The 144,179-nt window shown below is 41.4% G+C and overlaps 2 protein-coding genes across 2 annotated transcripts in view; one reads left to right on the forward strand and one right to left on the reverse strand.

Moving 5' to 3' along the window:
* The window catches only part of GSDME (gasdermin E), a 24,134-nt gene extending 20,652 nt beyond the window's left edge, over nt 1-3,482 (forward strand). Inside the window, exons 7-10 of the mRNA XM_068405435.1 lie at nt 269-396; nt 512-698; nt 2,234-2,307; nt 3,110-3,482. Coding sequence (XP_068261536.1) covers nt 269-396; nt 512-698; nt 2,234-2,307; nt 3,110-3,340 — 620 coding nt within the window. The 3' untranslated portion in view covers nt 3,341-3,482. The remainder of the gene's footprint in view (nt 1-268; nt 397-511; nt 699-2,233; nt 2,308-3,109) is intronic.
* A 10,195-nt stretch (nt 3,483-13,677) lies between these two features.
* PALS2 (protein associated with LIN7 2, MAGUK p55 family member) lies at nt 13,678-70,884 on the reverse strand. Its single transcript, XM_068404948.1, has 12 exons — nt 70,769-70,884; nt 40,545-40,663; nt 35,965-36,117; nt 27,482-27,634; nt 26,764-26,991; nt 25,430-25,561; nt 23,323-23,422; nt 22,703-22,771; nt 21,515-21,676; nt 18,671-18,873; nt 17,092-17,220; nt 13,678-13,936 (listed from the first exon to the last, which is right to left on the reverse strand). The coding sequence occupies exons 2-12, from the start codon at nt 40,659-40,661 to the stop codon at nt 13,760-13,762; spliced, it is 1,623 nt and encodes a 540-aa protein (XP_068261049.1). The 5' UTR covers nt 40,662-40,663; nt 70,769-70,884; the 3' UTR covers nt 13,678-13,759.
* Nucleotides 70,885-144,179: the final 73,295 nt, after the last annotated feature.

A 144,179-nucleotide genomic window follows, 5' to 3' on the forward strand; every position in this document is an offset into this window, starting at 1 on the left:
CTTGTAAAATATTAAAAATATTGAACACCGAATGTCGATCCTTGGTAGCTGTTCTTTCTTAGAATTTTCATCGATGCTTCATCGGCTCATTAGGGAAATATAATCAGATGTGTTCCAGCCTTGCATTGTAACTTGTGCTGATGGAAATCAGTACGTCAAGATGTGATCATAAATGAACTTATGAAACACATAGCAAAAATGTTAACTGTTTTTACTGGTGTTTGTGTAGAAATACTTAGTTTTACTTTTTACTGCTTTCTTGGGAAAGATCTGTCACGGTTGAAGACTCAGTTCCAGCCCTTTGTGAAGCTGCCAGAAGACAAGCAAAGAGCTTTATATAAAACCCTTTGTGAACTCTTGCTCCATGAAGAAATGGTAGCTGCCCTAGAGGACGTGGTAAGATGAAGAAACTTTTGCTTGCTTCCTAAAAGTTATTTCAGGATAGAGCTAGCATTTTCTTTTGCTTGAACTTTTATCTTTTCAAGAAGTTTACTTACTCTTTTGCTGCCAGTTAGATGATATCTGCACAGGAGACCAGCCAGATCTGAACGAGTTAAAACCTGCACAACAAGGAGACCTCGTTGACTTGTTGCAGCTTTTAGGGTGCAGTTTACAGAGTGAGCTGTGGGTGCAGAAATATCAGCCTCAGGATGAAGAACTCTTCTCAGCTGCTCACCTCCTCATCAGTGCTCTCTCTGGTATGTTGTGAATGAAGAGAAGAGTTCTTATTTTAATTTTCCTTTTAGAAGCTCCCTCTGTGTTAAAGTGTTTATGGCTCTTTTTGAACAGTTGGTGATCTGAGCGAACATGATTTGTGCTGTTCCTTTTTGTGGTTTTGTATACCACGCTTAGCATTCCTGGCTGTGAATTAAATTCAGCCCTCAATCACTGACAGATTTTTGGTTGCAAAATACACACTTGCCCAAGATTGGTCAGCTCTACTTTCTGCTCAGTGTGGACATTTCCAGTTTGGCAAGCTAAGTTCTGTTCTTACTGCATACCAGAGTTGTTCCTGCCTAAATGCTGAGAATTACAAATTAGGTGTTGTCTTCAGTGTAACAGCATTCATTGTTGAGGTGCAAACTATATTTAGCAAAAAATGAATTTAACATAGAGACACTGCAATTAGAGGATTGTTTTGCAGCTGCTGAAAAAGGAGATTAAACATAAATGTCAAACAAATGCCATGCTCACAATCTAGTTGGCAGCACAGTGTTAATTAAAAGCTACCTGCGAAGTCCAAGACAGACTCCTTCCTGTCTTTTTCTCCTTTCTCTTGTATATGAAGAATTTCCTGACATTAAGATAACGAAGGGGAGTACAGTGTGGTGTTAGTTAGATGCGGTGCTGTGCAGGAAAATGTCAGTGTGCATCCATATATGCACAGTACCCAGGTAGGAAAGCTTAATTCATTTGCAGAGACAAAAAAGAACTAGAAAACAGAAACCTGCTGATGTGGTAACACTTGTCAGATGCTATTAACAGCAGGGTGCCGTTAACTGACTGTGTTGCATTATCACCTGGCTTTGGACATAATGTCTACTGCCAATGTCCAGGCGTAAATGCAGCTGGATCAAGAATCAAAAGCTGGCTTGTGCCCGTTGCTTCTATTAGGAATTACAGCCTGGAATTACAGAGTTGAAGGGCACCACAGGGATAATTTAGTCCATCTCCCAGCCCCAAGGCAGTCTCAGCGGTGTCATTCCTCTCAAATTATGTTTTTGCTGAAGTCAGCATCTCATACAGATTTTGAGAGCAGAGGTTCTTGTTCTATTCAAGGCCTAAATCATTCATCCAGCCTGCAGACTCAGAGTGAAACACTGGGGGAGATACCTGGGGAGGAGATGAGAATGATGGGAAGGAAATTCCCTTTCCTACGAGCTGCCTTTTTTTCAAGGGCAGGTATAGTCAGTGTGGGGCTTGTACCCATTGCCTCTCCCATTTTATTCTGCACTCTGGGAAGCAGGCAGGAAAGGGCTGGATCAGCCTCTTCCAAACATCCAGCAGAGCACTTGCAAAAACTGTCCTCAGCATTGAATCACTTTGGTCTCCAGTGTCCATTTCATGAGGTGCTGTACCCGCAGACGGGCCTCAAAAATGCAGGTCTTCCATCTTTGCTCAGCAGGAGAACCCCATAACAGAGCTCAGTGTTAAGATAAGTCCCCTTTCCAGCAGCCAGCCTCATGCAGTGTTCACTGGAAACGATCTTTGCCTCTTAATGTTTCCTTCACAGAGCTGTCTGATTACACTCTTGTCCTGCTGCGCGCCTGCTGTGATCTTCAGGTTGTTCCGGCATTGTGTTGTTTGGTGAGTAATCAAAAAGTGACTGTGTAGCGTGTGGGCCCCCGCAGCAGTAATGACTGTGCTCTGCCTTATTGTGTTTCTCACCCAATAAAGATGATGTCAAGCTCCGGTGCGCATTTCTGCTGTAGGCATTGCTTAGGCAAGGTCAGAGTCTGACAGTAACAAACGATGCAGGCAATTTGCTGCTGGCAGGTACCTAACTTCTAAAGCATGGCTGTATTTGGGAGTTCTCATGGGCTGTGAGCAAAAGAAAACTGTAGCTTAAGCTCAAATTTTAATTTACTAATCCACAAGCCCATTTTAGAGTCTCAGTAACAGCAGTCACTTGCCCTTGGGAAACAGAAATTTCATTTTGATAGCAGCAGTGCTTGGGCCTTGGCAAACTCTGAAGTTTCAAAACTCTGAGGGCATTCATTGCAACTGCTGAAGGAATGGGGCAGGGCTTTTTTTTAAGCTTTTTAAGCTCACTAACAAAAATAATAGTAAAAACCTTTAAATACAGTGCTACTGTTCTCTCAGAGTAAGAGTGAGAGTTAAGTGTGATGTGCAGTGAGAGGAGTTGGAGTGGGGGAAAGGACGCAGTAGGAGAGATGTTTCTCCTTAAAGGGTGCATAGAGCTTTGGTTCTGGATGAGTCCGTCGTTCCTTGTCAAGGCACGTAGTAAAGGGAATCTTGCCCTTTTGCCGCCGCCTTGTAAGCGCCGGTGGTTTTGTAAGAAAGAACTGAATTATGCTCTGGCAGGAAGAGCACAGCTTGGAAAACCTTTTGAATGTCTCCTGTCTTTTGCTCTCTCTCATAAATACAGCCTAACATTGCTTCAACCGATGGCACTGTGGTGCTGAGCAGTCCTTCGGTGGCTCCTCTCGCTGACAGAGCAAGATTCGACATCGTGCAAAGGCTGTTTGCTTCATCAAACATTAATTTGGAAATGACAGAGTCTTCTGTAAAAGCCGTAACTATGAAGGAACCTAGATTCTTCCCACTTGTTCTTTATGTTGCATTGTATGGATTGTATGCTTTAGGTGGGAATGTATAGGAGCTTTGTTGAGTATCCAGTTACTGTTCTCACCTCTTATTTCTTCTGTAGCTCTGCAGCGTAGTGTTGGTGTGCTTGAGCTTGCAGTAGAGCGGCTCAGCTGAGTACTTACCACAGCCCAGCCGGGGGTTATGGAGGTCAGGGTGGACTCGGCATGCCTGGGGTGAGCACTCTGCACGGCCATCAGGCGTGCTGCCGCTCTGCAGCTTCACCGAGGTCTGTCTGCAGTGGAAAATGCATAAATAAGGGATGAGGGGAGGAAGAAAAAAAGGCGAGCCTGGAACAGAAATGGAACGTAGCAGTAGAAGCCTGATGCTTGCATTAATATGCGTGGGAGAAAACCGCAAAGTACAAACTGCTTTTTCTAAGCAAGCAAACAAGCGGGCTGTGGGAAGCCAGGGTTCTGCAATGCTGGAAATGTTTTGCTCGTTTAAGACGATGTGCAGAATGCCTTCACTCCGGAGCAAGTGGAATGGAGGGCTCTCAAAGAGGTGCTTGATTAGGTTTGCATTTATTATTAAGTGTAGTTTGGCGTTACGGATGTGAACTGCACACTGCAGGAAATAACTCTTTTTCAAAACCCACCTTAGGGATTTATGCCTCTGTACAGCATTTCTCTGTTTTCTAGTTAAGTTTTACTCACTTTAGCAAGTTCCAGCTGTTTAAATTGCATTCTGAACTTTCTCTTTGAGAGATGATATGGTGATGCCTTATGATGTGTGCCCATGAAATGTCTCTGCTGCACTCCACAAAAATGATCATTTTACCCAGATGACATTTCAAGTGCAGATGTTTTGCTTGTTTCTTTGACTGACAGCAAAGTGTTAGTAAAGCACTTCGTGCTTTGAACTGCTTTGCCTTTTTTTTAATTGTAATTTTTTGTAATCCTGTTAATGGGACAGAAATGCAGCAGAGATCACTGTAAATAGGGGCTTGGGTAGATGATGTTCCAGGTAAGTGGAATGTCAGTGCTTTCAGGTAAGACTCTGAGATGGCTGACAGGCAAACAAGCAGTGACCTCTGTGTGTGGCGGGGGGTGGTCAGTAACCCAGCCCTGCAGCTTGGCTGGTGGGTAGGAATCCTGGGTTCAGTTTTCTGCTCTGTTCCCACATGGTCTTGAGCAGATTGTCTTAAGTGGTCTTTAAAAACCCATGTCAGTTAGGCTTTCCCTGAGGTAGTGGAGTTTGCAGAAAAGCACCGTGGTGCCTTTCCGTACACTGAGAGTGCAGGGTAGCCTTGCACACCGAGCTGTTGGTGTGTCTGTGTCTCGTGTTAAATGAAGCTGATGGCATTGCATGAACCTTGCACTGGTGTATCTGGAAATGTCCTTCAGGAGGATGGAAGCATGTTACTCTGCTGCTGGGAGTGATGTGTGTTTGTAAATGGGAAAGTCGTCTTTTGCCAATCACCACTCAAAAGTTGCCTCTGTAACTAACTAATTTATCAAAACTTTCTATTAAATGTTGTGTCGAAACAATAGAATAACTTATGCACATTGTTCTTTTACATTGTTCTTTTTTTTGGGATTCCAGTCATTCTCTTGGCCTTGAAAGATGGTGCACACAGATGGCAAGTGCATTGTGGGCATCTACGCAGTGCTGCTGTCCATGTGCTCTGATCTTCCTTACAGAGTGTTGGTGTAAGCCTCATGTGCATTATATTGTGTAAGTGCTTTCAGGGTGTGCATGCTGTGTCATAGATGTAGGAGAGGGGGAAAAGAGGGGAAAAGACCCAACAAACCCTAGGTGTTCTATAGAAACATCATTAAAAAAAGAAAAGGTTTTGTTTGTTTCCTGCTATTTTGCTTTCAGATGTAGATCAATCTTTTGCTTCAGCTAAGTCCACTGAACAGGTTCAGGCTGAGGAGTACAAAGGTTGCAGACAAAGCCAAGGTGAGGGCACCGGAGGGGCTGGCGGTACTGATGGTACCGGGGAGCCTGAGCAACGTCACAACGTGACTGCCGGTAACTTCAGCCCAGCAGGAGGAAGGCTCTGGACTCAGCTGCTGGTAACCCTTAGGCAGATGGGAACTCAGGGAGACATTGCATGAGGCACCAGTGCTGCGGGCTGCGTTTGTGTGTGATACCCCCACGCCCTGTGCAGGCCTAGCACCCCTGCCCTGCGCCTGAGGGGGGAGCAGGGGAGGGGACAGACACCCAGAAAGGAGGGGACGCGGGGGCAGCACTACTAGGGCCTTGACTCAGGGGGACAGAGGCAGGAGTCAGGGCAGCCTCGGACTCACACAACATGAGAGATGCTTGGGCAAGGGCAAACTGTGGTGTGCCCCAGGGACCACAGGCTTCCAGCCGCTTCTGCTAGTCCTGCAGGTTGCTTGGGTCTCTTGGCTCCTCGCCTCATCTGCTGCCTTACTTCTAGGCTTGATCAGTGTGTCTGCAGCAGCCATTGGCTGCACGTCAGTCTTGGCTTTGTCCTTTTATGTGCTCTTTGTGGAGGGGTTTCCCAGCTTTCCTCCATTTGGCAGCACTTCTGTGACCACAGAAGCACCTCTAGACCAGGTAGCCCAGGATGGACATTTTAGAACTGAGTGAGCAGCACAACTGGGGAAAAACAGAAACACTGAGGCAGTTTATATGTTCATCATTTTTCCTCCAGTTCCTTATGCACACTAATATGAAAAATAGTTCAGGCTGGGGATATGAAGGGATATCCAAGGGAACAGCAGCAGCAGTATGTCTCTCTCCAAGTAACTTGTGTCCTGCCCTTCCCTAAGCTAAATGAGGATCGCCTCTTCTGGGAGGTAGCCTAAGCTGCGCTGAGCCAAATTAATTCAGAATCGCTTTAGAAGAGCTGGATGTGCATCCACTACCTCTTAGATAAAACAGCAATTTTCTGTGACAGGCTGGCCTCGTACAGAAAATGCTTTTTCAAGGTTAGATGGGGTCTTCCCTAGAAAGTGGAGGTGGTAAAAGGGCTGTAGGGTCCTTCAGAGAGGGCTGGAGCTTGTCTTGTAAAAGGTTTGATTTTGCACCCTGACTTCCCTCCCCAAAATGTTGTTTCCCTTTGCTATAGTTCTGCATTCCCCAGGAGGAAGGGGGAAGAAACCACCCCTTAGCAATTCAGAATCAGATCAGGACCAGGGAAGATGAGGTCAGCAGCCGCTTCTCAAAGAGCCCGTGCTCTCTCCAGAGGCCAGCAGGCTGAGCCTGGCTCTTGGGAACCAGCACTCGCCTCGGACAAGCTGCAGTCCTGAGTCCCTTGGGCTTTTGTACATTGGCTACCGGGAGAGTGACTCCCTTAAGTGCTGCGCTGCTCAGAGAAGGAGGAGCCCAAATTCAGCAAGGACATTTCCAGGATGGTTGAAGAGGCCCCAAGAGCTCTACACATTGAATGGGAATTTGGTGCATTCGAGAACATCAAGCTAAACCAGCCAGACTGAAAGGTGGCTTTTCTGGACTCTTGAGCACTAAGGAGGCCCAAACAGGCCATGCCCGGGGCACACCGAACAAACCAAAGCAGCACAGAGCGCAAAGCCCCATCTGTGCAGACGCGTTGGTCAGTGTACTGTGTGGTACTGGCACACTGACACACGGGCGTACGAGCAGGAAATACTTGGTGTGTTAGTGTGGAGCCGGTTCTCAGCAGTAAAGGATTGGGTAAAGATAAACGGCAGACGTGTGCAGATTGCTGCTTCATAGCTTCCTTATTTGGCAAAAATTAAGAGTATGACCAAAAAATCAGAAAAAAAGCTGATCACATTTTTTCAATATTAAATCTTTATTATATACAAAAATATTTTGTTGGGAATTAATAGAATTTCACGATTTGTACATTAACATTTTTATGTTTGGCTGAGTTTATTGTGAAAATATTAGCTGTGAAAAAGACAATGGGGGTTTTAGAAAACAAGTCTCAATTTAAAAATGTCCCATGCACTAGGCTGACCTTATCACTATGAAGTCGGAACGCTGACAAGTCCCAGCTCCTAGGCCTGCTCTACGGTATTGTATTCAAACAACAATTAGGTACTAAACCATCTTCAGGTTTACATTAGAAAGTTTAGCTAATAGTTAAGGGCTTTTTGTAGGATGTTTTCAGCTAAAGAGAGAGTGTTTTTTTACAGGAGAGCAGTTTTTAAAGTTTTACAAATATCAAATCCAGTTGAATATGCTGTAGAAGAAAAAAACCCATGAGAGCTTCCAAGAGGCAAAACCAGTTGTGAGAACAAACGAGGTAAGGAAATGCACGGTGACAGACTTCAAATACACCTGAACTCCAAAAACTTCACCAAGATTTTACAGTTCTTAGCCCAGTTTGGGGTGGGAGAGCAGCAAAGTGGCTTGTATTTTAAAACCTAGGTGTCCCCCTTCTTTCACCACAGTACACAAATGTTACACACAGGCACTATAAGATGAGGGAAGGGCAGAGGGGAGGAATGTTCAACATGCATTTTTAAAGGGGGAAAAACACATTTCAATGGTTATCTTCATATATAATTGTGTACAAGACCTAAACCAACAAAAATCAGTCGAAAAACTTTTTTTTCAGCCAACCATTTTGCTGCTGCCCCCAGAGCTGTACAAAGCAGTGCCACTCCCTCCACTCTGCACTGCGTATCACGGAAGAGGTCAATAACGGAGAAGTTACTTGGGTTTCTGGAAGAAGTTTTATTGTATTCTCGGTAAACATTGGCTCCTTACGGAGCAATACTGGGATGAGCCATGAGGACAGCCAGACTTGCATGGCCAAGCAGTAGCATAGAGCTAGTGACATTAAAAGGAAAAGGATGAATGGGAGAAAGTGTTCCCAGGACCACGTTAACCATGTTAGCCTGGCAGGTTGGTCAGTAAGTATTCTGCATCCAACCACTGCCGTGGCAGCAAAGGGAACCCCATACCCAACTAGCCTGAGAAAGGGTTCAAAATATTGAGAACAAAATTTACATTAAGTATAATTTATTCTATAAAATACAAATATTGCTGACACCCAGCTTAAAAAAAAAATGCTATTTGGAGGTGAAAGTGCTGAACAACCTTCACCACGCTGGAGTTTGTTTCTAAGCCTGTACAGGTGAATTCCAGCTTCAGGTAAATTAGCAGATACTGTCTGAATTACTTGCAGTACTTAGAAGTAAGTTTGATTTATATATTTATATGTGTGTGTGCACATGAGCACTTTTAACATGTTTGGAAGCCAAAGCTGCCTCTGAAAACTGCTTATTTTACATGTGTTTTCACTCTTTTTTTTTTTTGTAGGGTTTGTTGTTTTTTTTTTTAAGGAAGTTATACCAGTTCTAAATACCAATGCTTGTATTGACTAGTTCCTCTACAAGACACAAGTTGAAAATCTCGGACAATTACCATCAATAAACTTGCTAAAAATACCTGGAAACCAAGCAGGGTAGGCCAAAAAAAACCCAGCAAAAAAAATAATTTGGGCCATGACTTCACCACCTTCAGGAGTGCCAGTCCCTCAGAGAAAGCAAATTAAATTACTGGTAACTACAGCAATCCTTTTAATGGCCCAGGAGTGGTTTTGGGAGGGACTGCCAGCTGGAGGGTGTGTAAGGCAAGAGGCCTAGCAGCCTACAAGTCTTTGTATCCAATAACCACTACCCAACATCAATACTACACTGATGTCTCACTGCTTTTGCAAAAGAAGTTTGGCAATAACAATGCAGTACTTTAACTAACTCTTCAGGATTTAGGTGAGGCAGGAAACCTTCCATGAAGCAAAGGGTCCATAGACGTTTGCATGATCGATGCAACAGCTCTCCACCTGCAGTTTGGCTTAAAGCCGTACCAACAGGCACTACCTCAAAGTTCAGTCTGAATGAAGAAGCCAGAGCGATGAAGACTGGATGGGAAACCAAGGAATAGGTAAAGCAAGTTTGAATTTGTCTGTGGTCACAATAATAGCTCATGTGTAAAGGCAGTCAATAGCCCCCATGTCCTGCCATCTGGAGTGGTGCTCTACCTGGGCATTCTCCACTGGTCCTTAAGCACAGCAGAGAGGCAAGCGTAGCTCCAAAGGGCACCTGGCCAGGAATTCTCTGTGTTTAAAAGCAAAAAAAGTTTCCTCCTACTTATCTAAATTACCCTCTTCAAAACCAACAAAAAAAAAACCCAAAAAACCAAACACACAGCTGATGATTGCCTAAACACTGAGCTGCTGGCACTTTGTACTGCAAGTCATTTAGGTATGATTTTTAGAAGATGCAATGGGTTAGAATTGTACAGAGGACTGGGAAAAAAAGTGTCACAGTTCGAGCCTATCCAAGATGTGACAGTTTATACAAACAAACACAACTTCAAAAGCAATGAGCTGATCTGCCATCCTGCTGCACAAAGCTTTGTACAGCTGAGTACCCAGAGCCACGCTCATCTGAGAACACGGCACAAGTCAAGGACACTGTGCTGGTTATAAATGCGATTTCCCTTGCCTGTGCTGGTCTGTGATTCTGCTGCCATTTTACCTTTGTTTTATATTTGCAGAACAGTTTGAAAGACCTTTATAAATCTATGCAAGATGACATATGCCATTATAATTACCCCACTAAACTTTAATTGACTGCATCTCATCACAGGATGTAGAACCTAAAGCAGACCTGCTAGTGTAACATTGAGAGACAGCAAGGTAATCACTTGCAGCAAGGTAATCACACACGTACCAAAGTATTTACATTAAAATTGAGATTGGTGCACACTTAGGGGAATTTTTGGTGCATTTGAGGAAATAACTGATGGGTCTGGGCATATGGACTGTACTTTTATGTATAACTTCTCATTCACAGGGCAACTACAGTGTTTCTTCTATAAGTCTCTATATGTACAGAATTTTACAGCACCTCATGCAGTGTCCAAAACAGATAGAAATTACAGATAAATATAGAATTTTTAGATTGAAATATCTGTATACTTAGAAAAATATACATTAGTAAACACAATAAACCAGGTAGAGAAGTGTACCAGTTCTAAAGCCTCACATGCAGGTACAGTTCTGGATTAAGTCATGGTAGCTTAGTAATGTGATAGCAGACATGAGCATTTTTTGTTTTACCATCCACATACATACATATACACAGACAACTATTTGATAATTTACTTTTCTAAACTACTTAAATATTTATCTTGTGATACATACCACATATCGTAAACATTTAGCAGCATCTTCACCTGCTCAGACACACCTATTATTATCATCAACAGTCAATGTAAAAAGTTCTCCTGTTGGTATCTGGAAAATGAACATTTAGTATAGAATGAGATACATGAAATCCTGGTTATTCTAAACACCCCAGAATACTTCAAACAGCTGTTACATGAGATATTTTCACTTGCTCAGCTTTTGAGAGTGTCTTTCTCCCCTAACTGCACAACGTACAGGTCTGTATGCAACAGCTGATCCAGCATGCCCCAGCAGGCAGAGGCTATCGCTACCATGGTATGTCACTGGAATGGCACCGCCATCCTGAGAACCTCCAAGAACGTTCTTTTTTTGAAAAAAGAAACTGTCATTCTCATTCTAGTCATCCTACCAGGTAGTGAGAAACTAAGCAGAATAGCTGATGAAAATCAGATTTTGCTAAAAAAACAAAACAAAACAAACCCACCACCACAAAAACAAAACAACCCCTCTCCCTGCCCCCCAACATTATATACCTGCCAATCTGAACTCTCAATTTTCAAGATTTAATTAATAGATGCAAGGAGTGTGGTGTTTGGGTTTGTTTTGTTTTGTGTTTTTTTTTCCTTACGACCTGCATGTGGACATCCAATTAAAACCCACAGATACTTTGATATGACCTTTGCATGCAACCTAAGCAAGCCATCTGCTCGTATTGCTTCAGAATTGTACTTCTCACTAGCATCTGCACTAACACCACCAACTGGTGCCACTGTACTAACTGCCTGATTTAAAAACACTACGTGAACCTGTAGCGAAAGCTAAAGCCTAAAGCTTTAGCAAATACGTGGCTAGTTGGAGATTTGCTAACCAGGGAGGCTCTTTGGACAGTATTCTCTCCGAGGTGGAAATAGAAGGAGCAGAGAGGTTTTCCTGACTAAACCGTGGTGCCCATGTTTCATGTGTTTCATTTGGTTAAGTAAATTTACAGGAGAAAAAAAAAAGATGAAAATGAGTGATATTTGCAAAATAAAGTACCATGGTGTGGAAACTGAAGAATCTTCTCATTCCATTCGTTAGGGAAGAGTGAGCTCAACCCACTTTTGGCATCACAAATAGAGTATTTTCTAACTCAGAATGAAAAGGCATCATATCTGGCCAGATAGCACATCTTATTTATAGCACATGTAGGTCTCCTATTACACAACACAGTTTAGTCACTTTCAGCATATAGTGCCAATAGCAAATCATTAAAATCGTCAAGCAATGGCTCTGCTATCGTTGCTGCTATATACAACACTCGATCCATTTCTCAAAGCAGCCTCTGAGCAATAGGATCACAGAACATGGCTCCTGGGAAAGGAAAAGAAGAGTCTCATGCTGGTGCCACATTAAAAAGCTCTGCCAAACTCAAAACCAGAGAAAACACATCCTGAAAAGCGTGAACACTGAAACAAAGTAGTGGTACAAATTTTCCTTAGAGAATTTCAGATTCCCTCTAAAAGACTGAAATCTCAGTATTGAGTCACAAAGATTACCTGTGCTATACACAGTTTCAACTGATGTTTTCCACATACACTGCGATCTCAAGCCGCCCCCCTGCCCTTTTCACCTCACAACAACCAACTTCATAGGCTTTTAAAAATCATCTGTAGCATACTGGTGTTTTGAGCTTTTTTTGATCCTATACTGCATCAACTCCATTTTTCTTTTCCTCATGTACATAAAAGTCTTTAGGAGCCCCAGGAGGCAATAGTGTTTTACAGTGTCTAAGCCTCTTTTCCTTCAAAAATCATTCTGAGGAAGCTGCCTTTTGATAGCATTCCCTGTCACACTTTGGGGTTGAAAAAGAATTGAGAAGCCAGGTGCCTGTCACCAGGTGGAAGAGAAATTAAACAGATGACTTCAGTTTAGAGACATAGCCTGGCAAGTGACGGTGAATGTTACCATATACAACAGCTAACACTGTAATATAAAATACGGTCACAAAAAGAGCTAGTCTTAGCGACAAACTATATCTTCATTTTGTTCTTGTTAAGCAGAAATTTACATCAGCATAAGTTCTGACTGATGAACTTGAACCTAATACGAATTGTATCAATGAGCGTACTAAAGGGAGAACTGTCACTAAACAAAAGGAAATACGTTGTGAAACAAAAAGGTATAAACATCATTGCTTTTTAGCAGTAAGCTTCCCATTCACAAGCTATCATCTAATGAAAAACGCAATTAAAAACAATGTAACAAAACGCACAGAAATTCCATTACATCACACTCGAAAATACAGCAGTTGATCACACATAAATATTCAAAAAGATAATATAGAACCCAGCTAGATCTCACAGGAAATTAAGCCACAGATCACTACACAAATATTGAACAATGTCCTAAGAAAGAAAAACGCGCTTTTTTTTTTTTTTTTTTTTTTTTTTTTTTTTTTTTTGGTAAAAGCAATGTGTTTTCACAAGTGTGACTAAATAACCCCGAACATTAAGCGTCGCTCTACAAGGCTCCGTGTTATCAGGTTCTCTCTCAGGCTACTTCACCATTATTCAAATTGCACTGAACTACCTTGCGTACAAGCTTTCTAACGTCAGTACTTCAACCATAATGGGGTAAGGGGTTGGCTCCCAAGAACAGCCTGATCAGCAGCTTGCAAGGTATTGCTTTATGTTATTTCAAGAGACATGTGTAAGGGAACCTATACAACAGTTGTCTAAATCAAGAGACATCAAGAATTAGTGAAACATCAAGAATGCACCAACATTAAGACAAAAGAAGCTGGAACAATGGAGCTGTGTGTTGGTTGCTGCTTCTAATACTTAAAATTCTGCTCCCATGAAATTATTATTTTTTTAAGGAAGGAAAAAAAAACCCAAAGAAATTAGTGTTCTTTCCTAATAAGAGCTATAGACTTTTGACCAGTTAAACACTGACGTTAACAAGTTTTACAAAAATTGTTTCAAGTATCCTTTTTTTAATCACAGTGAAAATGTAAGACCAAGATGTAAATGTTGAAGTGAATGACTGAAGTTTCTTAGATGAAAAAGGCAAAGGTACTAAATCAAAACATATAAAAATGCTTAAACGCATTTCCTTCATGTGATATGAATAGAAAGGTTATCTGTAAAAAGTTAGAAAAATTAAAATAAATTACATATTTAAGTACACTTTCCCTTCAACATTTTTATAAAAATTCAGAATAGTGTACTTTTGAATATACACAGAGTAAAAATGCACAGGTGCCGCAGGTTATCGTCGGTATCTACACAACGTCACATTAGCACATTGGCTGCAGTTGATTTTATTTGTTACTTAAGCTCCGCTGGAGAAATCTCAATATACCCAGCTGATCGGGACCCACTGTGGTTCCAGCCTCAGCCTCTCGATAGCAGTCTGTAGCTTCTCGAAGGCTTTGTCTAGGTTGTCATTTACAATGGTCAGGTCAAAATAGTGGTTGTACGCTCTCTGGATCCGTGCGCTTTCATCCACTGTCTTTTTTAAATCGCTGTCCTGTGGAAGAGATTTGAAAGATTACTAAGGACATAAGACCTGGTGAATCCTTATAAATACAGAAGAAATATCCCTTCATTACATTATTGCAACTGACTACTTAAAGCTATATACTGAATAGATTTAAAAAATAAAAAAGTTTTCATTAGCTTCCATCTAGTAAATCTACACAGAACTTAAGCTAAAATGCATTGAACGGGCTGAAAATGTGAGCTGTGCCAATAATGTTAAATACGGCAACCAAATGTTTGTAAATCTTGCAATTTTTAAGAAAGTCAATAGAAGCACATGAACATGGGCTGGTACACACAATGGGCAGTTAATCATTTTGTACGTGCAACTGACAATCCCATCAGAATAAAATTAATGCTTTAGGAATGACTGAGTCAATCCCAAGTTATGGAAATATATTTGTGCCCTTTCTTATTTCCACAGAAAGCACCAAAAAATCCAAGAATTTTAATTAGTATGAAATGAAAGACACTGGAAGATACACTTTAGTAGAATAAAGCTCTAGAATACCTTATTGCTTTTAGAGGCTGCAATTCAGCCTTGCTCACCTGACATCAGTTCCTCCTTTGTAAACTACTGCTGCATTATTTTAATTCTGACATGATCTGCAAAATATGCAGGAAATTTATATTCCTGCACTATGAAGCCTTCATGAAGTGCTGCCACTGAGCATTTTTTAATGTTTCATTAGTCCTATGTTCTTAGAGAATTCCTCTCCACTTTTGCACAAAAGCAATTTTTTGTAAGCCGTTATGAGATTTGTCCCCTTGACAATATTTATTTTAATATTTTCAAGTCCTGATACCGTTGTAAATACAAATGCCAAAATAAAACAGTAAGTTTGTGAAGAGTAAATTCACAGTAAATGAAGGAGACAAGCAAATGTAGCACCACAAGAGCCAGGATTTTTGCAATGCCTTAGGATGCTAGAAATAATGTAGACAGGGCCACTAGCAAGCAGAACATAATACTTCAAATGACATTTGTTTCTCATCTGTTCAGGAAGTACAAGAATATGAAATGGGAAATCATACTCTCTGTATACACGTACACAGACATGATTTAGAATCCATGAAGATATATAAATGTATATTTAAAATGTAACTATCCTATTTATTATTCATAAGGACAAGTAAAACAAAGGCAAGGATGTCCCTTAGGGAATAAAAATTAGGAAGTGCAGGAAATTATTTTTATACTTGTCTGGACAGTTTTAACCTTGCCTTCTTGTACATGCATCACAAAATTCAGGGTTCATTTGGGGCAGGGAGGAGGAAAGGCAGAGCACCCACAGAAATACTAGAATCTATAATAACCAGAATCCATGACTAAGACTGGACAGTCTCTCATGTGGTTAAGAGAACAGGGTCTCAGGTTTGAAAAGAAAGACTAAAAATCCCATATTAATTTGGTGGAAATTAACCCATCTCCAACTTGATGGCTTTGAACGCCCCGTCAGCATTATACAAGGTATTGCTACTATCTCAGCTGCAGCACTGTCATTGTGAGTTGTCAGCAACCCATGGCTTTTCTCCGATGGGGAAGCTGTACTATGGAACGCAGAGGATGGACAGTTTTCTTAACTGCTCAGTCTGGCTTTTTTTGCTTTGGTCCTGCAGCTGGGGAAGTTCATGCCCATACAGAATACTGATAATTTGCTGCGCTGGAGGAAGCATGTCTCACTTCCCTCTGCTACACACTGTGTCTCAGAAAAGGAGAGAAGATCTAATGACTAAAATGCGCCACTTCGCCACTTCGCTTTACATGACAAATCCAAGGAACTTAAGGGGAAGAGAAGCTATTCAACACTTCTTACTCTGGCAGCTCCCAGCCATTCTCAGTGCAGCATGTGCTGCTGCAGCAGTGGAAACAAGGCCTAGCTGCATTCTGTTGTTGGGTTTTTTTGTTTTGTTTTGTTTTACACAGCCTGCAATAACTTTCATAAGGATTACAGACTCCATCTTTAAAGCACACCTATATTGTAAGACAAACCTGAACAAAACTTTTCGGGAGGAGAGATGGGGAAAGTGAAGGAAAGACATTTACATAAAAGAACAATTCCCACCCTCAGATATCTACCATTTGCTGCAAATAATCAAAGGTGACACTTCCCAAAGAACACATTACAAGTAATTTTTGTAATCAACACTTCTCTATAAGAGGTCTATTTTTAAGAAAGAAGCCATCTGCCTTATATATAGTATTTGATTAACTTCTACTAAGTAATCAGCAAAAGTCTTGCGTAACTTTTCTTAGACACATTAATTTCAGAACAAATTCCATCTAAAATGAAAGGTAAAAAAAAAAATCTAAGAGCATCCTGTTCAAAGCAAACTGTTATAGAAATTTTCACATAATTAATGTAAAAGTTCTTATGAGTTAGGCAGACAAGGATCAATAAGGGTGAAATAGAATGAAGAATAGAATAATTAAAATAAGTCTATCTGAATAAACACAGGTGGGCTTTCACAATCCATGAATATTGTTCTCAAAGCTCCTTGTGTAATCCTGACCTAGGACTGAACAAATCATCAATCAAAGCTTAATGAGTAGCTAAGCAGGAGTAGGCCTAGAAGTATTACCTTCTGATGATTTTAGTAAAGGGGATGTATGGTTAACCTTTTCTTTACCTTAAAAGAAATATAGGACACTTAGAAATAAAAATTAGTATAGATAAGGTTTTAAACATAACTTCAGTTGTTTTTAAGGTTGAATGTTTAGGAGACACTGGCGGTGGGAACTGGACTCTGATCAACCTGGATCAGGACGGGACGCTGATCACGGCAAGAACATTAAGGACGCCGATCACAGCAAGAACATCGAGGACGGGGTGTCAACCGGAGTCGGAGCGGAACCAGAACATAAAGATCAGCTAAACAATGGAAAAGAATGGACTTTTGTGGACTCTTGATGAAGGAAGAAAGACGAATTGAAATAGTTAGTGGATTATTAACAGAAGCTTATGAAATGTTTATGATGCAATTGATTATTAGTTTCTATATAAACCGATAGTGAATTTGAGTCAGGTACCATTCACTGCGGTGGTGGTCCAACTCTGAGTTGTTAATAAAACCAGCAAACCTAGAGACCTGGACTCTGCCAATTTTCTTTAACACAAACTAAATATGAAATAATCTGCTTACAGTGAGAAGTTTGGTTGTAATTCCAGCATCTACCACAGCCTTGTGCATAGCACGCAAAGTTTCCAACTCTGGAGCAGCAATAAACACTACATAGGGCATGAATTCTGAAGTCCTCAATATTTTCAGAGCCTAGAAGCAAAGAAAAAAAAACCAACTAAGTTTGAGAATGACTCACCATATGTCCCCATTACTTAAAGGGCACTGCAAAACTAGTCTGTTACAATGGGCAGGAACACATAAGCAAAGATTCTTATTTCTATTTTAGAAACTCCTACACTGCCTTTTGAAATGCTCAACATCATTCTTTCCTTGGCTAAAAAGACTTACCACTCTGCAAGACTCCTCTTCAGTGCAGAATCTAGGTTGGTTTTTTTCCATCTTTCTAACTCATTCCAAGTGAGTGCCACAAATGCAAGAACCCAGTTGATATGGTAATCTTTAAACCAGATAAGAAGCCTTCAAATTTAAAGGCATACTTCTTCAATGTTACACTTGTATTGGGTCTGCATGGCAAGGTTTTGGTACCAGGGGGGCTACAGGGGTGGCTTCTGTGAAAAACTGCTAGAAGCTTCCCCCATGTCCGACAGAGCCAATGTCACCTGGCTCCAAGATGGACCTGCTGCTGGCCAAGGCCAAGTGCATCAGCAATGGTGGTAGTGCCTCTGGGATAACGTATTTAAGAACAGGGATAAAACCTGCACAACTGCAGCCAGAATAGAGGCATGAGAATACGTGACAGAAACAACTCTGCAGACCCCAAGGTCAGTGAAGAAGGAGGGGGAGGAGGTGCTCCAGGCACCAGAGCAGAGATTCCCCTGCAGCCTGTGGTGAAGACCATGGTGAGGCAGGCTGTCCCCCTGCAGCCCATGGATGTTCACAGTGGAGCAGATATCCACCTGCAGCCCATGGAGGACCCCACGCCAGAGCAGGTGGATGCCCAAAGGAGGCTGTGACCCTGTGTGAAGCCCACACTGGAACAGGCTGCTGGCAGGACCTGTGGACCCGTGGAGAGAGAAGCCCACACTGGAGCAGGTTTGCTGGCAGGACTCGTGACCCCGTGGGGGACCCATGCTGGAGCCGTCTGTTCCTGAAGGACTGCACCCCACAGAAGGGACCCACGCTGGAACAGGGAAAGAGTGTGAGGAGCCCTCCCCCTGAGGGGGAAGAAGCGGCAGAGACAACGTGTGATGAACTGACCGCAACCCCCATTCCCCGTCCCCCTGTGCTGCTGGGGGTAGGAGGTAGAGAATTCAGGAGTAAAGTTGAGCCTGGGAAGAAGGGAGGGGTGGGGGAAGGTGTTTTTAAGATTTGGTTTTATTCCTCATTATCCTACTCTGATTTGATTTGTAATAAATTAAACTAATTTCCCCAAGCCAAGTCTGTTTTGCCCGTGACAGTAACTGGTGAGTGATTTCTCCCTGTCCTTATCTCGACCTACGAGCCTTTCATTACGTTTTCTCTCCCCTGCCCAGTTAAGGAGGGGAGTGATAGAGCGGCTTTGGTGGGCACCTGGCGTCCAGACAGGGTCAACCCACTACAACACTCCTACACTTGTAGTGTAACATTATAAATTACATACCTGTGGATTCACGTCCAAGATGCAGGTCCTTCCTGTCTGAACAACTTCAAGGATGGAATCAATTTTGGTGCCATAAAGATTTCCTTCATATTCTCCATGCTCTAAATATCTGCCAGCTTTAATATCCACCTCCATTTCAGCTCGTGACACAAATCTGTATGCTTGCCCATCCTTTTCATCATCCCTCGGCTTTCGTGAAGTAACTAAACAAAAAATTTAAAATATGAATTGAATGTTTTATATTTGAAATACAAATATGAAAATAGACTGCCTGTTAAGTTAGAGAGAGTATAATACACATTAATACACAATTATAATTGTTCCATATACAGACTAATTATTCTAGTGTAAGTTTCAAAACTAGAAACTAGAGCACAGCCCCTCCTGTTCCCTTTATTTCTATTCTTTCCTATATTTTGCTTACCCACCCATTTGCTCATTTCCTTTGTATTACTCCTTCATACCATATACAATAGTCAGTCATATCATCTTTTTAATTATTCACTTAATGAAATAATTATTTAAGTGACTTGGAAATCAAATGGAAATTTAACTCTCAAATGTCAGATGTACTTCTGGAAATAACTGAGCACACATCAAAATCTGCCCCACCCCACCTCCCAAACCTTAGCATAGACTTTGCTCACTGTATTTGTCCTGTTATTCAGGGCAGAATTACCTGAGCTAGCTATAAAGAAAGTTAGCTTAAATATCAGAAGAAGCCCTGTCACCATAGCAGAATTTTAGCGGAGGCCAGCTAATGCTGCTTTCCAGGACAACTTACCCTTTAAAGCAAGGTAAATTCACTGCAGAGAAATTAAAGCCAATATTTAACTAAAACATTAGCAGCCATCTTGGGTATTGGCTACACTGTGCAGCACAAACATTATTTAAGCAAGAAAGTGAAAATAACGTAATGTAACGTAAAATAAAATCAGATTATTACTGACTTTGCTGTCCTATCACCATATTATCTGCCCACTACTTGCATTTAATTAGATTTGAACTCTAGAATATATTAAACATAACAGTAAATGGATCCCTTTGGTAATACTTGTATCACCACTCGGTACCATATCACCTCTTGGTTCAACTTGCTGATAGAAGTGGAAAGTATTCTCCTCCTTCCAGTAATTCCTATCAATCAACTTCATTATTATAGAAAACTCAAGTCCAAGGAGAAATGATCTTCTGAAGCTGTTAGCAATAAACATATTACTAGAACATCTAGTTTTAGCCAAGATTCTATAGAAAGTTTAAAGCTGTAATTGTTAAGACAATACCAAAAAAAAAAAATCGTATCAGTTTGAAATAAATTTTGGAGAATAAGCTTTAACAGTTTACAGCCAGAAGATGCCTTAACAGTTCAGATATCCACACTGAAGAAAAAACACAGCACCATTTGCTGCATTAGAACTCAACACCAAGGACATGCTTTTCCCCATAGCAAAATGGATCTGTTTCAGCCATTTCCAAAAAAAAACCCAAAAAACCCTACACATATAAGTTTGTCAATAACCAGGAGAATTTTCTTCTAATCAAAGAAACTGAGGCCAACTAAGATTACTGATTATCCTACTTAAAATCTAAATATAAAGTAGAGAGGAGATTCTATAGGTAATAAAGTCTGTACTGCATGTGCATGATTAGATTGCCAGATTGTTAGGTTGGAAATGTTAATTTTTATGCCTTTGAAGGGCGTTCAAGAGCTTCAAGTAAAAGCATTTTAAACACTGTGTTGCATTACTTATGTATATTTAACCCTCTATATAGCATTTTAGAGAAACCAGTAATTTTGAGGGCTTTTTAAAAAGGAATAAAGAATTTCAGAAGTAATAAAAAGTTTCTTACTATTTTGCCAACATAAAATAATGAGATTCCCAGGGGAAGATTTCTTTAAAAAAGTAACACTGAGAAGTCAACCTTGTTATCAGTCACACATACCAATTCTTAGCGCCCTGGCCAGTTTTGGTGTTAGAGATTCAGCAAATGAGACACACTGGTTCTCTTATGTTGCATAATTTATCTTTCAGACCTGTGTCCTGTCATCCCCCCCAGCCCCATTATCAGATCTACTCCTTGCCTGCTGAAAACAGAAGGGAACTGACTGGTTTTGAAATTCTGAAAAGCAGGTGGCAGAAGGAGAATAATAATGTAGCTAGGGTGGACTGCTCTGGTCAGCAAACAGGAGGGGGCATTAAAAATATAAAGATCTTGTGAATGAGCAAAGTAACTATCTGGAAGGAAGGCAAGAAAACAATACTTCAGTAAGGGAGGACGGTTTTTCCTCAAGTTGATAGGGAGAAAAAAAAAAAAAGAAAAATCATGGGCTCGAGGCTAAAAACATCAGATTATCATACAAATTTTGGAGATGACACACACTTCAGTTTCATTGGAAGTTTGTTGCTTTTCCCTACATTTCTAATACTAAAGTAACAATTTATAATGCCTAGGGTGCTTCTACAGATGGAAAACTAAACAGCAGACCCAAGAAACTCCACTGGCTGTTCGTTACAGAAGACTACTTGGAACTTCCAGAATCCCCTCAGTAACTGATGGTGACTGACACTGAAGAAACCTAACAGATTGAAATACTGTACATACAAAAATTGTTTTTCTCCAGCAGCAGCAACATTTAACTGCTAGTTACAGATATTTTCACTGTCATCCTATGTTAGTGTAGTTGTCTGAGAAGATGAAGAACCTTTTGTCTTCCCATTCTATACAATTTTTATACTCTGACAAAATTACTCCTACCCTGAATCATTGTGATAAACATCAGGTATTTTCCAGATAATCAGAGACTCAAAGTATGATATTACAGTAGGAATGCTGACAACTTACATGGCACTGTAGTTCCAAACCTAGTAGGATTCAGTACTATAAACCTGTTCTTCAAACTTCTTCGCCCCACTCCTTGGGCCCCAATTAAGACCAGCGTTTTCCTCTGAAAAGGAGGCATTTTGGCTACTTCCTCATAGATCTGGATTTCATGACGATCAAATTCTACATTGAGAAGTGTACAAAAAACAGTTAATACACAGTCAGTACTGTAAGAAAAAAAATATTAAGCAGTCCTGCTATATACCAACAGACCACATGTTAATATAAATAGTACTCAAAGGGCGTTAAGTCTGATACAAGCTTTCTTGATTTAAATTGGTATGGGAATAAAATAGTTATCCCTGCATGGACAGCGTAAGGTCAGGTTATTACCTTTACTTTCAAGGAGAAAATCTGAGATTGATCAGAATCGGAAAACTGTGATTAACAATTAGTGAGTTTTCACAGAATCACAGAATGGTTGAGGTTGGAAGGTACCTCTGGAGGTCACCTGGTCCAACCCCCCTGCTCAGCCAGGGCCATCTGGAGATGGTTGCTCAGATGGCTGTTGAGTATCTTCAAGGAGGCAGACTCCACAACCTCTCTGGGCAAACTGTGCCAGTGCTCGGTCACCCTCACAGTGGAAAAAGTGTTTCCTGATGTTCAGAGGGAACCTCCTGCTCTGGTCCTGTCACTGGGCTCTTCGGAAAAGAGCCTGACTCCATCCTCGTTGCATCCTCCCTTCAGGTATTTATACAGATTGATGAGATCCCCCCCTGAGCCTTCTCTTCTCCAGGCTGAACAGTCCCAGCTGTCTCAGCCTTTCCTCATAGGAGAGATGCTCCAGTCCTTTCATTGTCTTTGTATGTCCATGTCTCTCTTGCACTGGGGAGGAGCCCAGTACACTTCAGGTGTGGCCTCACCAGTGCTGAGTAGAGAAGGATCACATCCCTCAACCCACTGGTAACAAAGCTTTCACTTTTTTTTCTCTTTTAACACAAAGTTCTTCTCTGATTTCCACCTACCAAAATATGTACTCAGCACCACCGTATCTTCACTGGTTACTATTGCTTTTAAACCACAAAAACGATCTGATCCATCAAATTTATAATCAAATATTTTACTGCAAATCTTTCAGCTTTGGATACCCTAGACTCTGCAAGTTTAGAAGCCTAGAACTTTTGATTCATATGTAATATTAAGAGATACCTGCATTTCTTGTAGTGAGATACATCATCTTTTTCTTTTTTTTGCTGCTTATTGTTCCGCAGAAAGGTCCTAGAAATGAAAATTGAGATAAACTCATCGTTTTTGTTAAATGTGGTTTTCCGAAGCTTATTTACATGAACATATGCAAGTTTAGATTAATTAAATTTACAAGGACTATTTTAGAATTTTATATATTCTAGGACAGGAGATCACATCTATTTTCATACACATCAAATGGCACAGTAAGAACCAAACACAGAGAAAGAATTAATTTTCCTAGAAAGTTTGTAAAAAACAGCAGAAAAATCCATCAAACATGTTTATTAACTTCCAGTGCATACTATAAAAACATAATTAAAAAAAAAAAAAAGAGCTAATTCTTATGCCTTTCCCACCTCATTTAGCTTTTCCTCAGCAAGTGGCAAAACTAGTCATGTATCTATGAAGACTAAAGATAGACTTCAGCCTTTGTCCTTCAGTCAAAGCCAAAATATAATAATTAGCATTTCACAGTATTCTGTGTATTCTCATACAGAAGTTTTCTAGTATCTATGAAGGCAGGAAAAGCAAAACAAATGGAGTCAGAGCAAAATCTATTCCTGAAATTCATTAAATCTCACCTGAGTTGTCCCAGTCCCTCCGAACAAAGGCCTTTCTCTTCTCTTCCAGGAACTGGCTAGGAATAAGTCCTGCACTTCCTCCTTCTTTGACATGACTAGCCTGGGAAAAAAAAAAAAATCATAGGTAACCTGTGAGAAGCATTTTTCTCATCAACATGGTCTTGACTGACTTTCACAGTGCCAGAGTTTCTCAATGGTAAGTACTGATACATTTACTACTGAGACTTGGAAATTCAAACTCAGATGTGGATATTAAAATTCTCTCTTACAGTAAGTGTCTTGCCATTGAGTATTAAAATTCAGGAAACTTACATAAAACAGATATGTTTCATTACTGCTTCCCATTAAGTTAGTAAGCTCCTATAGCCATAAACTTGGCACCAAAATCCTAAATGGAGTTCTATGGCTCCAGAGATTGAACTCTCAAGTGACAAAACTCAAGACTTTGTAGTACCCAGTACACTTATTTTGTATTCTTGAGCTGCTCCAAACAAGTTCCAGTGCAGCTTATTAACTCCCATTTCACAAACAGTGAATGCCATTAACACATGCCTAATCATGCCTTCAAGCTTGTTGCACTAAGTAACTACAGATCTAAAATCCTAGTAACCTAAGTATTCTCGGTAATGAAAGTTTGGCTAAGAATCTCTATAAAATAATTTCATGGCAAGCTCAATTCCCAGCAAGCTTAACACATATAAACACACAGTTACAAAATGTTAGACTTCTCATCTCCATAACTGGTTGGCCTGTCTCCTGCTAACAGGAACTGTTTGCTTTTCAGCTTGTATGCTTTTACCTATGACTAACTGATTTTTTTACAGTTAGCAAGTTTTCAGTAACAGTCTAGCATTTCCAGAAAGCACAAGGAAAAACTAACTTTTTTCCCCAGTGGCATGGTCTGCATAGCAATACTTGCAACACACTATGCTGGTTTAATGCATTTCATTTTTGCCACTGATCGAGAGTTTAAGAATTCTTTCTCCTGGACTCAACAAGTTACAAGCTGGAGAATTTGAAAAGCAATACAGAAGACAGCATGTAAGCTAAATGTCAAACTACTCCAGAGTTTCAGAGTGTCTAACTTCTGAAACTAATTAACTTGGCAGTAATAAATTTTCCGCCTTCCCTCACACTTTTTATTCTCTTTCTTTTTGTTACTACTGTCACTGACAAGCAACAGAATTCAGCAACAGTTGTTGATGTATATTCAAATATTTTTGTTGCTTTTAAATAAGTCATAGATATATATATATACTGCTCTCAAGTAACATTTGGCTCACTGTTGCTTCTTGTCTAGCGAAGGGTGAGCAATTTCTGGGTGGAAAGGGAAATCAATAATGCTGAAGTCTTTGCCTAGATTGCCACTGCCACTTGCAATTTTGAGTACTTCAGTTGAGAAAAGTGTCTTAAAGGTTCACTCATCCCACTTTCAAAGGCACTGATGATGTTTAATTGTGTGTATAGTGTCTTGAAAAAATAAAAACAGCATAAGCACTGGATTACATTTCTACTGAAGGACTGAATGTAGAAAAACAACCTTAAAGCAGGATGAACTGTTAATATTTGAAATAGTGCCAAACATTTTGATTACGAACATGCACGTTACAGCTCACAGACACTGACCACCACTGTGGAAATAAAAGATACAGCTTCTCCAAATAGCTGTTCTCACCCCTCTTCAAATCCACAGGGTTCATTTCCCTCTCTCTCTCCTTAACTCCGAGCACTCAGGAAGGGGTCCACTTCTTTCACAGTCGCTATCAGGGAACGCTAACCACAGCTAACATAGTCAGCCTAAGACTTTCTGCTAGAAATTGTCCACTTAAACTGATTTTGGAATGTCTAGGCTTACGATACAAGAATAAAGACAAATAAAAAGTAGTGATAGCAAAAAATGTTACATATACAATTTACACCATTCCATTTTCTCTAGTATTTCAATTGTTAATATCTTGATATTAGCTTGAAATTGGATTGCAGTGTAAGTATTTTTTCTTATATCTACTGTTAAATGGAAGTAAATAATAATTTAAAGAGTTTATTATTAAGGCAACTAGTGAAGCTTTTCGGGTTTTTATTTTATTTTTTTAATCTTTTTACCAACCTGCCACCAATTTGGATCTTCACGGTTTACAATCTGAAGAATTTCTCCTTTAGAAAATTTCAAACCTGCTTCTTTGCATGGGATGAGGTTGTCATTATATGGATTATAATCAAAATGACACTTCACAAAAACCTGAAATGTGTAAAAATTTACAAAGCTTAAACATTATAAAATAGATTCTTACTAATTTATCTGTCAAACTGAAGTAATGTCTTTACCTATAGCACAAAAAGTTTGACATGAGAAGTTTGACAAGTTGCATTTGGCAAGTAAAATACAAGCTATAGAAAAAACTGACATATACTAGCTGAGAGAGTAGAAATAATCAGCAGTGCAAACCTTGGCTGAAGGAGTTTCATGATAAAAATAAAAGGCCAACTGTTCTATTTGGACAACGTATTACAAAACACTCATTTTTGCATTTCAGTACTTACCACTCAATTAGTATTCTGACTTTAAATTACTTAAAAATACAAAAAATTCTCAGAATGTGAGCACTGTATTCAAGGCTTGTGGAACCTTAAGAATTAATTTTGCCATGAACTCAATGTTTTAAAGCAAACAAGATATGCGGCTGCTTAAGACTCAAATCTGATGCAGGGGAAGAAACAATAAATTGCATCAGTAGACTGGAAACATCTTTGACTTTTTTTCTACCAGGTTGGGGAGCAAAGGAAGCAATGCACCTGCCTCAAATACAGCACATTCCCTCAGCATCTACTCAATGTAAGCATAGTCTATTATAGTGACAGGCATTAAGACCAGCTACCTGAAGGAGTGTCTTACAAGATGTTTCAAGTGTACTGATTTAAAGCAACAAGTTACTTCTGCGGTGGAGAAATCAACAGCCTACAGCAACAACAAAAGGATAAGGAATAGCCACCATCCAAGTTCCTACTTAAGTCAGCGAGTTTAAGCTCGTCTGTTGAATTCAGTATGTTTCTGAATCCTATGAAACAGATTACTTGGACACTGATCATGTTATAAACACATGCAGTTCACTGCAGTTTAGTGTGATTGTGGCTAGGTCACCAGAGGTCACTGGTTGTCAAAGAAACATGCTTTATATGTAGTATACAAATGCTTATCAATCTTACATGCTAATTAGAATTTTTTAGGCAGGCATATTAGGCGTGGTATTAATCTACTGAATAAACCCATTTGCAAAATGTACTTAAAGGTGAATACAGGTATCTACATTTTAGCCTTCCTGCTAGCATTAAATACACAAAATAATCAAAATAAGTCTAATCCAAAAATCTTAAAATAATCTTATGCAATAAAGTACCAAGCAGAAGTTCTTTTGACAGAATTGTTAGAAATGCGCTACTGACCTGTTGAGGAATAACAGTGTCTCTGTAGCTGGGGAGAATCTTCAGAGTGACACTGCCACTAATATTTTTCAGCAGTTCCTGCAATTCTTTTGGATTGTTTCCAACCTCATGGCCATTCACCTCTTTAATAATGTCACCTACATGCAGAAGACCTTGTCGATCTATCATTCCACCATGAAGAATTCGTGCTATTACCAGATCATTGTTCTCAACTCTAAACGTAACACCCTGAAAGAGGTATGCGACACCTAGTTTACCATTGTTAGAATTTCAATTTCATTTTACCATTATCTCAAGCAAAAATGTACAGATATTCTATCTACCCCAATGAAAACAGACAGTAATAGTTACTACAGTGTAAGAGTTCCTAATGCACAGATAAGCGTCAGGTGACACAAAAGTGCTTTCAGACAAGGTTTTCATACGACTGAACAATGGCTATATTGTTCTTGACTGCTTTTTGTACCAGGACCAAACAGATGTTGTGTTAGTCAGTTACGCTAGCAAGGCATTCAGCCTAGTGACTGTCTATTCACTACCCCATAATTTCTTAAAGAGAACAGGATGAACAACACAGGAATATATTCTTATTCCAACCTCTTGATACTGATCCTATCACCCATTAAATTACACAACATAATAATGGAAAAAATTAAAATGTACTGCAAGAAATTAGGCACATGCAAATGCTTTCACTCGCACTTCTTCAGTTACTTACCAGTGGTTCTCCTGCTCTTTTGTGAATTCCAAGAATACGAATAGCATCTACTGGAACAATTTGGTTGTTCACTGAAGAATTATTGACTTCTGGGCTAGAAGGAGGGGAATCGTAGCATTTTGAGGCCACAATATCATGTGCTTCCAAGAGTGACTGCAAAGAAACAGAAAAAGCCTTTTTTAAATCATGAAATAACCATTTGCAAAAGGATTTAGTGCTGAATAACCACCGAATCTGCCCTTTTGGGACCAGGTCTTAAAACTCTTACTTCACATGGAATGCAGCAAAAATTCACTTTCATGTTTGTACAAAATACAAGTACTCACATGGCCTGATAAGCCTACTGTCTTGGCAAATATTCTCTCTTTCGTAAATACAAATGCTTCTTCTTAAAGAAGTACAGGAGAAATGCAATGAATTTGGGAGGAATATGTGAACTTGCAGGGAAGAAGATGGAAAAAGGGGTACCTAAAATAGGCTTTCACCTAATGAGACAGTATCTGAGCAAATGTTTAAAGTAAATGAACAACGCACTGCAAAAAAATGAAGATAACTCACCATTAGATACTTGTGTCTAATGTAATAAAATTTTCCTCTACCGTAAATTGGAAGTAGCTGTAAATTAAAGATAATTACAGGTATGCAAGAATTTCTAGCGATCTGCAGAATGAGTGCTTTCTGCTTGCATAAAGCCAAGGCAGAATTCTAGCACCAAATGAATCCAAGTTGACAGAATTCACTTTTTGGAAGACAAGAGCTCAGACCTTACAGTTAATGGTGTTTTCACCAGTCCACATAGGTAACTACAAACCAAAAGGAAGAGATCCAAATAAATACAATCATCTTTGGAAGACAATGCAATTTAGAGTTGATCTGCTTGTAAAAAGGTACTTCAAGATTTAAAGAAAAGATTTATAAGACAATACATACAGGTAAAACAAGATGAAACTTGTGAAATTAGCCAATGCCTATTTTCTCTCCTAAAGAGTAAAAGGGACACCCTATAACCATCATATATGGTAGTTCAAGATAAAGCACCTGTAGTGCAGAGAGTCTCACTGACAGGTACAGGAAGAGGAGAAGCAGCATGTAGAGGAGATGACTAGTAGGCCTCAAACAACACAGCTTTGCTTCAAACAGTGACCTGATGAGATACAGTCTTAAGTTAGATCACTGACTGGTGTCAAATAAGTAGCTAAAGAGAAGACACCAAGGACAGGACATCATAGGGACTATCACTGATAGTGACATGCACATGCCAGAGGAAGACACCAAACTACTAGAAGCAGAGCAGGTGAGCAGGCAACACTTCAGCAAATTTAACAATTTTGTTATGCAGTCTGCTCCATCCTTCTGTAAGTCACCTCTAACCTAAAAGTTGCACAGCCATATTAGTTTAGTGCTAAACTCAACATGCAAGCCCTCAAAGCGTCACAAACCTGAACAGTCATTTTAATCTGCCCACTACACGATGACCCTGCTGACATTTCAACTTGATATTAGGAGGTACTAATTCACCAATTCTGCCCCTACCATTAAGACTGTAAAGACAGCTGTTTATTGTGGCTGCTCCGATACTGTGGACAGAAACCAAATCAAATTAAACAGGAAAAACAATCATTTATTTAAATCAGGCAGCTATCAGACAACAGCAATTTCTAATTCTTCCTTATCCAAGACACATCCAATCCAGAAACCAGGAGAACAGATCTCCGTTTGCCAATGTTTGCAAGCAACATTTTTGGATCTTTCTACATTTCCAAAATGAAACCAACTAGCATCAACTACACGTTTTAACACATTACCATTGACAAAACCAGGCAGATACACCAGTATGACACTGACAGTTTTCTCTTTTGTTCACATGCTAGAACAAATTGTTCTCAAACCTTCTGGCCACAAACCACTAGATTTCTGTGGATCCTTATGCATAACCATGCTCATACAGCTCCCTACCCTTAATGGTCATATAGTTTATGGATTATAATCTGATCTACAGTCAAGAAAGACTACTAAACTAACAGTCTGGGTCATCCTTTTCAAATTAACATGCTCTGTAAGATCCTTCAGTTCTTAAATCTGATCCCATTCCACATTCTGATCCTATTTATTCACTCAGTTTTATGGATAAGCATTAATTCCTTCAACTACTACTTAACCATCTCTCTATCACAAAATCTTTTTTCCTGCTATTTACATGATGGCTGAGTCACAGAAGGGCTATCAGGGACTGTACATCGCTGCTCACAATTATAAAATGGTCTCTTTAAGAAAAGTACTTTATTGGCTTCCTTAAAACAAGCCATAGTTAACTTATTACCTTCCCATAGCTAACTCTCAGTTCTGAAACTCAAGAATCTATACCAATTTTAGGAGACTGTTTCCAGCCAGCTGGGTGACGGCATACAGTCCTGAAGAACACTTAAACAAAGCCACCTGGCAACAGGGGCCATGGGTCTATATCCACTGCCGGACTACTCTCCAACATTTTACGTTGCTCACAGTTACTTTCTTATTTCAGTAATACGGTTGAGTAATCCAAGAAATACAGCTGCATGAACTCCACTTGTTTCTTTCTTACAGTATCAGAAAAAGTGATATCCTGTGCTCCTGCAACTCCAGAGCTCCCCTGGCATCGGACCTTTCCCATACTGGTGCTAGAACATTTATAAAACCACTGCCAAAGTCTGCAAAACATCACGGACTGAATAATCAACAACCATAAAACAGTTCACAGCTTCCTCCATACAGCATATGTAAACAGGATCAGCTGACTATCCAAGACTGGGTAACTGTAGAAAGGTTCTCATAGAAAAAAATAGCAATGTTGCTGGAATAAGGCCTTTAGAAGAACTCTCTACATATCACAAGAGATATTGCACAATGGACATACAGTCCTGTGGCAGACAGTATGGCCTCTTTGTGCAAGGTCCTGTCATAATGTAATCCATAAACTTAGAACATACTGACTTCTTTACAGTAGGTTTCTGTGGCTGTACTTACATTACAGGTTAAAAAAAAATTTAAAAAGTAATTCAAAATTCAGTAAACACAGAAACATTAAACATCCAAGGCTCTCTACAGTGCTGAAGCCAAGTTCAAATTCAAAATTTGTTTTTCCTAAAAAAATTCTCAGCACAATCTAGAAAAGTTATGAAGCATTGCCTGCCCAATATGATAACTATTTCCCCAACTGTGATCCAATAGAACAACTAAATTACCAATTGGGGGCTGGGGGGTATACACAAAAGCAGAACAACTCTATGGTCTTGAATTCAGGACTTCTTTCCTAACACTTCAGCCCTCAGAAGTACTAAAAATATTTCTGTTCCTCTTTTATGCACTAAATACGTGTTTTTTTCTCTGATAACACTGTTTTAAAAATAGAACTTAACAAATGGACTACAGGCCCCTAACCTACATGTGAAAAGAAGAGATTTTTAAAGGCTGTTCTGGAAAAGTACGGAAATCATTTAAGATCTTAGAGAAATCAGTGGGGCAGGTAAGGAGGCATGAATATGTGGGAAAAATAACCTTATAAATTAGATCTGTCTAGGAGGCAACTTAAGATCACTTTTTTAAATGAAACATTTTAAAGGTATCATTAGCCATTATAAAGCTAACTATTTGAAGAAAACATTGGCTGCTTTTCAGATTAAGCATTTCATTGCCAGCAGAATGTACTATTTAGGATGAATGGCTTGCATAATCTTGGAAAGGTGAAAATAACTGAACAAGTACTTCCATAAGCAGCAGAAGTGATTCTTCTGCATGTTTAACCACTCCAACAGTGCGACACTTTCAACTTCTCCCTCTTCCCTCAAGGCAACCTCTCTTACCACTCTTCTCTTTGCTCTCCAGCTACTGTCTGGCAAGACTTGCTATAGCCTTTTCTATTGCACTACATGTGCCAGCTGGCTCTTCAAAACATACTGGCCTGATGGCCAGCCATCAATACCATGAAACTCATAAGAACTTAATATCTTCCACACTTTGAACCCTGAAAAGTTTAGTTAAAACTAAAGGGGGTAAAAAGTGGAAGGGAAGAAAAAGAAAGGAATGAAAGAAGAAGAGAAAAGGGAGGGAACAGACAGTCAAACATACTAGTATAACCATACATGCACCTGTACTCCATAAGACAGTCCCTCCCTAATGTATCTTCTGTAAAAATGTGTAAAAGAAATGAAGTTCTGTGATTCAGTACTTTCAGCACTAAATGATACACTTCAATAAGCTATTGCACTGATGACTTGTATACCACATTTGATACTTGTATGTCAAGGCGGGTTACAACTGTAAGATGATGCTGTGATGAAGTGGCACCATTCATTTGTAAAATACAGAATCAGCCTCTAAAACAGTTACACAATAGTGTCCACAAAACTTTAAAAGAGTCAAGTCAAGGTGGCTTGTTTACACATTTGCAGAACTGGAGAAAGGATGCAAATTACATTTTCTATAATTACAAATGACATTGTATTTTTCCTTTTTTCCTTACAGGTCCCTTCTTGCAGAATTTGGAATATGCCTCCTTGCACCAAATGAGGCAGAAAGGATAGCTCTTATTTCCTGAGTATTTAGTTAACTTTCTGTTTCCTTTTCAGAGAGAGAGAAAGAGAGGAAGACAGCCTCCCCAAGCCCTAGAAAGAATACTGCATCCACATTTTGGTCTGCAAATTTTCCTAGAAGCTCTTCTAGAGTGGTCGTAAGTACAATATCAGTGTTAAATAAAATCACTTAATCAAAATAATACTACTTTGGCCCCAGTTGTCTTTGTTGCTGCCTCCAGACGGGGAACGTAAGCACAAAATTAAGGCCGGAAAAGTACACCCTAATTTTAGGCTTCCAAACTGAATCACATCAGGTCTACTTTTAAAAAGTAAGTAGCTAGCTGGTTTTTGCCTGTATGCAACAGCCAAAACTGTTCATTGTTTCTACAAACAAGACTGAAGGCCTTACAACAGGCACTTAGTAAATAAAAAAACCCTACAACTTAAAACTGCTTCAGACCTTTTTTTTTTTTTAAAAATGAACTCTAATTCTAACAGAGTGAAGGATAGGTTAGCTCTCCAGGGCAGCATTTAATTATCTTAACCATTAAATAGTCTTTTTCCTTCCTTTTGTACCTAATTCTTTCTGTACCATCCAGGTTTTGCAGCAAATGAAGTAGGGAGCTCTAGAAATAGCTTATTTCTCTTACACACCCGTGATTCACTCAACAGTATAATGAAAAAAGCAGCATGCAATCTTGTTCATAGCATGCAATAATCATGATACGAATTTTTAAACTGGGTTCCAAGGAAGAATCAATAAACTGTGAATCAGTAAGTCTGATGTTGATACTAAACAAATTAGAAGAAGTTTCCATAAAAAAAAATCAAACGATTGGACAAAATAGATCATGGGAAAGCATCAACATGCTTTAATAAAGGGAGGTCATGCTTCTCAAATCTAGTTAAGTTCCTTGAAAGAGTCACCGAGTATGGCAGTGAGGCAGTTACAGCTGATAATACAGCTCAATTTCCAGAAGGCCTTCAATAGACTCCTTTATCAAAGTCTTTTAAAGAAACAAAGCTACTATATAGAATAAGCTGTAAGGCTCCCAAGTGGATGAAAATATCAGTTAAAAGACAGAAAAATTGGAGTCAGGAATACAGTCTTAGTTTTCACAATTCATGTCACCAGGGGATCTCCCACGGACGTATCCACTCAGTTCTACACCTGCCAATACGCTGACATGTCAGATAGGTGAGCTAGGAAATGGGGGTGAGAAGTGAAATGACAGGGTTTGCTGATGCTGCTAAACTATTCAAGGAGTAAAACAACTGATTGTAACCTGCAGGAGCACCTCTTGAGCAACAAGGCAAATGAAATTCAACACAGACTGCAAGGGAAAATACAATCATCATTTAACATATTAACTGACAGACTCAGAAGTGGTATCTCAGAGGTGTAAACAGTACAAAATCAAAACAAACGAAAAAAACAACCCCCTTCTACATTTACAGAGCCTAGAGGTACCTCTTCTTTACTGAGAGGGTGGTCAAACACTGGAACAGGCCTCCTGGAGAGGTGGTCGATGCCCCAAGCCTGTCAGTGTTTAACAGGCATTTGGACAATACCCTTAATAACATGCTTTAACTTTTGGTCAGCCCTGAAGTAGTCAGGCAGTTGGACCAGATGATCATTTTAGGTACCTTCCAACTGAACTATTCTATTCTATTCCATTCACCAGCTGTTAAAAAGGCAAGCCAAATACTAGGAATTTTTAAGCGATGAGTAGGAGGTGCAATGGAAATTATTACACCACTTCATAAATCCATGAATGACTCTGGGAAGCTGTATACAGCTTTGCTTCCCTTCTTTTTATTTATTTGAGACAGACAGACAGGCATATACAATGAGGTCTCTCAAATCATGACTAACATGGAAAAGCTGATTAAGAAAAACTGTTCACACTCTTTCTACACAAGAGCAAGGGGATATTAAGTGAGATTGACAGGAGACAGTCTCAAAAACAAAACAGCACACAGTCTCCACTCTGCTGGGGGATGTTGTGAATGCCAGATTTTTACATGAATTCAAAAAACCAACTGAACAAGCTGATGGAAGAGAACACCACCACAGATGGATGATACTACTTCTCACTCAGAAGTCTGAGCAACAAATCACTAGATCCTCACAGAACATTTTGGAAGCTATCACTGTTGGCTTGCCCTAGCTTTACAGTCTTTGTGAGAGGCCTACTGCTGGGGACAGGGAAGGAAACCAAAAGAGATATTTGTTATGTGGACCTTTAACGTACAATTAGGAAGCACTAACAGAAGATCAGAGCAAAACTGTAAAGTTAACATAGCATATATGCAATTTCAAGTGTGGTCTTTATAAATCAAACAACAAAAAATGTACAAGAAATAGCATAAATATTGGCATTTTTGTTCACCAGCTACTTTGGAACTTTCAAATTAAATGTGTAAGTTGTTTAAGCCTGAACTAATGGAGTTACTGACAGCAGCATCATGTTGTCCCTCTCTGTATCTATGACCACTGAACAGGAATGACTGCTGGGTTTGCCTTAGTATGGGCTATTCACCCCAATTAAAATTTATTTGATCTCAGTCTCCTACAGGCCATTTCCAGTCTCCATCACAAAGATTCTTTGCCCAGTTGGTCTCTGGTCTTTCCCATCTCTCTTCTGAGAACATCATTACAGGGCCCTTCAGAGTCAGTCTACTCCAGCAAGTCCTTTTCATCTTTTGATTTATCCTCTTTGACTTGTCAGCTTTAGTTTCTCTATCTAACACAACAGATCTTTGTCAGGTCTGTCACTGCACCAGTTGGCCCCCAATTCCGATCTTTTTGCATTATAACTACGAATTCCTCCAAACTCATCCTCTCTTTTTCCAGTACCAATTTTGGCTAAGGGATCAATGACTGATTTAAAGGTTTATTCACAAGTCTCCAAATGATAAGTCTTTGATCCCTTAGTTATGATGCCCTTCCAGAAAAATAAGAGCACAGGGGAGGCCAACATACTGCTCTTCAGAGGAGGCAGAGGAGCTATCAGCACTCGAGAGTAGCTACTACCTCAAAAGCTGAGGTCTTAAAAGTGTTCCTTCTTCCAACAGGCCACAGCTTGACAGCATTTCCAGTGTTTATCTATGTTAAACAGTAATGCACTTCACTGCTATGTTTGTATAATGTATAACTGAAAATTTAGGGAAAAAAATGTGTGTCGAAACTCATATACCCAAAAAATGTCTATGACTCTATACCTGTTTGCCAAAAGAAGCACATTTGTACTGTGGCAAAAGGTTTGCGTATGTTATTCTACAGGATACCTATAGCTAAGTACTAAAGTCAGCTGAAGCCTGCCTAGAAAGTCCAGAATCTACCAAAACCTGATCTTGAAGGGCCAGTATGGAAGCTGGTAATAGAATGGCAGCTATGGAAAAGCACCTGCTTTTGACAAGCGTATGTCAAAACTTCATTTATGTTAAGTAGAGCAACAGTGAGAGGGATGCGGAGTCTCAAGCTGCAGTGCAGATCACATCACAGAAGAATCATATTCCTTCACTCTGCAAACTGTACATCTTACACGAGTATGACTGCCAAGAGCTGAACTGAAGTGCAGAATGATCAGTATCAGGAACTGAGACCACCTAGCAATGCCAAGGATGAAGCCTTCGGGGAATTCTTATGGAAACTCGAGTCATATAGGAAGTAAATGTTTGTCCAAGATTTATAACAGAAACTCAAGTGGATTTTAATACAATGAGTAAATATATTCTTGAGATGATGCCAAAGAATAAAATCATGTTCACTCTTAACACCCCCCCATGGCTTCTGCTTTACCTTTCATTCAGAGTAAAATCCTACGCATTAAAGTTTGCTACAGTTCAGGTTTTGTTTCATTATTATTCCTAGATCCATATGTGGACAGTGATACAGTAAGTTGGTAACATACAGTAAAAAGGTGGCACCTGAAAATGAGGCTCCTTGAGTATTCCAACCAATTCTGCAATATTTTCATCTTTATTTATTAAGGGACTGATGTCTTCAAGAATTTCATTCACCAGCTCCAGGTTGTTGTCACTGACAGCCTCAAGTTTAGAATCTTCTAGTCGCTCATGAGCCTGTAAGATTAAATATATGAGACTACACTGTAAATAAGTTTCAAGTAGTTTCAATTTATAAACCTTTTAATTCATTTCTTGGTGCAACCTTTAGCAGAAAAGTCAGAAAAATTACATATAGTATAATCTGTATATGTTATCTTTATAACTGCTGAAGGATTCTGCATGATTAACTACATGACCCAACAAACTTTATAAGCAGCACCTGTCAGAGATGCTCGTATGTCCTTATTTCCTATAACCTCTATGCTATATAAACCAAACAGTCCTCTCTGAACAGTATAGTGCCTTACATCTTTTCTGCTTCAGAACCCAGTAAAAGTACACCTTCTAGGAGGACAAAAAAAAGGAACTATGGGATCTGCTCAGAAAAAAATAAAGTCTGAAAGAGAAGCATCTACCTCGGGCTCCTCTCATTCAAACACCTTCAAAATAGCAAATTCTAAAGGAAAGTCTGCATAACTAAAGGAAATTCTAAAGAAAAGTCTGCGGCAAAGGCAGCTAACAGTATCCTGGGCTGCATTAAGAGTAGTGTTGCCAGAAGCTCTATTCAGCACTAGTGAAGCCACACCTGGAGTACTGTATCCAGTTCTGGACATACTGGAGAGAGTCCAGCGAAGGGCCACTAAGATGATGAAGGGACTGGAGCACCTCACATTTGAGGAAAGGCTGAGAGAGCTGGGACTGTTCAGCCTGGAGAATTGAAGGCTCAGGGGGGATCCCATCAATGTGTATAAATACCTGAAGGGAGGGTGAAAAGAGCATGGAGCCAGGCTTTTCAGTGGTGCCCAGTGACAGGATCAGAGGCAATGGACACCAACTGAAGCACAGGAGGCTCTGTCTGAACATCAGGAAACACTTTTTTATTGTAAGGCTGACTGAGCACTGGCGCAGTTTGTCCAAAGAGGTTGGAGTCTGCCTCCTTGGAGATATTCAAAAGCCATCTGGACATGGTCCTGGACAACCATCTCCAGGTGACCCTGCTTGAGCAGAGGGCTGGAGCGGGTGCCCTCCAGAGGTACCTTCCAACTTCAACCATTCTGTGATTCTGTGACAACTTTTCATCTCTTTCTAGAGCTATTGCTGCAGACATAACCCTTTCCTAAACACTGCAGATACTTAAATTCATTGAAAGGTAGGAGCTTTGAGCTGCATAAATCCGAATGCTTCACTTATTTATTACAGACAGTGCTGTATCATTAAATTAGGGAATAAGAGGAGGCCAAAAATAAGTAAGATTCTCAACGCACTCAAGAGTTATTTACAACACCGTAGCAACAAGAAGTTCAAAAAAGAACAATCGCTTTGGCATGTAAAAACACAACCAATAACAGATATATTTGGGAGTCATCTATATATACTTCCCATATATATAATTTGAAGGTATGCACAACACATCTACTTATTAGTGCTTTAAAACAGATGTTAAAAAAAATTTGCTAAAACCAGAAAACTTTGTTTCCTGAAATCATCTGAGTATTAAATTCTACTCCGTATCTATAAAATGGTATTTCTGTGGGACTGATGATCAAACACTGGAAAGGCTAACTTAACAGAGAAAAAGATTTCAAACATTCCCCAACACCAACACGCACAAGCCAAATGACCATGATTACAAAGTCACAGGAGGCCTGGCACCTACACACATTCTCCTTAATAAAGGAATGCTATTTTGTACATAATGCATACAGTAAATAGTCTTCTTTTAAAGTTTACTTCTTTTACAGCAAGTAAAAACACAAATCTATTGACTTTTAAACATACTCCAATTGCAAAACCTTTGTCAGATTAGAGAATATGGGTCACCTTCTTTCTCACTCATTTTCTTTAAAATGCTACCACTAACACAGAGTATAATCTAAATACAAATATCCACACCCTTCACTCCAAAATCAAGCCCATGTATATTCCAGGAAACAGAAAGGTTATCAGTCAACAACCTCTGACGCTGTAATATGTTGGAGAGTAGCAGCATACGGAGTGGTATCAATAAAAAAAAGAAAAACAAAAGAAAAAAAGGGATAGCTAACTTAGATATTGCAATTACTTTTTTGCTGTTCAGTTCATCTAAACTATTCAGTTTCTGTTCAGAAATAGTGCTACTGAATTGAGTCTTTTGATTCATTCTATATTTATTATACTTGCCAAATGTTGAAACAGTACGGCTTTTGCCTCCAACAATCTGACATCCTAAACACTGGACTCCATGTTTATAGATTACTCCTAAGATGTTTCCTTGGTCTGTGTTAGGTATGCTGTAGGCTATGCTACAATACTAACAGCAATAGTGTGACTGCAGAAAGGAAGATAAAGTTTTGAGGTTCACAAGAATAGTTAACAATCCAGGAGAAGAGAATTTTGATAAGACAGTTCAGTAGCAAAACTGACTAAAATTCATGCGTGTTCCAAATCCAACAACTGTTTTCAAAAAAGCACAACAATTCTAAAGGCTAGCTAGGATTAAGCATAAACATCACTAAATGACAGCAAAATGCATTTTACAGTGATTACAGTTACTTCCCCATTCCTCTACTACCCACTGAAGAGCGGAAAGGTACAGCAAAAGAACCCTATCTGAAAAAAGATCTGGAATTTCTACCTTGATGCCTTTATTCTAGACAGAAAATGTGTGAAATGAACTCAACGCAATTTTAAAAGATTAGCCAAATTTTGCATTGCAAAATACTGTAAACGAGCTACTATGCTTATTGCTTGCCTTCATTTTTTTAAGGACTGTAAAGAAAAAATAAGCTTGTATGGCTCACGGTACATTTCCCTAAGTTTCTTTTTGTCCTTTTGGGGACCGTTGACATAATGATTAATCTTAAATAAAGGAAAATGAAAAAGCTTTTATGTATCTGGCTTGCTCTGAAATGAATCTTCTTAAATAATCTGACTATCTCAGGGTCCTGAGAATTGCCTATTCTGTTAAAACTAGCTTTTCTAATAGAAAAACAAGTTTCATACATTTTTAGAGACAAATTGATATATATGAGCTACACATACGTCATGAAATGTGTTGTCGTTTCGATCTTGTCCTGATTTAGCTTTGCTGGTTAGGGCCGAGTTTTTGGGTTTAATTCCGAAATACTTACAAAAGAAAATATGAGTGAGGTCATGCCATATGAACACAATTAAAACTTTTCAGCATTCTAGATAAAGAAAGTTTGTAGTTAAGAGTCCGTTTCCATTACAAGCACTTTTTTACATCTGCTAGTCATTAAATTCCACATAATTGTAATCAGCCATTAAAGCACAAATTCTCGATAAGAAAAAAAAGCTTTGCAATGAACATTTTCTTCATGATAAATATTAAATTAAAGATGACATATGCAGCAGGTACTGAAGTTGGAAACAACTCTAAGTAAGAAAATGCTTTTACTTACTCTAGTAAATTTAGTACACAAATCTTTCCCTCTGCAGTCATGTCACTAGCAGATGAGACACATCCATGGTTTCTAAGTTTATTACTATGCAATGTCTTCCACTTGCAACCAATTTTTTTGAACAGCTAAACAGAAGTAAATTCTTATATGAATTCTTATGAGAAGTTTTCCAGACTTTTACACTGAGCAAAATCCCTGCATAACGATCCTTTAGCTTTACAGAGTATTTCATGTCTGCCCAGAGGGCATTGCTTTCAGATGTCTATTCATATTAAAGAGACAGCTACATTTAAATTAACTGGTTTTCCTCATGAAAGGAGCTTATTTTTATGAAGTAAGATTAAAAAAAGAATATAAGCGCTGTGCAATATTGATTGCATCTCCCACTACATTTTAATTACAGAGTCCAAAGATTTTTTGTAAATATCACCTTACATATTTATAAATATGTACTATCTACAAATAAAAGATTTTCATAATGCAAGACCAAAACTAAGGATAGCCCATGTCTCAGAGAGCTGACAATCAAAGGTCCCAGTATTACCCTGAGATCCAGGAAAGGGCATGGAGAGAATATTTCACTGGGCTGATCAGAAAGTCGTTTTGAGCCAAAGACAAAAAGAAAATTTGTTTACACCATGGGAGAAAGAAGGTTATTGCTCTCACTTTTCATCTTTGGCAAAAATGCTAGAAGTCAGAAGGCATATGGGTTTTGCACACAACAGTGGTCACGAGACTATATTAAAACCAACTGCTTCTAATTTCAAGTATTTTGACATTTTCTTCATAAATAATTTTACCACATAAATTCTGGAGTCTCTGAATTTTTCTTCTTCCTCTAGATTCTTCCATATAACAATAAATCAGCGTGCACAGAAATTACATTATACCACATCTTCACCTTCAAGAACTCAAGTCTTTTAATAAGACATACCGTACATAAAAGTCATTGTTAATACCTCAATCCATACTCAATGTTCACACAATAATTTAAGAGTTAAAATATTCCCAGATTCTATTCAAAGCAGCAAGTTTAAATACCTTAGCAAGTGATCTTACAATAGGGTTTTCCATAATTCCTTTAAGAAAAATCAGGTCTATTTCTTCAGCGCCTGTTGATGTCGGCAGATCAGTAAGGTTATCCAGGACCTGCTGCATGGCTGCTGACAAAACAAAAACAAGAAGTAAGTACTGACCAAAATAGGCTTGCATAAATAGCAAAAGCTCTGGGAAACACCACAATGTTAACTTTAGATATGTTAAATAGCCAACCACATCTACTGAGAGCAAGCGGACAGAACAGAACAAGAACATTTTTTTTTGTTGTTTGAAAAGGTGGAAATAAAGGATCTATCCAAATTTTTATCATCACAATCAACTTAAATCCACGGCCAGCACATTCCTTTCAAGATTGACTGCTTAAAGACTAAAAAACCCAAACAAGTATAAACTATGTATAAGGTATGCATAATCTTCCAAATACAATAAAAGCAACTCATTCATGACTCTTTTCATTTAATCTCTCTTTCAGAGGAAGTTTTCAGCCCTCATACATACACCAATGAACCACAAGTTTTACAATGCTTGCCTAGGCAGATGTCACTGTTTTTAAAATGAACACATAGCTTCAAACCAATGGTTTTTTAACCAAAAATTTGCTTCCAAGGTACCTCTTACCTTGGGGACACTCGTGTCTGTCCCCAGCAGTCCTTTGCAACCAGTTCCAACTGACTGCACTCCAGCACTAAGTGTAGATGGTGCAGATGCTAACACCAACCTGGCACCAAAACACACTGCAGTGTGAAGTATATCCTACAATGCGAAACGTATCGTGCCTGCCCAGGACCCTCAGTGGAGATCCTCCTGGCTATCTACAAACTCAGAGAGAACTGCAGCAACCCGGGTGAGAATGAACAACGGTGCCCAAGAAAAAGTCATAAAATGACATCATCCCAGCTGTCCTGTCCTGTGAAGTCACTGAGGTGAGTGATGAGAATTTACTTTCTAACTGTGTGCAGGAGCCCTCAGCAGGGATCAGCATGTCCAACTGTTGACCTAGCACTGCCAGGTCCACCACTAAACCATGTCCCTAAGCACCACATCTACAGGTCTTTTAAATACCTCCAGGGATGGTGACTCCACCACTTCCCTGGGCAGCCTGTTCCAATGCTTGACAACCCTTTTGGTGAAGGAATTTTTCCTGATATCCAATCTAAACCTCCCCTGGTGCAACTTGAGGCCGTTTCCTCTTGTCCTATCGCTTGTTACTTGGGAGAAGAGACACCTAAAAATGTTGAAAAAATTCACAAAGAACAACCACTGTGTACTGCAATGCCCCACATGTTGCACAGCAGCATATATCAAGAGAATCAAAAAGCCTATATGCCCCTTCTCCCACACAGGAATTTACCCTTAACTCTCCTCATTGCTTTATAATGAAAGCTATTATGAAACACTGCACAGTAAAAGAGCAAACAGCATTTCTCAACACCTACCTTCTCATTTCAATTCTTCCTAGAAAATTCCATCCCAAGAAAAAAATTTCTGGCCATTCTTTCTGTCAAGTGGAACTGACTTTTCAACAACCAAATCATCTTGTGTGCTACATTTTAACCACAGCAGTGTATGTCAAAAAACTGCATTTCTTAAAAATATGTTTTCACCATACTTCTCGCTTTCAAAAAGTCAATCTTCTGTAAAACCGTGAGTAGGAGGGAAAATGACACTTTATGCTTTCAGATTTTGAAGTGATTACTATTTCTGCTTTTTTAATAGACAAAGTGCTGTTAGCAATCACACATTACGTAAAGTCACCAAATCAACCTGTAAATAGTCCACATCTTCCTCAGACTAGGTATGTCCTATATCTTCACTAGTTCAGCTGCAGATGCAACTGCCTTGTTTCACATTTTCTCAATTCCCAGTTATAGATTCATAACTCTTAACGCAGTCATGCAAGCTACATTATTTGCAGAAGCAGACAGATGTTTCTAGCCAATTTATGTAGTGTACTAGGTGCTGCATAAATATTGCAAGCGTTATAATAATAAGCTTTCTTTACATTTCAACATTTTTAACAGTTATGTAAATTGTTTTTAAGGGACTTCAGATTAGTGCTTTTGTTCTTATAAATATTCTGGGTAGAAATATAAAGCTTCCTTCAGGCCAAAGAATGCATCTCATCTACCAGTTGCAATCCCAGTACTCAATGCTGACAGAGACGTGCATAATAAAGACACTGCTTGTACATCTCCATGTTAATAGGCTGTTTCTTATGCAACCGTGTCAGAATTCTGCCTATCTTAGAATGATCAAATTAAAAAATAAAATCCCTACATAAAAACTTTATCACGGAGAAACTGTTAAGAGCAACATTAAGCTTCACAAGAATGACTTTCAAGCTTTGTGCAGCTAGACAAGGTATTTTCAAATTAATATTTTTTTTAATAAAGGTTTCACAAATTCTAGCATCAAAACTGCTTAAGTATACTTTAGCATTCTTGGAAAGCAGCAAATACCTTTATCAACATAAAGAGTTCAAAAAAATTCACAAAGGCAGACTTGAATCCCAGGTGATCAAAACCAAACCCAGCTGTTTTCAGAAATAGCTTCCCATTGCTGTGATGGTTGCCTTCTCTCATGGCCCAGCCATCACGGCAAGAGTCTTCTTAGCTATAAAGAGTGTTGCCTCATTATTAGAAAGAAAAACAAAAAGGCAGGCATATGTAAGTTGGGATACAATATCTTTACTCACCCTGGATTGTTTATGTTTGAACACAATGTAGGTCTCTATATTGCCTCTGTGTAGCTAGTTCCCCATCTTAAAGGGAAGATCTTTCTAAGTAGTTGAATAAAAAAAATAATACTGGTTAAGTATTCCTTTATTTCAATCAGCTACAAGGTTAAGTAGAAAATTTTTAGCCCGACAGAAAGCTTTACGAAGCTTCAAAGTCTTTGCACCTGTTAGCTAGTACACGGTAACTAGAAACTAGAGCAACCTTTATATGCTTTATATGCTCATTAATGTTTATAAATATGCAAAGGGCAAGTGTCATGAGGATGGAGCCAGGCTCTTCTCAGTGACATCCCTTGACAGGACAAGGGGCAATGGGTGCAAGCTGGAACACAGGAGGTTCCACACAAATACGAGGAAAAACTTCTTTACGGTGAGGGTGACCGAACACTGGAACAGGCTGCCCAGAGAGGTTGTGGAGTCTCCTTCTCTGGAGACATTCAAAACCCGCCTGGACGCGTTCCTGTGTGATATGGTCTAGGTAATCCTGCTCCGGCAGGGGGATTGGACTAGATGATCTTTCGAGGTCCCTTCCAGTCCCTAACATTCTGTGATTCTGTGCTTCACTGTGTTTATATGCTTCACAATGTTGCACTGCTTTACATACACCTGGCAAAAAAATTCAGAACATGACCGAATGTTATTTTTCAAAAAATCAGGAGCACCTTCCAACAGAAATTATGTCAGCTGGTTTATTTAAAAAGAACAGACAACAAATACATGGGTACTTTTTGTGACAGACTAGACTAAGCACTTTAATTTCAGTGGTTTACATTCATTATGCAAGTCATTGGCCAGCTTCAAATGTAGTTCCCGATTAATGTGGAATGCTAATATTTTCTCATATGTAAAAATAGCTTTGAAAGTCTAAGCAACGTATTGACCTACATACACCTTAGATATCCATATGTGTAGTTTCAAGCAAGTTGATCTAACCAAAGACAATTTAAGCGGGGCAAGACACTTTGGTAAAGGTATTGTAGACCCTCTTTTTATCTATCTATTCAACAGGCTTTTGTTTATTCATTTCTAGGGAAAATCTTATTAAAATACAAACAGCAGGAGATACATTGTTTCCAGGCTTAATTATAATGATCTTTCAGAATCATGTTGATACACATAGAATTTCAAGTAGCAGTTTTTAAAACAACTTTACTTTTTCCTTCCTGAGGCAAAGACACCTTAGCTCTTTTAGAAAAATATCTTATCTTTGAGCAGCAGGAATGAAAGCTGAAGATGTAAGTACTCATGTAGGAAAGTTTTACTTAAAAGATCAGGTCCTATCAAGCAAGCAACAGATGGAACTAAGGAGTTTAGAGACTGCCAAATCTAAATACCCTACCAAAAATTGCCTTTTGAGCCTCCCATCTCTTCTCTAGCAAATCTGCCCTTGAAACGTTGATATAGGTTACTTGTTGGAGGTGGGGGGAAAACCAACCTGTAGAACTACATTTAAGTCAGGCATACAACTAAGGACTACAGTGAACAAACACACAGGTAAGCAATCAAACTGTATAAACCAGGTTGTCAGGGGTGCTCCTTATTGTTGAATACTTCGTTGTCCAATAAAAAACAAATATGTGCTTTTCTTCAGTGGAAAATTAATTGGGTCTCTCTTGCTTCTCTCCTGCCATCTTTTACAGGAAACTGGTAATAACATACTAACTTTGAGAGCTCTGCCACGTACCTTTCCTCTCTCTGAAGACAAGCCTTTTCCCATATTCAAAGACCCATCTGGGTAAAATTTTAAATTCTCATCATGACACAACAGGATTTGCTTTTGTGAGGACAGCATGAGACAGGCATAGTTGACTACAATGTTTAACAAAACCATCCAGGAACACACGTTACCAGAAACACGCATTGACAACAGCCTCCAGACTGAACAGGAAGAACTGAGCAGCAGAAACAGGCTCTCAGTTGGGGCAAAGTGCTGAAATAAAAGGATTCTTAGGAAAAAGTGACAACAAAACTGAGCTGGAGCTGGGACTCCTAAGAGAAAATGAAATTACAATGGGGTACCCTCCACTCCAGACCCTGGCTTTGCTGACAGGGAACACACACACACGTAGAATTAATTTCCACAGTCAATTTTTAACTAACATCTTCATAACCATAGAAAGTTTAAAGCCTCAAGTAAGACACAGCAGTAGCATACCGGTCTGCTGTGTACATGCACAGAACAATTTAATCCTACTATGCATAAGACCCCATACTCAGAGAAACTAGTTTGTCACGTGAACCCCGTATCAAAAAGGGGGGTGGGAGGGAAGACATGTTAATTGATCTCTGTGGCAAACACCATGCATCCTGAGGCATAAGAATACAGAAAGCCTACTTATGGATGCAAAATTTACTAACCAGAACTCCTCCTAATTCACATACAGCTCTTCAGACAACCAAAGGATGCTTCAAAGGTTTAATCTACATACTGTACCTTACAATAGCAAATTCTGAACAAATAAAAGGAAAAGATACTATGGTAACTCTTCTCTTCTTGTATTTGTAAGAAAAAGACAGGTTTTCACCAAGCTCTCAACTGTGACTCTTCTATCAAATTTGATTTTACTCTTTCTTTCAGTGCCTAATTCTTGTCTACATTATTTCTATGTAAAGGAAAGAGGAAGCATATATTTAAATAAATTTTCCAGATTTGCAGACAGAAGACAAATGTGTCACTGGGGAAAATTAAAGCTTTCCAGAGTTAATACCTTGCACAGGTTTTTTTAGCTCATTTTCATTTTATTAGTCTCCATGTTTACAAACTAACAGGAATTAAAAGAAAATTATGTATAATATATTTAAATAAATGTATGCATATTTATTTCCACATGACCTACTCATCTGGATAGGAAGGTATAATAAATACCACAAGAACTACTGGTGAGGCTGGCGCTTCACATGAAGTCTAGAAAGTTAGATTAAAATCTTGTCACATACTTAAACTTTGGAAACAATTTCTTGTGATTTAAAACCTTTTCAAGAGGGATATATCCAAAAGAAAAGTTTCACAAGACACCCAATATGCATAGACAAAAGAAGATTAATCTGTAATTCATACAGCCCTTAACCAATGACAGCTATTTAAATTTTATCCATTTGTATTCATGTTTTTTAAAAAATGGGTTTATGCTTTAACATACTGCAGGCAAAAAAAAAAAAGTTATTTTGCATTGGTCACTTCTCTCCCCAGTTACAAATTATAACATTTTTGGCAGCCTAGGTCTAAGAAAAGCAGTACCTATGAACAAGTTAACATTTTGAGCTAGTACAAACAAGTTAATTCACTGACTGACTCTTGATCAAGAATATATGAAACACTGACAAAGCCCTCTGTTACTGCTGTTAGAGTAAGTTTCAGAAACCAGGTTTTAAGATAAAAGTCTCTGGGAAAGCATTACGCAGTGAGCACACAGAACATTATGTTTGCGTTGCCACAGCCAGTAACTGTATTCACTGAGCAGAGATCACATTTAGAAATACCTCCGGAGAAACGCTATAAAAGTGATGTACAATTGCAGTTTAGCCCCTCTGCTCCCCTATACTAGGCTACAAATCAGTTACACAATCTCATACAAGGTATGCCTACATTGCTTATTGTAGTAGGGTACAATGTTACTTGGGCTCGCAAGCATCCACAGACTTTGTATCTGTGGTAAAACCTCATCTGTGAGGTTTTATCCAGGCTATCTATCTGACAAATAATTGCCAAGCAGGGAGTGCTGGGCCAATGCAGCTATAGCCCTATTGATAGCCACCTTAACTCCAGTATTTCTGGGCAGCAGGCCACTGTAACATCATGTAGGCACATTTCCTAAACAGGACCCCTTCCTCATTCAGTAAATACAGTGGACCTCCTCTAGAAAGCCAGTAAGACTGTTTAGTGAAGGAAGCTGTTGTCTGCAGCATGCATACCTCACTGACTGCAGAAATGAATAGCATATATGGCAGTGAATTGGTAAAGGAAGGAGGAAAAGTCTAATTGATATGAATGAATGCTCCCCTCGATATTCAAATTCTACCCACTGCATTTTTGCATGTTGAAAAGAAATAACATAAATGCTTAGAAATGTCTACTAATTTTTTTAATTCATTTTCTCCAAGTCTCCTGGCAAGCCAAGATTGAGCTATTTTAGCATAACTATAAATAGAAGCTTGAGCAGTCCCTACCCTTACCAAACCCAGCTCAACTACATCTTACTTGCCCATTTTTCTTCATGACACATAAGGTCACAAAAGCTATGGGGAAGAGCAAACAACCCTTCCCCATCCCAAGCCTGTAGCCACACTTCCTTCAGGCTGTGAAGTTTGTCTAAAAAAAGATGAAGCACAAATTTTCTGATGAACAGATGGACCTCACAGCTGCATCTTTTGGAAAGCTCTATTTAAAATTATTTCAGTAAAGATAAAAAGGGAACAAAGCATCACATCTCCAAAAGCAGTTGAATTAAAACGTTAGGTCTTATTTGAAGATATATATCACGACCAACAATAAGATATTGATCAGAGCTACACTAAAATCCAGTACTGAGGAAATTGTGTTAAGACTTCTCTTCCTTAAAGGATTGTAAAGAAAAAGATCTTAATTGTAAAGTACAAAGGCAATTAACTTAACTTGATGCTCACTAAGTTTGATGCTTTGAAGATAATCCTATATGGGTGTTTAAAAAGAAAGTCAGAAAACTTGGTAATAATTATTGGAGAAAGGCTGATGCACACTTCAGGCACAGACGATGATTAACTGAGGAGGCACACACATGCACATGCACAAATATGCTGAATATGTCTTTTCTGACAGAGAGAAGCTTCACATATAATGTTTTAAATTGTACAGGTCTAACCCCACAGCTGAAAGCTCTCTGAAGCAAATAGGACAGTAGAAACCTGCATGATGATTCCTCTACTGTAGTCTAAGTCACCTAATGAATTTGCTTCTTCATTATGGTATTTGTGCCACACTGGAAGAAGCAGGAGGGCTTAAGATGCCTTCTGAAAGGTTCACGAGATGCAATTATTTAAAAAGAGAATTCACTTTCCCATTTTTCTGCTTAAATAGTTTTCATGCTCCACTAAAAAAGTAGCATTTCTTTCTGAATTACAGCATATACAAGTGTTTGAAGTAATCAGTTAAAACAAATGATTACTAAAAAGTAAACGTTTTCCTCCCAGGGGTACATTCAGGAAAATAATTGATCGAACTATGACAGCTTAACTTAAGTGGGAAGGGTCCCCAGAAGATCTCTAATCCAACCTCATGCTCTAAGAAGCGACAGCTATGAGAGCACATCACGTTGCTCAGGGCTTTACCCAGCAAACCCTTGAAAACCTCCCAGGATAGACACTACATAACTTCTCCTGGCAACCGCTTCCAGTATTTCCTAATGATGAAAAAGGTTTCCTCACCTGCAGCCTGAATGTCTCTTGCTTCCGTTGATGTCATTTGTCTCTCATCCTCACTAGAACAGGTTGCCCACAGAAGTTGTGGAGTTGTGGAATATCCCTGGAGATATTCAAAACCCAACTACCACAGTCCTGGACAACCTGCTCCAGCTGCTCCTGTTTGAGCAGGGGGGACTGGCCCAGATGATCTGAAGAAGCCCCTTCCAACCTCAATGATGCTGTGATTCTGTAATTACTTCCGGGCATCCTTCATTCAGATGGAAAGCTTTGCTTACTACTATTACTCTTCTTGAACTTTGCTATATACTCTTACATGGCATGTAAATACTACCTTTAAATAAGTACTGGAAACTCATATTGATACTATACTGAAAGACAGAAATCTCCACTCTTTCTGTAATATAAAAGGCCTTAGTTTAAACACACAAACACCATCAGCTCAGTTATGGAGGCCTGCACTTCTCCAGTGCAACTCAGGCAACACTGAAAAAGCTATGCTGTCAGTGGTCTTTCTGAGCTAAACATAAGAATTTTCAGACTATTAAAAAAAAGGAAAAAAAAAAGCAAACATGCCTCCAAATAATGACTTTATGAATTGATACTAAACTGCTAATATGCTGTTTTATAGCTTCTAAATACTGTTCATCAGAAACTAACTACAGTAAATCTTTGCTGAACACCTGAACATCACCACTGCCAGCTGCCAACAAATAAATTTACTTCCACAGTTTCTGAAAACTTTACACATTGCCCTAAATGTATGAAGCTTTTGCTCTCGCTAACTATTTGCTTTAATCTTCCTAAAAGGTAGTGCTAAGGAGACAAATTTTGAAACCACTTCCATTTCCCCTCTAAATTGTATATTATACAGTTATGACAAGGCACAGCTTAAAGGGAACCACTACTTGCTATTACAAATGTTCACATGTTGCCATTGGGAAGAAATAACCTTTGAGGAGATCTTTGAAAAAACTTCAGAACACAAGCATTTCTATGCACCTGCCAAGCTGCACAAATATGAAGACCAAATACTCCAGACATTGAAGAAATTATTAAAAAGTGTTTAAGTAATCCAGAAATCTAAATCATTTGGAGGCAGTGGAGGTCAGTGGAAAGAAAAGGAGATATGCTATACTTTTGAAAGCCTCTACCTATAGCTGAGACAAGAAGGGCTATACATGTAAAAGCTTCCATTGTAGGAAAAAAATTAAATGTTCCAAGAGGAAACAAATTAAAAACAGTATTGTGCCTCAAATTACAAGCAGCAGTTGCATTTGAAATAAAATAGGGAAAGAATTTAATGCAAAAACTTCAACCACCATACAGCACAAACTGGAGTGTGTAAAAGCAAGTCAACTAAAAGCTTTTTTAAAGGGCCAAATCAAATTATTTCTTTTTTTTTTTTTTTTTTTTTTTTTTTTTTGGTAGTGTTGTTACTTTTCAGCTACAGATGTGAGGAAAGTATGTATTTATGTCACACAAAGACTACTGTACTTTAAATGAATACTAGCATATGCCCCCAGAGAAATTTCAATTTCGGTGAAAAAAGGCTGTACTCCCTTAGTTCTTCAACTGCTTTACTATTTCAGGTACTAGAGGATATTTTAAAACTGACTTAAATGAAGGCAAAACACAGCCAGTGGCTATGCAGTCTAAGACACTACTTTGCACGAAAAGTTTCAGTACAAATTTGACAAGTTTCAGGACGTATCTTGCACTCCACTCGACTTACACAACAGGTTGAACTTATTGGATCACATCAATCATCTTCCCTGGTATTTTGCAAGAAACAGCTGGATGAAGAAACTTGTATTCTCAGCAGTCACACAGGCAATTTAATGCCAGTATTTATGAAGTCCAAAATGCCAGCATTAACAGATGCAACAAAGCAAGTACAGCTTTTGAAGTATGCCTTTCTTTGTATCTTATTTTTTTCAGCTCTAATGTGCACCCTTAAAATGAATCAAAGTTTTGTATCTCTGTATTTCTGTCACAGGACTCAAAATTATTTCTCTCTTGCAGGGTGACAGAGCCTGAAGACAGCATAACTGACTGACAAAATACTAACAACGTAAGTAAAGACCACAGTTATACACCCAGGAGCAAGTTATGTGTAACAAAAGGCGAAGTCATGCAGAACCATCTATACAATTTTATCCCATTGATAACTTTATCCTAAGGCCAATTGGAAATCAATGAAGAGATCTTCCTAAATCAGATCCCTTCTTCACATAAATACTAAATTTAGACCTGAAGAAAAAATAGTCAATATCCTTCCAAAGGGAAAGAATTCCACTTTAAGTGTTATGTGCTTTCATCTTGTTACTGGTCTCCAGTGAATATTGTCATAGTGGAAAAAGGCGAGCTCTGTGAAACTTCCGAGTTGTATGTTCTGCCCTACTTCTAAGAACAGGCACCCCAGCAGCAACAAAATGGGACGTTCAAATTCTGTTAACATGTTTCTTCAATGATTCACACTTTCATCTAGGCACACTATGCAGGCATATTTTCAAAGAAGAAAGCCAAAATTCACAAGGATATAAAGTACTGTCAGTGTCAACGTCATGCCTCAGAACAATACTTGGAGAGCTATTTTGTAATGTGGTTTGGGTATGTCTGCTACAAGACAAGGTACTTTTAATACACAAATCTGGATGCTCTACTGCATAGCAAAGTAACAACACCATGCACTTCCAGAGACCCATGACGAATCCGACCACCAGAGAGCTTGTTGGTTCCACTGGAGTTTGTATCTCAGGGGTGCTTGCATCCTTCCATCTGAAAGCACCTGATCACTCAACAGAATACCAGTAGGAAATAATCCAAAAAATGCACACTTCAGGTATCTGAGCATTTCCTTAGTGTTGGTTAATATGAAATTTACCTTAAACAACTCCTTCTGTTCCCTGTTCTTAACAGCTAGTTATTTACAGCTAGCAAACAATGCCTCAGTTTCTGCTCTTCTGACCTAAAGAAGGCAATTTCTCCTCTCTTATACAGTAAGGTGACTGGCAAAGAAGCAAGCTTGGCATAATTCCTGTGTACCTCTTTCAGTCTGTACCTTTTTTTTGATATGGACAGTCAGAATTGTGCAAAGTATATCAGACAAGTCTCATGAGTGCCTTGCAAAACACCATTAATGCTTCCCTCTCTGCTGATATAGATAGATCATGAGATCTATTTTGACTTTCTCACAGTTACATCATACAGTCAGCAAAATCTACTGGTCTGTCACAAAAGAATATAAAAGATCACTCTGAACCTCTGTCTCCTCCAAACCTTAAATTTGTAGCTGAACAAAGTGTTTTCTTCCTTAAGTGCGAAACATGACATGTATATTTTGTCCCATTGCTATTACTCTAGGCCTCAAATCAGTTTTTGGCACTTTGATTTTGATCCTCCTCTGCTTCAGTGAAAATGCTTAGACAATGAATTTCACCAGAAACCACCTTTCATCCAGATACTAATGTTGCTTTTTACACTACCTCCTTCTACAGCTTTAAGTGTAGGAGACACTGAGGAATTCTAACAATTAAGAATTTTATGATGAAGGGTGGTGTTATCGAGTGAAGTAAAGCTGTATTAACACATTCTCAGATTTATTCATAACAACAGCAGAATACTTTTTTAAATGAAAACATCCAAACACACTTTCAAATTCTGATTGCCCCATTATGATGTAGCCAGTCCAAAACCTGCACCTATGCCCTTTTAATACATCACATCCATATATTAATATTTCATGCATGTCCTGTTTCAGATTTCTATTATTGTGAAGTATTTGTTTAATTATCACTTCCACCCTAAAACACTGGAGTATTTAAATTAGATCTGCATCAATGCAGACATAAAAATATTTCTGTTTGAGGTTCTATTACAGACGCTGCACAGGTGTTTGAAAATTGCTCAATTCATATGCAGAAAACAAATGCAAGACAGCTTTTTAGAGCGCAAAATAAAGCACTTTAGAAAATACTATCTCAATACATTATTTAATCAAAAAATGAAAGTTATTCTAATTTAAAATTTTAAAAAATTGACTATTATATCTACTCCATTTTTCTACAAGTAAAAAGGCCCACCATGCAAAACTTCCATAGGGAAGTTTTCAGTTAATTCAGAGTCTGCTTAATTTCACTGAAAGACTTCCTCTGCATCGCAACTTGCAAGTGAAAATGTTAAGACAGGAGTGAGACTGCAAAAATTACAAAATTTAAATGAAATTATCTCTGGCCCAGGATCTCAGTTTTCAATTTTACGTGATCACCTAGTACATTTTCCAGAAGTTTCATTTGAAGTTCATTCCTAAACTCTAACGCTCCCACTTCCACTAAACTAATCCCTCTTACGCAAGCACTCCCCATCTCTGCCCAAGCAAACTTATTAGGAAGCTGTAAAAGCAAGTTGCTAAATTAACAATGTTATAGTTCAGGGTGACTCACAACAGAAAAAAAAAAAAAAAAGTTTTGTTTACTACCCTTGTCATATGACACAGTTCTTGTTTACTCTAAGGACACAGGGTAAAGCCTTACCTACAAAGAAAATTTACCAAAACACACTTGGAATGTTAGTAGTGATGTAGTGGATAGAAAATGGCTTTTCCAAATTTGTTTGCAGAACAACATTGCTGATGTTTTTAAATGGTGAAAAATACCACATAAAACCTTTGTACTTTAATACAGAGATGGCAAAACATGATGGCATGTTAAATGCCTATTTGACCTCTATGAATGCCCAAAATGCATCTCAGTCACTTCCCTAGTCAGAGACTCTATTCTAAATTTTTCTTTTAATTTAACTCAGTCAAGATTTATACAATTACCTATTCATTATCCTCAACAGTTACCTTCCTTTAGTCCTTTGAAAGGTATGTTCAAGAACCCTGGAAAAGGAATAAAAGGATCACCTTGACACTCAGATTTTGAAGGGAACTGAAAAACTCCATGAAGTAAGTCACACTGCACTTAGTTATGTGTTTCACCTCCCAGACTACTTCCCCACAATATGCTGCCAGATTTATTTAGGATCACAAACGCTTAATTAAAAGTAGGAAATTTAATTTCAATTTAAGAATATCTGGGCTCAATAACAGGGGAAAAAGTTATTTCTAGTGGTCTTAGGACAGCTTGCATCAAGAACTACACGTTTTAAAGAAAATTACCACTTCAAATGTTCATTTTGAACGTTCACCACCTTCACTGTCAAGTCAGTTTCCAACTTACTGCTGTGAACACTGAATGACAATGTTCTGTGTTTTATACGGTAGACACAGACACAGAAACTGCAAAGGGTATCTTCAAAATGGTATTTTGCACTCGTACCTGTGATGCACACTTACAAGTCAGAAATTTTCTACTCTGTTTCCTTAGAATATTAAGTTTGGTTTCATTCAGTTTTGCCTAAGAACTTCTGAATTTTCAAGCAAAACCAGAGAACTTTTAAGCAAAAGCTTACAGTGAATAACTTGTGACCAAACAGCTACAAGTTTTCTAATTACACAATGAGTTTTAAACATCTTTCCATTCAACTCTTCCTTTGGGAAGTAGGATACTAGACAACAGAAGGTCAAGGACATAACAAACTTAAGAGTAGTGGAGGGGCTGCAGTAAAAGACAGGGGAATATTGTTTATGCTCAGAATTATAATGATCAACTTCACCTATAAACAAAGATCTTGCTTCCATTGATGGCTTCATTCCCAATGTCCAAAGAATGTGCCTAAATGAAGTACAGCCTACTACCAGACCTAAAGATTAAGTGGTAAATTAGAAACATGTTATATGCTCAGATATAATCTGCTGCTATTGTCCCAAGCCCGTACCAGGTGACATGAAAGCGTGCAGAGCCTAATAACTGCTGTAGTGGAACGCAGTAATCACACTTCAGTTTATTTCTCTTCTTTGATAGCAGTAACTATTCAAGTACATACTTCCAGCCACTCACATTCCACAAATCACTCCCTCCGTTATTGTCGCACAAGCCAAGTTCTGCACATCTTCAGTTCAATTATTTTATTTTTTTCAAAAGAAATTCTGGCAAATGCAAAGGCAGCTGAACTTTTCTTCTTGGGGAGTTCACACCACTGCAAAACTTAATCAAAGAACACAGTCTATCAAGGCTTTTTATCATTTTCTGAGACAGGTAAACTGCTGTAGTATCTGAAAGTAGAAATGTTTAAAACTACAACTTTTACTTATATTTCCTGATCTCTTTTATAACATATTTTCTTGTAAAAACGAGGCCATGATGGAACTTGGCTTTTTGAGTGCATCTGAAACATGAGAAAGTCTACAGAAGGGAAAAAATTAAAGACATTTCAAGATAATTTCTAGACTTCAAACTGCAATTGGTGTTTCTTAAAGGAGTTCATAGATATCCTCATATGCTAACTCTCTTCAATCTCATTTATAGTGAAACAATAAAAGCCACAGACTCTCTTGGTTTTGACTCAAGTCCTTTGTTCTGTTCTTTCCCCCACTGCTCAGGGGTCTCAGAGAAAGGGGTGGGAGGAAAGAAGAGAGGAAGATGTTAGTACAAGTAGTACCTGACTGAGCCAAGAACCTCATAGGTTTTTGACAATGGAACCTCTTGATTCGCACATGTTTCTAGGCCCAGTCACTTGGGTATCAGTAGTTAGAATTACTTAAAATATAATGCCATCAACAGAAAAGAAGTGGAGAGGACTCTCAAAATAGCCTATTAAAGTCCTCCCATGTGTAATCAGAAATGGCAGGTTAGGGACCATGATTCTTATCCATTCCCCAGCCTTGGAATTCCACTGCAATAGATAAATAATTCCATGTTTCAGCTTTTCCACGAGAAGGTTTTATGAAGTCTGGGTCCTGACCTGGAAAAGGGTAATTGCTTTGCCAACCATCTTCAGCATGGCAGTTAAGAGGACTGTCTCATCACACTAAACGCGTTCTCAAAGCAGTCACTCCCATCCACAGTAGTTTCTGCTTGTTATACTTCCCATTAAATTCCTCTTTACTAGAAGAGTATTGGGCCTGAGAGATATATTAAAAGGGAGCAATGTTCCCTCCTATGGATAAATTGATTCTTTGGACACAACTAGCTTTACAATTGAGGAATAATTTAACATGAAGCTACCCTCAAGTTCCCAAGTGAACTTAAAAGGGTGACAACATAGTTTTCTGTAATGCTAAGATACCCAAGATTTTCTGGGTGTTACAAGGCCAAAAAAAACATTCATGACATTCGTGACTACTGGCAACAGAGAAAACAAGTACTATCTCAGCAGACAGGTCATACAAGGTAGTTAGACTCAAACAGATGGAACAGTCATTGGCTCAGGCAAACTCAGTACTGAAGTTAAATGGCCACATTCTTCCTCATAATTTTGAAAGGTCTGAAACAAAATGTAGTCTAAGAATGCATTTTCAGAAAATGTGAGTTCCTCTTGATAAAAAGGAAATCAACCTGTTTCGTTGTTTTTTTTCAAATAATCAGCTATATTTATTTCATTTCCCACTACAGTGTTCCTGGAGACATGCCCAAAACCCAAGTGAAATCTTGATTCTGCTTCGACTTTTCACATACCCTGTCTGTTAACATGGCCCCCAGCATACCTGCACACATTCCACTTGTCATGTGGTACAAGAACAAGTGTTACACTCAGGATGGAATCTGGTTGGCTGTCTCTCCTCAAAGAACTGCCGAGATTTTTAAGCAGCACAAGCTTTCACTTCCCTAACCTGATAGCTCAGCTACAAGCATCCTACATGTCAGCTACATGCATGCGCAAAGCTGCAAAGTAGGACGCTGGACTTCAGCTTGCTTTTTGGTCCAGTTGGAAGGGGAAAATAGCTTGAGGAAACAGATACAAAGTAAACCACAAGCAGGTAGACTGCCAGAAGACCTGTCCCTGGACAGATCCAATTGCACGCTAACAAAGGCCCAGCAGCCTGTTCATAGCCAGGCAAGCACTCACGGGACGGCTGGTCCACTTGCTAGCATTAGTCTGCACACAGAGACCCATTAGAACCATCAGATCTTCACGCTGAAACTTCTTTTGGAATACACAGTTTGGAAGAGACCTTAGCAATAATAGCACACTGCTGGGAAAGGTATCTTTATTTTCATTAATATAATATGCCTTCCATAAAACAAGCTTACTGATGGCACCGAGTATTTCTCTACAGAAACTTGTCATGGTAGCAAACAGCAATGACACTTGATCCTGTAAGAAGGAATCTGTGTTTAATGATTGAAGCAGTTGAAACATGAAAGAAGCTTTCTCAATTGCAGAAACTCTGGCAGAGTTTCTGTTTTTCTAAACACAGTGTCAGGATTTAAATACCGCATCACTTCTCAGCATAAGTTTTCAGACCCAGACAAGCCAACTTTCACACAGAAGGAATCAACACTTGCTTTTTAATACCAGAGAGACCAGTTTGAATGAGCTCCTGCCAGTAGTTCAAAAAAGAAGCCAAGTCTCTGTGTTTAAAAATTCTTTTCTCAAATTATCATCCCCCTGTCCAGAACAATGGACATCAAGGGCTATGAAGGAAAAAGACGCAATCGTCAAGCATGCATCACATTGGCTCAACATTGGATTAAATTATGGCTGAAAGAGTAGAGAATTAAATAGTCTAATGATAATCTTTTTATATAGATTCTAAGTACTTGAAATTCACAATACAATTACGTAAATTTCACACGTGCTCAAAACTGTGATTTTCCTGTGCTTAATAAATGAATTGTTAGCATATTGAACAAGCTTAAGCAGAGTACACCAAGGGGCGTTGTAATTTCCTGGTCTCGTGTGTCTGTTATACTTTTCTTGCTCTGACAATACCTGTAAACCCATACTCTGGCTCCATACAACTCCTCTTGACCTATATTATACATACATACTTGACTACAAGAAGGGAAAGAAGTGTAGGAAGAAGTGGATATGTAGATACCCATGGAATGTAGAAATGTATTGAATAAAAGGCAAAAAATGGCTAGAAAGTATGCAATACATTATGAAGTTAGAAAAACTAGACACAGCAAAAGGAGTGGCTCAGAAGGAAAATGAAAAAACGTAAGATGGTTTACAGTATGTTCCAGCCGATGGCCCAGGAACCACACCTGGCCTATCATTTTTGCGCACAGTCTAGCACTAAAAGATAGTGCCTTCACCATGCTGGAAGAGGTAGTGTTTAAACGGGACTGCCACCTGCTTCACCTGTCTTCATGTATACAGCCTGGCACTTCTACCTGGAAGGTGACATTATGCTTACTACTCCTTCTTTGATAGGAAAGAGAGGGAGGTTCCCAAAGCTCAGCAGGTTCAACTTGCCACTCACTATGCTCCTTTTTCAGCCTACTGCCTCAAAAAAAGTTCGTTAGACAATACTACAGAGAAGTGGGATTCACTAAAATATTACTGAAATGATTTAAGTGTAAGTTCAGCTGTAAGCAGGTAAGTAGTCCCAGTGACTTCAAAGTTAAGGCATCTGTTGAAGCTGGTTTTGAGAATTAGGCCAGAGAAAAAGAGCAAAAAGGAAGGAAGTGACCTACTTGAATGGAAGACTCATTCTGAGGTTTAAATGTTCAAATTCCCTCAAAAGAGGCTGACAAGAGGTATTTGCATATATTTCCTTAAGTACAAACTGTGAAATGTCACACCGTATAACTCTTGATTAACCCATTTGGTTCACAAAGGTTATTCATACTGATATATACTCAAGATTTTTTCCACTATCCTTCCATTCACTGCCTATTTCTGTTCACCCAAGAAAGCACTCCTCCTTTTTCCTAAGTATATCCAAATGCTTAAAAAACAGAGCAGAGACTAAAACCAAAATGGCAGCTTAGCTGCATTAAAAGGATTAGTAGTTTGATTTAGAACAATCTGTGCTACAGACATTTAGAGATCTTTCTAACATGTTTAAATTCTATTTTAAAAGATGGCCAGGATCTAGAGTCCTGATGACTCTTCTTTTTCCTTTCTTCATCTTGTTAACTCAGTCAGAAGCTGTCAATAAACTCTAAAAACTATGTAATAAAAGCTTTAGCAAGGTTCTAATTTTGGTCACAGATGACCAAGCATAGTAATTCTAGATAATATTAGTTGAGATTTATGATTCATTCAACATCTTCAGATGTACAAGAGTATTTTTGGGCACCACTTGAACAGACAATATTCAATGTACAGTTGGTAAATTTTACTCCTCTTTTTTCTCCTATTTCAATACAAGAAGTATATGCATGCTGCACTTTATCTCACTTTTTTTTTCCAAAGGATCTATTTCTTCAGCAAGAGAAAGACAAGTCAAGTCTCACTTTCAAGAAATCACAAGATCAAACTATAGCTATTTTTGAGAATGGAAGTTAGATATACCATTGCCACTTCTCTGAGCAAGACATACCAATAGTTAGAGGAATACCTGCCCTCCTGGTGCAACTTGGGATAAGAAAAGTTGGTCAGTTTTTTCTGAACTCCGCTGTTGCATTATTTCTGAACTACGCCAATTATTTGTTTTACTTAGCACTATCAAAATCTCTTATCCCAAGAAGAAAGAGCACCAGCAGCAGTCAGATTTCTGGAGAGCAGGTAAATATGTAAATAGGCACACAGGCTCCAGGGCTTGGAGGCTAAACATCTACTTCTGCTGTTCCATCTAGACATATCATTAGGCACAATGAAGCAATGGCCAAAGACCAATCTATGGGTATCCTGGTCAGTCTGACATGCTTCCTAAACTACATGTATGGGTAATCATTAATCTGCTGCAAATTTAGCACCAGCTCTATTACCAAAACAAGAACTAGTACTGGCTCAATCTTCACAGTAGGCTACAATGATACACATATCACATCTCAGTTATCAAGCACTCCAGAGAAAATCCATGTCAATTATTTAAAGAAACTAAAGAGTAGTCCAGTCCAAGGATAAGAGTTTCTCATGTTTAATCAAACAGCTCTCCAGTGCACAGTAATAATTTATATATGAATAATAGTCCATGAAGACGTTGAGACTAGTTTTGAAATGGAAGCATCTTGAATAGTAAAAGCACACAATATAAGTTACATAACCCACAAACCTCATTTGGTTCAAAAAGTCTTCAGGTTAAACACTACTTGGATTCTGGGAGATTACCTGGGGAAAATATCAGGTATGCTTACTTTGGTTTTACACTTTCCTAGACATCTTATGGATGCCGGGCTTTTTGTTAACAGACAAGTGTTCCGTTTTTTAATATATATATATATATATATGTACATATATATATATACGTATGTATATGCACACATAACACTCAACACGTATATAAAATACTATACTTTATAAAAAATGTCCTCTTTTCATGTATGTATACATACATGTATGCATGTATAGTCACACACACACATACAAACAAAAATAACACTTATTCTTTTAAAGAGCATTTAATGGATTGACTGCCAGCTCCAACCCATTACTGATAACAACCCTGTTCAGTTCAAATGGGTAGTATCTCAACACAGAGCAACATCCCATCAAACAGGAGAAAGGTCCTGATGCAGGGTCTTTCTTCAATGCAATATTAGGGAATAGGAATCTTTTTCTTACAGGTAGCCATACTCACAGCTGCTTACCTGTGCCCAGTATTTTAGATCATCCTCTTGCATTTATACTGGCTCCCTAATGACTTGTAGAAAAGCAGAGAAAGATAAAGGGTGGCAAAGGTGCTATCTTTGTTGTCTACAAGGGGACGGACTTTCTGGAGACCTTCAGTCTTATGCCTTTAGCATTATCAGTCATTCTGCTGTCTTAAGTTTTCAATCCCCTCTGCAAAGCAAATAGATCTTTTTGGAAGCTGTTAATGTGCAGGCCCAGGACAATTACACAAGATGTTATTTTAGTCGTGAACAACGCATTAAATTTTGGATTCTGCCACTGCTGCAGATTAGCACAATGAAATTCTTCACCAGTTTTTGGCTAATAACGTCTAGGCGCTTGGGGACCATGATATGCTTCTTTATACCTTTCTGGAAGCCGAATTTAAGGCTATCTAGACACTAAATTTTCTGGTCCCAGCTCCTTCTCATCAAGAGACATTCATGTCCTCTGTCTTCCTGAAAATCTGCTCAGAAATAATGTTAATAGGAGCTCCTAATAGATTCTGAATGGTTTCAAAAGTTGCATCGCATGTTGGAAAAAGGATATGGAGTTAGATGGACCTTCAGTCTGATACAATGACAGTTCGTATTATTTGAAAACTTACCGTATTAAAGAGTACCCAAATACTTTCAGGTTGGCAATGGACTCAAGAGTTATGAGCTAGGCTGTAGGACTTCACTGACAATGCAAGTAACAAGTTCTACCCATTAACATTGCATTTAACAAACAAATCTTGCATTAGTATATAACGCTCCTGCACTGTGACACCCGATGCCACCTACAGAATAAAATGAACTGCCACTACAGATATCCTGGCTAGTCTTGTATTCAACACAAACAGGAAGTCATGTCCTGAGACCCCAAAACACCAAAGATTTCCTTCTGCCTATGTCAAAACAGCACTATATTCTCAAACAATGAAGCTCACTCACAAATTCATCTTTGTAGATTTCTCTGATCTAATGCTTAAGTGCATAGCTACTTCTTAAAGTAAGTAAAATCCAAATAGAAACAGGCCATTTATATAAAAGCATTCACATTTTGGAATTAGCGTCCCACTGTGGTTCACAATCATCTACCCAGAGAATTAATTGCCCTTCCTGCTGAAGTTCATGAAGAAAAATGGGAAAAACATTTTCTTGACTGTAGTAGCTCCCAAGACTAACGCTGCTCCTCCGTTTATTTCATACTGACTGGCTCTCCGTCCCAAGATTTTGTAATAGAGGTAAAATGTAGTAACTTGTTTTATTCATGCAGCTTACTGCCAAACTACTTGAAAGGTTTGCAAACCCAGAACTCCGGAAATACAGATTTAACAAAAACATTGCTCTAGCTAGACTTACTTAAAACGTCACAACTGAAAGATTTAGTGTGCTTACTCTCTGCTTATTAAGTAAATATTTCCAGTATTTCCAAATTAAGAAACTCTACAACTGAGACTAAGTGAATACCACGTAAGTTCTAGGAGTAGAGCAGATATCTACCTGGAGAAAATAAAAGTTATGGGTTAAAAAAAGTTAATGTTAACCTTTAAAATGCAAGTATTCTTAGTTATCCCAGTCTAGTAATAAGGAAGAATAGTAAGCATTAGAAGTGATCTGAATTTTGAAGTAATTACAGCAAAATAAAACTCAACGTATTAACTCACCCTGGAGAAAAGGAGTAATCTAATTCGAACTAGTCTATGGCTGTCCAGAGAGATTACCTTCTGGAAGTACAGTAATTATATTTGCAAAGTAAAATTACTTATGCCTGGGGTGGGGAGGCCCAAGGGATTTTTTTTTTTTTAATCTGAAATGTGTAAAAGCTTCATAATGGCCTGAATACTGAGAAAATAATTTTGTGCACAAAAGCACACATTCTGTGTAATGGTCTTTTTTGGTGGTGCTAAACAGATATGTGTAACCGGTAAGACTGTAGAACACCAGATGGCAAGCATGAACGGACGTATAGTTCCACTTTTCCTTATAGGGCCCATACATTCTAAGCTAAGTAGCAGAGTGTTTTGGAACTTCTTCCAAAACCACTTCTTGCCAAATTTGTAATTAGACTAATCCTTATAACTCTAAAGAAAAAAATTCCTACTGGTTTCACTGGAAGTTTCACTATATAGGTTTTTGCCAGTACCTTACAAATGAGATTAGTTTAAAAAAATAAAACACTATATTCTTATGAGCTCTAAGTTACTTAATAGTCCACATAAAGTGTTTTAATTCAACATCTCCAGTTAATAGCAAGACCTAACAGCACCATTCTGACAGTGTCACTGGGATAAAAAAACTCTGTCTCAAAATAGTTTTCGTGACTTTATGGAGAAATAAGATGTGTGGTCAAACCAGGCCTAACCTTATGTCTTGTTTACAAAAAAGAACTTTACAAGGAGCCAGAAGGTCAAGTTTCAAACGGTTAAAAAGAAACAAAGTGAAACAATACCAGAAGTTTGGAATTAGGTATGAAGCATTCACTTCTCTTGGAAATTTCAAATGACTCATGACAATCCATCTTGAGACCTTCCACTTTATTAGGACTCCAGCTGCTGAACAGTCTTCCCTTCTCTTTTCCATTTCCTATTCATTAGTAACAATGAAGTACTTCCTTCTGAAGACACCTGTTCAACAGTTTTACTGTTGCTGCTTAGAGCTTTCCTGAACTGTAATAGCATGGAATCTGACCTAAGATGAAGAACTGTATGGTAAACTTGGTAAGGCCTACGCGTTTCATTCTGCTGTTTAGTTAGCCTGTGCTGTTTGCAGAGCTATCTGCCAAGATTTGGCAGTTAAATGTGTACGCTGCAATTCATAGCTAATAAATTCCGTTCAGCAGTAAACTTGCATGCTTCCAGGCAACAGCACAAGAAGTCCCAGGAAACGGACTGCAGCAGCTTCCGCAAGCAACAGACTACTGGGTGGGAGATTCACTTTTTTGATCCAATTACTAGACCAGGATTTCTAAATGTATCAAGTTTTGGCTACAGTGGATTTTTTTTTATGTATTTAGCTACTTACTTGTCAAGCATCACCGGCTTATTTACCACCACACCCCGCACAGAGCCCGCCGGCCCCAGTCCCCCGCCCAGCGCAGTGACCCGGCTTTCCCGCGCCCTTCCCCAGCCGCCATGTCGCCGCGTGACCACCAGGGGGCGCGCCCGAGCCACGTTTCCCGCAGCACCCGGCGGGGCCGCGCCGCTGCCCGCTCCCGCACCTCCCGCTCGGAACTCAATAAGATAGAAAACATCTTTCTGCGCCTTTTACCAACACCCACAGCCTCTCAGCCTTCTCACCAGGGTACACATCCAGTTACTCTCCCATCCCAACAGTAAGATTTCTAACATTGTCTTGATCCCTCAGACCTACATCTCGGAGCCGGGAGGGGGCAGGTGGGACACGGACAGACAGACGGATTTTTTCCTACATAACTACGTATCAAACTTAAGAAATTCAACTGCCAACCCTTCGGTGCTCTCCTACCGCTTTCCTAACGTTCTTTTAGTGCATTTATTGCCTGTCCTCAAAACTGCCCAAGCATTTCTCCCTTCTAGCAAGGGGAACACGAAACAGACATGTTCCCTGCAGGCAGCAGCAGGATGAGGGTTCTCAACCATCAGCCAGAGCAACCCAAGCACAGTCACTACCTCTCTGTGACCAGCTAATGTTACAGAAATGCTGTTTAAAACCCACTAACACCGGTTACCAGTTTATCTCACTTCCCAAAGAACAGTGACTCAAATGTAGTGTGTCCATTTTATCACTCTTGAGCCAAGACACCTATGAGATTATCACAGAGCTAATGATGGACGACAACTCTCTCACAACAGGTTCATACCAAGGTTAAATTTTATCTATACAGCAAGTGGGCCGCCCCCCAGAAAGCCATGAAATAATGAACAAAAATCACAGAGCCAGCCCAAACATCACTGGTGTTTCACTTCATAAATAAGCTTCACTTGAACATTGCTTTAAATATCACACATAGCAATGTACACAGAGTTTGTCCTCACAGGGAAGATCATATATGACAAATGCCAATTACATTGAGCAACGTGCTTCTGGAAGTCACTCAAATACTACACAGATTAAATCTATATAAAAGAGCTTCACTGATCAGAACTGACCAAATCAAGCACTGCTCATCCCATTTTGCTCTTGCTTACCAAGCCTAGTGTAAGCAGCAAAACTGTACCAGCAGATCTGGGAAGAGCGACTGAGTATCTGCACGATTTGCATTCAGATGACTGCCTTACAGTCATACATTCTATAAACATTAAGTTTCACTTAACAATTTCTCCCTGCCCGCATGCTCTTTACCACTGAATGCATAAACTGAACTTTCAATTGTTAATTACACCTCCTCCTCCTGCACTTCTAGTGACCCGAAAAATGCAAGTGAAGCTGTAATAAGCAGCATGACTATGGTAAACTTAATAGCATTGAAGCAATTTCTGTCCAGCGACACTGTGCTTTGCTACAGCACAATAGTTCACAATACAGTAAGCCAAAATTGCTTGGAAAGGCAAAATAAACTTTTTGCTCATTTCATTCACTAGACTGCAGTTTGCCTTCCTAGTTTCAGAACTTCTGCTGTACAAGCAGTTTCATCTTGCCAAAAAGACTTCCATAAACTTCAACAGTGGATCAGAAAAGGCATGGGGTGGAATTTTAATAAGAAGATATGTAAAGGTTGACTTACCAATTTGCCCACTGACTTGTTCAAAAAATAAATCAATGTCATATAAAAAGTTGTTGAGATGTTTTACATACAAAACCTCTCACATGATGGCTGCATGCATATCTCCAAACATAGCATTAGTAACTAATGAATGAACATGGAATCAAATATTTTTTGATGTATCGAGGAATGTAATAACACAGTCAGAATGGCTGATATATTTTTCTTCCATTCCCCTGCAGATCTACTTGAATGATCCCCTACATTGTGTTATTAGTCTTAAGAAAAAGCTTTACCCTATCTTTTTTACCCTCAGCCTATTTACCCCGTCTATTTACCCTCAATCTACTTTCCTCCATGCTGTGTTTAGATATTTAAAATGGTATCACTTTAACTTTTCATTAATGCACATTTGACCAGTGGGTGGAGATAAGGCTTTAATCAAAAAACTAAGACCAAACTATTTGAGTAGCCACTCTTACTACAGAAGTAATATTTGAATGTCAACACTACCTCAGCAAAAGAGCCTTAAATGAACTATCTTAAAATAAAAATTTAAACTATTTTTCTTACATCCTAATTTTCATTATTTCAACAGTGTCTTGACAAAATGTTTGCAATCAAAAAGTAAAGGCTTAAGCTTATTTGAAATCAACAGTTGTGTCTCCACCTACTGGAAAAGTGAATTTAACTGAAACAGTAATTTGATGCTTTGAGATCTGGGTAAGCAAAAGCTGTAAGAGCAATGTTTTTGTGTAAGATGCAAAGAATTGGTTTCCTCCCCCCCCACACCAAAAAAAAAAAAGTTTGCAGAAACCACTGACATTCCCTGTAGTCAGCATGGATTGCACAAGGTACTACTCTCAAACCGTTGCTTGTCAGAATGCAAAACTAGTTAATACTCTTAAAACAACATAACCAAGTAATTTCTTAAATAACACTTGTTGCCAGTAAATCTGAAATGCCATCTAATTTAAATATCTTGCTAATTTGCACCATGTTTTCATGAGACCTGGACACTAACATCAGAAAAAGTTCTTTAAATAACTGATGTGTAAAACCCACAGAATGGTTGCTAATATGAAGCATTCTCATTATGTAACACCTTTTTTTTAAGCCAAAGAGATCTTGAAAATAATTAAACATGAGGTAAAAGTAGAGAACGTCCCATTTTCAAATTTTTATTTTTATTCTTTAATACAGGTTGTGAAATTACTTACCATCATTTTAAAGACTAATTAACCCAAAACAGGAATGTAAACGTTTTGATAACAGAAAAACTCCTCTCCTAACCTCTCTTTTTCGTCTCCATTATTCTTGTAAGAATGACAGCTGTAACTAAATAATTCAGGCTTGCTTTATTCTGAAAAAATAAAGCCACAGGATAGACATTAACATCATGATGCTTTGTTTATCCCACTGGAAAAGACAACAGTTTTTCTGTAGTATAACCTGAGATCCAACTGCAGATGGTTATGATGACCATGGAATCAGACAATATCTTCCTTTAAAAATGATCTTAACTCCTCCCCCCAAAACCTGAACCATTATTCTGACATTTTGTTGAACTCAGGTTATAAAGACTTTAGTTACAACCATACTAAGCCAGCCAGTAACACCTACCGGTCCAGCTATTTGGCACTGCCTTCTAGCTAGCACACATTTAATGAAATCTTAGATCAGTTTTAAGCTCTGAAACAATCATCATCTACTATTTATCCTGTAATTAAAAAAGTCACATTGACACCTTCCCGTCAATGAAAACAAACCGTTACATTTCTCTAATAGTATTTGTGACCGACACATCTGTATTTCAGTCTGCCTCTCACATGTCAGCCTGAACTAAACTCACTTTTACCCAGGACCGTTTATGAGCGGCTCCTGTTGTGGCAGACAGTAAAACCTCTTTCCCTCTCGCAGACCCGCTCTTAACCCTGCCATCATAATCTACTTCACATTCTACACAAATAACTCCAATAGTGTCTGTGACACTCCAGTTCCAGGATGTTTCTAAAGAGTCAGGTTTTTACTACATGTGCAAGGCCAAACCCACTCCCGTTTGCCTCAGCACTGAATTTACAGAACATATACTGTGCACTTGGCTTGTTAAGAAGAGTTTCTCCCTACACCTCAACTCCTCTGTTGGCTCTCTTTTCCTCAAAAGAACATACATGAACATCTCACTCAAGATCAGCTCAAAAAAAAAAAAAAAAGAAAGAAAAAAAGAAAGAATAAGCGTCAAAAAGCAAGTTCAGGTGTATGTAATGTTGAGAACCCATCTGTCCATCCTGTCGTACTCTTTCTGCAGCAAATAATCTTTCCTCATCTAGCAGTGTGATCACTACCTCAGTCAATTCCCTCAAACCAGGATGAGTTCATTTTTATCAATTTTTGCCTTAAACACAGACCACAACTTTATTTGTATAGGTAAATAAAAGGGCATTTTCTTTAAACCTGTGTGAGTTTTTTTATTCTTTCAAAACTTAGGACAGTATAATTCATTCCACATCTGGATGGAGACTGCAACACCTAAGTACTACCACGAACATTACCACAATCCCAAGTGCATATCTGTCTCTTAAGTAAAAAGAAATTCCTCCCCCTTTTCTACAGCATAAGAAAAGATTCACTGATCTACAGATCAGTGTCCTGCACAGAGTATCAAAGGGCACTCACAAGAGCCTGGGACAGTCACATCAAGTCAGGACTTTAAATCACTTATAACTACAGCAGAAAGCATGGTTTTAAAGTAGGACACTAAACTTTGATAAAACCACATTCAAACTGTAAGTAATTTCTACAAATACATACATTTAGAAAAACGGAATGATTTAGGTACTGAGTCACTGTATGAAGAGACTCACGCTAAAGACTCTTTTGCCTGTCATTATGGTACTATAAAGTTTTCCCCGGATCACTGACCTTTGTTTCTGCACGTAGAAATACCCAACACAAGGACCTAATACCAAGCTGGAGCTTGATTCTGACTAAAGAAGCCGAGTGCTTGAGGACAATGCGCAAATCACATCCTTAACAGCTCAAAATAAAGCCTGCCAAATTATTTGGCAGATTATTTGGTTTTCCTGCTTTTACTGTGGTTAAACATCAACTAAAAATGCCAAAAGTAGTAAGTTATATTGCCTAGATTTCTATTCCTTTCTACATCCCTGAAGTTTGCACACACACTAATTCAGAAAAAAAATCAGATTAAAATTTTATGCTTTAAATAAGAAACATCCTAAAAGTCAGTGTTCTTGCAGACATTCATCCTTTAAATTAGCATTCCTTAAGACTCCTTCATATTAGCTAGGCATGTTTTCACTACTTCCTTTCTTATTTTTATTTTAAAAAAACCCAAAAGATATGTGATTAAGCCATGATTTAAGTTAATAGGTTCCATTATTGGTTTAAAGAAGAAAAAAAAGCAAGAAGAGGTAGTTCAAGAAAGGTCCAATTGCACATACATTGCAACAGCTTTTCAATCATTTTAGAGACTTCTAGTATGCACCGTTAGCCCACTAATACAGCAGCAGAACAGACACCATGCCACAGAGCTGGTACAGTACATTTGTCAATAATTTCCATATTAAGTAGTTCTTGACAAGACAGGCTGAAAGAGCAGTGATTCGTAGGATCTGAAACAAATGCAAGCACCCAGAATCCAAGGCAGCTGAATATACTTTTGCTTAGATGCTGAAGATTCCATAAAAAAAACCCACAAAAAAACAACAACAACAAAAAAAACACAAAACCACAACGAGGAGAGTAATAAAGTGTCTCACCTAGAAAAGACAAGGAAATAAAAAAACTAACAATGGTTGCCAGCATTATGACACCATGCCTCAGTACTGCAGATTTTTCACAGCAATATGGATTTCAGGTAATCTATATAGTGCAATACTTCAATAACAAAATAAAGAGAGTAAGATCATCAATTACAAGCATTTCAAAGGAGGAAAGAGGAAATTAAAGATTTCTCTGAAGGGTCCTTTAAAAATCACATTAAAATGAGCTCAAACTAGACTCCAATTATCAGCACTTTATTTAAATGAGAATTTTCTCTATGGCATTTTCAAGAAGAATTTTGTGACAGATGTTGCATGGTCCAGTCACATGTCGAAGTGTTAAGGGCCAACCACCTCTGCAGAAATAAAAGGAAACATTATGACACTAGTGTCAACTCAGCCAGTTTAACAGACACTATCTGTTCAGAAGCAGCATGCTAAGATTTGTTCAAAGCCTCCTCAAGTCCGACATCTATTTATAGCTGCCCAGCCTCTCTACAATTTCTCACAGCCGCCCCTCCTCCTCTCAAAACCAAGTCGGGGAAGTTTAATGGATATAATCCTGGGCCTTGTGCTGCAAGATGGTCAGAAGATCTGCAACTCTCCTCCACCAACCCCATGTGCAGTGAGACCAGGAGTAACAAGAATGGTCTAACCTACACAGGAGCCAAATACATGGGATAAACCTTATCTCTTCTCTTTAGGAACAAACTCATTTTTCCTCTGCCAGATGGTAATGAACCACATAAGCATCAGAGCCCAAGCAAAAGATACCTGCCTCCTGCCTCCTCACCACAGAGCAACAGCCTAAACTCACTACCTCAAAAGCCAAGACAGAAGCTATCCAAGTCAGCTTTGACCCCTGGACAGCACCAATGTCATCCATGCACCTTCCCACTTATATTATAATGCTGCTACTGTATGTTGTACCTTCCTCAAAGAAACTAGGAGGCTGTTGGCTTTTTTTAGGTGCAGTTTCTGGTTAACATGCGATATCCACCATTCAGCCATGCATGTGCACGTCTTTATAAAGCCTTGATCCAGATAGGCTCTCTTTCACCAGCATCTCCACCAACAGCTGTAACATCGCAGAAAGGGTGCAGGTATTTTCCTGCATACGGAGCACAACGCCACAGGCTGAACTCTGCCACAAGCTCTGTACATCCTTGGTGCCTCTCCCACCACCTACATCCACTTGCCTGTAGTACTAGCACAGAGACCGAGGAGGTTACAGCACTACTGGAAACTCCTGCCCACCCGATTACAACCACATTTTCTCCCCTTTCCCCAGTCAGGGGCAGACGGAAAGGGAGGGATGACTTCCTCAGGAGGAAAATAAGCAGGGAAAGGCCGGGGCAGAGATCAAGAGAGGAGGAATCACCCCAAAGGGAGAGCAGATAATCCCTGAGATGTGAGGCTGCAGAGGGGCATAACCGAGGAGAGAGGGACAGGGACAGCGAACCGGGGGGATAATCCAGCAGAGAAGGGGAGAGATAATCCCCTCGGAGCAGGGGGGAGGCGGAGGATCCCGGAGAGGGAGGGGCGGGAAATCTGATAATCTCCAGGAGGAGAGAAAATACCGGGAAGGAGGTGGGGGAAGGAGGGTGGGCGGGTAGATAATCCGAAGCGGCAGATGAAGAGCGAGTCTCCCGGGGACACATCTGGAGGCGGGAGGAGGAGAGGGTTAATCCTCGCTCTGGGGGCAAAAATCCCCTTTCCCCGACTCCGGCGCTGCCATGTTCGCTCCCCTGCAGGCCCGCGCGGCACCGGTACCTGCGGGCGGGCGGGCGGCTCGTCCCTCCTCACGCCTCACGCACACGGGGCGCCTCAGCTCCAACTGCGGGGGCAGCGCGCCCCACTCCGGCCGCCCGGCCCCGGGGCAAGGGGCTCGGCCGGGATGGCTGCAGGACCCCGCCTCCCACCACCATTTCCCCGCCGGCTCGAAAGGAGGGAGAAGCGGGCGGACGAACCCTCCTCCCCGCACACGCGACCGGCTGTCCGCAACTCACCGGCTGGCAGCGGCTCCCGCTCCCCGTCCCCTCTCCTCAGCGGGCGCCGCTCAGCCCCATCTACGAACTCGGGCGCGCGAGCTGCCGGTTGGCGGAGAGAGAGCGAGCCAGAGGTGCCGCCGCTGCCCCCGCCGGTTCCGCCGCTCTGCGCCCGCCTCGCCGCGCGCCGCCGGCGTGGCTATAGCACACGCGCTCGCGCTCCTCCCTCCCCCCCCCGCCCCCTGCCTCCCCAGCGCGCGCGCGCGCGGCCTCCGCGGCGGTGGCGCGCGAGCACCTCCCCCGCCTGCCGTAGCAAACGGCCGGGCGCCTGAGGCGGCGCGCGCACGCCTCTATCGCCTCGGCCTCCGCCCCCCCCCCACTCCGCGCCTGCTGCCTGCCCGGTGGCGGGCCCCGCCCCCGGTAGTGTGTGCGTGTGTGAGGGAGCGGAGGGAGAGGGGGAGAAGGGCGTATGCGTGGGGGGGATGTGTGTGAGAGAGCACCCATGTGTGTGGCTGCGTGTGTCAAGAGTATATGTGAGAGAGAGCACCCATGTGCGTGGCTGCGTGTGTGAAGGAGAGCGTGTATGGGTGTGTCAGAGAGGGAGTCGGGGTGAGAGGGTGAGAGTGCGACGGAGAGCGCTGGTATGAGGGAGCGTGTGCGAGTGTGTCCCCGTGTCCCCGTGCTGTGGCGCACGGAGCACACGCGCTCCCCGGCTGGGTTTGGTGTCGGTGTTTGCCAGGGCAGGTTTGGACTCTTCCCCGCTCCGAGTCGGGAGGGCACACGCCAGCGTTTCACTTGGCGCTGCCTGTTCAGTCACCAAGTGCAACAAACACTGGCAAAGGGTAAGTCAAGTATTTCCAAGGGGAGGGGGGAAATTTCCCCTGATTCTAATGACATCCAAGACCACTGAGATGGAAACAACAGTGAAAAACTGATTTTCCTGCTCTTCTGATCGCTGTTAACTTTAAACATTTCATTTGTTTTAAACAGTGATAATAGACTGGCTTTCGCTTTTTGCTTCTGGTTGATTTTGTGGGGACTCTCACCTTTGGATACACTTGGACTTACTGAAATTTGAGTTGCAAACATTAAGTGAGTCTTGCATGCATAACGCTCACTAAAGCTGGAGTACATATCTCAGGGTAAAACTTGCCCCAGAAAATAAAAACGTTCATATCCAAAGCAACACTTTATTCCTCAGCTTGTTTTCTTTCACTTTTTCCTTCTCTTTCCAACTTTCCAAAAATTTTTAAATCTAAGTCTACACTTCAACCGTAATTACTTAACTATGCTGTTTCAAGAATACATGGTAGCCTGGGGTAACCTATGGTAACCCTTTATAATAAACTATCTGCAATTCGCACTGGCTTTAGCTTTGGGAGCCGTTAGGGAAAGGGAAAGCCAGATCTATGTGGGGGTAGAGTTTGAACAGAAAACCCACTAGGTATCGATTTTCATTTTAACAGGTTCAGATTGTGCTTCCCTACCAGATAACAAATAAACTGATTTTTATGCAACCAAAGATATCAAAAGAAGCAGCATATCTATGATGGGCATAATTAAATTGTGGAACAGCAGCCAGCAGGTGAAACACCTTTCTCAGATTGACCAATAAAGATGCATCAAGTAAATAAGGTCTTGCTGTCCTCATCTTCGGAAACCAGCATGTAAAATTCCTTTAGGAATTATTTTTACTTACTCTTCAAATTACAGTAGCTACGAAAGGCTCTGCTCAGAGAGGAGTCACTGTGCCGAGAGCTTCACAAGCACATGGAATTATGCATCCCTGGGTCCAAAGAGCTTACAGCCCTCCTGCGATTTCTCTGTAAAAAAGCCCAAACTGAAGGTATTTTTGCTAATTTGCTTCACAAGTAGCTATCTTTTCCTTATTAAACCGAAAGGAAACTTAACACATCGTTGAGGGATTCTAAGCGAAGTAATGACCTACCACCCTTCTGGTGTTCGAACCCCTGCAGCTACAATGGAAAAACTGACAGGCGTAGAAAATCCTCATGCCCCGAAAAATAGCTCCAGGTCTTTCTTTCTCCTTTGCCCCTTGTTTATTTTTTTGTGGTGTTCTAATGGAAAATCTTTTGAACCAAAGCCACAAAACATGTAACTGTCATCTCATCCTGTATTTCACAGCTTAACATCTTGTTGACTTCTTCTCTTACAGTCCCTCTGTTTGAGGAGGCTGAACATTATTCTATAAAGGAGAAAGGGTTGTAGCAATTTATGCTGGCATCTTTCATGATATCCTGACTTTACCTTCGTGGCCAATGAAAGAAAATCACTTCACTGCGAAACTTAGAGATTCCTTATTACGGTTCAACTCAAAGATTGGATACAAACCTGTGAAACATGAGAGCCCGTTTTTGGCTGTAACTGAAATACCTAAACACAAAGTACTTTAACTGCTCCACAGCCTTTTGAATGTCTTCCATGCTGGCTTCTGCAGCTGCTATTTGGCTATTAAAGCCCTTTAGGGAATATGTCCCAAATGCTCACACACCATTTCTTGCCCACTACTTAATCCATTTGACCCATTAGGGTCAAGGAAGAAACAGAGATGTATTGTTTCAGAGAGTAATTTAGAAATCGATGTTTACCCTCAGGCAAGAATTATCATATCCTTTTGGCTTTTTATTACTTACATCACATGCCGCTCAAAACAGAAATCCCCAGGCCAAGGATGGTCATTAGGACCCTGATGGTGCAGTTCAATCTGATAGCTTTGCATCATTCCTGCAGTGCAAAACGACTGTAAATCTCTCTTATCCATTTAATGGGCAATTATTTCACTTCAGCCAAGCCTCACCCTGTTCCCAGTTTAGGGCAGAGGAGACAGGGACCTGGCCAGGGCTGACTTATGTCCCAACAATTTCTGGCTAGTGATCGCGGTCAGACAGGCATAAATTAGAATAGTGCCAAAGCTGAGGTGCTTTGTGCCAGGGATTATCTCAGTCTCTGTCTAGCCACAGGATTCAGTGAGCATAAAGACTGTATGGTAGGTCAGCCCCAGCCCTCATACTTTTGGGCTGATTGATTAGTATTCACTTGAACTGGAGTTGATGACTACCGAGCTTTGAACTCTGCCTTTGATGGTACAGATCTCGCTCAATCAAAAGGCTTCTTTTACTATGAAGTCTGGTGCTCCTCTCTGTAAAACAGCAGAGACTAGGATTGCTGATGTTGTGATAGTTCCCTGCTGGTGCTACAAGTTGCATGGTAGAGGTCTTTCTTCAGGGTCTTTTGGTTTTGCTAGGGCTCCTACTCTGATGTAGAGGGGTTAGAGGAGCAGACACTCCAGTGTACAAAATGTGGGAAGGAGAATGATGTGGTTTTCAGTCCCCTTGCAGTTCTGGGTGTACAAATGGAAAACAAAACCTGTAATCACCACCAGCACCACCACATTTGCTTCTTACTGGAGGAATGATCTACTGGCTGATGTCAACTGTGCCAAATTTTTCTCTGTCTTATGCTCTGCAGAATTCTGGGCCTGAATTCTCTGTCACTGTTCTGATGACTATTTTAATGACCAAATGAACAGATGTACCCACAGAAGAGCTGCTTCTTTGAGTTAGTTCCCCTTTTTATATTTAATTGTTATGGGGAACCGATGTTGCGCACTTACAATAAAGGACTTCGAGACAGTACATTTTTTTAAATGATGTTTTAAACCGATTGCTGGCATACTACACAAGTCCAGTGTTCTGTGTACTTTAGTTTACCAATGTCTAACTTGGATAATCCATTGCTATGATCAGTCTTTAGACAACTGGAACTATAGACTACTACTTTATTTGATAACCCCTAAAATATGCTGTCTTCATCACCTGATAAATTACAGACAACGAAGTGTCAGATTCTTTGCTGTGTTTATCACCATTTGGGAATCTTACGATGGTAACTTGTTTATGTTTCCACTGGCATACCACCCAAGATCATCATCATCAAAACACTGAGATTTTTTTTAAGGTCTTTGTGCCAAAGAAATGAACTAGGGGTTTTTTTTGGTATACAGTATGATTTCATGTCTGTACACAAAGCATCATTCAAGATTTTCAAAAAGATCCAGCAAAGACAGCAAAATCCATAAGAATTTACATGATTTTCCAAACTGTCCCAGAGGAACTCATTAAAAGATCACATGGATGATTGCAAATATTGAAGGTAAAATAAAAACAGTTTTCTTTTGGGGGAGTCGTTATCAAAACCCCAATAATCAGGAGAATGTTGATTTACATGGAAAGGCAATATGAAAGGATAAAAGGAGACAGTATCTACAGAGTTAAAAGGCTATACGTCTAAACGTGTAAACTCCTAACATGCGGTCTGTTTACATGTGAAATTCAGCTCCACAGGAGGAGATAATCAAGACAAATAGCATGGCTTTATTTTTAAAAGGGGTGGATAATTTCATGGCAGCTTACAACACTGGTAACTGGGCAAGCTAAGATAATAAGGCTAATCAAATCTCATGCTTCACAGCACTAGTTCCCTGCGGGGTCCGGAAAAATCTTTCCACTATATACAACACTATACGATTAGCAAGGTTATTATTGGGGAGCAGAGGTACAGCCTTCTAAAGCAACAAGGTTTTACTGTTATCAGAGAACAGAGGCTGTACTTAGCCAGGTAGCGAAAAGAGCATTATTTTCTTATGCCACTTCTGCTCCTCTTCCCTGTCAGACATTTAGAATTACAATATTTGGGTTTGTTAAAAAAAAAAATATTTCCCCTGAACATGATTACCTAGGTGCATTACTGTCTGAAATCCACCAAAAACTCTTACACCTGTGACTGGTAGCCCAGTTCAAAAATAGCTGTCACTGACTGGACACGGGAATGGTATTTATTAAGCTGTTGCAGGTTGCAAATGCACATAGCCCTCTGGTTATGTCAGTAATGTTACAGAATTTGCTTCTCAGTGGTGGTTTGGGCGGAAAGACATAGTCCCAAATGATGATCAGCTCTTAGGTAGGAGCTGAAAGGACATATGTTTGGAATATTTAGTTTTGGAAGTACTGTTCATTTTCTTTAATTGTCTGAACATATTGTTGTAGGTGTTCTGTGTGTATACTTGAATTTTATTTTCCATCAGTGTGTGCATAAAAGAAATTATATTAGCTGCAATTGAAAATATTTAGCTATTTTTTCTGCAAAATTTATGTTCTGTATGTGAATGTGATACTCTTTACAAGTTTGTTTTCTTTTTTTCTGATGAGGTGGAGGAAGCACAATAGCAGAACATCCTTTGAAAACCTATATTAGGAAAAGAACTCTCTTTCTATGAGCTATACCTCAAACACAAAGAGTAGGCATTTCCTTGACCCCTATCTCAAAGATATTTATTTTAAATGTACTAATTATTTTCAGGTGACCTAATCTTTTTCCCTGTGCACAACCTATGTGCATTCTCAACTCTCAGCCCACATACTGCTCAGAGCAGGAAAAAAACAAAAACACAATCTCACCTCCATCTTCAAATTTGGGTTAAATGACAAGAAAATCTAAAAACATGAGAGGGGGTTATATAAAGGTAATTTCAAGATTTCTTCACAGGTGCAAATGTGCAAATCTTTCTTATATAAAGAATGTTAAACCCCTTTCTTTCACTAGACTGCATGGCCACGAGCTGTAGAAGGTTCAGCTAAATGAAGTTGAATTAAAAATAAATTTTTTTGTTTGCTCCTTGGGTCTCAGTAACAAGTTCAGTAAAGGATCTACTGTCTATAGTATCCTCCTGAATACAGAATTAGGCACAAAAGATCCATAAAGTTGAACAATGAAAATGTGGGTCTGTTGCTGAATAGGGTAGGTGGTTTAGTGACAACAGACACAGCTATGTTTTAGGTGCTCAATGCCTTCTTTCCCTTATTCTTCACCAACAACATCTCCCAGGCCTCTGTGCAAGGAGGGGGAGAAATACCAGCAGTGGATGAAAATCAGGACAGGGATTACTTGCGAGAACTCAGCTCATAGAAGTCCATGGGACCAGATGGTCTGTATCTGAGAGAGCTGAGAAGGCTGGCTGATGTCCTTACAAGGCTGCTCTCTACCAGCTTTGAAAAGTCATAGAGATCAAAGGAGGTCCCTGACAACTAAGCCTCACTTAAGTTCCTGGGAAAATCCTGGAGCAAGTCCTCTTGGAACACATTTCTAGCTGTTTGAAGAAGGTGACTGGAAAAAGTCAGTATAGATTTACAAAGAGTAAATCATGCCTTCCCAACCTGAATGCCTTTCTCTGGTAAAATGACTGGATTTGTGGATGAGGGGAGAGCCATGGATATCAAGACTTTAGCAAGGCTTAAAAAGCTTAATGGACTACAGCAAGGTTTTTGACACCAAGTCTCACAATGTCCTTTTACCCAGGCTTACATGTTTCAGTCCAGGTGAGCGGACGACTGGTTGGATTGGATGGTCAGGCCTAGAGGGCAGTGGTTAATGGACCATACTTTACCCAGAGGCCAGTAACAAGTGGAGTACCACAGGAGTCTGTCCTGGAACCTGTCTTGTTTAACATCCTTAACAATGACCTGGAAGAGGTGACAGAGTAATGGTTGCTCAACAGATTTGCAGATGAGACCAGGTTGGGGGTACAGTTAACAAACATGCTGGTGGGGAGGGATGCCATCCAGAAAGACCTTGACATGCTGGAGGAATAGGCTGGCAGATACCTCATGAAATTCAGCAAGGAGAAATGCCGAGTCCTGCACCAGAATTGGACTAACCCCTTGCACTGATCCAGGCTGGGGGGAAATGTGTCTGCCTGGTTGAGCAGCAGCTGTTCTGAAAAGGCCCAGGAGGTACTGGTAGACAGTGAGCTGAACGTGAGCCGAACGTGAGCCAGGGGTGTCCTCTGGCAGCAAAGAAGATCAGCAGCAACCCGGACTCTATTAATATAGGAGGAAAGTCAGTACATTGTTGCTCCCCATTACTTGGCACTTGTTAGACCACATTGAAATACTGCCTCCAGTTTTGGGAGCCCCAGTACAAGAAAGGCATTGAATAAACTGAAGCAAGTTCAGGAGAGGGCCACCAAGATGCTTGAGGGCTAGGGTACTTGGCCAGTGCAGAGAGGCTGAGAGAACTGGGCTTGTTTTAGCCTGGAGCAGAGGTGGCTTTGAGGGAGACGTAACAGCAGCCTGGCAGTGCCTAGGAGGAGGCTATTGGGAAGATGGAGCCAGGCTCCTCAGTGGCACATGACTGAAGGTTGAGAAACAAAAGACATAGATGGAATCAAGAGAAATTCAGGCTGTAGATAAAACCTTTTTCATCATTAGGAAACAGGGGAAGTGTTTGCCTAGAGAAGTTGTACAGTCTCCATCCTTGGAGGTTTTCAAGACTCAGCTGGGTAAAACCCTGAGCAACGTGGTGTGCTCTCATAACTGTCCTTTCTTGGACCATGAGTTTGGACTAGAGACCTCCTGGGGTCCCTTCCTATCTGAATTACTCAATGATTCAATGACTCAATGAGTTCACAATTTGTATACAAAACATGGGGAAAAGGAACTGTATCTACAGGGAGAGAAGATAGTTCTGCATATATGGTTTATCCAATGAAATGATAAATCTTCAATTATACTGGGAGCATGGAACAGAATCCAGGCTACAACTGCCCAGCTGTGCTGTAATAAGTTGGCTGTAGTTTCATACTCCCCCTTGTTTGCTTTCCTTTTGGCCTCAGCAACCTTGCACTCTTGGCTGCACAGCTTTAGGAGGAAGGCTTGTATGTTTTGAAGTCTTTTTTGGCCACCAGAAAATTTCTTCATTTTTTCTCTTTCCACAGTGTCCTTCCCAGAGAAGGAGGTCCCCAGAGTGAAAGAGAAGCCATGGCAAAATTCTGAAAATAATCCTTGCCAGATCTCTTGACAAGGTACTCATATCTGAAAATAATTTCTTGAAAGAAAATGTAGGAATTCCCCTATTTCACCATCTTGTCCTCAGTACAGACACACAAAGATGAAATTTCCAGAAAAACAGAATACAGACATTCTCATTTTCCCTAAGGTTTCCTTTACATTGTTAAAACGTTGTCATTTACGCCCACTTCAAAATTCTTTTACATTACATGATGGCTGTAAAGGGACCCTAGTTTAAACAAAAATCAAGTCCCAAGGAATCTTTGTCACATTCAATAAAATCAGAGTACCAATGCAGAGAATTTTAATTAAAAACGTCAAATAAACTCAAGGGAATCAAATCATTTGTGAACCTAAGTGTATCAGAAAAGCCATGGCTCAGCAGCCTACATGAGTAGGCTCAGCTCATTGCCTAACAGTGTTCTCCACCTTACAAAAAGTGTTGCCAGAAAGACTGAGTATCCTCATGCTTCAAGGCAAAATTAATAGTTAGCTAAGGTCAGGAAGAACCACCCCTTACAACAGAGAAATGAGCAGTATTAGCAGCTTCAGACTGCAAGGCCCTCTTCCCTAAGCTACTGTTGTAGCTCTGGCTACAAAAGGCAGCTCCTTTCCCAAACTCTTTGGCTGCAAATCTTTTCAGGACAAAATACATTGCTGTTCATGTCTCCAGCTCAATGGGATGCCAGAAAAAAATTGTGTCTCCAGTGAAAATATAGTAGAAGATAATCATTCTCAGTAGCAAGCATTGCTGCCTGTTCCCTGCTATTTGCCATGGCAAATTAATTTAAAGAAACCCACAAGTCAGTCTGGCAAAGATGACAGCAGCATCAGAGGACACTTTTCTGCCTGAATGAGGAAAAAAAGGAGAAACAAGACAAAATATGAGTTGACTTTAAAAGGTACATGGATTGGAAAGGGGAACAAAGGGAAAAATAAATGCTGATTAGGTATTTTACTTTTTAGAAAGGACTTATTTTACTTACAACCACATTTAGGGATCAAATTCCTATTTAAGACAAATATAATATCATGGGAGGACTAGTTAAGGAATTATTCCACCAATATTGATCTTACGTAATTTCTGGTTCCTTTTGCTCTTTAATTTTCAAATGCTTTTGAGACTATAATATGTAATCTTAAGATTTGAGCCCATTTGTCCTAAAAGTATTTGAAAGAAAGCCAATTACGGTCACTACAGCAGACCAGGCTTTAAAAACAAAAAATTCACTGTAGGCCAATGTAACACAATGTCTCCTTTTAAAGTCTAATTACTTATACTGCATGGTCTAAACAGACCCAAAAACTGTACTTTTTGTTCTTGCAGTTAATTTCTTTCAGAAAATTGCTTATCATTTGAGAAAGTTGGCTTGTAGGACTAATGGTATCCTCTTGTTCTGAGTTTTATGTCCAGTCAAAACACCACTTTTGCTGGCGAGTGCATTTTGAAAAAACAGGGAAAATTGGGCCTCCTGAACCTATTTGTGCAATTTCTTCTGAGGCAAGGGGATGGTTACAAAACAGATGTATGGAGCTGTACAATACAAATCTGTCTGTGGGAGCAACAGACAAAGCTCTCATTTCCTTTGCCTCAGACAAATTTCTGGCAGAGGAGGCAACAGAGAACAAAGCTGACTAAACATGGGGAGGCACCTGCCAAAGGGGAGGTACAGGATAGTTACTTTATGTTTCTCACAGGACAAAGGCTGTTGGCAGGTCTGAATTTCTGGTTATTGGTTAAACTCTCTCGTGCAAGATACTGTTTTTGCACATTACCTAGAAAATGTGGCAGAATTGCCATCATTATCAGTCTTTGAGAACCTTCAAAGTATCACAGGTATGGTTCGTCCTGCCTTGAGACAGGGACTGTTTGACTTTTGAGGTCCTTTGCATTCCTAGTTTTCTGTCATTTATAGAGAATTATTTATAAACCAAATGCAAATTATATTTATCCAGTGTTTTACATTGGACAGGATTATTAAAACATCATCTATCATCGTTTACACAACAGAAGCTGTAATAGATAAAGGAACTATGCTTTTGCAGTATTTATCAACTATATACCCTTTTCCTTATTGTTTTTCAGACTTGTTTATTTACATTTAAGCTCCATAAGGCAAGGATTATCTTCATTCTGCATCTGAACAGTGCCTCATCTGCTAAAACTCAACTTCTTGTTGGTCCCTAGGTGGTCCTATGAATAAATCTACTAAAAACAGTAAATTATGTTTCTTTCTTAGTTTTCAGCAACATTACATACAGTGTCTTCTTTTTTGTTGTGACTTCAGATTTTAGCAGACCGTCTCCTAGGTGTTCCGGTGCATTCTTATGGCTTTCAAAAGCTGTGTACCCACCACAGGGCTTCCTTTCAATATCTTCAAGATTTTACTAAAAATGAAATGGTGTGAAGCTTAGGACTTGTTTTAAAGCAAAATTTAGAAGCAGCAATGTCTGAAATCCACAGCTGAGTTAGTGCTATCAGAAAAGGGTAAAAATCCTTTTTTCTTTTTTTTTAACAGACTGCCAGTGGCTTTTAATAGCACTTCATTCCTACCTCACTTTTCATTTCTCATTAAAGAAAAAAACCCCCCCAAATTAAATGCATCAATCAAAATTGAAAGTTGGCAGCAGTAGTTTCCCAGGCATAAGACTACTCAAAGCAAAGCTAGATAATAGTGATAACTCCTACAACCTTATAGTGTATTGGACTTCAGCCCTAGAGAGACCAAATTCCTTTATAAACTCACACACGTTATGCAGAGATACTACTTAGTCTACCAGTCAAATGCTGGAATTTGAAGGGGGGAAGGGAGAAGGAAAGAGGACGTGCCACTGATATGTAACAGTGCACAACTGTTTCAGAAAAAAAAATTAAGGAGTAAAGAAAGTATTCAGCTGTAGGTTGGATTTATGAAAGCAGTGCACAAAATTTGGCCAGGTCACAATCACGTGATTTCTTCTAATCACAACCAGGGATCAGGTTTCTGAATTTATATCTTATCTAGATCCCAATCTGTGACTGAAGAATGCAAGACATGGCTCAAGGGCGGGGCAAAAGTGACTTACAGCAAGGCCAGGTGCAACCACTCAGTAGATGGAAAGGCGTACATAGACATGTGCTGCTTCCATATCATACGATCTCAAAAGCACACTGTACCCACTGGTACTATTGCAGAGGCTACGGTTGCACTGTTTGTGGTTATCTACACTGACTTTGTGGCTATTTGAGATGGGCACGACTGCTCTTGTCCCAATACAGGACAGGATACAATCCACTAAGCACTGGGTGCAAGCTCCAGGACTAGACTTTCATTTCTTTCATTGCTGCTTCTAGGGGGTATGCATCCACTCTCAAATCACCAGTACTGTTGCTCACGAGAGCTCATGTTTCCAGGTGTACCCCATGACACTACTGGTCAGGCCAGCAGTTGAGGTTGTGTGACAGCTAATAGGCTTGTTCCTCAAGCTGGAAATGAACTGGGATCCTCCAAATGCAAAGCAGACAAAACCAAAATCAGGCTTAAAAGGCCAAGTGCCAAATGCAGGTATCAGCTGTTAAAAAACTTGAAATAAATGGTTATAAGTTAGGATCTGAGGTTCCCATTCTTTCCCCGGTGGTGAAGGCTCCCCTCTGCTGCTTACAGCAAATGCAGCCCTTCACAGGGGGGCCATGTCCTTCACAGCCACAGTCTCAGGAGTAAGACCTAACTTAGAAAGAAAGGCATATCAAGTCATCCTAAGGGATATGGCATAAATTAGGCCTTCCAGGGTTAGAGAAGTGTTTCTGTGTTGCACTGAAAGCCAATACAGAGTTGGCAATCCCTACTGGGGATCCATCCTGTTGCTGGGATGTGCAGCTGTCTGCCCTCTCATGCTCACAGAAACAGAAAGGAACATATGGTTTCATACATCTATCTTCTGTGGCATGACCTTTTTTCCTCTGCGTAAGGGAAACGGAGCGTTGGAAAAAACCTACCTTTTTAGCAGTGTATTAATCACCAAGTGCAAATTCGCAATCATCTAAACTAAACACTTGAGTTTGATTTTTATTTAAAAGAAATCTTAGCCCAACAGATATAATTTGTGATTATCACTTACATTTCCGGTGTACTAGATTAAAATGACAGCGTTAAAAAATCATTATAGAGTGCACTATAAGCCCTCTCCTTCCATTATAATCTATTTTTCCCTAAATAGGAACATGAATTCATTGAAATATATTTAATTAAAATGTATGTGTTTTGATAAATACTAGAGAACCATATTATTATAGGAGTAGCACACAATAAGGCATGCATTAATTGACCATTAGTACAGCTCTTGAGTAACTGAAGTTACGCAACCTTGAGCTGCTTGAAGCACACAAGGTGCATTTTAATAGACCATTAAAACATGGCATGTTGTATCTTATTGCAATATATTATGGAGTGAAACAAGTTGCATTTCACTGAGAACATACTGACTGCTTTTAGCCTGAAAAATGGATGAGAACACTGTGTTCCATACATGTTGGGAGAACCAGAAAATTGTGGCATTTCTCCCCAGTGACACAGAACTTCGTGGAAAGATGTGAGTCATACTGGGTAGGAATCTGTTGCCTAAACTAAGACATTTTTGACACTGCAGGCAGCCTACATGGTGTCTAGCTGTCTCTCCAGAAGGTGCCAGCCTCTTCTAGATCTCTCTTCATCTTCACTGTCATTTCTATGCAGATGTCTTACATGCTTTATGTCATCTGAAGGACTTCAAATGCCTGTTTGTTGGCAACTGAATGACTACATTGCAACCTCTACATCCCGTAATAAACCTGCTAGACCGGTACATAAATACTTCAGCCGTGAGTTATGGATGGACAGATGTATGGATAGACAGATGAATAGGTAAGCTCTCTGCAGCACAGTTTTCCAGAATTTCCATGGAGCTTTGTTGTTGAGGCGTTCTGGTTCTTCCAAGGCAGTAGGAAATAGGTAACAGAGCTGGTCTAAGTGCAGTTATCTCATCTGAGACAGCCGATGCATTTCTCACCAAGAGCTTTTACTGCCTCAAAGGTTAGCTCCTGCAAGGCCTTCTCCATGAGCTCTTTGGCTTTTCCTCAGAAGGGAATGAGCTAAGGAAAACTGCCAGCTAACACCTCATGAAGCTTCTCAAGCATCCATGTCCTCTCTGTGGATATGTAACAAAGACAGGAGTTTCAGCCTGATACATTGAGATTTCCTCTCCCTGTCACAATTCAGGCAGTGTTATCAGAGCTCAGAATGAGTTGCCACTACTGCTGCAGATACTGAAAATGAGGGGGGAAAAAGCGCTTAAACCAGAACAGAGTAAATCAGAAGTGTTCCAAATTTACTTGCTACTCTAGTGGTCTCGGTACGTTTTTTCTTCTTTTAGTGTATAAGCTTTTACAGCATAGAGTTGTCTTTATATTTGTGCCTAGTACTTTATCAGATCTTAATAAACACATAATAATAAATGATCTCAAACTGGTATCCTGTGATAACTTACAAATATGGCAATGCTTTTGAGTTTTCTAGTGCATTAAAAAAAGATTACATTAGTGCTTCAAAAACAGAGTGAAGTAAATAAGCTATGACAGTATAAAGAAATGTTGGAGAGAATAGAATCAAGTTATTAAAAGAGCTTTTCTGTTTACTCAGAACAGTTTGATGTGCTAACTGTTTAACATTAATGTATTATCTTGATGGATTTTGTACCCACACACTTTAACATCACAGATGAAAAAGCTTTAAAAATAGTGCATTGTAATATGTGCTTCATTTATTAAAAATGTATGGGCAAAATAAATTGTATTTTTCATCCTCTTCACATTCTTGTCATTGTTCTCACAGTGAAAATCACAAATTCTGTTTTGAAGCTCAAAATGGATTGCAGTTGTCATTAAATGTGGGTGTTTACAGATGTTATTAATTGAGGAAACAGTACACTGTTCTCAACAAGAGAATGTTCTTTTATACTCTGGAGAGCTGAAAGCTACCCTAGAAGGAGAGAAGAGCACTTAGCAGCTTTTGAGACGTGAAGAACATGACACATGAAGAACATTATCTCTTACCTTTTTTTATTAATAAACTGAAATAGTTTTTACTGTGTTTCATATTTCTTTTATAAAATTTCACCAATAACTTTGGCAGCCAAAACAGGGATCTAATCCTTCTGAATTATTAATAACTTATGAAGTGTAGAAAACAGGTAATATCCAAGGTAGATTGTGGAATGAACAGATCCCAAAAGCTTCTACCTCTTGTGTCCCCCTTCTAGTTCTGCTAGTGGCCTAACCACACCAGCTTTCCTCAGTTTCAGTAGGAGATTCAAACTCCATTCGTCTCTCGGGATCAGGAAATTAATTTCCAGCAGAAATGTTTTATACAAAATATATCTGCTCCTGTAAAAAAAAAAAAAATTCTTTCCCATTTAAAAAGTTTTTTACTCTAGATTTTTTTGTTTGAACTGCTTTGTATCAATGGAAATCAGAATCAGCACTTTTAAGTTATGATAGGAAGCTGAAGGCAGGATTGGCCTGTAATTATCTTGCTTATTGCAAAATAGTCTGAATTTTAATAACATAAAATTGACTCTTCTCTTTCAGGAATCAAAACACAGGCTATTAAGACAGATGTTCCATTAAAGCAAGTATGTGTGTATATTTTGGCATGCAATGAGAGAATGGGAGAAGTACAGAATGAACAAAGTCTATACTTAATTTTCAAATTAGCCTGTTAAAGTTTTTCAAAACATATTTGTTAGTTTAATGGGAAAATATAGAACGCCTCTTGTGGTCAAAACATTATCTTTTAATTTCTTAGTGTGGTATCCTAACCTAGCACATTTGAGTAGTAGCAGTTTTTATCTTCTATACATTTCGGTAGCACCAAATAGTGTTGCTATGACTAACATATACCAAGTTGTCCCTTACATTTTTTTCTAATACATGTTTTTTACTGTATCTTACTATGTCTTGAAAGACAAATATAAAGACAAAAAGTGGCCTATGTAAAAATAGCCAAATGAGTAAAAAACCAATACTGCACGCCAATATATATAGCTTGCATCTGCATTGCTTCACACTGTGCAAAACCGCTTTCAAGCATCGTGGGGTCTTATAAATATGTGTTTGACAGCTCAGTAGCAAAGTATATTCCCACTTTGGATGGAACATTGCAATTCTGTAGGATGTTGATTCATTGTGAGTTTGTCCAGTTGGCAAGTTAATTAATGTCAATCAACAACAAGAGCTATAAATATCCTGATACACCACACTCTTCCTTTTGGTTCTTCATCCCTGCTACGTATGATGGTTTTGACCTGGGCATGATCATTAGGTTAACTGGAATTGTGTCTTGCTTAAGTTGATCATATATGCAGTTAACCCTTGCTTAACATGGCAGCTCATTTATACAGTTAACCCTTACTTAACATGGCAGCTCATTACTGAAGGGCGTCTCAAAGCACCTTTGTGGCTCAGCAGCTGCTTGCAGGCAGATGGTGACTGCTTTTGTGCTGGAAAATGCTTGAAAAATCACACAACAAAATGCTTAAGCTAAGATTCCACCGTAGTCACATCATATTTCTTACAGGATTCTTCAACAGTGTTTCCCAAACTGGGGGTCTGGTGTCAGGGAATGGCTCTACTGGGTTTGCAAGATACTGGAAAAAATGTGATTGCACCAAATCAGAGTGTTCTTCTGAGATGAGATGACAGCGGCTCAGTGCTTGTGGGGCTGGACAGGGAGAAGCACTGCAATCATGTTCATGCAGCAGCACTGCAAACATCTTTTATTTGCATTTGACAGTTTGCAGGTCCCTGGTCCATACAAACATCTGCAGATGACGTGTACAGCAGCTCTCATTCTGTGCCCCCGAGGGACTAGGTACCAGCTGACAGCTCTAGGACTGCACCCCTGAGCTCAGCCAAGCTTGGGCTTCAATTCAACTTGTCTGAAAGTGGCCATGTAAGTCTTCCTACGACCTGTCTGAGAACTTGGACCGACAGCAGTTTTCAGTGAGCTTTTCTAGCTGGGCTCTTTCAACTGAGACTTCCCTCTCAACAAGCTGGTTTCTTCCTGGTGCCTCTCTCTTATTTTAATGGAAAATACTGAGGGCTGCTCATGTCCCTGTAAAGCAGCTAGAGACACCTGGGCAAGGGATGTAAGCATGTGGTGTGAAAGACTCATGCATGGCCAGAGCGGTTCCTGTCAGCCAGCCCTGGGTGCCTGCATGTTCTCTGTTCACTGCTGCAAATCCTTTCCAAGCAAGCCTTCTGCCCCCGCACCGAGCTGAGGAGCTCAGGTGCTTACCACAGAGTACGGCCTCCCACTCTCTGGGCCAAGTTCAGGAAAGACAGGCATTTCAATGCCTCAGTTTAATTACCCACGTTATTTATTGGCTCCCACATCTTTCCATTGATTGTATGTCAGAACCTAATTTAACAGTAGTGGAGTGACAGGGAACAGAGGGCACCCAGGGGCTTAAGGCACTTACGTTGTTTTCTTAAAATATCCTGACTCATGCTGCTATTTTTTTTTCTCTCTAAGGAATGGAAGAATATACATTAAAATCAGAACTAAACATTTTGACACATGAAGTCAAGGAGAGGTTTGCCATCGGCTTCGGTGGAGCATGATTAAACTGTAGCTGACCAGCTGCTAACAAGGGAAAAACCTATCCATGTGTTAATACATTCTCATGATGTCCAGATGTGTACATTTACAAGCTCAGGAAAGGGCAGCCTTGCTAATTTGAATTATAGTGTGTCTTTTCTAAGTTGACAGAAGTGCTACTCTTGCTGCTACTCTTCAATATGGGGCAGATCATGTCACCCGCCAGGAGGACATCTATTCCCTATATTCCACTGCTTATTTGAAATATTTATGTAGTAAAATAAGTAGGGAAGAGCTTTGTCAGTAGAAAAACATAATAAACAGAAACATACAAGTCTAAAGATGCACATTCTAGGGAAAAGCCTAACTTTCCTATGAAGAGAGCTTCACAGAGCAGCTGAAGTCAAATTATTAGAAATTTGAGTGAATGAAGAGTTTCTCTCACTAAACTAGAGACTACTCTGGCCCTGCAAGCCAGCCAAGCTTGCAGTCAAGGATAACTCTCCCACCGGAAAAAAATCAGATTCTTTCATGTCCTGAAGTTAAGAATCTTCCCTTTGTATAGAGACTGTTGTATCACTTTTTTGGTGCCTTACAGGAAGATGAGTCATTAGGGGAAACTTGAACGTGGAAAAAGCTTGATTATTCCTATCCTGCTCTGGGATGGGGAGGATAGGAATAATAAAAATAATGAATATGGGTGAGGAGATGGGAGGAGAAGGAAGAAGAGATGACTAGAGTGTTGATATTGCCTGTGACTGACAGCCTCAGGAAAACTAATTAGGGCTGAGGAAGCTGATGAATTCCATATGAGAAAATGGAGTTTGAATATTAATAGACTCTGCCCCATTATTGTCCAATTTTAAGTCCATTAAATTTGAAGGGGCTTAAAGTTTGGGAAAACACGTTATCTCATTCTTGTGACATGATGAATAATGCAAGGATTAGGAGACAGTACTTTTTGCAAGGGTCCAAACCCATGTGTATACTGGGGCTTAGTACATAGCTTATGCACAACTGAAGTCCCACTTAAATAATTTCTTGTTTGAGGGTTTCCATGAAACTTATATGGTGAACTGGGCTCTATTTCTGCATAAACTTGGCAACGTCACTCAGTATTTGCCACCAGACAAGGAAAAAGTGTTACACAGTGTATTTTTCATTTGTTTTCCTATTATGCTGTTTTAAGAATAATGATTTGCCATTGCTTGGCTCTGTGATTCATTTGATTGTTTTCCCTCATTTCAAGATGAATTGTAGTTTTTAATCTGTTTGCAGTCATCTCTCATTTCACTGAAAAACACATATTGCTCTTATTGCCATGCAAATAGGTGCTATATAAATAAAATGTCTTATTATGATCATCAAAGTAAAAGAACGCAGAGTCATGTGTTACACAGTGTGCGCTTTGCCAGGCTCGATGCTCGCCCTCACAGTCCGTCTCTTCACTTCTGCTGGCAGTGCTCTGGGGAGGTGGCTCCTACCAGCTGAGGAGCACCAGGGCAAAAGAGTAAATGGAAGTAATGGGGCAGATTTATCACTGATACTTCCAGAGAATTACAACTTACTTTCCTCAGGCAGAAACCAGAGATAAGAATACAGCTGTGAGTTTTGAGCTCGTCATACGTCAGAGGAACGGAGACGGCAGTTTAGCACTTGGGTGGGAAGCCTCCCAGGGGCACCTGTAGCCACAGGCTGACAACCATTTTCCCATGTCTCTCTTCTGCACTTACTTGCTGGATGCTCTCCTGCCTCAGCTGCCTCCCAGAGGAGTAAAAACAGCAAGTGCAGAGGCACAAATGCATCCCCCCGTCTGCCTTTGCCCAGCTTTCCTTCGCAGTGCGTGGAGAAGCACATGCAGGGATATGGGAAGCAATCCTGGGGTGGGTACAGCTTGAAAAGGCTGTAGGTCCTCCTAGTCTTACTGACAATATTGCCGTAGTGTAGTGAGGGTTTTTGTTTGGGTGTCTGAGTTGTAAACTGAACTCCTGGAGATATAAATGTGACAGCCAGCCATCTCTTGCTTTGCTCAGAAGGATGAGGATGCCTGACATGTTCACTTCAGAACAACGTCTGCTTGAAGATAAGAAACCTCAAGGAATATATTTTGGAGTGCTGTCTGCAGGGTTGTGTTGGGGGGGGGAGGAAGAGATCTTACTTACATTCTATTAATTAAGTTGTTCTGCTATAAAACAGAATATATATTGTGCTAAATTAGGCCAAAAAATTAAATGTGTTTTCTGGATGCCTGGGTAAAAGGGGCTGATGTATATCAGTTCCAAACACATGGTGATTCATTGTATTGTCTGGTCTCCTGAGAGAGGCTAGTTAGGTGCATTGGTCACATCTTGCTGCTGCCACTTTCTGTGCTGGCATGTAATGTACCTACAGGCTCTAGACTGCCTAATTACTTCTGTTCTTACTGCAAGCCAAGACTAGCCATATTTTACAACGTTCCTGAGGGAATAAATGTATTCAGCCTGTTGAAGCTGAATGCTCTCTCACTTCTTGAAGGTTTTCTTATCATTTATCCCAGCCCAGTTGGGGTATAGTGTGATCTGCTTCCACTGCACTTCTGCGGAGCATCCTGAGGACATCCAGGGAGGTTGCACACACATTATGGGGGCATCTCAGAGTGGGAAGAAAAACCTGGCTGGGTGTGGGGCACAGGGATAAGGAAACTGCCAGACTGCAGTAGCTCTTCATGACAGGGAAATGTTGTTTTAAGGTTTAGGACAGGATATGTGGAGTATTTTAAAGCCCAGCATATATTGTGCTGGGCAGGGGAGCGTGGAAGGGAGGACAACTGCTTAAGGAGACTTCATGGGATACAGTGTCAGGGGAATGGTTGACTCTAAAAGAGGAATTAGAAGCAGCAGAGGCAAGAGGTGGTTGAGGTGGAACAGAGCAATGCTTGAGAGCATAGAGACTACAACGTGTGCATGCAGCGCCCTTTAACACCAACCTATAGAGACACACACTATGCCACAGTCTCCCCTTTCCTTGTAGGGCCCTAACAGCTGCTGGTGGCACTGTCAGGCAGTGAGAAAATGCTCCTGAGTCCTGGCTGTGGTATCACACATCATGTCAGCAGCAGTGGCAACCAGCAACATGCAATGTGTTTGCAGAGTAAAAGCAATGTGGAGGACTCCTCACTTGAGTGTATTGGGGGCTGACAAGAAGTGTATGGTGCAGATAAATCAGGTGACAAATGCCCCCATATACCTTTGTGGTAGTGCAAAGGGGCAGGGGGAGCTGCAGAGCTTGAGCTGCTGCATGGACACGTTTGATGTGGGCCTGAAGCAAGCTCTGCACGTGAGGCACTGCAGTGTGGACACAACTGTGTGAAGCCAGCTGGCACAGTGAATTTAAGCCCTAATGCTCACTGCTCCAAGCAGCATGGCTGAGTCACTCCCCACTGAGCTGCTTTCCCCCCTAAAGCTGGAGGACACTGATGCTGGGGGCTGGGTAAGAAACAACCCAGCTTCTTCAGGGCTTCCTAACCATATCAGTACTGCCTCAGTTCTCTGTCCTAACACCACCACAGCCCAAGGATGGCACATTGCCAGCACTGAGATCCACCTCAGAGATAAACCTCTGCTATTCTTCTGGTGCATTTCTGTTCTGGCATCTGCCAAATCCCTGAAGACACATTGTATGATAAGCTACAGCAGAAATAATAGTGTATTTTTAGTAGTGACAGCTTTTTTACTTGGCTGGCAAGCCATCCAAAAACACCTCTGGATGTGTGCAGGAGGGTCAGAAGTGAAAGCTGCCAGCTGACTTCCTTGACAGCTCTGTTCTTAGTTAACGTGCCCCAGTGTCCCCCAGTGTCAGCCTTGTCCCAGTTTTTACAAGTGATCCTCTTTTTAATCCAGTTTTTCATGGCCACTGTCAGGGGTGGTTGTAACTCCACTGGTTAAGAGATATTAGCTCCAGAGCACTTGCTGTACCTTCCACCTTCCCTGTCACCATGCTCTGCCTCCCAGCAATCAGAGGGCAGAGGCTTTTTGCTAGCAATCTCTGCTCAGCAAGGAAGGGGCGTCCCCAGTGCTGCCATTTTAAGCACAGGAATCCCAAGACGCCTATCTTGCTGGCGCAGTGCTTGATTCATGCCAGGAGCATTCTGCAAATGTACTGAATTTCATTGATCTGTTGAAGAAAAACAGCAGAAAAAGTTGTGGTTTCCCTCATCGTAACAAGAAACTTTTCCCTCAGGAGGAATACCAGGTCTTCTCCATGTGAAATATCACTACTCATTTTGGTGGGACCTTTAAATACAATCAGACAACATTTGATGCAAGGTAAAAACTATCAGAGAACAAAAAAATGGCTCTGGACGTATTGATGATCTAGACAAATGCTGCTGTCTCATTGCCAGCTCATGCAGAATGCAATCATAAAAATTTACAATTTTAGCTATTTCCTGGTTCAGTACAAAAACTTTACAGGAGTTTTACACATCCACTGAGGTGTGGTGTACAATGTCGAGGGACAGATCAGCTTCCAGCTACTGAGCACATGCAAGGCATTTATGCTGGCCTGAAGCAACACTTCATGTCTCAGGAAAAACATCTTACATGCTGCAGGAATTGTCTGGGGACTCACTTTCTGATGTTGGACTTTTTTTTTTTTTTTTTGTAAAAACTGATATTTTTCATGTTGGTTATCAAGGAATTGAAACAAACATCAACACGAAATATTGAGGTAGTCCCAGAAACAGCCCGCAAGAGGGAAAGCTGAGCAAGGAGGATTTGTGGTAAAAGGGAAGATGTTATCTGATACAGACAGCCCAAATACCCCTGCATATGGGTCTGCCGCTTCAGAGCTGAGTCTCAAGAGCCAAGTGGCTTGAGCTTGATGGATCTGTGTGGACTGTGAGGGCAAGGCTCGGGCTTGTCTCTACACTTGGGTTTTCCTGCCAGGAAACCAGGATGCTTCCTCCAAGCAGGAGGCAGAGCATGAGACAAAATTGCAGACAGCTGTAGATGAGCAGGGAATGTGGGGAGGCGGGAAGTGCAGCCACAGCCCCAAATGAACATGATGGTGTGGGTGCACCTTCTGACTACCTCAATCACTGTGAAACATGGGACTTGCTGAAAAGATAAGGAGGTTTAGGCAAGGGAAACATCTAGTTAGCTCTGGACTGAACAACAGTGAAGGAAGGCCTTCCTCTGTCACTTCATGGATAATCCTGCCTCTTGATGAAAGTGGTTATTTGACATTGAGAAGTCCCTTCCAAAATTTCCATTCATAACAAGTTATCACAGAATCACAGAATGTTAGGGATTGGAAGGGACCTCGAAAGATCATCTAGTCCAATCCCCCTGCCGGGGCAGGATTGCCTAGACCATATCACACAGGAACGCGTCCAGGCGGGTTTTGAATGTCTCCAGAGAAGGAGACTCCACAACCTCTCTGGGCAGCCTGTTCCAGTGTTCGGTCACCCGCACCGTAAAGAAGTTTTTCCTCATATTTATGTGGAACCTCCTGTGTTCCAGCTTGCACCCATTGCCCCTTGTCCTGTCAAGGGATGTCACTGAGAAGAGCCTGGCTCCATCCTCATGACACTCGCCCTTTACATATTTATAAACATTAATGAGGTCACCCCTCAGTCTCCTCTTCTCTAAGCTAAAGAGACCCAGCTCCCTCAGCCTCTCCTCATAAGGGAGATGTTCCACCCACTTAATCATCTTCGTGGCTCTGCGCTGGACTCTCTCTAGCAGTTCCCTGTCCTTCTTGAACTGAGGGGCCCAGAACTGGACACAATATTGCAGATGCGGCCTCACCAGGGCAGAGTAGAGGGGGAGGAGAACCTCTCTTGACCTACTAACCACACCCCTTCTAATACACCCCAGGATGCCATTGGCCTTCTTGGCCACAAGGGCACACTGCTGGCTCATGGTCATCCTGTTGTCCACTAGGACCCCCAGGTCCCTTTCCCCTATGCTGCTCTCCAACAGATCTGTCCCCAACTTGTACTGGTACATGGGGTTGTTCTTGCCCAGATGCAGGACTCTACACTTACCCTTGTTATATTTCATTAAATTTCTCCCCGCCCAACTCTCCAGCCTGTCCAGGTCTCTCTGAATGGCTGCGCAGCCTTCCGGCGTGTCAGCCACTCCTCCCAGTTTTGTGTCATCAGCGAACTTGCTGACAGTGCACTCGATTCCCTCATCCAAGTCATTAATGAATATATTGAATAGTACTGGTCCCAGTACCGACCCTTGAGGGACTCCGCTAGACACAGGCCTCCAACTGGACTCTGTCCCATTGATCACCACTCTCTGGCTTCTTTCCTTCAGCCAGTTCATAATCCACCTCACTACCCAATCATCCAGACCACACTTCCTCAGTTTAGCTGCGAGGATGCTGTGGGAGACCGTGTCAAACGCCTTACTGAAATCGAGATAGACCACATCCACAGCTTTACCATCATCTATCCACCGGGTTACGTCCTCATAAAAGGCTATCAAGTTGGTTAAGCATGACTTTCCCTTGGTGAAGCCATGCTGAGTGCCCCTAATGATCCCCCTATCCTTAATGTGTCTAGAGACAGCATCAAGAACAAGATGTTCCATCACCTTTCCGGGGATGGAGGTGAGGCTGACTGGTCTATAGTTACCCGGGTCCTCCTTCTTGCCCTTTTTGAAGACTGGAGTGACATTCGCTTTCCTCCAGTCCTCAGGCACCTCTCCCGTTGCCCACGACTTAGCAAAGATGATGGAGAGTGGCCTAGCAATGACTTCCGCCAGCTCTCTCAGCACCCGCGGGTGCATCCCATCAGGGCCCATGGATTTATGGACATCCAGATTGCTTAATTGGTCCCTGACCCAGCCCTCATCTACCAAGACAGATTCCTCCTCTATCCTGACTTCTTCTGGGGCCTCAGGGGTCCGGGGCTCCTCAGGACAGCCTCCAGCAGTATAGACAGAGGCAAAGAAGGCATTCAGTAACTCCGCCTTCTTTTTATCCTCTGTCTCCAGGACCCCCACCTCATTCATCAGTGGGCCTACATTGCCTCTAGTGTTGGCTTTACCTGCAATGTATTTGAAGAAGCCCTTTCTGTTGTCCTTGACCTCTCTTGCAAGGTTTAATTCCAAGGAGGCCTTAGCTTTCCTAGTTGCCTCCCTACATCCTCTGACAACAGACTTATATTCCTCCCAAGTGGCCAGCCCCTCCTTCCATGATCTGTACACTCTCTTCTTCCACTTGAGTTTGCCCAGCAGTTCCCTGTTTAACCATGCAGGTCTCCTGGTACCCTTCCTTGACTTCCTACCTGTTGGGATGCTCTGATCTTGAGCTCGGAAGAAGCAGTCCTTGAATGCTAACCAACTATCTTGGGCCCCCTTACCTTCTAGTACCCTGTCCCATGGGACTTCCCCTGGCAATTGCTTGAAAAGGCCAAAGTTGGCCCTCCTGAAGTCCAGGGTTGTGATTCTGCTAGCTATTCTGTTCCTGCCACATGAGATCCTGAACTCTACCATCTCATGGTCGCTACAACCAAGGCTGCCCTCAACCTTCACCGCTTCAACCAGACCCTCCTTGTTAGTGAGGATAAGATCCAGCAGCGCTCCTCTCCTAGTTGGCTCATCCACCATTTGCATCAGAAAGTTATCATCAATGCACTGGAGGAACCTCCTGGACTGAGGATGGCTGGCTGAGTAGGCCTCCCAGCAAATATCAGGGTAGTTGAAATCCCCCATGACAACCAGGCCCTGTAATTGCGAGACTGCTCTCAGCTGCCTGTAGAAGGCCTCATCACCCTCCTCATCCTGATCCGGTGGCCTGTAATAGACACCCACAACAGTATCACCCCTGCCAGCCTGCCCCTTAATTCGTACCCACAAACTCTCAACTCGCTCCTGATCCGCCCCTGGACAGAACTCAATACATTCTAGCTGCTCACTCACTTAAAGAGCAACTCCACCACCTCTCCTTAGCGGTCTGTCTTTCCTCAACAAGACATAGCCATCCATGACCACATTCCAGTCATGCGAGGCGTCCCACCAAGTCTCTGTAATTGCCACTAGATCATAGCCCCCCAACCGAACACGGATTTCCAACTCCTCCTGTTTATTCCCCATGCTGCGCGCATTGGTGTATAGGCATTTCAGGGAGCGAGCTGAGTACACCGATTTCACCCTAGGGGGATGGGAGGCCTCCTGGTCTACCTCAACACTAGAGCATTGCCCCAGTGGTGCAAGCCCAGCTACTACCCCATCCCCCTTTGAATCTAGTTTAAAGCTCTCCGAATGAGCCCTGCTAATTCCTGTCCCAGAACCCTTTTGCCCCTACGACATAAACCTTTCCCATGTATTACGGTCACGCCTGGTGTCTTATAAAACCAGCCATTATCAAAGAACCCAAAGCCCTGCCTGTAGCACCAGTCTCGTAGCCAGGCATTAATAGAGAGAATCCTACTATTCCATCCCATGTCATCACCTGAAAATGGAAGGAGGGAGGAGAAAACAACTCGTGCCCCAGACTCTTTCACCAACCATCCTAGGGCCTTGTAGTCTTTCTTCATCCCCCTCAGACTACGGGATGCAGCTTCTTCCCCACCTGTCTGGAAGATCAGCAGGGGGTAGTAGTCTGTGGCCTTCACCAGGTTGGGGAGTTTCCTGGTGATATCCCTGATTTGGGCTCCAGGCAGACTGCAGACCTCCCTGTGATGGGGGTCAGCTCTGTATATTGGTCCCTCAGATCCCTTTAGGAGTGAGTCTCCAACCACTAAAACTCTTCTCTTCTTCCTTGTGGAGGAGGTAGCTATATGCCTGTCAGGTTTTTCTGACTGTGGTGGGACCTCTGATATAGGTTGCCTCTCCACCACATCCCCAATGGACGGGCTGTACTCCACTAGGGCTTCATATCTATTGCTCAGAGGCACCTGTGGAGGCAAGGTAGGCAAGGAGGGCACTCGCCTTTTGCCACGGCCATAGACTTGCCTCCACTCACTCCTCTCCTCTAGGTTATTGTTCTCCTCTAGGTTATTGTTTTCCACCTGAGAGGGGCAGAGTACAGGGGTCCCTCGATCCTGGGAGCTCTCCGGCAGGTGCTCCCATTTTTGTTGCAGGGAAGGCAGAGCCTGGCTCCACCAGTCTATCTCCATTTCAGCCTCCCGAATGCTCCTAAGCCTTTCTACTTCGGCTTGAAGCCTTTCAACCTGGCTTTGCAGCTGTGCCGCTCGGCTGAGCAGATCATCTACCTGCTCACAGCGCACACAGCCCTCTGTCACCACAGAGATGCTGAAGCATTCCCTGCAGCCTGCGACATGCACCATCGCCTTCTTCCGTGGGAGCTCTGTCTGGGTTCCCACATCCATTTTGGTCTTCTTCCACCGGGTAGATACCATTGTTTTTTCACTGAGCTGGGAAATACCTGTTGGTGACACCCCTGGTTCACAGCTCCTTGGCACCTTCCTCACCTTGTGCACTGGGAGGGAGTCAGCACCCTCCCCCAACAAGCTGCAAACAGCTGTGGCCTCCCCTGCCCTGGGACACACCCAGTCACTGCTGAGTCTCTCCCCTCTGGCCAGGGACTAGTCCCTGCCCTCCAGGAGGCTCTTTATCACCCAATCAACAGGGGGTGGTGCATTTAAATTGCCCGCGGTGCCTCTGGCTATGCCCCCTCCTCTCCTGATTTGTTGTCGGGAACCTCCGGGTCTGGGGGGGGGGGGGGGGGGGGGGGGGGGGGGAGGTAAGCAGGGGAAGCATGGGAAGCATCATCAGTATGGCTGAAGATCCTTTCTTACCAACAAATGTGGAAGAAAAAGGGGAAAATTTATCTGAAGTTGTTAAACTTTTACTTACTACTGAATCTTAAAGACAACATCAAAACCACTGTGTTCTGACTTCCATGACAACTTGCTCAAGAACAAGCATATCCATCATGAAATAGATGCTCCAAAAAAAAATCCCTCTGCAGAACTTCAGCTACTTCAGCTGAGCAATTCAGACTATCTATATCTCAGTAACATCTGGTGTATGTTTGTTGCTCAGCTTTGGTTTGTAAATACGTTTGCTCTTAGCTCCATGTGTTAATATAATTTTCCTTGTATAGGTGGATTATTTTCCACTGTGTGGCACAGTTAAGAATCTCCCATTTGTAACAACATATCTTAGCAGTTTTGTCAAAATATATACAATCATTAAAAGCTAATAGGTAACTGGTATTAAATGGCAGTGAATGTTGGTATGTTCTAGATTTAAGTAATCCTGAGTAGAGGCTATTGATTTTACCAGGCTATGAATGTTCAGCACTTCTGCGACCCAGGTCCATAAAGTGGTGTTGTTTTTATAACTGTCTGAACTAATAGCCGTAATGCCTGAGAGTTGTCCTTTCCTCTCTTAAAAATAACGATCACATTCTTATTGTGACTCTTACACTCCCTGCAGATTTGTTTGCTAAAAGACCAGGGCAAATGACTACAATCTCTAGCACACCAACATTTAAAAACAGCATGACAGCACTAGTCTGTACGTACTCCGTCTTCATCACATCAGAGACTGGAACTTCCTGGCAACTGGAGAAAAAGCCATTAATACTCGTAGCCTTTTATTAGCCAAGCCAGATTTGTTTTAATTTTCCTTTGGCAATAGCAGTAGCTCCTTCAGACTGCACAAGCAGCTACACCTGAGCAGAATCCAAAAAGGACACCTTGCTTCCACCGCAGAAATGTTAACTCTTGCATGGTGGCTGTGAAAGAGCTCCTGGTACTTCAGTGGCAGGGGAGTCCTCCTGACAGACAGACAGCTAAAACTGACTGTAATTTGCAATACAACCATTATTTTAGCCAACGTAACTGTGAAGATTCACCTAACCTGCACTGCACGCCACTGCTGAAAATCTTCCAGTGCTTTTCAGAGGCAGACACTCCTGGTTTATTCTACTCAGGAGAGAAGACACAACACGATCTCCAAATGCAAAATTTATTGGTGATATGAAATCAGGTGTTTGTAGAGAAACCAATAATATCATGCAGTAATAATTTGGTTCTGATTAAGCCCATTTCTAGGCGATTGAATTTTGCAGTATGAAGTGTCTCCCCTAAACCATGATTTTCGTGCTGCTTGTCAAAGCTGTGAGTTTGCAAAATTGTTTGGGCCCTCCCTCCTGGAGTCAGTTCACCTGAACTGCTGGGTGATGGTGACTCCCCTGACATTTCCCTTCTGAAGGTGATGGCAGAGTTACCTTTAACCAGTTGTTCCCCCCACCGACACCACCTGTTTTTATATTCTGTTCTCATCTCAATTCTAGTGAGAACCGTGCTTTGCAAACCAAATAGGGGAAAAAATGCAGTACTGTCTGCATTCGGTTTTATTTTGTTCATGGTCCAACCACATATCTTAAAAACTTTGAGATTTTTGTTTTGTTTGAAACCAGCGCATTAAGGTTCATTTATACTTACAAAAATATATATGTTGAAGTTGTTGTCTTTGAGAGCATCTAATTGTTATTCTTTGACAGAGCTGTCACTAGAGGGTCCATTTTGAGCTCATTCACTGAAAACCGTGGCAGCAACAGCAGCCAGCCTCAGCTCAGTTCTGCCTCCAGAGATTTGCAGAGAAGCTATTTGGAGTTTATCACACAGTTTTGCAAAACACTACAGCCTGAGCAAGCTATCATAAAGAGCCTCTTATTCCAACTGGGCTTGTTTACAAGTAGTATTTTATTACTCTCTGCTCTGTTTTACCCTGCACCTTGCAAAATCTTTCTTCACCTCTTTTACTCTGTTGATAGATTAAAAAATTCTGAAATACGACTCTGAAAAATGCTTGGTATTTTTAATGCATTTTTAATTCAAGAGCTATCTAGCTCCACTCAGACCAGAGCTCTTTGATGCTAAGCTGTTCCATGTCTGGAGCTCCCCTGGCCAGGGCCTGCAGCCGAAAGCCTTATCCCAAGCAGAGCCACTTCCCAAAGCCACTCTGCAGCCCCACGACTAGTTCCCACCCGTGACTGTGCCATTTACTGACAATCAGCCACTTCCATCTGCTCTCTTCGTAAGAGAATTTTTAACTGGAGTGCCAAAAGCCACCGATGTCTGAAAAGCAATGCGCTTTTCATCCCGTAAGGAGGATATCAGAGCAAATAAAGAAGTCCACGAGATCAATTTCACCCCTGTACCTTGTCCTCTGTATGTTGGCTCTGCCACAAATCTGTCTCCCCAGGGAACTCCACTGGGAGCCAGCACAGTGGCTCCATGCCACCCTTTCCTTGGCATAGTGTGACAAGGGTTTTGAGGTGTTCCAGGTAAGAAACTCGAATTCGGGGTTGTATCAGACTTGTCATCTTAAGTACACTAATCTCCGTCAATAGAAACCTAGGTGTGCCCTCCCCACCAACTCCTGGCACTCCAAGCAGCAGTGCTGCCAAATCTCACAATTTTATCTCAGGGCATATAAACATTTGGTGCTTTTCCCAAAGTCTCAGCTCCTCAAGTCAAGTGATTATGTGTGCACACCAGCTTGTAATGGTGAAGAGCCAAGTTCTTGCCACAACTCTGCCCTTTCCAGCAGAACTAAAATGTCATGGGAAGAGAAGCAAAATGCCCCATTTGACCAGTAAAATGTAGTGGATGATACAGTCTTGCAAGCCAGGTGCACGCTGCAGGCACATCACTGAGGCTCTGAGCCACATCCACCAGGAGCAAGGATATAAATGAAGGAGCCGGGTTTGTGCAGCTGCCCAGCGCACTGGGGATGCACTGATTTTAGTCCCAGGTTTGATGCAAACCAATTCCACAATGCTGCATTTTCTGACTGAGAGAGAAAAGCAGCTGCCACCTTAAAGTTGCTATTTAGCACTTGACTGGCTAAGCTTCCCTCCGTTCCAGTGCTTACAGTTAACTCCTGCTCTGTTTTCCTGTGTCTCTTAATTCTCAGAGGCTGTGTGTCCTCACAGACTTTTCTAGTCGAGAAGGAACTGTCTTCTCCCTCTACATCAGTTTCATCAGTCATATGAATTCTATATGAGACTTAAAAATCGTTGGCCTGCATGGGATTCTTGTACCTATTTAGTGGCAGTAATTCAGGTGATTTTTCTCTTCTACTTCTTGTTCATCCACACTAGTGGGTGACAGCCTGTAACAAATGCATTCATACCTGGCAGATAGTATTTATTAGCATAAATTCCAGCTCCTTCATGAGGTAATTAATACCAAACATTTCTGTCATTTTATAAGATCACAATTCTGAGAACCATTTTTTTAACCCATGTAAACAATGATGATTTACAGCTTTGCAGACATGTGACTGAAACCAGCTCCTCTTTTTTTTATGCAGAGGGTTCTGCTTGTTGTAAAACAAAGTTTTCTCAAAATGTGGTCTATAAAGAGGAGTCAACCCACACTCATTTATTATTCCTCTAAGACTTTCTTGTACTTAAAATAGTAACTCCTTTTAAAACTGTGTATTTGTGTCTCTGATGTCTGTTGATATAGCAGCAATTTCACGGTTGCCAGCAGTAAGTTTTCTGGGTGACCACACCAAGAGCTTTGCCTCTCTTTTGATCAGAGGAATTTAGTTTCCTCTCCAGTCCAGCCTGGTCCTTCGAACTTTTGCGTTCTCTCACCAAGGTAAGCTTTGTCTCCACATAGCTTCAAGAACCTAGCAGGTAGGTCTGCTCTTTCAAGTTGTTTTTCTGACACAAGAAAAAGAAGTTAACAATACCGTATCTGATTCAGAAAACATTCCGTACCCTCTGAAACCTAACATCTCATCCAAGAGCCCTGCTACTGAGGGCTGACAGAAGTTCAGCCATATTTGCAGTTAGTGCTAGCATTAACCAGAAGGTTTGTGTTTCCTCTCCTTCCCTCCCCTGTTAGCAATTTCTGCCTAATGAGAAACATAACTGATGGTATTGCTTGCACTTGTGAGAGGAAAGACAGCCTTCTGCATGTTGCTGCCTGAAGCCCCATCCATCTGGATGTGTGTTTCTGGATCTCTTTCCTCATGCCCTTACCAGCCTCTGGGGTTGGGAGCAATGCAGTGCGGTGGTACACACCCTCTTCTGTTACCCCCGTTGCCACGAACCCTGTGGGTGCAGCTGTCTTCTGCAGGGATGCATAAATCCTTAGTGGAGAGGTGGTGGGGACAGGCATCCCAGGCCCCCTCTGGGGACCCCAAGCCTGTGTCACCAGTGAAGGCTGATGGGGGTCTCAGGTGAGGGCTGTGGGTGCAGGTAGGCAGGCGCAAGACCCTCTGCCTGTTTCATGCAGGGTATTGAAAGGCTCATCGTACAGCAGCTTCTGATCACTACCCACTCTGGACGAGAGCCAGAAGCAATGACGTGGAGATGAAAGCTTCTGTGTCCCAAAAGCAATCCTCTAAGCCATCCAAGTCCCTCTAAAGCTCTGACTGTTTGCTAGCTGAAGAGTTTTAGGTTGGTTATGTAGCAAGGAAAACACTCCTGTAGAGAACACCAGCACTCTTTTTTTGAATGCTCAGTCTGTTTCCTTTCCAAATATTTGTTTGTTTGTTTGTTTGTTTCTTTAGTTTTGCTATAGCACTGCCCGTTGAGAGATTCATGCCCACTCTGTAGTGAGGGGCGTGTGGCTGGCTTAACTTCTAAACATGTGCTACCCTGTGTACCTCTTGTGTTAGTTCAAACAAAGGAGTCTTATTACTATAGACTGTTGTATTTAAATTACATGTTTATGCTGCTTGAGTCTATGGACTTACATTAGGTTTAATTCTTACACTGAAATAAGCAGTAAAGTAAAGCTGAAAAACATCCAGTGCTGCCAGGGTCACATTTTTCAGCTGAACTGCTAAAGGGATATTAAGCATGCTTTGGCTTTTTTCGATAAATTGTGATTTCTCCTTCTCCCAAATTCAACAGAGGAGTAGTATTTTGTGTTTATTTCTTCCACCTCTTTGTAAAACTCAGTGTGTTTTACAGTGTTTGGTACAGGGGGCCTAAGTCTGCAAAGCACTTATGCACGTACAAAAAAAATCCTCAGAGCAACTCCCGAAAGAAGCTGATTAAAATCAGACTGATTTAAGAGGCAGAGAATATTCTGATCTGCCTGATTTTAATCAGCCTGTTTCAGGAGATGGCCCTGATGCTCTGTGTTATTTTCAAATGCTTGATCCCCATGCTACATGAATTTGATATTACAGCAGGGTCAGTAAAGTGCTACCTCTGCTGAGATCAATGGGAGTTTTGCTACTGGCTGCAGTTGAGTCACGATGCACCAGTGATATGGCTGGGGTTTATCTGCTTTTGATTTGACCGCTGCAGCATTCCCCCATTTCTCATGCATACTGAACATGGATATTTTACACGCATTTGCCGTTTGTGGACATCATTGGCTTTCACCAGATAACCCTAATGCAAACACTAAGTTTAACCATTTAACCATTACAAGCACTAAATTTAAAATTATTCTACTAGTGAGGGCATAACATGCCATTATCTATAACACCATTTGATTCGTGAGCAGATGAGTCTGTGTGAAGAGATTTGATGATCTGTACGAAGGCTGTTGAAATCACTGTGCAGGATTTGAGAGAAACAAAACAGCTCACAGATCTGTACTCTTATGCAATGATTTAAGTTTGTAGAGCAAAGGGTACCCAGGAGCTCTCTATCAAAATTTCAGATGCGCTTTTTTCCTAATCACAGAAATATTTAAATAAAATCACAGTCCTTAGCACTCTTGCTACCAGATTACAATGTTTAATAAAAGATGCCTCTTTCAATGCCCACCTAGAAACACACTGATTCACTGCTCTCTGGAGAAAGGAACCATGCAGCTTGCTGCTGAACATCAGGCTGGTGTTGCATGCTGTGTAGCTGGTAGAACTGGTCTAATTCCCCAATGTGATAGTTCAGGGAGTTTAAAGAAAAAATCCTGTACTGGAGAGTGTACAAAGGTATAAGTAATTTAATTTACAGTTTATATGTACAAGAATCATAAATAGAATTAAATTCATTAATAGAATAATTTGGCTACATTCACAACAATGTGCAAACCCAGTAAAATCTCCAAGTCAAATTCTAAATAGAAAGTTGAGGGTGGTTCTTCATTTTATTTAAAAGCATTTTTTTTAAAACTAAGAGACAAACTGTATTGTGGGCGGTGTGCTTCTACTGCTGAATAATTTCTGAACCTCAGAGCCCTCAGCACTTCAAAAAAGGTGATCATTACTTCAAAGAACATGCACCTAACTCTAGGAAGCAAGACAATTTTACCATTTAATGTTAATGAAAAACAAATTTCCAGTAAACGTTAAGCATGCTAATGAAATTCATTCTAGTAGCAGTGAATTTATGCTCTGTTTATTATTTTTTATTCAAGCAATTGCAATTACCTAAAGAGAAATGGAGATTCATACACAAGTTATTAGTTTGAGTTGTTAAAAAAACCCCTTAAGAACTCTATAAATCTCTTTGAAATTGCTTTTAACTTTAGATTGCTATCGAGGAAAGTATTTTAATGAGGAAATGAAAGTCTAAGTATGTCATATCTGAAGTTTTAGTTGAGTTTGTTGACAATACTCTAATAGCAGCAGCAAAGTACAAGCAAGGACTTTGAAACAAAGGCAATGAGCCAGCCAGTTGCTGAATGGCAGCTTATATGCAAGTGAATATATAATCATATAGAATATTTTGTCCTAGCTTCCATTAATAAGAAAGTGTGTGTGTATGTGTGTGCATGTGTGCGTGTGCATATGTGTATTTTCAGCTTGAGAATGAGACTCTGGATCCTACACCCACAGCTGAACAAGTCTGGATGTGATTGTGGCCCCGATTCAGCTCTCGCTAATATTTACTTTTCAAGAGTAACGGTACATAGATCATTTAACTCAAGTGGCACCTATGGAGAGGGTAGGAAGCTGATGGAGAGATCACAGCTGCCTGTGCTCCAGTGGCTAAAGAGTGGTTTCTCCAGACAGACGCCCACATTGCCAAACTTGCACTCATCTGCACCATACCCCAAGGTCAGAGGCTGCTTTTGATAATGTTTGCTTTGACTGTGTGTTCAGGATTTTTTACATTTGCCAAATTAAATGAGGACATTAGCTAGTGCCCCAATCATCTGCTAGTAGGATATGATGTCAATGGAGTAAGGTACACAGCTAAAAGTGCTTTTCAAAAGGGCACATTCAGCCACGCTCTTTTCATCACCCAGAAGAAAGAAATCTGAAAAAACACAGCACGTTATCTCTGAGCATTGCCAGTGGTACTTCTCATGTACACACAGACAGTCTCAAAATAAGTCACTGGAAACACCAAACCATTTACAAATATAAGCACTACTAACCAGTTGACTTACAGCTCAGTCAAAGAGGAAACGCAGTTTTCTCGCGATTCCAAGTCTCATGTAAAATACCAGCTGCTTCTGGCTTCAGAGTAAATATGTGCTTTTGTTATCAGGCACCTGACATTTGCAGGATGAATCCTGTGTGAATTTTAAAATAGAGAATGAAAGTGAAAATCCTTCTAATTTGATGAAAGGTAAACTGAATAATTCCTGGGAAGATTACAATTTTCTGCTCCTGAAAAGAAGCGCCTGGGTATTGTCAGGGCAACTTAATTGTGAGTTTCCAGCAGATAACAAGGAATTAACACTACAAAGCTCTGTTTGTGCCACCAAGACAGATCACAAATCTTTCCCATAGAACTGGGCATTGCTGAGATTACTCAGAAACAGACTTTAGTATAGGAGGAACTAAGATCTCCTTGAAATATCACATTAAAAACTTCCAGGCCTACACCACAAGACACCTGAAAGGGAACAAAAAATAGCAATTTCCCAACTAATTTGATTTTTAAATCAGAACCGCAATGATTACTTCAATCCTTTTGTATTCCTGTCCTGAGAGAGAAAATGTTTCTGTGTAAACAGGTAGGATGAGAATTAGATAGCATTTAAATTCTGTTTTGGAGATCTCATGAATTTTACCTCACGGTCACCATGGCTTTGAAACCATTGCCCATTCTTGGCACAACAGAAGAAACAAGTGATTGAAATTGCATTTCTGTGGGATGGGGAGATAAAGACCTACAGAGGAAAAAAGTCAGCAGTTCCCGGATGATGTGGCTCCACCGGAGTTAAGCCAGCAGAGAATGTGGCCATTTTTCCTCGGAAAAATTATACATTCCTGTAGAAAAATTCCTACTACACACAAGACGCCGTATTTTTAGGAGATAGGGGCACCCCACTTTACGTTAGTAAAATTTGTGTTAGAAATTGTATTTTTGGTACTGCTGAAGTTCCACATTCAACCAGAATAATAATAACTACAATTACACAGAAGCAGATTATGTTTTGCTGCGATTTACCAGTAAAATTAGCGATGTATTAATGCAAGACCTGTGCATTGCAAAAACTTAAGCCCTAGTGACCTGAGCTTGATATTCCTGCATTTACTTTACTGTCAGTTCCCAGGATTTAAGAAAAGCCTGAGATTTAACAGGGTGGTTAGGGTAATCATAAGAGGCTGCTGTTAGAAACGCTATATTGAGCTTGAACTGTCAATCACTTCTAAAAGTAATGTACATATATAAACAAGGTTATCAGGAGACCATGAAATGTCTTTTGTCATCAGCTAGTGAGAGCTTCAAGAGCTACAGGCTCTTGAAATGGCAAAACTCTTGGAGGCTGGGTCAGGGGAAGGGCTTGGGAAGCCCTGCAGCTTCCCCAGCACAGACTGAAGAGAAACGTCTATATTCCTGTCTGCTTCTGGGGCAAATGTTGTTCAGGTATTTTTTTTCAGCTGGAATAGTTCTTTAGATGTGCCTACATTAGCAGAAGAGAGAGTCGTGGTAGGAAATCCAAACTGCTGCCTTCATAGGAAAAACTTTAATGCAGCCATCCAGCTTCACGGGGAAGGAGAGACATCGCTGCTTGTACAGTATCAGATATAAAGCTTCATACAGGTAAGTTTCTGTTCCGACTGGCTCACATGTCAATATATTAATAATGGTGAAAATACCAAAGAAATATTAGAAAAAATATGTGGAGGAAAAAAATACTGGGATTTCTTTTGCTGAAGTACTGTACTACAAACCTCAGTATCAAACTGTTCCCTCTCCCTTTGAGTGGGAGGGATGAAAACTTGACATAATCTGGGGCAACAGCAGGGACTGTAATTCCTCCATAGCACTGTCCCTCCATCAGCTGGATACAAAATAAGATGCCCCGAGGTATTTCAGTGGGCCTGGGGTAATCAGTGAGGCGGGAAAGACAGATCAGGAGACTGACTCCCTGTCTATAGCACTGTCCTCAGCTGACCCCAGGGATTTCAGACTGGAAATCAGGGCTACGTCTAATGCTGCTTGACACAGAATTAACTCTCCCAGGGCCTCGTCTTGCTTCTGCAGTGCTGCCATGGAAAAAAAAATATCTGAGTTGGATTGTGTGCTCCCCACAGGGTCATGCTGCGAGAAGGACTAGAAAGATGGAGGAGAAGCATGAAAGGCGAATCCCTTAAAACATCCATCCTGCAGCCCCATAGGGTCCAGTCTGAGAGAGAGTCCATAGTTTAAACTTGTATAAATATCATATATCTCCCATATTTTGCCCTCAGGAATAACAATGGTCTGCAGCAAAAAGCATCAGGAGTTCCGTATCGTCTTTCATGCTGGTGTATTTAGATAGGAACTAGAAAATAAACTTTGAGTTTCATAACCTTTTTTAGACTTCAAACATATATATATATATAGCACTGCTTTCTCTCTCTTATAATTGCAAGCAGAAGAAAGTGTTTTATCTGTTATAACCAATTTAGCACCACTCAAGAGCATAACAATGATTCCTCCTCAATCATTTTATCATCTTACTTTTTAGGTGCAATTCATTGTTTCATAGATTTGCTAATTTAACATGCACTTATCTCTCCAGTGGAGAATGGTAACAGGAACTTTTACATCTAGAATAATGTGAAACTGCTCCAAACTCTGCACCAAGACGTGAGAGAGGCACCCATGGTGTGGAGCTCCGGGGATTTCCTCGGATCACCTGTGCAGCATCACCTAACCCCAGGTCCCTCCCAGGGAGGCTGGGCCCACATCACACGAGGCAACCCAACCTCACTGGCTTCCCAGGCACGACGGCCTCCTCCCAGGCAAGAGCAGCTGGTCCTACAGTGTCTGTCATCAAGGAGAGTGCAGGCAGGCAGGCGTTTCTCGAGGTCGAATGGGTAATATAGCATTTCAGACTGGAAAAAGGAGCCCTTCCTAGAACCCGTGTGGGCCGAGAGGTGTCAAGGAACCACAGGGCAGCAGACTCATTAGATGGATGTCTTCTCCCCTTTGCAGAGAGACGGATGTCTTCTGACCTGTGAACAAGCTGACAGCTGTTTACCAAGAACTTGGTATAGTGCTGGACCTTCAGTTAACCAGAGCGTGTCAACCCCAGATCATCCCAGAGCTGCCTCAGCAGTTACAAGGGGTTAACCTTCACCCATAGAGCCCCCGTTTGAACTTGTTAAAATTTGCAATCAGTAACATAACAGCACAAATTCTTCCGCTGACGCAGAATGAAGAACTTCCAAGGGGTGTTAAGCAAATCATGGGTTAGACATTGCCCTGGAAACACCCCTGCAGCTCCCTTCACACACTGCATTTTTTTTCCCTCCTGAAAAAGAGGTATTTGCAAGCCATGCAAACGAGTGAATTCAGCATGTGATTCCAGAGCAGTATGCAGTTCTTCTTTTGCCACATACACAGACACTGTTTTTAGTGCACATCATCGCATAGTGATTAATGGCAACACAGCATTTACTCCAGGGAACACAGCCAGCTCAAACGTGAAAACCCACATTGACTCAGATGGACAGACAGGCACATAAACTTTATTTATTTTGTCACCCAAGTAAGCAAACTGTAAAAATAAGAATACAAAAATCTGCTCTGATGTTTGCTTTATTCAGGGATAAAGTGATTTAACAGAATTACCAACCATGATTTTTTCTGAATAGGGTTACACATACTAGCCTGTTACTGCTGCTGTAGCTAAGCTGTGCTCGGCATGGTACCAGATGCAAGAGAGAGAACAGAGAAAGGGACTTTCCACCATCTCTTTATTCCTTTCTTTTGGTGTTCTCAAGGGATACCATAAAGATATCGGCCCCAGGAACGACCTCAGTTATGGTCAAACCTAAGGGGCTGTTGCAACAGCAAGGGGTCACTGGCCTGTAGCAGCACTTACATCGTGCTGCCTCCTCCTCACCCGGCTGCTCAGTGGTGAGAGCTGTCACTGGCAGGGTCCTGCCGGGATGGAAAGGCTCCTCAGGAGACCAGTTAAGTTGCTTTATGGCCCTTTCTCTTATACTGGAGTTGCAGAAGCGCTATATATATTGTGAGGCTAATGTTCTGGTCTAATATTTGTATTCTGTATATATTTCATCTTTCATAGCCATCGGAGTCCCTATCAGATGACAAACTGGCTCTCCAGATATTAAAGGTTTATTGCCACTGATACAAATAAATGAAAAGGACGAAGGTTTGTGCTATAAATATGAAACACAGAGTGCAATTGAATTAGGTTATATTTACATCTTAGATTAAAATGTCTCTTTCCCCTTAATTTTTCTGATTTTAGCTTAAATCTCTCAAGTTCAGTGGTTCTCTGAGGTAGTTTTGTGTTATCTGATATGCCCTTTCCTGATTTTCTCAGTGGTGTTCCTCAAAAGGATTTTCTCCTAACCTTTTCGTCTTCTTTAATACAGGATTATTTTTCCTGAAATTATTCAAGAAAAGCAGATAAATCTCTTTTGAAAAGTGGTGCTTTTTTAAGAGAAGATTGCTTTCTGTCAGCATCATTCCACGTAGCATGGCATTGTAATTCAGTTTTGCTAGCCAGCTACGAAAAGAGCATTTTTGAATAGGTTTGAAAGGATAAGAGAACAGAAACCAGATGTCTAATGCCATTCAAACGTACTACTCTATGTAACATTTTTGTGATCATTTTCCCCTACTCTGTTGGACTAGATGGGAGTTTCAGAGGCTACAAAATGTATATATAATATGCAAATATTTATATATTTAATATGTAAGTCTTAGTTAACGTCCTTTTGGTGGAACGTAACATCCTCCATTTATTTAGTTTACATGAGCATATCAAAGGCAGCAACACATACAACATACTCATTTCATGCTGGGAGGGAGGGCAGATCCTTTGTTTTCTTCACCAGAGATATTTTTAAATAGCTGTCCATTCATGGCTGAATTTTAAAATATCAGACATCCAAGGGAGTCAAAGGCAAATATAAAACCCCTTACATGATTCAGGCACACCCTTGCTGTGATCCATGCAAGTATTTGTCTCTCGGATAATTTTTCTGGTTTGATGTTTTAAATCAAGCCCATGTAGGAAATAAGACTAACCAAATTATCACACTGTGCTACATTTCTTTACACAAACTCTGCCGTAATTTCTAGTAATGAACCACAGATAATAGGAAACTATAATGAACTCTTTTATAATATAAAACCCACGTTCTGTGCAAATTGCAATATTATCAGGAAGTCAAATTTCTCACTAGTACATTACGGACTTCTCAGCTATTTGCATGCAGCAAGGGTATTAGAATGATAGTATTTTAAAAATAGACTCACATAACATTTTTTAGTGTAATCAACCATGGATGGGGCCCATCTGTCATATCTAGTGTGTATGACTAATTGTTAGTGGTCTCTAATTGAAATTTAGATTTATTAAATAAACAGAGATGCCATTATAAATGCGCTAATTCAATATGTGGAGGAGGGAGGGCAGGATATGAAACTGGGCAGTAGCTTCTGAGCATTGTTTATGTTTATAGATATTCAGATTAATATGTTCCCATCTACTACTGGACCAATCCTTCTGCAAGGCACATCAGAGCAGGCTGACAGATGTCTAAATCACAGCAAGCATTCTCCTCCTCATTTTTCCACACTTCAAAGAGGGTTGTGAATGGAAGATGGGGTTAGGCTTTTTAGAGGTTTATATTTTCTAGGAGTTCCTAGGAAAAAAAGGGTCCCTTGTTATCATCATAAAATACGATAAGCTCCAAAAGCAGACCTGTGGTTTTATATACACCGTACAAGCGGCCATGGCCAGCAGTGTCAAAGAATCTGTACGCAGACAGCAGAGACATCTGCTTTATAGCCCTAGGATGAAATCTTAGCCAGATTGATGGCAAAACTCCCATTAACTTCAAAAGACTTAGGATTTCACTCCTCAGAAGTGAAATGCGTTTCTGTGTTGTGCTAAGCATCCTCAGCTGGCATCAGGTAAGCTCGTCAAGGAAGGTCACTCAGCCCCTGCAAAACTGAGTTCTTCATCCCTAGAAAGCAAAGCGACTTCATGCTCTATGAGAAAGTGTTTTCAGAATGACTATATGGCTAATTTTTCTTCAGTGGAATAAATAACCACCGAACATACACAGATGTCATCACCAGATGCAATTTCTCAGTTGCTGTCACTGTAGAAGCTAGAAACAGAAAAATCACCAGTGAGCTCTGCATTGCTTTATTTTTGCTTTACGTTATCACTTATTTTAGCAGCTCCATATTTTCTCTGCTAATCTCTTTTATTATGGAGGTAGTTTAGCCTTCTGTTTGGAAAATAAGGCTGAGCACTAGATTTAATCCCAAGGATATAAGATCATGCCTCCTGTGAGAGCCTGTAATTCTTTAATGACTGCGGCATTGGCATGTCAGGTATGTGCATGGGCAAGAAGTGGGGGATATTTTTTAGCAGCTAGTAGCTTGATCCTGCAGCCTCCAGAGCAGCTTTAAATTGCAAGCACTATCCTGAGAACTTGAGGGCACTCGGTGCCCTGCAGGGACTGCCAAGGATTTCACAGAACTGGCACTTTCAAAAGAGTGCAGCTCTGTGTGTTTTCAGAGATGAATTTTGGGACTTCTGCCACACAGAGTTTTTTTCCTGAGTTTTTTCTTGTTGTTTTGAAAGACATCCTTTTTTTTTTTTTTTTATAAGAACTAAACCCAATCCACTCCAAGTGAAAAATGCTCATTTAAACAGATAACCACTTACAGCAGATGTACCAGAGAGCAGTGTCAGAAAAAGGCTGGAAATGTTAAGGCTATTAACATAAGAGGTCGAATCAGACACTGCTCTTGGATTCAGCAGAGCCTCCAAAAAGAGTTTATGACCAGAAAGGTCTCCCTTTTGCTTAGGTATGTCGCTTTTTCTTCTGAGCTCTGCCTTGACCCTGTTTATACTGGCTGTGGCAGAGCTTCTTTCCAGAGTACACTTGCAATTAGGGTAGGAAATTTTGTGGGGCTGTTAGGAGACTGCAAGCAGTTCTCGCACAGAAATAAGCAAGATTGAGAGCAAGGTTTTGGAGAAAAATATAGTATATGAATATGGATGTTGTGGTTGCTCAGTTGAGAGGAATGAGGAGCCACTGTGGGAAGAGAAGTCAGATCCTATCTTTGTCTAAAACATTAATGCCCCGATTCTGACTGCTAAACATAGAGCAGGATCCACAGTCATTGCATTACCCATAATTATAATGATCATGCCTGTATGGTTGCAGCTTAAAAGGATATTTTTGTATTCTACTAAACACTCCCATCATTGATGAGAGACATTCTTCTTTCAGTGCGAGCAACATTGTCCCTGAAGCTCAGTTATTGTATCGGGTGAAACCATGGATAAATCCCACACTCATTCCCGCTAAGCACATAACTAGAGAAGGAAAGAGCAGCACGGGCTCTTGCTGAAGCAGCAGCACATCAAACAACTTCATTTTCCTGCTCATACCACTCAAGGCTGCAACAACTGTTTGTTTTATGGTCTAGCAGGCATTCCCCCACTTAGCGACGTGCCGCCTTCCTTTTGGTGCAGAGCTGGTACAAGGCATCGCTCTTACCCAGGATTGCTGAACTGTTGCATTTGTTATTCTGGCTGGAAGAGAGAAACTCTACCATTTCAAGTAATCTTTTGTACATCCTCCTCTGCATACTTCTTGTTGGCTTCCTATTTTATACAGTTGATGATGTGCTTTTTCTTTGTGAGCCAGTGTCACAAATGTTAGCAGTCTAAGTCTGGTCTTCATGATTCTTTTGACCCTTTTCCAAAAACCTGTTTTCTCTCCTTGGCTCTTTATCACTTTTATGGTGACTTGCTCATATTTTGAATCCTAGGATTTTGCTTACTTTATGCTGGCAATCCCTTCTTGTGGCTTGCTGTAAATGACGAATTACAAAAACAACTTAATATTTCAGAAAAGTGTGTGGGATGAGCAGAGGGAAGCAAAGATTTTGTGTTTCTTTGTTTTAAAAACCCAGTCTCCTGCCTGCTTTTACTGTCTCACTCTTCCACCAGGCTCTGCCTCCCTAAACCTGAGGCATACTATTTTAAAAACCTTCTAAGTGACTTGGGAGCAAAAATTAAGGAACTTGAGAAACTTGAGCTGCTAATTTACAACAATGTTTGAAAATGTTACTGTCGGCCTCGGAGAACCCGCTACTTCAGCTGCTGTCCTGGTGTCAGCTCACGCGACCTCTTGCAGCGGGTGCGTGCTAATGCCTTTCGTTGCGCCGAGCTGAACTGCCACAAAATCGCCCTCCTCTGCCTGCTCTCTGCAGGATCCATTCCCTCTCACCGATCCCCAAGCGGAGGCCAAATTTGTCTTCCAGATTTTGCAGACTAGATGCTCAGCTGTGTAAACTGGCATCACACTGCTGACTCAAAATCATAAAAGACAGAAGAAAAGCGCAATACTTCAGACCGAACAGTCATGCAATATTGATGCAGTGCTCAGGGTTGGGAAGGATCTTTCAGCTTACGCTTCAGTCCCTGAAATGTAACTGAGATCTGTTGCATCAATAAGCCATGAATGAACTCTCTGATACTTTTTGTAGCTATTTTAAGCCCTTTTTTCCCAAAAGCCCAAGCCTGGTTTGCTCTGCCCGAGCCACCTGCTGGGAAGCTGTGTGCCCTGCAGCTTGTCGGCTTCGCAGCCTGTCAATCAGTGTTCACTGGCATAGGACATCAACATCTTGAGATCTGGTAAATAAAAATGAGGTCAAGCCCATAACGTTTTCCACTGAGTGAAAATACATAAATGTTGCCACTGTGATTAAACTCTTGCTTTTCTCCACTTGTCCTAGGGATTTATTGCTTACACGCAAGCTTATCAGAATGATAACTCGTTCAGTTTTGCACCTATGCCTCCTAGTTTTTATCCAATTATTTCAGCTCTCTGGTTCTGTAAACTTTTGTTTCTTAGGCTGTGTCCCTTCCCATCAGGAAATGTCTTCTGGGGTCAGTTTTGAAAGCAATGCACTATGATTTAGCCTCATGCCTGCCATTAATGTCAGTGGGAATCAGGCTGCTAAACCTCTGAACGCTGCCTTTAAGATGTACCCCATAGTATTTGAGCTCTCACTGCATTTACAAGCATTTCTTTATATCTCACATCAGACCCATATATGCTGGCAGACTAGCCAATGAAAATGCACTTTTTCTCTCCTTTCTTAATTGAACTGGCAGAGGAGATGAATGAAAGCCTGGGAGGAGCGAAAATAAAGGGGTCAGGGTCAGACAAAGAAGGGTAATGCTTTCTGCAGAATCTCATCACAGGACTTAGTGGTGCTACGGCACAACCGTGGAGAGGATTACGCTGCTTGGTCAGCAGCGTACACAGGGCAACAACATCAACACTGAGCTAATTAAATGAACATAAATTACGACAGCTTTCGGGATCAACAATTCTCCTTGTAGCTCATGTTTAATACTGATTTTAGATTTTACCAGGATGAGCAGCTCCATATAAGCTAAAGCACAAGATGTTTACAGAACTGCCTACTATTTCCTTACGTCTCTCCTTCACCAGTCTACACAGCTTGCATATGAAAATTTACATAAAGCATTCGATCACCCTTACTAATATTTCTGTAATGATCAGCCTGCCCAGATATCCGGTCCCTCTGCCAGAGAAAATTGAAGGAGGGGATCATACTGAATCAGAGAAATGTTTCAGAAGCTTTACATGGCATTTGCTAGCATCCCAATAATCAGCTCTGTAACTGTGCATTTTATTAAAACCCCACATGCTCATTTCAGTTTCTGGAATCATTCCGCTTAATTTACAGAAGAGAAGAAGGCAAGGCCCTGCCTTAAATTTACATGCCCAGACACGAACCTTGTAAATTCCTGTGCACCCATTTAATTTTATACACCTGAACAGCTCCTCAGGGGCCAGAGCTACCCAGTTGTGTCATTATGGAGGGGTACGCCACTGACAGAGATTCACACTGAAGTACCTGCAGGCTCTTGAACATACCCCAGGGGCACCTAAGCTCCTGACTTGAGATGCACTCTGCTCTGCTTGTATTTCTGCAGCTTTGTGATCCTGACGTGAACATATGCCCTCCCACAGCACGTGCAAGCCTGCAGTCATGGGAGGTACATACAATGCTTGGACAAAGCCAGGGAAGGAAATTAAGGTCAGTGGGATAATTCAGATAAGAAAGCCTATTTAGGGAGCCACGGTCTCCATGTGGAGAGAGCACCCAGCAGAAAGGGGGAGGACTTTCATGAGGAGCCTTAATCAGCTCCTAGGAAGTGCTGGGGAGGACCAGATGGTTGTGGTCCATGTGGATAGCAATACTGTGGGAAAGGCAAGGCAAGGAGAGGGGAGAGTGGGAGAGAGGTGATGCAAGGTGCTAGAGGCGAAACTGAAGCTCTAAGGTGCTGACAACCAGGATTTCTACAGCAGCTGTCTCTGAAATGCTCCTGGTACCCAAGCACTACCAGGGAAAGGGGCAGAAAGGCAGAACATTTAATGCTGGGCTAAGAAATAAGATAAAAGAACAGGCATGAGTAGTCTAAGTGAAGCCATCAAGATAACAGACATCAGAAATACACTGGAAAGACAACAGTAAGTGGGACACTGTAATACCAAATATTCAGCAAGTTTAGAGTAGGCCATGCTAGAATCAATAAAATTAACCACATCAGTATGAAACATAAAATCTGTGTAGATTGAAATTCCAGACCTAAATAGGAAGAATATTGTGTTGTCACTATAGCGTGGGAAGAACATCGTGTATGATACCGCCTCTGCGTCCGGGATGTCAACATCAGCTGCAGTATATGGGGGAATTCCGAGATGCCAGAGAGGCAGGAAAGGCAATGTCAAACGTCAGACTTCAATTATTTCCATGCAAATTGGCCAGATATTGCTCAAGGGTGTAGCATGAAACAGTCAATAACTATTGCATGGACGAACTGGTAAATGAGGAATTTTGTTTAAAAGAAGCAAAATGGACAACAAAGAAAATTAATTCTCTCCTGCAAGCAAGGAGTCTGTTAAAGGACATTGTGCTGAAAGCACAAGGCCAGTGCACATTATTCATTAAGCTTGAAAATGGGCAGTACATGGTAGCTTTGCAAGACAGCAAGATAAGAGAGGTTATTAGAAGAATAACTGCAAATCCTTCAAACAGCTAAAGTTGGATCCAAATGAATAAGCTAGAAAGTAACAGACAGTCTAGAAGATTACATGTACAAAAACAATTAGACAGCCAAAAAGGAGTTTGATGAGTTTCTAGCAAAAGGAATCAAAACTAGCAATAAATCTTTTTTCCTGCACACCAGGAGCAGGAAGCCTGCCAGAAAATCTGTGGAGTCCGTTGATTACCAGAGTTCGAAGGAAGCACTCAGAGAAAATAAAGCTATTAGAGAAACTAAATGAATCCTTTGCATCACTTTGTTCACTGTAGAAGAGTAGATTCCCGTATCAGGAACCTTTTTGGGATGGGATGACCCTTATCAGCAAGTCCCTCTGAAATAGCTGTGTGCATGAACCAGGTCTGGGAACACTGTAACAAAATGAACAGGGACTGGTTGCCAAAACCAGATTATATCTCCCAGGAATTTCAGTGGACCTCAAGTATGAAATCACTAAATTATTAGTAGCAGATTATAACTCTGTGCTTAAAACTCCCTTGATATCCAAAAAGTGGTTATCCAATATCAAATGCCAGGCCAACTTTTTCAGAAAGGTTCCAGGGGAGATGTAAGAAACAGCAGACGTGAAAGTCTGAAATCTGCACTAAGCAAATTAGTAGAAAATGTAATGAAGAACAAAATTCATTGACACTTTAATAAATTTTATTTACTTGGGAAGAGTCAGCATGACCCTTGCTGTTTTTACGGATTGGAGTAGTTTGACAAGATCAGTGAACATATAGGTAAGAGCAATTCATCTGATATAGTCTACTTGGATTTCCAAAGGCTTTCAGCAAATTTGTCCCCTGATTCCCCACTACAGGCTTTTAAGGGAATCAAGCAGCTACATCATGAGAAGGAAAGTCATTTCGTGATAAAAAGACATTTAAAAGATAGGAAAGAGAGAAGGGGACTACAGAAATTCTGCAGGGCTGCATAATGCAGCCCTTGCTGTCAGGGTATTCATAAGCCATCTGGAAAAGGGAGTGAACAGAGAGGAGGGAAAGTTTGTTGGTAACAGCAAAATATGTATACTGTTAAGGGCAAGGGCTGACTTTATTAGTAGTACCTTATGAGACTTAGTGACTAGACAATAAATGAGATGCAGTGTAGATAAATATAAAGTGATACATAAGGGAGAAAAACAATCATAGTTTCACAGCTAAAATGACATGCTGTGAGCTGACCGTTAGCACTCAGGAGCAAGATCTTGGGACCTGTTTGATGACTTCAGGAATATGCCAGCTCAGCACTCAGCAGTGGTCAAAAAACCCAAATAAAATACTAGGGCTTGTAGGATAGGAATAAAGAACAAAAGAAGGAAGAACATTATGCTAGTGTGTAAACTTATGGCTTACCCATATTGTGAATAGTCTGTGTGGTTCAGGTCTTCTCATCTCAAAACCAGAGAAAGTTCAGAGGAAAGCAACAAGTATAATCAGCTTCAATATCTGATCAGCTACAGAAAGCCTCAGTACAGGCAATGACTTTACCAGGACAGGATGCTCCAATCTGGAAGAGAGACAAGTTAATGAAAGCCGTCTACAGCATGAGGACTGGCATGGTGAGGATGCTCAGAAATCTGTCACTCACTGTCTTCTCCAACACAAGGCGGGTGTTAATACAGAATTACAAGGAGCCACAATAAGTTCAGGGGACATTGGAGAAGCTCATGGATGGGAAGCTAGTGAAGGCCAACTGTATGAGGTTCAACAAGGCTAAGTGTCGGGTCCTGCACTTGGGGCACAACAACCCCATGCAACGCTAGAGGCTTGGGGAAGAGTGACTGGAAAACTGCCTGGTGGGAAAGGACCTGAGGGTGTTGACTGATGGCCAGCTGAACATGAGCCAGCAGTGTGCCCAGGTGGCCAAGAAGGCCAATGGCATCCTGGCTTGTATCAGAACCAGCGTGGCCAGCAGGACTAGGGCAGTGATCGTCCCCCTGTACTTGGCACTGGTGAGGCCACACCTTGAATACTGTGTTCAGTTTTGGGCCCCTCACTACAAGAAAGACATTGAGGTACTGGAGCGAGTCCGAAAAAGGGCAACGAAGCTGGTGAAGGGTCTAAAGAACAAGTCTTATGAGGAGCGGCTGAGGGAACTGGGATTGTTTAGCCTGGAGAAAAGGAGTCTCAGGGGAGACCTTATCACTCTCTACAACTACCTGAAAGGAGGTTGTAGCGAGGAGGGTGTCAGTCTCTTCTCCCAGGTAACAAGTGATAGCATGAGAAGAAACGGCCTCAAGTTGCACCAGGGGAGGTTTAGATGGGATATCAGGAAAAATTTCTTCACTGAAAGGGTTATCAAGCAGTGGAACAGGCTGCCCAGGGAAGTGGTGGAGTCACCATCCCTGTAGGTATTTAAAAGACGCGTAGATATGGTGCTTAGGGGTATGGTTTAGTGGTGGACTTGGTAGTGTTAGGTTAACAGTTGGACTTGATCATCTTAAAGGTCCTTTCCAACCCAACAATTATATGATTCTGTGAATACAGAGAACCCACATCTATCTCAGGAAGTTCCTGACAGAAAATAGCTTGAAATTGGGAGAGTACCATTTTGGGTATCTGGGGGAAATGCCATGTATGTTCATCCTGCTCTTATTCTTCACTAGGCATCCACTTACGGCTGCTGATAGAGAGAGGATACTGGGCTAGCTCAGGTTTTTTTTGAATGCGTGCGACTCTTTGAGTGCTTTTACGCTATCAGCTACACACACACATACACAGCGTTTAGTCCCATCCTAGGCTGGGCTTTCCTGTGCGAGAACCCGCACCAGGAGGAGCATAGCCTGCACCACGCACACGTGCTCACACAACTGCACCTCCATCCCTGTTCATCTCTCCCACTGTCATGCAGAAATGATGGCTCTTGGTATAGAGCCAGAGGGAGGGAGAGATGGCGATCTGCTGGGCAAGCAGCACACAAAGAAGGAGGCAGCTGCTCTGTAGAGCTGCTGAAATGTTAAAGCCTGCCTGGAGAACACTGCCTACACACTTCCCCAGCCTTTCCTTTCCCCAGTCCCCTGCCCCACGCTGCGATCTGCTGGCAACCTCCTCCAGGTAGGTGGTGGCTTGAGGGTCCCTTTCTTCTGCCAACAGCTAACAGCCTGCCTGGGAGTGCAGGGCGGTCCTCCTTACCCAGCGACATGATGAGTCCACACAAAGATTGCTGAGCCTGGAGGATAAACATGTAGTAAAACCCAGAAATAACATACTGTTGTCAAGTGTAAAAACCTTTCCTTACTGTGCAGCAAGCTCTACTGGCCTCACTCAGAGGCTGCAGGCAAACCTTAAGCCTTGAAAGTCAGCCCACTAGTCACAGCCCAATCCATGGGGTGCTCAACCCATCAGAAGATTTAAAACAGCAATAGAAAATGTTTGCATACAGGCTTTGTGGGGCCCAGGCCAACCACTCAAAGTCTACAGTTAGAAATTATCTTTAGATCAATGCATCTTTGCTTCTTTAAGGCCAGCTCAGACCAGTCCCAGGCTTAGCCTTTTGAATCCACTCCACTTTTCTACTTTTGTTTCTCTTTGGACCTACAGAGAGTACAGTTTGAATATTTGAAGTTCTTTATTGGCACTTTCTTATATTTTATTGTAACAATTCCTTAGGACATCAGAGCTCCACACCCTACAGAGCTTTATTTAAAATTTAAACTTACATTGAGCCAAACTGTCTCTTTTTTTTTTTTTTTAGAGATATTATTCATTTTTCAATGGAAACAGATACTGAAATGTGCAAGACTAGTTCCTCTGGGATTTCCATTCGTCCTGGAGGCAAAAAGTATGGGAACTCACACAGGAACACCTGTTCATATGAAACCCTGAGCTTCATTTTCAGTCCCAAATCATTAAAGCTAGTTATGAAGTGGTTCAGATTAGCAGCCATGCTTGGGGTACTTATCTAATTGACCTAAGCTTGGCAAGCTTTAGATGTTCCCTCATCAGTGACACTGCCCTACAGTACTAAGGGTGTAGCTCAGTAACCATAGATTTAATTAAACTGAAAAGTACTTTTTTTTTTATGTTTTTTTTTTTCTCCAAAAGGATGACATCTTCCCACTCATGGAACAGAACTGATGACATCAAGGATTAGACCTGATCTAATGTCAGTTACTGAGGTTTCATGTCTGCATCCTCCTAAAGAACCTGAAAAGAACCTATGTCCAAAACCAGACAGCAGACTTTTCAGAAACAATTATTTGGCAGCTCCGCCTCTTGGGCTGAAGGACTTTTCCCTCTTGCTAAAACAACACTTCCGATTTAGAGCCCTGCAGCTGGTTGAACTACAGCCTTTCTGAAAAGAGTGGATGAGAGGGCATAAATACGCTCCAGCAGTTGCAACGTGGCTCTGAGCCCTGGAGAGAGAGTTTATTTCCACTAACTGGCTGCCAAAAGCCTCTCTCTGGTCAAAACACAACAGATGAATCCACAAATTCCAGATTTACATTCCCTCACATTTGTGGGCAGGTGATCAACTGCAATCATCCTGCAAAAGGCTAAATAATAACCACTGTGGCAGCAAACTCCTGAGCTAAGTATCCTTGACTCTCTTGTTGCAGCCTTCTCTTCTCACATTAGTAATCAAGTGGGCTGAGTAAGAGGCTTTGTGACAACAGAATTAACTTCTGTGAGCCCATAGCAGCTCCCTATCCCTCCATGCCCAATGCATCAGAGGTGGCTTTTTACCTTCCTTCTTCCAAGAAACCTGGCAGAGGGAGAAGAAGAGTTCTTCTTGCTCTTAGGGTTGAAGACAGTCTTCTGGATAGGGATTTCTTTCGCTCTCTCCTTTGCCAAGACTATGGATGCTGCTGGCAGTGGTGATGACGGTAAAGAGACTGTATTTTAATAGCAACGGACTTCTGGGTTTTTTTAACTGAAATAAGTATATTCTTTTTGTGAAAGAAGATATGCTTGCAATAGAAGTGTTAAATATTTCATTAAACTCTGAGCATCCCAAAACCACAAAATATTAATTTCTTTTATTTTTTACTTAGTGAAAAGTTAAGATTTCTCATCGAAAATAAAATTAAGTCATATACCAGATGCATTCTCTGATCAATCTTTCAGTAACAAATTGCTCCTTTCCTTCAAACGATGGGAAAAAGCTATGACTTTCAGCTCACGCCAGTTTAACAGGTTGTAGTTTGCTCTGACTAGAGGTTTTTTCACAATACATCTCAATTACTTCTCTTTGTAAAGTGAGAAACAAGAACTTCTCATTAGTCATTCTGACATTTTAAAGTATATTATAAACATCATAATGCCAAAATCATCCTTCTGAAAGTTATCTCTTTCTTAAATCATTCTTTAGGTTTAATGTTCCTCTCACTCCCCTTCCTTAAGAGTGCATTCATAGTTCTAAAACGTTGGGAAGAAAATTGCTCTTTCGGAAGGCAAAGCGTGCGCATTCTTCTCTTTCCCTGAAAATCAAATACACAGCAGTGTCTTCCAAGTGTTGCTCTTGCTTTTTCCCTTGGTGAAGCTCCTGCATACTTCAGGTCTTTATGTCCCTTCTGCCAAATCAAGACAGGCACCAGGAGTGATCCTGCCATTCACGGTTCTATTAGCTGCAATGTCTGCCAGGTTTTGGTCTTGCTTTTCTTCCTTGGTGAAGCTCCTGGGTACTTCAGGTTTTTACGTTCCTTCTACCAGAAGGGCAAGTCAGAAATGTTAGCTTTCAGGCAAAAGTCTTTGGCTGAAAACTTAGGCGAGTTGATTTTTGCCTGCAAAAGCCCACCTGTCAGGGGCTTAATTCTGATGTGAAACACACATTTTCATCACCTCTTTCTGTAAAAACAGAATGTGTTTTACAGCTGCACATATTGAATCACGTTTTTAAAGTCTTTATTATAGAAGGTTTAGTATATTGTCCATTAGCAGAAAATCTTCTGTAGAATTTCGGCCATGGGCAAACTAGGTGCCTCATCACTGCTCATTAGAAATGCAAGAGATTAGATAATGGGGTATCTGGAGAGGAAGAAAATAGCTAAATGCAATTATTTTGATTCTTTCAATTTCTTTCACCCCCACTTCTTACTGAAGAGTTCTTGACTACAGGAAATGAAATTCTTATCTGTAAATTGAGTTTCTACAAAACAGATTTCCCTACATCACTGGATATGTTGGCTTATTTTGCATTTATATCAGGAAAAGATCTGCATGAAGTTTTGCATCGGGAGCAAAAAGTCCTTCTGAGTGCTGTATGAAAAGCAGCCCATGACCAGGAAGAGGATTTTTTTCATCTGAGATCATCTTATCTGAAAACCAGGGAGAAAAGATACCAAGCTCTTCTTTACAGTGAGGGTAACTGAACACTCGAACAGGCTGCCCAGAGAGGTTGTGGAGTCCCCTTCTCTGGAGACATTCAAAACCCGCCTGGACGCGTTCCTGTGTGATATGGTCTAGGTAATCCTGCTCCAGCAGGGGGATTGGACTAGATGATCTTTCAAGGTCCCTTCCAATCCCTAACATTCTGTGATTCTGTGATTCTGTGTTTCAAGACTTGGGTGTTTAGACACAGAGAAGAAAAAGCTGAATCCAGTGGGGAGGTAACTGCCTCAATTCTTTCATGGTCCTGGGTTGCAGTGGTTTCCTTGGGACCATAACAAAGCACCCGGGGACAGGGCAGGTCACTGAAGTCTTGCGCTAGTGGTGCCACTCTCCTTTCTCACTTTTGCTTAGCTCCCAGCCTCTCACTATTTTTTGTGCTTCCTTTTGTAAAAAAGAAAAACAAAGAAGGAAAAAGGATGCTATTCCCCTCCTCTTCCTTTTAATTTCAGTTCTCCTTTATGCACTTACAGCAAGAAGGAGACATATTTGTGGGCTGTTTAACTTTTCCTTTAACGAGAATGCATCAAGTGTGAAGTTGCTGGAGAAGGACTGGCTGCTCCAAAGCAATATATATCTTGTGTCTCTCAAAACGGTCGAATATTTGCAAAACAAAATTTTAACAAAATAGTCCATTATCCTGCACACGCTCTTCTCTCCTGGGGAGAGAAGAGGCAAGCCTCACAGGACAGAAGGTAGTAATGTCTCTAAAGGTGCTACACAAAGGCTCTCGCTACCCAGGTGAAATAAGAATGTCAAGGAATTAGATGCCAGGCCTACCTCCTCATTTATGTCAAACCTCCTGTCATGTTGCAAAAGGGGATGGAGGCACAAGGGAAGCAAAGAGATGTGAAGCCTTGGAGTCCGATCTGTCAAGAGTAGTCTGTTCAGTTTCTATTCCACGTGAAATTTTGACATAAGTATGGAGACAGACTTGATGCTCTCTGCTGTTCAGGTAGACACTAAACACCGTGTTTAATGACCTGTTCATGATTTTTTTATTGTTCTTTCTGAATCTGTACACAGGAGGGAGAAAAAACATATTTTCAATTGGTAGCAGTTGAAAGGAAGAGAGATATTTCACATCTGAGCAAAAGAGATAGGAAGCTCCTGATGCTTAACAATACATGCCCCCTGCATAGCTTAGATCTTACTTTTCTCATACATACACTGTAAGTTTTGGGCATGCAAAAAAAAGAAACCTTCAAATGCAGCTGCATTGCATTATATGGATTCTTCAGGGTCCCAAGGAGCAGCGTCATCTTCTCAGTAACAAATCATTGCCCAGGTGCTAGAAAACATTTCAGAGAATCACAGAATCAACTAGGTTGGAAGAGACCTCTGGGATCATCTAGTCCAACCTTTGACCTAACACCACTGTGTCAACTAGACCATGGCACTAAGTGCCAAATCTAGTCTTTTCTTAAACACCTCCAGGGATGGTGACTCCACCACCTCCCTGGGTAGCCCATTCCAATGCCTAATAACCCTTTCTGTGAAGAAATTTTTCCTAATGTCTAACCTGAACCTTCCCTGTTACAGCTTGATGCTATGTCCTCTAGTCCTGTTGCTAGTTGCCTGGGAGAAGAGGCCAACCCCCACCCCACTACAACCTCCCTTCAGGTAGTTGTAGAGAGTGATAAGGTCTCCCCTCAGCCTCCTTTTCTCCAGGCTAAACAATCCCAGTTCCCTCAGCCGCTCCCCATAGGACATACCCTCTAAACCCTTCACCAGCTTTGTTGCCCTCCTCTGGACTCGCTCCAGCACCTCAATGTCTTTCTTGTAGTGAGGGGCCCAAAACTGCACACAGCACTCGAGGTGTGGCCTCACTAGTGCCGAGTACAGGGGGACGATCACTTCCCTTGCCCTGCTGGCCACACTATTCCTGATACACGCCAGGATGCTGTTGGCTTTCTTGGCTACCTGGGCACACTGCTGGCTCATGTTCAGCCAGCTGTCCACTAATACCCCCAGGTCCTTTTCTACCGGGCCGCTTTCCAACCACTCTTCCCCCAGCCTGTAGGGCTGTATGGGGTTGTTATGGCCGAAGTGTAGGACCTGGCACTTGGCCTTGTTGAACTTCATGCCATTGGTCTAAACCCATCTATCTAACCTGTCCAGATCCCTCTGCAGAGCCTTCCTACCCTCAGGCAGATCAACACACCCACTCAACTTAGTGTCATCCATGAATTTACTGAGGGTGCACTCGATACCCTCATCCAGATCATCAATAAAGATATCAAACCGGACAGGCCCAGTACTGAGCCCTGGGGGACACCACTAGTGACCGGACGCCAACTGGATGCACTGGATTTGTGGCAATGAGACCCAGCTCCTTAAATTTCAAGTATAAACAGGGTCCTTCCCAGGAGAGGAGAGATGCTGAGATTTGTCTCTCAGGAAGCCCTGGAGGCTGAGGGACCACCCGTTAGCAAGGAGGGAATTGCTGAATGGTCTGAAGGAGCAATGGGGAGGGGTGAAGAAGGTTTACTTGGGGTTTTTTATTCACTGAGCTCTATTAGCCTGGACCTGTGTGTTTGTGGGTGGACTAAAGTGTGACAGACAGACTTTCATTGGCATGGCTTTAGTATTTGGTGTCTGTGGTTGGCAGGAGACAAGATCCACTCACAAACATTACAGTATTTTTACACTTGGCTTGAATATCTGTCCCCAAAACCACTGTGTAAACCTTCACTAAAAACATTATAACTTATTTGAAAAGCAGTGCAATTTCACTGCATAGTATTTCCTAATGGGAGGAGTTGCTTAAGTTACTTGTTGCTTTGATAACTGCAGCCACGGATGGGCTGAGGGAGGCCTTGGTGGAAGAATTCAGAAGGGACTCACAGAAGCTGTTGGCATGTAAAGTGATAGCGAGGTGATAGCTTTTTCAGAATTGACTTTTAAGAGTCATCATTTAAGAGAAATCCTCCCTGTGATAAAGAGACTTCTAGGAGATCTCTGTATCAGATAATTACATTGTAATGGAGATAACCACGCAACAAACGCTGTCACAAGCTGCAGGTCAGACCAATCTCACAAGAAAATCAAGATGCTTGGGCTGCAAAACCATTCAGGTTGTCCCGGACGACTGCAGTTGTATTTTCCTTGCAACTTTATGAATATTTTAAGAGGAGGACAAGATGATCTGCTTCAGCGTATGTGAGAGACTGTCACAGAGGCAGCGGGGGCCGTGCTGCATGGCCTCTCACCCCCGCAGGGGTGAGGGAGCTGCTCTCTCCCCACAGCACCCTGCAACCTTTGTACCTGTTGTTTGGAAAAACAGCCATGAAGGACACCTTGTAGCTTAAGAACCTGCTGTACCCAGAGACGAATTGTGAGCCTGGGTGAGGGTTCACAGACAGGGCATGGTCTTACTTTTCTGCCACAGGCTTCTGCCGTGCTGTGGGTACATCTTTCATCCTCACCGCACCTTGATTTACCAGCCATAAATAGGATGATAGTGCTTCTTCCCTACCTCCCAGGCATGTTGAGACGATAAACACATTGGAGAGATCATAGCTATTCAGACACCGCAGTGGTTGTGGGGAATATAGCAGCACCAGAGATAGAAACCTGTGGGCACAGATGTCTGTGTACGTTATCCCGTGGGCTGGTTACTCACCCCATGTGTTCAGACTCGATAGACACACACAGACAAATTAAACACAGGCTGCTTGGTTATCTGCCCCACACTGGCTTTTACAGGCACCAGTTGCATAACCTGCCTAGATAAGGGTAACACATAAGACAGCTTCTCACCTTTTTTTTGAAGCATAACTTGAAGTGAGAGAATAAAGTTCTCCTTGAATATTTTCACTTTTTCCCCTTTGATATATTTCCTATTTAATAAGCAAGGCTTGTTTTTTATTTTCATAAAATAAATTATGTACTCCCTCTAGTGTCAGAAATTGTATATGGGCTTAAACCACGTTTGATCGAATGTTGCTATAAATGCTAAAGTAAGGTTCGATTTCATTTCTCCACATTTTAAGGTTAATAAGTTATAGTGATATGGAGAATTAACAACAGTCCTACATGCTGCTGTTCTGCCTCCTCAGCACTGCAGCCATAGAAAAGAAATATATTATTAAACAGTGAAATAAAATAAGCACTTGTCTTATTTATAAAGCCAGGTCTCTGATTAAGGCTTTTTGCCACCTTCTTTAATTCCAGTTCCAAACTGGCACTTTGAAAGGGAACATCTGAAAAGCCAAATTGTGCAACCGAAATGTGCCAAAGGGGAGGAGAGCTAGAATCAGAGGAAAAATCCAAGGAAGGACTATTGAAATTCAGCAGAGAAGAAAAAGGGAGTCTCCTCAGTGCCTTGGGATCTGTCATAGTTTCATGTGCTTTCCAAGACCTTCTTTTACTGTAAGTTGTGAGCATTTGGAGCACAGGTCTTACAGCTCTTGGAGAACCTGGGGCAGTTCCTCAGGGCAGCAAGCCCACCGGGCTGAACTCTTCAGGTGCATGAGGTGCTCAGTGCATTGCTGCTTCTGCTCGAGAAGGGCCAAAGGCAGGCACACTTCAGGGGCCCCACGATCCCCTACCCAGCTTTTCTGAAGCATCATTGCTAGGGTTTTTCCAAAAAGTCTGGGGGAAGGAGAGTCTTTCGTTGCACATCAGAGAGCACTGCTGGCTTCCAACAGTGACGTATTGACCAGAATATCAGATGTCCTCTGTGGGTTTCTTCTCTGGTGCTGTTTTTAAATCACAGGTAGAGGTAACACCCTGTGTTTTCCACTAATTGGAAAAAATGAATGTCCCTGGCAGGTGCCGCCTGCAGAGAATCTGGCCTTCCTGCCAAGCAAGGTCGCAGAAATGCATAGCTCGGTGGGGTGGGCAGTGGCAGGTAGAAATGGAAGGCAGAGGAGGGATCCCAGCTCCAGGGGAGGTTCAGTCCCTATGTCTGGCCTGGGCAAGCATTTTCATGCTGAGGTGCCTAAAGGCAAGCACGCAAATACTGAGGCCATGAGTTTGCATGTCAGCAGCTGCTGACCACTCACAAACAAAGCTCCTTTTCTCTAGCCACCTGACCGCTGATTATACGCGTCTATTTTTATCCAGCCAGTTTGAAAGAACTATCATTACTCCTTGCCTAATCCTCCCTCTACACATCCTGTGCTGGACTGGCAGGCCGTGGGTGTGGGCAGCACAGGGGAAGCAGCAGGCATGCACAGTGGAGAACAAAGCTGCAGAAGGGCAGGGATGGATGACGCATCCTCAGGGGTGGACTGTGGCCCGGGCAGGTCTGGAGGAGGTCCAGGAGGTGCATCAGTGCTCACCTGGAATCCACATCTATCCAGATCTCAGCAGCTTTGAAGCCTGGTTTTAGGGAAGTAAAAGAAAACAGCAAACCTCAATGCTGTTGTTTTTCTAAAAATATACAAAGCTGTGCCCTGAAAATTGTGCCATGGCATGGCTGGCCAACCTTCTTACCAAAACTATACCCAGCGCTGTGCTGTGCATCCCCCTCCACACATCGTGGGGAGTGCCACCAGCCTTTTAAGGGAAAGGGGAAAACAACTATTTGTCCTTTTCCTTTTCATGGTGAGAGACCAGCCAAAGCTGGAAATCTTTTGAAGGCCTGGAAAACACAGCTACAATCTGACCTGTTCGGATGAGCACCTGTAGGGCCAGATCATCCTGCCTCCCCTTAATCTGTTTACTGAAGCCAGGTAATGCGCAGGGCCAGGCAGCAAGCAGGGATCACCACCAGCTGGGGGTCCACCACCCTCTTTGGTGACCTTCTGGTTCTCCAGACCTATCTCGCGTGTCTCAGCTGTTTTGTGCTTTTGATCATAACCATCTCCTTCCCCTCAAAACAAGATTAATTATTTAAAAGCATCGGGTATTGTATTGCTGACGGGAAGTCAGTGCTCTGTACTGGGCCCTCACCCGCAAAGCGGTGTGAGTGCCTTGGAGTAACCACTCCTGCCCTCCTTCAGCCAAGTGGTTAGCCTCAGTCAGTACCTCACAGCTGCTTCCTTTAAAAAGAGAAATAAAATGAGTGAGCTGCTTTGAAGCCGTTGCGTTTCTTTACAAATCACCTACAAAATGTCCTTTCCCTGAACAGGGGAACAAGGAAGGGTTTCTTTACTACAACCCTAACTCACTTTCAGCCACCGCTTGGCCCCAAAGCTTTCCCTCTCTTTCAGTGCTTTTTTAATTACCCTCAGGGATATGCTCCCACTGGTTATTCAAGAGGCCTACAGTGCCACCTTGGTGTGTGATTTTCAAATCTTCGTGCTGCTGTTTATCACAGACACGTGGTCACATGTGTTTTCAGCAAACGCTCTTCTACCCCCCTGCCTGACACTGTCAACCTAGAGGCCCTCCCTGGCTATAGTCATGTGCTTATATGTGCATGTTTTGCCATGTGCCTATGTTCTGGAGGGTCATATCTGTTGTTTCAACTACCTGATTTGGGGGAAGGCACTCGCTGGCTTCTTTACATGCAGTCTCTGTGGAAAGGTGGCTGCTGTATTCCTCAGCTTCAATAAAGCTTAATCAATTTTTAGCAATACTTGTGCTGTTTTAAAACAGAATTTAAGATTTTATTCTCTTTGACTTGATAAGTGGCAAAACTAGTCAGTGAGTTGTAAAGTATTACATCAAAATTTTGCAGTTATGATATTTGGTCCGGGTCCCACAAGCAACTGTGCAAGTTTATGTCTTAGACTTTTTAATGCATACCCTTAACTTGGAAATAACTTAGCAGGATGAACTTCTTGCAGAATGAGGGTCCCAGCATAAGACCAGAAAGTAATCTGCCTCATCGTGCCAGGAGTACTGCATCTAACAGTATCACGCTTTATCTCCAGCGATTCACCATCATTTAGGAAGGCATTTATAAACAAACAATATCCAGAGGTGACTGTGAATATTTTTTCCAACATTTCAAGATGATGACATTATAAAGTCCCTGAGGAACTATGGGAAATGCTCGGAGGTGCACCGCTGTAGGCCGAGAGGCAACAGAGAGAAGCTGCAATAAGGGAAATTCTGGTTAGATATACAGAATTTTTTCACCATGATGATGGTCAAATACCGGAACATGTTGTGCAGAGCTGTTGTGCAACGTCTGTTGTGGAGATATTCCAAAATCAGCTAGAAATGGCCACAAGCCACCTGAAGTATCTGAACCTTCTTTGAGTGGGAGGTTAGATGAGACCTTATTGCATGGACAGCAAAAGCATTGACTAAACTAAAGATTCAATGTGTTTGCCTATCCCCACCAGTATCCAGTCTTTTACTTGGCTGTTCTCTAATATGCAGAGCAATTATCATGTCTATGCAAAAAACAACTCTTCTGTTATTGTCCCACTAGAGGGTGCTTTAGCAATATAAATCTTAAATACTTGATTTAATGCTTCATAACAGCCATCATGCTACTGAACTATTTTGCATGTTGGAGACTGCCAGTTCTTTGAGACACTCTGAAAAACTTTGCTATAACAGATCCAGGATGCTGCATTTGTGCATGTGTGATAAGCACGCAAACAACACAGATAAATAAAAAAAATTGTTAGAGGTCATTTCCTGAAAGCCAAGAAACTGGAAAAAGCTTTGCATTATCTCTTTCAATAGCAGCTGTCCTGCAAAGTGACCATCCCCTTTTTTCTCAGTTTGCCCGTATCTAGTATCTTGGGTCAGCTCTCCACAACTAGACATAAGAGCCAGTCCACATTCAGATTGTTTGAGTTGCTGTTGACAGGATTTGCAGGGTTGTTAACTTTTGTGATTTCACTGTTGAGTGTCCTGATACTGAGAGGTTTTGCTTTTGTTACTGTTTTTAAAGGACAGCCCTTACAACATGCTGTTTGCTTAGAAGTGTTAATGTTCCTTGGCACAAAAAATAATGAAAATACAGTCCCTCTGAAACCATCAGCAAAATCCTTGTGAACATCTGTGGAGCTGTCATTGGCAGACAGGCTTACGCTGTGACTCTTTAAGTCTTCAAACTTAGAAGGCAAATACAAATGGGCCCCATCCTGGTAACTCTCCTGAAGATCCTGGATACACAAGAATGGAAGGAAAATGTTCTTCTGTAGCTCTTGTCATAGGAGTGGTTGCAGATGTCATGCACAATCTTTTCACGTTATGAAAAAACATGATGGGTCACACAGAAGCAGATTGTTGGTGATGCTGTTTCACTCAAGTTCTTTTACTTGCCATTACCTGCTTTGTTGCTGAAACTCAACAGAGACCTGACATTTATCATCAGGTAAATATGGCAAGTAGTGGCTGGGGCATTGTTCAGGTTCACTCTACTGTAGCTTTTGAAATGCATGACAGCACAGTAATAAACCTGCAGGCAGTTTTATTGTAAGCTACAAATCTGTCATTTAGCCCCATGAGCAAAGCATTCTGCTCTTGGCACGTGGTAGTCCTGGCTTCAACAGTAAGAAGCCAACTAAAACCAACCTTGTTTTTGGAGACAGTCATGAAAACTTGTTTAGAATTATATATATATTTATAAAATAATGTGAGAAATGGTGGAATGAATAAAAGGAGTAGGAGCCTTACCTTCACTTTTTATTCATCAGCAATGGCTGTGTTTCAATGCATCCAGATGAGACCTGGGAGAATTCCACTTGAAGTTCTCTGGTGCATCTGCCTTCATCTGGCTCTCCTGGAAGTTAATCTACTTACCTAGTGGTGGGCTAAAATAATCTCTGACTCCATTTCAGAGAAACAAAAATGTCTCTTCCTGGCTGTGTCTCAGCTAGTCCCTTTTTTTTTGAAAACACTTCCTTGTGTGTTAGCACCTTGTCCAACTCCATCAATAGCACACAGTTAAGTGTTCAGGCATTGGTTCAAGGCAGGAGGAGGTGGATGAAAATGGGAAGGCAAAGGGCAATATGCAGTGTGAGGGGGTTCACAGCTCCTGCAAAAAGAAAGAGAGAAACTGATATTGTGAAAAGAATGGGTTTCACACGAGTAAAAACCTATTGCAGGTAAGTAAAATCCTACTGGAAGTCTTGGCGGGAAAAGAGCTTGCAGGACTTGGCATCACCTTGAAGAAGCTATGTGAAGGACAAAAGTGCAAACTCCCTTCTGGCAGAGGAGGCTGTGAGGCACAGTCACAGACCAGCATCACCAGCCACAAGATCTTCTGCCAGGTTAAGGGAAGGAAGGAAACCTCACATTATTATGGGCAGATATAAAGGATAATTGTGCAGGGGCACAACGATAAAAGCTCAGGAGCAAAACAAGATACAGCTCCCCAGGGACACAGATAAGCAGGATATATTAATACTTTAATAATATTGAAATGTCTAAGGCAAGAATTGTCCAGACTTGTAATGGGGCAGGAAAATTATCTACTGAATACGTTGTGAAAAGTATCATCAGTTGTCACTAAAAGGGACACTTGGGATTAGGTAGTTAGTGTAGTTAACACCAGCAGATGAAAATAAGAACTCAGGCTACAGCAGGGAATGGGTAGATTGCCAGTATTCATGCAAGTTGGAGGCTCTCAGACCTGGTGGTTCAGAAATACCCAGCGGGGTATTGGGCTCTGGTCACACTTTTCAGCTGAGGGGGCATTGCTCAAGCCAGGTTAGGTGTTCACAGTCCCCTGCCAGCTCCCCTCCAGCTCGGAGCCAGGCACTCCTGCTGCCGTGTTCTCACAAAAGAAAAGGCTGGTTTTCAGCTCAGTCACAGTCCCTGCTCCTGCTCCCTGCTCAGCCTTGCCCAGCGAAGAGGGTATAATGGCACAGGGATCGATGGCTGCGGCAACAGCCCCTGCTGGAATGTCACTCTGCAAAGCAACCCTTCGGGACCCAGCCAGAGCAGCCCCAGAGCTGTTAGAGAGCTTCAGAGAGCTTAGATAATAAAAGAGATTTCATAGCAGAGGAGGGTTAATGCTGTTCCTATCTCTGAAAAAGGGAGAAAAAGAGGGACAAAGACATTATTGACTAGTCAGCTTATCTTGATTTCCTCTCCCAAATCTGGAGGAAATAATCAAGCAAGTTGTAACCATCTAAAGGAGATAAATAACAGCCAACATGGATTTGTCAAGAATAAATCATGGAAAGTTTATTTCCTCCTTGACAAGCTAACAAGGCCCGTGAATTGGAGAGAGGCACTCACTGTCATCACTTTAGTACCTTTGCTGTCACTACCCTCCTCTTCACTGGCCTATACAACAGACTCATAAACAAGTAAGTGAAATGTATACTATCTGAAGGTGTTCTCAGCAGTATATAACTGGCTGGGGAACCCGTACTTAGGTAACAGCTACCCATAGTTCACAATCAACACAGAAGGATGTATCAAGCAACATTCCCCAAGGATCTGTCCTCCATCCAGTATTATTCAATATTTTCATTAATGACTTAGATGATGAATTAACAAGTATACTTTATTAAATTTTCAAGCAACACCAGTGCTGGAAAGGCTACAACCTCATAGGAGGATAGGACTAGAATTTAAAACATCCTTGATAAATTAGGAATCACAGAATCACAGAATCACAGAATGTTAGGGATTGGAAGGGACCTCGAAAGATCATCTAGTCCAATCCCCCTGCCGGAGCAGGATTACCTAGACCATATCACACAGGAACGCGTCCAGGCGGGTTTTGAATGCCTCCAGAGAAGGAGACTCCACAACCTCTCTGGGCAGCCTGTTCCAGTGTTCAGTCACCCTCACCGTAAAGAAGTTTTTCCTCAAATTTATGTGGAACCTCCTGTGTTCCAGCTTGCACCCATTGCCCCTTGTTCTGTCAAGGGATGTCACTGGGAAGAGCCTGACTCCATCCTCATGAAACTTGCCCTTTACATATTTATAAACATTAATGAGGTCACCCCTCAGTCTCCTCTTCTCTAAGCTAAAGAGACCCAGCTCCCTCAGCCTCTCCTCATAAGGGAGATGTTCCACTCCCTTAATCATCTTTGTGGCCCTGCGCTGGACTCTCTCTAGCAGTTCCCTGTCCTTCTTGAACTGAGGGGCCCAGAACTGGACACAATATTGCAGATGCAGCCTCACCAGGGCAGAGTAGAGGGGGAGGAGAACCTCTCTTGACCTGCTAACCACACCCCTTCTAATACACCCCAAGATGCCATTGGCCTTCTTGGCCACAAGGGCACATTGCTGGCTCATGGTCATCCTGCTGTCCACTAGGACCCCCAGGTCCCTTTCCCCTATGCTGCTCTCCAACAGGTCTGTCCCCAACTTGTACTCATACATTGTAGTAAGGGGAAAACCGGGGGAGGCGCGCTCGCGGGTGCTGGGGAACGGTCCGGAGTAAGCTAGACAATCTCTATGTGAGTATGGAAGCTTCTCGTTTATTAACAAAGAAAGCAGTGGTTATATAGACCATGCATATGTTAATCACGCGCCCCGATCGCACTTGTGATTGGTCCATAGGTTTACACATTCAGAGCCGTGACCGCCCCCCCCCTCCTGGATGTAGTTTTGCTTCCCGCGAAGCAGGCACCACGGGGTTCTTTGTTCTGCACCGTGCAAGGGGAGTCCAAGGTCGCTAGCTCTGGGCTTAACCCTTGCTCAAAGCCTGGGTTGCTCAGACTGCTCAGTGGCACAAGATCGTGCCCCTTCTCACTTAACCAAACCTCTACAATTCCCCCTTCTTGTTTGTGAGCAAGCCAGGCCTGATTCACAAGTTTCGTTAACGCTTTCTGCAAACAAGAAAATAAACATGGTAACATTAACAAGATAACTGCAATCACAAGAACTCCTGTAAGAACCATTTTTACCAGTTCCATCACCCATCCGATTTCTCGGGGAGGTGTGGTTTTACTGATCGGCTTGGCACCCAAAGTGGTCCCTGGTCGGTGGCCACGCACATATATCCCTGGTCACTAAGGATCACTGGCACCGGTCCTTTCCACTCCCCTGTAGCAGGTTCCCGATAAATCACCTGTAACTGAGGTATAATGGTGTTATTATTAAATTTCAACTGCTGGTGATGTACAACAACCGGTGGTTCTTCTCAGTCCCCTGTTAAACACAGAAAATTCAAAGTAAACAACACTTTATGCAACCACGATGTTGGATCAGTATCTACCCCCTTCTGTCTCCTTAAATATTCCTTTATGGTTCTATGGGTGCGTTCAATGATCCCTTGACCTGTCGGGGAGTGTGGTATACCAGTAACATGTTTCACTCCCCAGCATGTTAAAAATACACGAAACTTTTGGCTGGTGTATGCTGGCCCATTATCTGTTTTGATTTGTTCTGGCACCCCCATAATGGCAAAACACGCCAACAAATGTTTACAAACCTGTTGCGCCTTTTCTCCGGACATTGCAGATGCCCAGATTAACCTCGAGAAAGTATCTACTGTGACATGTACATATTTTTGTCTCCCAAACTCTGGAATATGTGTTACATCCATCTGCCATAGCTCAAGTGCTGCCAAACCCTTCGGGTTTACACCAATACCAGTGCCTGGTCCCTGAGCCCCACACCTCGGACATGCTTGAACAATAGATTTTGCCTCATTTTCTGTTGTTCCAAATTGTTTCTGTATTCCTTTTGCATTTTGATGGAAATGCTCATGACTTTGTCTAGCTTGTTGAAATTTGTCTAAAGGAGGAATATGGCAAGCAGGGCTAACCAGAGAGTCTGCCACCTGATTGCCCTTCACCAGATCAAGATCCCGTTGATGACTCCGCACATGTATTATGCAACAAGGCGCACTGCGTTGTCGCATAATAGACCGTAATTGCAAGAATAACTGCCCAAGGCGGGGATTTTGTGTGTTTCGGAGCAATGCCTCCTCCAATAGTGGGATGACACCTGCTACGTACATAGAATCTGTGACTATATTTATAGCCCCATCCAGCCAATTTGTCAAGGCCCAGCCTACGGCAGATAGTTCCAGAGTCTGTAAGGTATCATCAGTCTGACCATACAGCATGTGGTGTACCCAATTCCCTTTTTCCTGCCACACACACACCGTTTTGTGCTGTTTCTTCCCCGTATCTGTATAGACCGTTAACCCTTCCGCTATTGGTGTTTTCTGTACTTTAGATTTTTCTATCCATTGATTCTTCTGTAATATCTGCCATAATTTACCTTTCGGTTGCTGTGAATGGACTCTTCCTTCGTACCCCAAAAACGCCTCCTGAATGGGTCGAGAATTACGGAACCACCATTCTAGGTCTACAGCATTAACAGGAATACTAATATCTGCTGGATCCAGTCCCGTTAATTCTACAATCCTAGATCTACCCTTTCTCACTAGTTCCCCTATGGCTTCTGGTCTAGTCTGTATGCTTGTCTTTGGTTGTACACTAAGGAATACCCATTCCAACACCCAAAAAGCTTCATCTTTATCGTGGCATTTGTAGTGGCATTGGTTGTAGCCCTGGGGGAGTTCCCCCTTTTTGTTTTGCCACTGACAAATGACCATATTTTCACTGTTAATTACAAGCAGAGACACAGGTAGTTCACGAATGCGTCACGAAGACCATGCAATTTGTAATTTGGCGATGATTGACCGCAACGCGCTTTGTTGAGTCTCAGACAGCTGTATGGTGTCAGCAGGGTGTGATCGTCGCAGCAGTTCGGTGAGGGGGGCAATCTCGGTGTTCGAGATACCGACACAGTTACGGACCCACTGAATATCTCCGAGAAGTGTTTGTACATCCTTCAGGTTCTTCAAATCTGTATGTAGCTACACCTTTTGAGGCCGGATTTGAGCATCCGAAATTGTCCATCCTAAGTATTTCCAGGGATCAGTTCGTTGAATCTTTTCTGGTGCAATCACGAGACCTTTCTCCGCCAATGTTGTTGTTAGTTTGTGGAGACTTTCTTCTGAAAAAGGATCGGCCTGACATAACAAAATATCATCCATATAATGATAGATGATAGTCTGTGGCCATAGCTGGCGCAATGGTTTCAGTGCCCATGCCACATAAAGCTGACATAACGTAGGTGAATTTTTCATGCCCTGCGGTAGAACTACCCATTCATACCTTTGAGCTGGTTCCGCTTTGTTGATAACAGGAATAGAAAAGGCAAACCTCATGGTGTCCTGAGGATGTAAAGATATGGTGAAAAAACAGTCCTTCAAGTCTACAATCAATATATGCCATCCTGCTGGTAACATGTTAGGTGACGGAATACCTGGTTGCAATGCTCCCATTACTTGCATTTGCTCATTAATTTTCCGTAAATCATGTAATAATCTCCACTTTCCACTTTTCTTAGGGATGGCAAAAATGGGTGTATTCCAAGGACTAACTGAGGGTTTGATATGTCCTGCTTTTAACTGTTCCTCTATTAGTCCCTTAGTAATCTGCATTCGCTCTTCAGTCATAGGCCACCTCAAAGCAGTTGTAACATTAGGTTGGTCAGTCTAAATACTGTGTCTCCCTGTTGGATATACACACAATCTTTACACCCAAACATTAATGCATACAAAGCAACAAGGCATTGTTGAATAAATCAGTAAAAAGTTAATTACTGCAGCTTAGGCCCTGTGACCAATTACACATGACTAAAATTACTTCCCACATTCACATCCACAGTACTCCTCCACCATTTAGCATCTCAACCAAAACCTTACACATGTAAAACATTCACTAACAGGCAAAAAAAAGTACTAAACCTGTATATTTGGTATTGCAGATACACTTATGTAGCGTCTGATTTTACTCCATACTCTGTAACTGCAGCTTTTGTTTGTTAAAGAATTTTTCAATCACGTGGTTCCTATGCCGGGAATCGAACTCGGGCCGCCGGGGTGAAAACCGAGAAAGCTAGCGGCTAGACCACTTTTGCAACGGCGCTCGGCGCTCTTGATTGACAGGGCCAAGGCGGGAGGGGCGGGTACTCCGGCGGCGCGGAGGGGAGGAGCCGGCCCCCCCTCTCTGGACGCAGGCTGAGCAGGGTGAGGGGCTGACCACCCCTCCCCCTCCTGTTTCCGCTCCCTTTGCCACACGGTCCTAGGAGCGCCACGTGTTTCTTTGTTCACAACCTCCTCCTCTAAATTCTTGCTGCTCCATTTCTCCCGGGAGTTCGCCGCTTCTAGCGCCGTACGGACCTCAGTGATAGATAGTTTTTTCATCGCTGACATGCCCTTAACTGCCGGTAACCTGAAGAAACGAGCCAGAACCCCAGGTTTTTCTGTTTTAGCGGGGGGGTTGGGCTCCGGCGGCGCCGGCCGCATCTCAGCAGCAGCGCGGGCGACCTCTCTTTCTGCCCTCATAGTTTTTAAAGTCTCTATCACTTCTTGCCAGAGTCCACGCACCTCCTTAATTTCTTTTTCCTCGGGGTCCCTTTCAACAGTCTTTTCCCACATAATGTCTCCCATTTCTCTCCATTCCTCCACAGAAAATACAAGCGCTGTGTCTTTAAAATGTCCCCAGCGCTGGCCCAACTTTATCAGCTTAATTAGCTGTTTCTCCGCTGTCTCGCTCCCTCTCTTAGAGAAGATACCTGCAAGCAGCACGGCTGCAGCCTCTATCTCCATGGCTGCCCTTTTTCCCATGTCTGCTCTGTCCTTAATTGAACCCGAACAGCACCTGAACTCTGGGAGCTGAGTGGCCAACTCTTCCACTGTCTGCTCTGCCCTATTTGACCCGAACAGCACCGCTCCCAGCCGTCTTTTTCCCAACACCTCCTTTTCGCTGCTTACCGCAGTCTTGGAGAGAGCACGCTGAAGGGAACCATCCTCTGCTACCAGTTGTAGTAAGGGGAAAACCGGGGGAGGCGTGCTCACGGGTGCTGGGGAACGGTCCAGAGTAAGCTAGACAATCTCTATGTGAGTATGGAAGCTTCTCGTTTATTAACAAAGAAAGCAGTGGTTATATAGACCATGCATATGTTAATCACGCGCCCCGATCGCACTTGTGATTGGTCCATAGGTTTACATATTCAGAGCCGTGACCGCCCCCCCCCTCCCGGATGTAGTTTTGCTTCCCGCAAAGCAGGCACCATGGGGTTCTTTGTTCTGCACCGTGCAAGGGGAGTCCAAGGTTGCTAGCTCTGGGCTTAACCCTTGCTCAAAGCCTGGGTTGCTCAGACTGCTCAGTGGCACAAGATCGTGCCCCTTCTCACTTAACCAAACCTCTACAATACATGGGGTTGTTTTTGCCCAGATGCAAGACTCTACACTTGCCCTTGTTATATTTCATTAAATTTCTCCCCGCCCAACTCTCCAGCCTGTCTAGGTCTCTCTGAATGGCTGCGCAGCCTTCCGGTGAGTCAGCCACTCCTCCCAGTTTTGTGTCATCAGCGAACTTGCTGACAGTGCACTCTAATCCCTCATCCAAGTCATTAATGAATATATTGAATAGAACTGGTCCCAGTACCGACCCTTGAGGGACTCCGCTAGACACAGGCCTCCAACTGGACTCTGTCCCATTGACCACCACTCTCTGGCTTCTTTCCTTCAGCCAGTTCACAATCCACCTCACTACCCGATCATCCAGACCACACTTCCTCAGTTTAGCTGCGAGGATGCTGTGGGAGACCGTGTCAAATGCTTTACTGAAATCAAGATAGACCACATCCACAGCTTTACCATCATCTATCCACTGGGTTATGTCCTCATAAAAAGCTATCAAGTTGGTTAAGCATGACTTCCCCTTGGTGAAGCCATGTTGAGTGCCCCTAATGATCCCCCTATCCTTGATGTGTCTAGAGACAGCACCAAGGACAAGTTGTTTCATCACCTTTCCAGTTTTCAGGAAAATCGCCTGAAAGTAATAGGCAAAAATTCAATAAGGACATGCAAAGTTCTACATTTATTTCTCCAAATGCAGGATGGAAAATGCCTGGCTACGCAGCAGTACTGCAGAAAAGCACCGAGCTCTACAGTGAATCACAAACTGATCATGAGTCAAAAGTATCACACAGTTGCAAAATAGGCAAACAGCAACCTGGTATACCTGAGCTAGACCTTCTGTCCCTGAGCCAGATGAAGAAACTTCTGTCTGTGCTTGATAGTAATGAGGGTCCAGTTTTGGACAGCACTAGCCATGAAAAATACTGGCCAACTGGAGAGGGACCAGAGGAGAATGGTGAGGTGAAAAAAAGTCTAGAAAGCATGACCTATGCTTTGCGAAGAGATTGAAGAAAATTAGGCTGTTTAGTCCAGAGAAGAGAATGCTGGAGGGAAATTATATCAGTTCTCAAATATGCAAAAGACAGCCAAAACCAGAGTATAAGTAAACTCTTGTCCATGTCCATCCTGAGAAAGGCAAGCAATAATGAGTCGAAATAAAAGGAATTTAGAATGGATACCAGCAAAAACAGTAAGGCAAGCAAAGCCTTGGACAGATTGCTTAATGAGGATGTAGACTCTGTCTTTAGAGGTTTTGAAGGACAATTCAGACACTCACCTATCAAGAATAAAAGAAGTCTAGGTCACACTGCCTGGGGCAAGGGAATGCTCTCTTGCTGTTAAGGAAACCTGGCAGGCTCAGCTCTCTAAGACTGGTGGTATGAAAGTTTTCAATGAAAAATATTTGATGAAGGTAGAACTGGTTTGAAACCTTTCTACAAAAAACATTCATCACAAGCTTAAAGGAAGATATGTTGTTCTGCTCACATCACCACATGAAATACATTAAAAAAAAAGAAAGCCCCAGCATCCCAAAAATTTGGATCTGGAAGTTGAGAGCAGCTAATGTTTCACTCCTCCAGCCTGGGCAATGGTGGGGTCCTTACATGCCTCCCCATTACCCTGCTTCTTCATACACTCTGAGCAAGCAGACATAGGCAATGCCACTTGCTGGTGCGCCAGATATGTCTATCAAAGTATTTATCTTGTGTGTGTACCAGCAAGACTGACATAACCTGGCCTAACATTTCTGACTGATTCTGGTGCAATCTGAGGTTTCTTCTTTTCTCTGTTATGCTCAACTGAAGGCAGCAACATCCGGAGACTTTCCTTTGCTGTTTCAAGCATCTCTTGCCAGGGAATATACTTGGGTGATTACAGTGCCCATATCCCTGGCAGTTGTGTAACTCCACTGCTTGTGTAGGTATGCAACTAGTTTTTTGTAAACCATTCAGTTAAGATTGATTAGTCAAAGTTAGAAATGCCAGCCTGGTATTTCTGAGCTGTGCAAGGCTCCAGAGAGCTCATAGGAAGAAACAATAAATAAGTTTCTCCTGGTCACTGAAATCAGATACCCTGAAACATGTTCACAGGAAGCAATCTCTTTATATGGGGTTCATCAACAGCCCTTTTGCAAGTCCCTGCTGACCGCTGCATAGGGGTAAGCTGCAGGCAGGTGCAGATGTGCTGTGCACATGCAATCCATTACGGCTTGGAGTCAGAGCATTTTTTTAAATATCCTGCCAACCTGGTGAACTCTCACAGTTGAGGAAAAATAGGGAGGTAACTGGAAGGGCAGGAACTTCTTAACCTGCTGGAGAAGCTTAACCTGCCTCTCCCCTTGGGAAGCTGCTCATTCGTCACTGTGCAAGTGTCACTTGCCAGGAAAAAGAAATGTCAAACAAATCCTTTCATTAAAAGTGTAAGTCTCTCTTTCCCCCAAACTGCTCATCCTGTTTGAGCCAAGGATGGTGGAGCAACCAGATTCTGCAGCCAAGACATAATTTCTCACACATAATTATTTATCATGACACCGTAGGTCCTGTCTTGCCTCTGAAAACAGGAATACGTTCTACCTGATGTTATTTCAGACTGCTAAATGTAATCCCATCTCATCAGAACAAAGATTAACTCCCTGCCATTACTGGTCTTATTTCCTATCAGTAGTTCCTTTATTAAATTGATTTACTTTAAAACATTCACCAAATTCATCTGCCACACAGTAACCAAGAAAATGCATTGGGCAAACTCTGCCAACACTGCAAAGTCCAATAAACTCCAACACCAAGGACAAGCCCATGTTACTTCATTTTAGCATGCTCTTGTGCGTGCTCAACATGATACAGCATTTAATTACAAGGTCACATACTATTTCTTCCGTGACACTCCTGGACAACTTACTGCCCTGAATGGACAGTGAGTAATTAATGAGCAATTTTATTTTGTCTCAATCGGTATGGGGCCTCATGCACATGTGTTGGATCTTGACTTGAATAAAGATTTGTTGATTTTCTCATGGGTTTTCTACAAGTGCTGTCCTCTTAATCCCTTAGGGCTCAATTCACCATCAGATTTAGGTGCCAAAAGTTGTCTGAGGAGCTGACTGTAACTGATGAAATTAACACATCTTAAAGCCTTATTTCCTGTTGGCTGAGCCACAGCACCACATATTTTCTCTTGGCCTAAATAATTTCTTACACAAATAGATTGCCTTCTGATTCATTTTGTTACACAGGTCAGCTGAAGTATCCAGCTCATCTGTGGGAAGTTCTTAACGTAAAGCAACTCAATCACGTATGATAGGGTCAGCTTTACCAGGGACCTACTTACAAAGAGAACTGAAAAGGACTTGACAGGGACCTTTTACGATGGCTAGGGAAGGAGATGATGGGATTCAGAGGTGCCTGGAGCTGACCTAAAGGGGTCTGTAGTGTGTAGAAAAGCCTCCCCAAGGGCAACTGGGAGGAGGCAGATTAATTATCCCTAGAGTTTGGGATGGATGCTATGAGGCAAGCAGGAGTGAGGGAATGGAGTATCTTTCAGCCTCTTTGGCCACATGTAGCAGGAATTCATCTGGAAGAGACCCAGACATTTTGGAAGGGGGAATCCATCTCTACCAATGTCCTTTATCACTTTTGCATCCATTCCCAAACACAACAGACCATAGCCTCATCCTCACTGGCAGGACTAGGTGTGCTGTAATTAGCTTCAGTCACAACTGAATACAATAAGCCCTTAATGAAAACAAAAATCATTGCATTTATTAGAGAAACCACACTAGAAGGCATCTTGGCTTTGAATAACGTTTAAATCTATATATTCTAATCCTATATGGAGAGCTACACAGGTGTGTACGGATCACAAGAGCCTAGTGGTGTAGAGTTTGATCAGGGCACCACTATGCATGGATTATGGATACAGTGATTACACCAGGGACCTTGAATATGTTCTCTACAAATAGGAAGGGGAATAACAGTTTTCACTGTTGCACACTGTGAGTTTGCACACTGTGAGTGCAGCCTTTCACATGTGAAAGAGTGGAATTAATGTGACATTTTGTTTGATAAACAGTGGAATAGCATTGCAATATTTAAGCTATTGGTTACAATAGTTTATAGGGGTATAAGTCGTGACCACTACTGAAGTGTGACGAAAACAACATATGTCATTATTTTACCTTTTGTGTAAACAAAAAAAAAGTAAGAAGCAGTTGTTCAGCCTAATTGTTGTATTTGGTTGTGATTTCTATGCCTGTCAGATAGCAGTTAGCAGGACTATTAAAGTGCATTAGCTCTCTGGTGGTGTTTAATGACAAACATGGTCCATATTCATCAAGCAATTATTTATATCATGACCTTTTATAGAGCTGTGAATTACCCTTAAGACTTTTGCAGTGAGTGATATTTCTAATAAACTGTTAATTTTGCTCCATAAATTGTTCATATTTTTAAGCTGGGAAACTAAAAACTGTGAAATTAAACCTACAGTGCAAGCTGTGCAAATGGGATCTATGAGACTAGGACACAGTTTCAGGTCACTTTAATGTAGTAAAAGTGCCTCATTACAAGAGAAATTAAAGGGACCTGCAGATATTAATATCTGCACAATAGACTTCTATGAGAATAAATGTATGTGACCTGCCAAGGTAAAGAATGTGCACAGATTTCTTCAGTGCTACCACGGGGACAGGCTCACAGATGGCGTCTGCATCAGACTTGCCCTCAGACCTTCAGCTGCAGTGGCTCTGTTAGACGCCTTTACCCCTCACCGCTGCTCTGACAGCTCCCTGCTGTCAGGACGGCGCTGACACACACGCTCCAAAGCTTCCTTGTGTTAGCAACATATTTCTGCTGCGATTCAAAAAGTAGAAGAAAATTTTGGGGGCCAGGCCATGCACTTCTCAGTAAGGCCAAATGTTCTCTGATGCTAACGGAGGTGATGTCCCAAAGAGGAGAACATGCTCCAAACGCACCTGGCTCCTGTCACAGCGAGCATGTCCCAGATCAGAAACTTGCTTAGTCTTCATTCAGTTCTGGCAAGGGGTACTGATTTTACAGGTACTTTACAAACTAATGTTGCAGACAGGCATCTGGCAAGCTTATCATGATGGCCTTGGAGCCTAATTTCCCACATTAAGACACCTAAATGCTTTAAGGGAAAAAATCTGTTCCTAAATGACCGTGAGTGGCTTTGCCTCATTTTCAGAAGTGATGGAGGCTCTGCAGACTCTGTCCACCAGCCTGCAGAGAGGCACCTCCTTCCACCTGGTTTTCCCTGAGATCAGCCACGGAGCACCACCAACATCCTCCAAACTACTGATGGCCATGAAGTGCCGTTGGTGTCCAAGCCCCACCTGCAGGGTGGACCAAGCCACGTAGGAGCCCAGGTACTACTGAGACTCAAACAGCCTCGGGCTTCTAAGGCTAGAGCCACAGAGGACACTGACACTGACTGTTGTATCATGCAGGGTGATAACTCCCGTACATATTTCTTCCTAAACACAATTTCCTGCTGGTAGACAGTTGGGTAATGTACTAATATAATCAGAAATTGAGCACTTGTTATTTAGCCAAAAGCATTAGAATGGATCTTCAAATAATAAATTCTTACATTTCTCTAACAGGAACCAAAACCAGAAGAATAAGATAACTCTTCTCCAGGACTACCATCTTTATTGCTATGTTCCAGCACAAAGCAATTTTTTAAGAACAAGGAACAACTTCCAAAAATAGCATTTAGAATAGAAACACTGATTTTACAGTTTTGAATTACCTTATCATTCGTGTTCCTCATGAATATTTTATATCTCGACAGTTTTCTGCTCCTCAGCAATGTACACCACCAGAAATCTTACCTCATTATGTGTTTCTAAATGGATTTTCCTCTTCTCAGTACAGGCTTGCCTCATAGCATGTGACTGCATTAGCAAAATACTTTAAAATTCGATGCAGGGTATTAAAATGTCATTTATATTCACTCAGCAGAAACCCATTTCTTTTGTTACCTGTTGCCTTGTCACTATCCAAATTCCAGACTAAGAATCTGCAACATTTCAACAGTGCCGGGCACAGGGGCTTCCTGGGTGTTGAGCTGAAATCACAACTAATTAATTAATTTTGAAGCCTACAACTCCTTTGACAATACCCTCTGAT

The sequence above is a fragment of the Nyctibius grandis genome, chromosome 7, assembly GCF_013368605.1.
Source record: "Nyctibius grandis isolate bNycGra1 chromosome 7, bNycGra1.pri, whole genome shotgun sequence".
NCBI lineage: Eukaryota > Metazoa > Chordata > Aves > Nyctibiiformes > Nyctibiidae > Nyctibius > Nyctibius grandis.

What these genes read in the sequence shown, in the direction of transcription:
- PALS2 (XM_068404948.1), bottom strand. Translation starts at nt 40,661, where the DNA reads ATGCAGCAGGTCCTGGATAACCTTACTGATCTGCCGACATCAACAGGC. An exon ending in TCAAGGAGCCTCATTTTCAG is followed by an intron (nt 27,635 to 35,964) that starts GTGCCACCTTTT and finishes GTTTCTTTGCAG; the next exon opens with TCACTCTTGGAAGCACATGA. An exon ending in TCTTGGACGTGAATCCACAG is followed by an intron (nt 17,221 to 18,670) that starts GTATGTAATTTA and finishes CTTTGCTTCTAG; the next exon opens with GCTCTGAAAATATTGAGGAC.